The 121896-nt window shown below is 39.9% G+C and overlaps 1 protein-coding gene across 1 annotated transcript; it reads left to right on the forward strand.

Moving 5' to 3' along the window:
• Positions 1–32877: 32877 nt before the first annotated feature.
• KIF21A (kinesin family member 21A) lies at positions 32878–121656 on the forward strand. Its single transcript, XM_073000631.2, has 37 exons — positions 32878–32924; positions 34689–34911; positions 36609–36791; positions 44624–44773; positions 47841–47975; positions 54835–55002; positions 57062–57177; positions 59578–59773; positions 60836–61025; positions 62793–62856; positions 64034–64237; positions 69890–69928; positions 75452–75539; positions 76341–76458; positions 78039–78227; positions 78641–78840; positions 79474–79581; positions 80968–81036; positions 81174–81388; positions 83636–83789; positions 84720–84917; positions 85442–85543; positions 86267–86432; positions 86903–86923; positions 91473–91533; positions 92772–92826; positions 94243–94460; positions 100300–100410; positions 100879–101007; positions 102752–102790; positions 109821–109957; positions 112230–112410; positions 114377–114541; positions 116904–117021; positions 118585–118755; positions 119408–119607; positions 120335–121656. Exons 1-37 carry the CDS (start codon positions 32893–32895, stop codon positions 120426–120428), a joined length of 5007 nt encoding a protein of 1668 aa, XP_072856732.2. The 5' UTR covers positions 32878–32892; the 3' UTR covers positions 120429–121656.
• Positions 121657–121896: the final 240 nt, after the last annotated feature.

Below are 121896 nucleotides of genomic sequence, written 5' to 3' on the forward strand. Positions count from 1 at the left end.
AGAGGACTGATGTGCGACACGCACAGTTCTTCCTGCAGTCATAAGCTCCCCGACCATCAACAGCCATCGAGAAAGATTTTCTGTGGCATTTACTCGTACTGTAGAGTCCAGGAAATGTAGAAAACTGGGCTCTGTAATCAAATGACTGGGAGAACAGCTTGGATGGGTCACAAAGAAGCCCTCTCGGGAGCGAAAAAAGGAAGCCCATTCCTTATAATACCTTTTTTTTTGCGGTTTCAGTTTTTAAGAGGGTGGGAAAGAGCCGGCCAGCTCCCCTCTCGCCCCCCAAGCGCGTGTACGCGCCGGCGTGCCTGTGAGAGAAAAAGAGCGGCCGGCAGAGCTGAGCGGGGCGAGGAGGCGAGCGCGCCGTGGCTCCGCCTCACGGCCGGCGACCGCGTTTGCTTGGCACACCAGAGAAGCGAGCCAGACACAGGAGGGGCTTCGTTACGCATTGCGGCGGGCGAGCGAACCTGGAGCTGCCGCCGCCACCACCTCCTGCCGCTTATGGCCTTTCGAGGCCGGGGGGGGAGCAGGAGTCGGTAGCTCGGCGGGGGGCTGAGGTAGCCGTCCGTCCGGCGGGCGCGGGGGGGGGGGAAACGACGACGACGACTTTACTGCTTGGGTAATGTGAGTGGCCCTCCTCCTGGAGAGGCTGGGCGCGCCGGAGCCCAAGGGGGCGGAGTGTAAACCTCGCCGCGGCCGCTCTGCTGCTACCTATTCATTCAGTCAGTCACCTAAAATGGCTGGAGAGAGGAGAAGGTGGTGGAGGAGGAGGAGGTGAGGAGCTCTCGGCCACCTTCGCCCGCCAGAGTCTCCTTTCTTCCGGAGGGCGAGCGTTTTGGAGCCAGCCGGACTTGCATTGCGGAGCCGAAATCTCTCCCCCCCCCCGCATCACTGCCCAGTTGGAGCGACGTATATTTAGATGGTGCAGTCGTTCTCTCGCGCCCGCGCCTTCCCCCCTCTGAGCCATGTCGACCGGCCAAGACGAGAGCGCCGTCCGGGTCGCCGTCAGGTAAGGCGCCGCTCTGCCTGCTGCGGGTTCAAAGGTGCCTTTCGGGGAGTCTCTCCCTGGCGGCCGGGGCGCGTTCTCGGCTACCTGGCGGCCCGTCTTAAGCCAAAGCTTTGGCGCAAGAGGAAAAGCAAGCGGCTTGAGGCCGAGCGGGCGAGGGAGCCCTGGGGATAGGGCCGGGGAATATGGGGGCGCCGGGGAGACCCTCGAGAGTCAGGCCTGAGCAGGTGTGAGGGGAAACACGTCGTTGTCCTTGCAGCCCCTTCGCGTGTCTTGTCCTCAGGAGGAGGAGAAGGCGAGCGACGGTGGCAGGGAGCACCAGCTGCGTCAGATAAAGCGGTCTAATTAGTATTACTGATTAACGTCCTTGAAGTGCCCAAACTAAAAGAATCCCATGCTCGTCCCTTTTTTTTTTTTACGAAGAAGGATATCTTTGGGCAACGAAAATGGTTTGGTGGTGGTTTGAGATGCTGGAAGGATCAGCCCTGCGAATTATCAGCTTCAGCTGCTGGCTTTGCCTAGAACGCAGCCCTTCTTGCAGCTGTTGTGCAGAGGAATTTGGTTTCCTTCAGATATTACACATTTAGTCTGGAGCATTTAATGAAGCATCAGCTGCGTCTCCAAGAGAAAGGGTGCTCCTTTGTATGTCTGGTATGCTTCAGCGGCACAAGGATGAGAGAAATCCACCTTTTTGGACTTAAGTCTGTATAATTACTTGAGGTGGTTAGTACATATATCGTTCAAGTGGATTTAAACACCATGTAATTTGAACTGGCCCTATATGAAACGTTATGTTTTGAAGTTGCTCTGTTGTAAACAGTGTGCGAAGTGGCATGGAAAATTGCAACATCATTCTAGTGCTCTAAAAAATTAATGAAGCTGTTCACAGTGGAACCTGCGTGTCAGCTAGGCCTGTGCCAGCAACATCCTCCTTCACTCCAAAGTCACCCAAGAAGTTTTTCTTTGCTAATAATTTTTTTCATTGGCAGTCTGCAAACGAATGAAGTATCTAATCAGGTTTTAATTCTCTAATTAAGTATGAGCACATTGCATTTTGTGTTAGCAGTGCCTCTGAGCATAAACAAGAGATTCTGAGTTAGGACTGCCAAAAGGTTCTTGAAGACAGCAATTCTTTGTGCGTATACAAGATTTTTCCACACCTTTATTGTCAATAAAGGACTTCAGTATGATATAATAGCAGGTTATTAATTTAGCATTTGCTGGATTTGAGAGAAAATTAGATGATCACATCCAAATAAACTTCTCTGTTTGCATCTCAAAGTGCATGAAACCGTTGTTGCGGCTCAGGTTCTCTAGACATATAAGATGGTGACATCACAAAAAGCTTTAAGGAGCGTGTGAGATTAATTTTTCCGTGGATCTCTGTGGTATCATGTGAGCTGGCACAGCCACCATGTTGGTGTGATATTGCAGTAGGTGTCAGACAGTCTTATAGCACAGCATTTTCTACATCCTAAACACTGTTTGTTTCTATGGAGTCTTAGCAGTGCATTTACAGGATTCATAGAGCCTGCATTTGTCTCAGTTTTAACTGTATGAAATAATGCCCCTGAAAAATGAAAGAAATACAGTAATTCTTTGTTATGGTGTATTATAACACAGCTGGAGCATTGTGCCACAAGAGATAGATCTAGTCCTCACTGTTGGTTTACAGAAGCATGTACAGTAGCTTGCATGAGGCTGCACAAAAGCCTGGTGTGATGAGGCAGAGGGATTGGTGCAACTGAGTGGACAGCGTTTGATTATGCTTGTATTGCCCTAGAGTTTGGCAGTGTTTCTAGTGAAGTGCATGAAGGGGCAACGCCCAGTGAACAGTGAGATGATGGTTGGTGAATACAGCATGACTTTATTTCCAGAGTGAGGTGGCACTATCGCTTTCATCTTGTTGCTGAATTTATGTAGATTTGTTTTGGAATCCACAAAGGATGTTACTTTATAGCTGGGCTGTTAATACAATCAAATGCAGAGTTTTATGTCCTTAAAACATGATGGTCTAAATTCATTTGCTTTAAACCAACAGAGTAGATCTGTTAAGTTAGTTGCAGAATGGTAGGTCGACATATGCTGGATGAGGCCAGCAGTTGTATTTGGACCAATATATTACATTTATACTGTGCATACTTGCAATGAGTTGATGAATGTAGTAGTAGAAGAAAAATGATGCTAATTGACCAAAGATGGGAGTGATTAGTAGCTTAATACTGAATGTTGACCCATCAATATAAGCTGTACTAATGGGGGTCAGAGGAACTACTGTATGTTCTCCAGAGGCTTCCTACTAGGAATCCCAACTTCTTCTAAGAAGGCAAGCTTCAGTTTCTATCCTGATGCTTATGAGACAATCAGCCCGACTCATCTTCCTAGAGCGAAGGTTCTGAAGAGAAGGTGCTTCCACTGAGAACTGTCTGACAAGCCCTGTCTAGATTCCTGGAGCAGCAACAAGAACAACAAGAACATGATGCAGAGAAGCAAGCAAAAAGTTTGTAGCAATACTTGGGATTTCGTAGAATGAAGTATATTTTAATTCTGAGAAAGTACTACAGTCTCATGACCTTATTTGTTGTAAAGCATTTAAACCACAACGATAATCTAGCATTCTTGATACAAGATAGTAAGATGTAGGTGCGACATGGCAACTGTACATGGCACGGGGTACTTTTAATGACCTCTCTGTTGCGATTGGTGCTGCTGCTAATATTGGAAAAGGATATCTAGGTTACAGTGTGCAGAGATCCTTAGTCAAGTTGAAAGCTATGTATGTACCAGTCAGGAATTCTGATGTCAGAAACAAACATTAAGGAATAGTCTGTGACTAGAAGAGAGAGGTTCTTAATTAATGGGGGCATCTAAATGTCATAGCACAAATTTTGGATGGTGTGATTTGTATTGCTTTGTTATATGATTGGTGTTCAGAATTGAAGCACGGGATTTGAAATCTGATTTCAGCAGCTCACCTCTCTGTAACATTATATGGGCCTTCAGCTCTAATTGCAGGCTGTCATTAATATCTGTTTCTGTCTTGAATCTCTTCTTTTTTCCCCCCAAAGTAGACCCCTTTCATGCTGGCTTACAGCTCAGCCAATCTGATCTGGCAGCTACTCATGCCCTGATTGCAATAATTTGCTGTGATGTAATGTGCTGCATCTGGGCTGTCCTTGAAGATTCAGGGCAACTGGAAGAGCAAGTTGGCTTTTAGCTGGTGTGCAGTATTGTGGTAAATGACCATATTACCCCAATAGTGAAAAATCTTGTGTAGTTGCCAAATGTTTCTGGAAGACCCATGTTTTGCCAAACAAGAAAGCATTTTGCCAAACAAGAAAAGGTGTCTTTTTTTTTTTAAAGAAGAGCATGTTGATGAGGTAAGAGGAATCTATGCAATTGGCATCTCCAAAGTATTTATATATCCAAAAACTCTCATGAGACCAGAGAACTGGCTGCTTTAACACCATAGATAAATTTGAAGGTCTTGTTCAGATAATTTTGCAGATTCCTAGACGCTGTGAAATGGAATAAAACTGGCTACTTGATACCAGTGTGTCATAGGGGATAGAGTGACAGACTGGGACTTAGGAAGCCTTGTTTCAAGTCCCTACTTCACCATGGAAACTCATTGGGAGTTGGCACTGGAAAAATAAACACACACTTGGATAACACATTTTGGCACTTAGTTTATAAATGGTCCTTAATAACGTTTACAGTCTATACCTGAGTTCCAAGATGTTCTTGGACTTCAACTTCCAGAAATCCTAATGGTGAAGGGTTCTGGCAGTTTTAGTCCATCTGGGGTCCCAAGGTTGGGAACCACTGATCTATACCATGAACCATTGCAACTGTTCTTTAATGGATTTACATGAATTGACTGACATGTACTAGTTATAAGTGAATATTGATACTGCTTTTTAGCACATGAATTGTCAGAGCTATTGTTCAGATCAGGAGTTGGCAACAGTGTTTCTGGACTACAGGTCCATCAATCCTAGTCCGTGTAGCTCGTGGTGAGAGTTGCAGTCCAAAAATTTATGAAAGCTCATAGTTGCTCACCTTGATTTATGCGTAAATGATGAGATAATAATATAACAACTTTGTTGTAATTAACTAAAAACATGATACCTGAGAAGCTGTGCCTGATCAAAGTCAGAGAGGAAATAGAAAACCTTTTAACTGAAGCTGTGACTCATCACCTAGTCATAATTTTAAGCTCCTCTTTTTATGGTGGAAAATGACAACAGTGAATGACTGTTATTCTGAGGAGATGGACATTAGTTGTGAGGATTATTTGCCAAAAGCCTTTCAGGGCTTTCATGCTTCACTTAGCAGGAATATCTGGTACACTGTTCACTACCCCATAATTATACATTATATGCTGGAATAATTAGTGTGCAAGATAATAGCTTAAGGGTTGCAATAGTTGGAAAAGCTGGAACATTTTCCTTGACATTACCTCATGTTAGGATACCATAATCAGTGTTGCATGTGATGGTGGATCTGGGAAAAATAATGTGCTCATCTTTAAATTATACGTAACTACAGAACAGCAAGGGACGTGGTGGGGTTTTGGGCTAAACCGCAGAAGCCTTTGTGTGCTGCAGGGTCAGAAGACCAGCAGTCGTAAGATCGAATCCACGCGACGGAGTGAGCTCCCATCGCTTTGTCCCAGCTCCTCGCCAACCTAGCAGTTCGAAAGCATGTAAATGCAAGTAGATAAATAGGTACAATTTCGGTGGGAAGGTAAACAGCGTTCTGGGTCTAAGTTGCGCTGGCCACGTGACAACGGAAAATGTCTTTGGACAAACGCTGGCTCTACGGCTTAGAAATGGGGATGATCACCGCCCCCTAGAGTCGAACACGACTGACTAAAAAATGTCAAGGGGAACCTTTACCTTTACCTTACAGAACAGCATAAACAGGATAATTTGGGACACAGTTGCTGTAGACCTCAATGTTCTTATGAGATTTGATATCCTTTTACATGGAATGAGCACTTGTCGATGTCCATTAAAAATGCATGTCTTATTGGTCCATTTCAGTAACTACTGAGCGCTAATCCTGATAATTTAATACAATCGACAGTTTTATTTGTTGACTTTGGCCTTCCTGAAGAATGTGAGGACTGAACACATTCAGGCATCCGTTGGGCAATGACAAGCCCTTATTGGCTGATCTTTCCATTCTGGAGTTACCATTGGAGTCATGTGACATGAATAAGAAGAGGAAGCAGCAGCAGCAGCTCTCTTATCTAAAAATGAGTGCATACTCCCACATATCAATGTATTTTACTGTTCTGACCGCCTCTTGTTTTTTTATCCGCAAACAAGCTGCCTTTGTGAGTTGATAATGAGGAAGTTACAGGTTCTCATCTGCCTAGTGTCCATTACACCATTAACAGTTATAATCTTTTGTTAACATTATAAATATTTTGAAATGGAGGGTTTTTAATAAGATGGGATATTCATATTCATCTCCCGGGGAAGATCAATATGAATATCACCGCTACAGGTAGCTGGGCCCTTTAGACCCCCCTCCCAGAACCGAACAGTCCATTTACCACTCATGGTGTGGCATGCACAACCATCGTCATTTGTGTAGTGCCAGTTTTGAAAGTCGCTGGCTCTTCCCTGTGACCACTCCAGCAAGAAGGTGGGATAATGAGTCTGCACACTCGGCTGCTGAGGTAAGTAGCACCGGGAGGCAGGAAAGTGCTGGCTGGGCTGCTTCTGTGATTGGCGCTGCATGAATGACAACTGCATGTGGTAAATGGACTGACTGGTTCTGGGATGGGTGGGTCCAAAGGGCCTGGCCACCTGTGGTGGCGATATTCCTATTTCTCTCTCCTAGGAGAGAAGTACGAATATCCTGTCTCTAGTTTTTAACATGATAGCTAAGTCATTTGATAACATGGATCACATAAAATGAAGATTTTTTTTCAATTTGTAAATCCAGATAGAATTACCTACAATAACAGGACCTGGTTACACACTCAGTGTTTGTAAAATGTAATCAATTTTTTTTAATTCTTTGATCAGAAATCACCACTTGTAGTCTTTCTGAAATAAAAATATTTATGTTTTTGTCACAGTATTCCAAGTGTAGTCCTTTTCCTGTCCCTGTTGTCACGTGATCCACTCTCTTTTCTCTGCCCTTCGGTTTATCCCACTTTTGTGTCATTAGGTTTTAAACTTTAAAATAATTTACATATGGCAAAGCCTGGAGTGCTAGGTCTAGAAATTAAATTGCTGATGTTAAATGTTAAAAATGAGGCTCTTGTGGAATCCCTCCCTTATGGGGAGGTTGGGGACCACAGATGGGGAGGGAAGTCTTGAATTTTTGGAAGTCATAGCCACTGGTAAAATCATCCTGGTGGCAGTGATTTCTGGAAATTAAAGACTTGCTCTTGTCTTGTGACCCCCCCACCCCCCACGGCTTCCCATGAGAAATGAGATTCCATGGGAGTCTCGAAACCTTTCATGGTGGTGCTGGCAATCGGCTTGGAAACTTTTATTTTTGAAAAATCATTGTGGGTTGTAATGTGAATAGCTTTATGTGGAGTTGCTGTGCGAATAAGATTTCAACCAGTGACAGATCAAAATAAATAGTGTGGTTTCAATTTGCATTCTACATACATAACAAAGCAACAAAGTTTCAGCCTGTAAGTCTAAGTATTTGTGTTTAGAGCGCAGGATCACCGATACAGGGCAAGTAGAGGATTGAGTGATGAGCACTGAGTGAGAAGACCAGGTATATGGATGAAAACAGAATCTAGGTTCAACATCAGTTAATTATTTTAGGACAGGGGCAGGCAATTTGTGGCTCTCCATATGTTGTTAGACTGCACCTCAACTCTATTCGGCATAACCACTGGGGGTTAATGATAACTGTAGTCCAACAACATATGGAGGGCCATAAGTTGCTTATATCTGAGAATCTTAATGTGAGATGTAAACAGAAGTCAATAATAGTTTAACAGTAGAGGTGCTGGTCTTAAGTATCTTTATTTATCAGTCGTTCAAGGGATCTCAGTGGTACTTAAAGGAAATCTACATTGTATTGCACTTCAGTGACTTTTATCTTACCAAAACCAGGATATGAAAATCCACTTTCTGTTTTGTCTTTCAACTGGAAGCTTCATGAAACAGTTTTGCCTTCTTTTATCTTTTGATATAATGACTCTTTTTAGTTTATTGATGCCAGCAAGGACAGCTTGCTGGTACCTGCTTACAAAAATGCATAAACATATTAGTAGCTTTCTTGATTCAGATCTCAAGATTTCACCTTCAAAGAGTCTTGCCTCTTCAATATCTAATGTTATCCAGATGAGATAGGTGTAGTAATTAGTAACAGTAAGACTGCTTAAATTTTCTAGTATTCTGCTCCTACACGGTTGTGGTTTTGAATATACAGTACCTGGAATTATCTTGTAGGTAACATTGCAGTAACTGTGTTTTGTGACAGTGATCTAGTATGTATGTTTAGTGTACAAATGGGTGTACCTCGTCTTAAACATTTAATTAATGGTAGAACATGTTGTGGGACATTTTTACATGACATTATCACTTTCAGTTTATACGTAGGTGTGAAAATGAACTACACAGGATAGGAGATAGTAAAGTTTAAATTGTATCGCTGATCAGTTTACAAGTGTAGAAACGTCGAAGATCATTGCTGTTCCTCAAGGGTTATTTATGAACACCTTTGGATCAAGCTATTGATCAGTTAGTGCGGTGTGGATTTGTATTTGTAATCCTGATGATCTACCTTATAGTATTTGATCAGTATGAATTAAAGCACTCTAGGATTTGGTGCTGAAACAGCATCCTAATTACTGTATATGGTAGACTGTAAACTGTTTGGTGCACTGACAATGATTTTTTTAAAAATGTAAATACCCTGTTTGTTTCTCAGTGAACTCCCTAAACAATTCCATATTCTTTCTTTTCACCCTCCTGCCTCTTTGTATGATCTGATTGGTTTCTGAGTGTGCATATATACATACAAATCCATACTGTGCATAAATAAACATGGTGGCTAAGCAACCCTGAAGAGCACCATCATTAGAGATGCATCGTTGAAGAATAGAGCTGTGGACCTGTGGAAGCAACTCTGATTTTGTGGGAGAAGGGATGGGCCTCAAGGCTGAATTCAGGGTATGGGTTGATAGGCCTGGTTTACCTAGTGATTTTTAGGGGAAAGCCCAGACTATTTGGATGTTATTATCTTCATGTCCTTTTACTTGTGCTATTTAAAAACAATATGAATAATTAGAAGAATAAGTCTGACAAATTTTCATCTATAAAATGGATTTTTCTATCTTCTTTTAAAAAGATATATGTGCATTTTATGTTTTGCAACTTGACATGTTGTTTATGGATGAGATTGTGTGCTTGCATTAATACAGTGGTTCCGAATTTTGGGTCCCCAGATGTTCTTGGACTAAAACTCCCAGAAACCTTCACTACTAGCTGCACTGGCCAGGATTTCTGGGAGTTGTTGTCCAGGAACATCTGTGGAGCCATGGTTGGAAAGCACTGCTAATAGGTCTGTATATATTTCTAGTTCTTGGGTTAAGGGAGATTATTGCCGGAGCCCCACATCAACTAAAGGAATATGCTTTCTTTCTTGAGTTAGAACTCCACTCGTGACGGAGCTGAACCCAAGACCGTGGCTTTTCTACTTGGTTCAGTCTATCTCATATTTGGTCTTCCTCTTTTCCTTCAGTTTTCCTGGTTATACATTTTCCTAGCTATACTGTCTTTTCCAGTGAATCTTGGATTCTCATGAGTATAATAGTCCCAGTTTAATTATTTGAGGCTTGAGCGCTTCATACTTTATTTCATTTAGAACCCACTTATTTGTCTTTTTGTCATCTGTGATAGCTGTAAAACTCTCTTCCAACATCACCTATCATCTGAATTGATTTCCCCACCTCCCCCCTGTTTGCTTTCTTCACTGTTCAGTTTTAACATCCCTGCATAGTAATTGTGAATACAATAACATGGATGATTTTAGCTTTCGCTTCTAGCCACACATCTTTACACTTAGGGATCCTTTTTGGTTCCTTCCTAGCTCCCCCTCCCCCCCAGGTTTCGTTCTGCTGCTGATTTTAGATGCAGTCCTTATGTTAACTGATGATTGAACCTAGGTATAGAAAATGTTTAACAGTTTCAGCTTCTTCACATCAACATTAAAGTAATGTAATTCTCCTGTACTTGCAATTTTTGTCTTTGTTCATCTGTGTAATCCTTTTGCCCCTGTCCAATTGCTTCATTAACATCAGTATTGTTTGTTCTTAACACCTCTCCACTAGCAGATCCTTATCTTTCAAATGTATCTCTTTGCTTTTTTGGATTGTCTCCCCATAGAGTTTTTGAAGTATAGAATATTCAGTTGTGGTTTACTGTTGTCTTCTGCACAGTATTAGCAAGGATAGCTTGAGCATTACTGTTGATGTCTGCAAAAATCCCTCCACCAATGTTACCTTCCATTACTGCTGCTGTCCTTCAAGAGCTCTTCTGCCCCCATCACCATTAAAATAATTGATTTTCTTCTGCTGATACAACATTTAATTCCTGAGGAAGAGGGATAAAACTTTGTCTGTCTTAATGTGACAGTTCTGCATTGGATGAGACGCCTAGGAGTCTAGACTCAGAAAGGAGCCTAGCTTCCTGATAGTACTGCTCTCAGCTTCCCTGACACTGTCAATCCCCTGCACGATGTTAATGTGTTCTTGGGGTCAGGGTCTTTCATTTCTGTGTTATGTTATGTACGCTCAAGTTGGAACTGACTTGTAGTGACACTAATAGGGATTTCAAGGTAACTCCAATATTTAAAAGAGTGGTGTTACCACCCCCTCCTGAGTTTCCATGGCTGATTGGGGATTCAAACCCAGGTCCCTTGAGTCTGACAGCCTATGAAATTTGCTTAAAAGGTCCTTATTTTCAGTGCAGATTATTTCAAAGTGATCCATCTCAGCCAGCCTCCTGGGCTGCTCTTCTCTACTTGCTTCCAAGTCTGCAGGGTTCCAGATCATGCTAAATTGGCATGCCCTAGGCAAGGGTCAGAAAGCGGTGTAACCTATGTTGTGGACAAGAAGCTACTGTTAGGACAGAATAAGTAGAAACATAATGGTTTCCTGTAGGCAAAGGTGTCAGACAAGAGTGCATTTTACCCCCTTCCCTGTTCAATATGTACCCAGAATATATCATAGGGAAAGCTGGACTAGATTTGGAAGGAGTGAAAATTGATGGAGGAAACATCAATGATTTTAGATATTCAGACAACATCATCTTACTACAGTAGTAGAAAACAGCAACATCTTGAAATGGATTTCAGTGAATGAAGAAAGTGCCAAAACAGGACAAAGAAGACAGCAATCATGATTACTGAAGAATTACACAGTTTTAATGTAGACAATGAAGAAATTGAAATCGTTAAATACTTTTTATACTTTGGTTCAATCCTAAATCCTAATGGAGACAGCAGCCAAGAAATCAGAAGAAGGAGATTCAGAAAGGCTGCAATGAAGGAGCTAGAAAAGATAATCAAGTGTAAGGATTTGTCTCTGGAGACCAAGACCAAGATCATCCAAGCTATTGTATTCCTGGTTATTTATCTATGGGTATGACAGCTGGACAGTGAAGTAAGCTAACAGGAAACATGATTTATTTAAAAATTATGGGGAGAAGAGTTTTGCAAATATGCTGGACTGCCAGAAAAATAAACAAGTGGGTTGTAGTGCAAATCAAGCCAGAATTGTCTCTGGAGGTAAAAATGACTGAGGCTGTTCTCCTTTGGACATATCATGAGAAGGCAATATTCTGTGGGAAAGACAATAATGCTGGGAAAAGTTGAAGGTAACAGGAACAGAGGAAGTCCAGGTATGAGATGGATTGACTGCCTAAAGGGAGCCGCAGGCTTGAGTTTAAAAGAGCTGAGCAAGGCTGTTGAGGAGGACAATTTGGATATCTCTCATTCATAGGTTCACTGTAAGTTGGAGGTGCTGTAACAAAACACTACACCACAAAGTCCTGCACTTATTAAACATGATATTTATTCATCTACTAACTTGTCGTGTATAAGGAGGAGAGTGATTTTGAGCAGGAATTGATTGATTCAGAACATTTGTATGTCTGTGCCCCTTCTCTTATAAAAGGTGATCGTAGAGATTTAGATAGAAAAACAAATTAGGCAACGAAACTTCTTGTCCTTATATATCAACTCAGATTCTGGCATATAAATATACCGACTAAGAGTTTGACCGAACATGACAGAGCCTTGCCTTTTGCAAAGTGTTTTTAAATTCATGAGTTTAATTATGCTCAATGCAAAAAAGGATCTTTGGTGCACACACAAGGAGAGATCACGATGGGACTTAATTTGAAGACTTCTTTTCCTGGAATTAGGACACGTCCCCTTTACCTTCTCTCCTTTTGTTTTCCAAATAAACAACTATTTTTGTTGTTGCCTAAATCAGTTTCTAAAAGATCTGTGGTTGATCCTTAGAGTCCAGTCGTCTTTCTGCCATTGATGTAAATCCACTGAATGAAACTGAGTTAGCATCAAATAAATGGCTGCGAAATTAGATTTCAAGGATGTCACCATGGAAATGACATTAAACAAGGGAAACCTGGATTGTGGAAGTTAGCAAAGGAAGCCTTAGTCTGTGGGTGCTTACATATGATCACTTAGTTTTTAATTGTGGAGACAGGTTCAGATTAAGCTTGGAAATAATTGCAATGTCACAATTTATTTTGATTCCTTTGCCTTTCAAGCAATACCAGAAATACAGAGCAGCAATATCCTTTGTAGGCTATTCTGCAGACTTCAGACCAGGATGTTTTGAGCAGAATTTGTCTGTGTTTGCTGTCTTTCAGTCTCACAAAAACTGCTGAATATAAGCATTCAGAAAGGGGATGGATTTTTTTTAAAGCTGCAGTTATTTCTCTAAATGCATGCGAGTTGAGTCATAATGGGAGGAATATATAATACTGTATATAGTGTAACAATCCTTATTATAAATTTTGTGGATCTGCTTATTGTGATTTCCCAATGATTATATGTATTTCAATTCATCTTGCATGAGAAAATTAACACATGACCAGCACTTGATAGCAGTGTACAGTACTGTTAATTATTTGGTTGACTTATGTATAAAAACTAAGCTAATTTTGAAAAGAGTATAATTATGTTAACAAAAGACTGGTGGCCAGGTACACTATCAGGATCTTAATTTCTAAGAAAGCTGTTAGTATTGCTTTCATAGGAAAACTAATTTCATGTCTGGGCCTCTTTGGGAAATATTTTATAAACCTCATTTTTGAAACTAAACAATTTCTGCTTCTTAATGTGACAGTAGACGGATAGTACTTCTTTTTTTGTTGGTCAGGTTTTAAAAATGAGAAAGTAGCAGCTGTAGGGAAAAGATGGGCAAGTTTTGCTTGCTTGCTTACTTACTTACATATTTTTATATAAGAGGGCTCTGTTCCATTGCACATTATTTTCAGCAGGTTACCAGCAGTAGTAATCTCGATTTCATTCCTGACTGTCTCTTCCTTCTTTCCTCTTCCTTCCTGGCAGTCCATTTTCAGAGATCTGAGCTGATTGCATATTTCTGAATTTATTTATTTATTTAAAATATTTTTATCTTGTCTTTCTCCTTAAAAAGAACCCAATGTGGTTTAAAGACAATATTTAAAAGCTGAAAGAAGTAGATATACAAACATTAAAAAGAATTAAACAAATACAGTATTATATTAAAAATGGTAATTAAAATCAATACTAAAACATTGAGAACAACAGTACAACAATCCATTTTGAAAAACCCTCTCAGACCACCCGTTATTAAGGAAAAGCCTGCCTGAAAAGAAAGGTCTTTGCCTGCTTGCGGAAGGATAACAAAGATGGGGCCAGACTAGCTTCTTGTGGGAGAAAGTTCCAGAGCCTGGGAGAAGCAACAGAGAAGGCCCTCTCCTGTGCCCCCATCAAGTACACCTGTGAGGGTCGTGGGACTGAGAGAAAGGCCTCCCCAGATTATCTTAAAGCCTGGGCAGACACAGAGAGGGAGATGTGGCCTTTTTGATAGATTGGACCCAACTCAGTTGTTGAATTTAGGATGAAGGCCATGTGGAGCTATACATATTACAGGTAGCCTACCCCTACTTTACGAGTGTTGCAAAGCTTAGGAAACATATACTTAGTCTGCAATATTTGTATTTGGCAGCAACCTTTGTGGAGGTTTGTTCTGAGTAAACAAACATTGGATTGAGCCTTTTTGCGCTAAAGTAAGATGAAAGATACATAATGCTGCTTTTGCAAGCTGTCTAGCACTGCATGAAGCAAATGAGAACTGCAGCTCAGAATTCCTGAAGAGTGAGTGGCTTCAAAGATCTGTTTATAGGTTCTACCTTGTTATATGCAAGACCTTAAAGTTAATTGAAAACTGGCTTGATAGAGTTCCTGCTTCAAATAACACAAGTAGATCCCATGGCCATGACTGGTTCAGGAGGCAGAATGCCAGTCTGTTCCATGTTGCTTATGAAGGTAAGGAAGGAAGTTCAGATAATTGTATCTTTGATTTATGGGGATTATGACATCAGCTGAGAACTCTTGAATTAAAAATGAGTATGTATTCTGTATTTTCAGTTTTTAGCAGATCATGACAAGGTAGGAATTTCAATGTACATTAATTCTAATCCAACAACCCAATGAGATGCCAACTAGACAAAAGATGTTTGTTATATTTTATATCATGTACTGTCTTCAAGGTCCTCAGAGCCAAATTGCACATGAGACCCAGTTGTTGATTCTTAAACCTTTTACAGATGAAATATTAGTCCATTGTTTGTGTTTTTTTTCATTCAGCAGAATGAGGAGGAAGTCTGGAACTGTCAGTCCTTGAACAGTACCTCGCACTGGGTTCTCTTGTTCTGCCCTTGGCCCTCCATGGCTCACAGAACTGTTACAAACATCTTGTGACTATTGTCAGCATAAATAAGTGATGCAGTAGCAAGACCTGGTAGTACCACTAGATTGGGGCAGGGAAGATTATTATTACTCTTTTTATGTGATCTTATGCTTTGCAGCAGGCACCATAAATGAGTGTATGATTTCTATGTGCTTTTGGAGCACCCATAGACAGTTAGATTTAGACAGAAATAATCCATTATCCTAATTTTCTAGAATAAAATATTGGATTAGGATTCAGTCAGAAATAGCATATTCAATTTAGTGTGTCCAAAATTTTAAGAAATTCCCATCACATAGAGATTCCCTGCTTTTGTGCCCTAGCTGCTGTTTGTATGCAGTAAATCTGTGGCAAGGGTGGGCAGCTGCAGCCATCAGATGTTTTTGGACTACACTTATCATGAGCCATAGCCTGCATAGTTGACACTGAATTGTTCTGAGTGTTGTAATCCAGAAACATCTGGAGGGCCCTCATTGCTCATTGTGATCTACTGACTGACAATACAGGACAGAATTCACAAACTTTCCCCACTTCCATTCTGTATCTCCCACAGTTAGAGAGGGAAAGGAGGAAAACCTTGTTTTTCTGTTTTGAGATTTTGCCATTTTCATCTTCCTTGCAGAGGGTCGGAAGAGGTAGCTTGGGATGGGGTGTTGCTAAATGCTGTTCTGTAATCTGCAGGAGAAAAGAGATGGGATTTGGGAATGAGACATTTTGGCTTGAATCCTTTATACATCTCCAGGACATGGAGATAGTAGAGAATTTACAAGGATTTTTTTTTTTTTTTTACAGCAAACTAGCATTAGTGTGAACTTGGCTAAATAAAGCATGTTGTTTTTAATGAGCTAAATAATGTTTTGGAAAGTTCAAGTTATGGCATTGATTGGTACATTAGTGTGACAGATTTGAACATTAATTATATAATTCAGAGAATTAGTAGGATTTTCAGTTTCTGTTCTGAATCCAGTAGAAGAACAGAGTGCAAGAGCTAAACAAATTATATTGGATTGCAGTTTGCCCAATATTCTTTCTGCTGAAAAATATTGAGCCAGTGTTTCTTCTGTGCCATACTAACTCTCTTGTTAGATTTAGGAAAGATTAATTGATTTTGAAGTTGTTGTTTTATTTACATGGTATAAATTCCTACCGGGAGATAATTCCTCAAGTAAAATCATGATTTTTAGCATCAAGTTGAATGCTTGAGAGATTATCCTTACTGTATTGTTCTACACATAGATTGTGGGGTTGAGATTGTTTCTGAAATTGCAAAGATCAAGAACAGACCTTGCAAAGTGAAAAATATTTAATAATTACATTTTTTGTTCTAATTGTCTTCATCTTTTTAGCATTCCAACATGGTACTAGCTGTTTGCCTCAATAGAACATTGCTGAGGAATACATAATGATTATGTGTGTCTTCTAGTCTCTGCTATGTAAAATGAGATGTTTGACTCAGTTATAAATTATTGAAATTATGATATGCCTTTGGCCATTCTTGGAGTACAGTGTGTTTTTTAAAAATGAGCATAATGTGGTGTTCAGAGGACAAGTAGCAATATTGTAGCATCATCAACTTGTTCTTTGCTTGTTAATAATAGTTTTCAAAAGTCCTGGAAGTTATTTGTTGTGTTGACAGTTGAGACTGTAGGCAGTTTTTTATGATGTCACACAGCAGGGTTTTTGCAGCTGCGTGGTATTTTAACACAGTTTTCAGGTGATGATTAAGCCTACAGGAAGTGCTAGAGCATTGACCCAGGAGATGCAGGTCGGTCATTTGAGGAGACATATGATGGGTTCAGGAATGAAAGTACTGTAAAGAGTTGTTGGGTGTGGTGAAGCAGATGCCAGCCCAGAATCCAGAATTCGTTGCAGGTACTACAAGGACAAAATAAAGGGAGCCCATCAAACCACAATTAAGGTGCTTGATACCACCAGAGTTAGAATCTCAAGAAAACTATACAATGTTTTCAGCTAGTCATCTGATCATGGGCTAATCCGTTCCAATAGGAGCCTATTCAATACATTTCAATGGTGAAAAAAAATCACCAAAAATTTAAAAAGACTCAGAACAAAGCCAAATTACTTTAACGAAGTTTTTATTAGGTGCACTAACGATTCCAAGCATTTTAAACATTTTTAAACTTTTTAGAATATTTTTAAAATAGCGAAAACAGGGCTGTCAAAAAAAAACGTTAAGCGAAACAGGGGACCTAAAACTGTCATCGTTAAGTGAAGCAAGGTCCCAAACATCGTTATGCGAAAATCCCCCATAGGAAACATCGTTAGGTGAGGCGGCAAAATTTCCAGCAAAGGCCATCGTTATGCGAATTCATCGTTGAGCGAGGCACTTGTTAAGCAAGGCACCACTGTATTAAAGAGCATCAGCTTCAGAAGAACTGGAGGGGTCCATTGCAAGGTCCACCGTGGGTTTTTACTAGCCCTAAATGAAGAAATTGGAAATCCTGCTGTGGGCCCTTTGCTCCACTTCATTGCAAAAGAAGATTATGATGATGATGTTAATAGTGTCTTATTGCATGCTTTACTTGGATGAATATTTATTCGGTCAGCTGACCAATCAAATATTGTAAAATAAGAGTCTGGGATGGTTGATATGATAATTTACGAGTGGATGTACATTTGATCCAGGTGCTTTCAGTTGTTCATTATTAGCTGCTGCCTCTGTCCATAGAGCACTGTGTACAATGCCTGCAATAAACTGATAAAAATTATAAGTGGATAAAGGAAGCCTCACTCCTCCCCTTATTTACAAATAAAACAGTGATCAAATTTTAGAAAGCAACTTGCTATCTTTACTGTGGCACTCCTGTTCCAGTAGGTGTGCTGACGCTAATTCAAATCTTTTCATTGCACTGTCATATTCCAAAGGATTTTTATCATGGGAGCTGGCTGTGTCTTGTAGAATACGGGGCCTTTTGACGTTGTCACCAGTGCTTTACGTTGAAAAAGACTTTTTGTACTGTAAATACATGCACATTTCTAGTTCACTCATGATATATGGCTTGACGCACTAGTTTTACAAGGGTTGCCTTTAGAAAAATGTCCATAACATTTTAAAAAGTTCCATGAAATACAGTACTGAGATGACAGTTTTTATTCAGCTGCTATATTTTGGAATGGGGCACATTTCAGGGTTCACTGGGAACAACTTCTGTAGGTATACCTGTTCTTGTGTACCTTCAGCTTCTACACTATGACTTAAAAATAGTCTGTTCCAAGAGCATTCATTTATTAAAATTTTATACCGCCCATCTTGCAAACCTGCTACTTTGGTCGGTGCACAACAAAATAAAGAAAACAAATATTATGAATTCAACCAACTATGACAATACACTATAACTAAGTATAATTAGACATAACAAGATAGGCAGCAGTAAAAATAACAATCAGCTGTTCCATCCTTTCTCATTCTTCTTCTTTTCTCTCTGAGAGCTTCCCTAAAAAGCTCTGTTTTCAGGAGATCCTTAAAGATATGAAGAGAGGGCACCTGTTATATTTCCAAACTAAAGGTGTCACTTACTAGAAAGCTTGATTCTTTGTTGATGTTTTATGGGCTTCTGTAGATACCATCTCCTGCATGTGTGAAGACTAGGTAAGGCCGGCAGCAGATCTTGGAAGAAGGTGTTCTCACAGGTAGTTCACGAGAACTGCTAGACAGCAAAGCCAGAGGTTCGGAGTTCAATTCCCACCTGTGCCTCTTTGACAGGGGCTGATCACAATGTTCCATAGGATCCTTTCCAGCTCTGCAGTTCTAAGATGATGATGAGGATTGTTGTTGTTATATCATATCTCATAATAACCATAGATAAAAATGCTCTTGTGGACAAATAGTATGTGTGTGGAATTTGGCGATGGAGATGCTGCTATATTATTATTCAGCCCAACCATGTGATGCCTCTATTTGGGCATAAGTAAGGTTCTCTCTAAGCTGGGCATACAGGCACGCCTCTGCTTCCCTCTGCGCAGGGATCACATGCAACCCCTGTGATTCCTGTTGCAATGGAACCCTGCCGTGGGGGGGGGGGAGAGTTGCACGCATACCCAGGGGTGAGGTTGTACATGAGAGGCAGAGCCCCATCCAAGTAGACTGAAAATTAGAGGCTGCGTTGGACATAAGGAACTTTTTGCAAGAGGCTTTTAAAAAAATATTTTTAATTGTATGGGGAGGTGAAGGGGGTAAATAACCTGTTGAATCCAGGCTTGATGGGACACAATTTCTGCTTATGTCAGACTGAGTTGGGAAGCTCATGAACCAATTTCATAAGTCTGAGGATGACTGTAGTCAAAGTGAATTAATATTTGTTAAACTCTTAAAATTGACAAGGGATTCAGGGCTCAAACCTATTGAAGGGGCCAAGATGTCTTTGGTGTTAATTAGGCATATCTCACTTTTGTTTGTCTGGAAATTAATTAGCACTCCCTTGTTGGGTGTGTATAGAACAATGTAGAGGACTAGTAAGTGTCTCAGTTGCTTCTCCGAAACACGATCGACAGAGGGAATGGAACTAACCCTGTGTGTCCACTGTGTGCAATATCGTCAAGAGATTTACAGCCCGTTGTGCTGTAGCTGGATATGGATAAAAAGGTAAAGGTAAAGGTTCCCCTTGACAATTTTTGACCAGTCATGTTCGACTCTAGGGGGCGGTGCTCATCCCCGTTTCCAAGCCATAGAGCCAGCATTTTGTCCAAAGACAATCTTCCGTGGTCACATGGCCAGTGCGACTTAGACACGGAACACTGTTACCTTCCCACCAAGGTGGTCCCTATTTATTTATTTATTTATTTATTTATTTATTTATTTATTTATTTATTTATTTATTTATTTATTTATTTATTTATTTATTTATTTATTTATTTATTTATTTATTTATTTATTTATTTATTTATTTATTTATTTATTTATTTGCATTTGCATGCTTTCGAACTGCTAGGTTGGCAGGAACTGGGACAAAGTGATGGGAGCTCACTCCGTCGCGTGGATTCGATCTTATGACTGCTGGTCTTCTGACCCTGCAGCACAGGCTTCTACGGTTTAGCCTGCAGCGCCACCACGTCCCTTGATATGGATAGAAGAGCAAAATTATTGAAAAATAATTTTCAATAATTTTGAAAAATAATATTGAAAAATAATTTTCAATAATTTTCAATTTTCAAAAATATTGAAAAATTACAACAAAGGTTGTTTGAATGGCGGATACAGAACCCAGATTAACTTCCCAACAAATTCAAGCTGATCTGCAGACACAGGGTACAACAGTGTCAGCTCACACTATCCGTCGCCATCTGAATGAAAAGGGATGCTATGGTAGGAGACCCAGGAGGACACCATTGCTGACACAAAGGCATCAAAAAGCAAGACTGGAGTATGCCAAAACGTCTGTGACAAAACCACAATCCTTCTGAGACAACATACTGTTGACAGATGAGACATGGACAGATGAGACAAAAGTAGAGCTTTTTGCTCAAGGACATCATGGCACTGTATACAGAAAAAGAAATGAGGCATTCAAAGAAAAGAATACAGTCCCTACAGTCAAACATGGTGGAGGTTCAAAGATGTTTAGGGGTTGCTTTGCTGCTTTTGGCACTGGGTGCCTTGACTGTGTGGATAGCATCATGAATTCTGATGATTACCAAAGAATTTTGGGGCACAATGTAGTGGTCAATGTCAGAAAGCTGCATCTCCACCAGAGGTCATGGTCTTCCAGCAGGACAATGACCCGAAACACACTTCAAAAAGCACTCAGAAATGGTTACAAACAAAGCGCTGGAGAGTTCTGAAATGGCCAGCAATGAATCCAGATCTGAATCCCGTAGAACACCTGTGGAGAGATCTCAAAACCGCAGTTGGGAGAAGGCATCCTTCAAATCTGAAGGCCCTGGAGCAGTTTTCAAAAGAAGGGTGGTCCGAAATTCCGGTAGAGAAGTGTAAGAAACTCATTCATGGTTACAGGAAGCAATTGATTTCAGCTATCTTTTCCAAAGGGGGTGCTAGGGTGTCAATAATTTTGGCCATTGCGCTTTTGGGTTTCTGTATGGGATTGTATCAGATTTGACTTCTGGTTTTTTCCCCCCTCATTCCAACACAAACCAAAGCAATGATCATGTGAGCAGCAAAACATTTGCAGCTGCAACAATTTTCTGTGAGAAGGCTTGCATTTTCTGACAGAATTGCAAGGTTGCCAATATTTTTGGCCATGACTGTACTAAGAGAGGACCAGCTTGGGGAAGGCTGCTCTAAGCACTATGTCACACAAACTGTTAGTTGACGTATCTTTTGGTTTCCTTGATCATCTTTATTTTTGTCCTTCACATTCTTAAAATGTGGTGAGTCAGAATGAACATTGTTTTATAATTAAAGATAGTTGTCTTTAAGTTCAGGCAGGGAATTCGTATTTGTGCACATGAGACTGTATAGGATCCAACACTGTTTGTTTCCTGTGGCAGTCTAGGTGAACGATCATGACAGGGTGTTGTGACACACATTGTTTCTTTTCTCTCTATTTCAGCTTTCCAAGAAACCAATGTAGGAAAGAACTCTGTCCTTTCACAGTGAGAAGCAATTTTTAAGGCATGTAATACTTCTTCAATTTACTGGATAATCCCTTGCCATACATTCATATTATTTGGCTTCCAGTAATAGTAATTGCATGTCATGAGGTCTATTCTGATAATTATCTTAGACCTGCACAGCTAGGAGGGACCCTGTGGATCATTGAATCCAGCTCCTGTGAAAGGGGCACAGTGGCAACTCTTTCTAGAATTTTCTAGATATAGACTAATCAGACATGATTTACTATTCCCTTCTTTTGAGGTCACTGTGGGGCCATATAACTTGCCCCAAACTGCAGAAGCTAGTTCTTCTCCTAGGCAGCAAGGTCAGAGATAAAATTCTTAACCCCTGCTTGGCAGCCAGATGTGCCATCTGACTGAGCTATCAAAAAAAGTGGCAGAAGGAGGAAAAAAAGGAAAAAAGAAAGAAGAGGGGAAGAGGCAGCTTGAGGGGGAAGGAAAAAAGATTACATTTCTAAGAGTTTCACAGTAACTACCCATAAATCATGTTTTAACTTAATTAAGTTATAAGAGGTAGGCAGCTGAATAAATCCCTCTCATGGTGGCTTAGCAGCCACCATGTCTTTTAATCCACAATTTTTACTACAATGCTGTGAGCTGGTTTTGTTAATTATTTTGCAATTGCTTTTTGGAAAGAATATCCATTCAGTTCTTGTCCTGTGTATTATAGCTCATCGGAATGACAGTTTTTAATTCCTAATTTTCGCCAGCAAATCAGTTTTGAAAGTAAACTTACAAGTGAGAACACCAGCCTGTATTTTAGAGAGTATTTTCTCTTTACCATTTGCTCTCATGGTGTTGTTGTAGAGTGAAGCCAGAAATAATTTGCACTTAATGACTTTCTCACAGCCGCTGGGAAATGCATGATTTGGAACCATTCTCAGACCTCAGAAAAAGAGAACAACAAGCCTGATTTAATGTCATGCAAATAAAGAACTGGGTTTTTGACCTTGGAAACACTAGTCTGAGATGGCCTTTCTGTCAGTTCCAGAGGAGCAGCAGTAAGACATTCAACTGATAGACAAGACTCTAGGATCAGTTGTCACTGATTTGTATGACTGAGCCCAGTGAGACTGGTGGAACAGTGAACTGGCTGCAGCTGTGAGAATAAGGAAGGAATTGTTCTACAGATTGCTCCAAAATAACCACTCTGTAGCATGAAATGCTGTGTTAGTTATGCTTAGATAACCAACTGTCCAGCCTGGCACCCTAAGAACTATATTCATGTGGTGGTACAGGACATTGTGGACAAATGTCTATAACATGTGGTGCTTAGTTTATGATAGACTCAAAGCTGTGTCCTTTATATAAATCTCCAAGGTGAAGTTTTGTGTTAACCTCTTGGGTGTTTAAATCAGGCATTGGCAGTAGATAGGTTGGGATCTGGCCCAAATATTTGAGTGATTTGATCTGATGCCATAAGGCCTACTTACTGACTTTCAGTAGTAAGTAGGCCAGTGAAATCAAGTAAGCCTGTGGGAAAATTAAAAATGGAAACAGATTTGTGAATGTGCCCTGTTTCCTGAAACAAATTTCAGTGCTAAACGCTGGAGAACATTGTTCTGCATTTTCTGTGCCTGTCCACTTGAGCTTTTCAGTTGGCTCCCTTTTGGTATATCTTAGGGGTTCAAGCTCAAAACAGTAGTCCCATAAAAGAGGCAGAAACATTTTTGTGGCCCTGGATCCCCTGAAGTCCTGCCACATTCCCCCCTTCATGCCAGTTTCCATTCCTGGAAGCTTACAGGAGCAGCAGTTCTTTATTAAAATAGAGCACCATTCCTTGCTTTCTTTTACCTTGATCTTCCTCCAAAAATTGTACAAAACTGGACTTCTAGTCATTTTTTTTTGCCTTGTTTTGGAAGCTGATGTGGCCCATGAAGCTTACCCACCCCTTCATTAAAATATTCCCACCTCTGTTTTGAATCTCTCTTTGAGAGTGCTTTGGCTCAGACAACTTTTCTGTCTTGGTGTAAATTAATGAAATCAGGTAAGCTTGGGGAGTTGGCACCTACTTGAATCTTCACTTTCAGCACTGAGCCTGCATCCTATATGATCAGTTTGGGCTAATGTCCATCCCTTATATTGACAACCAAGATACGTTGTCTTCAGAATTCAAGGACTAAATGAAAAACCTTGAGAAAGCCTGTAAAATGATGCCGGGGTTCCTTATTCTTGGTATTTTTGGTGTGGCAATTATTCATTAGGTCTTTCAGGACATGTTATTCAGTACCTCTAATTTGGGCTTATATGTGTTATTTATCTGTTTTGAAGAGGGTGTGAATACTGTTACATCTATATTTATCTGGAAAAGGGGTCCAATATTTGAGCTAAATGGTCAAAGGATATGAATAGTAGCAAATGGGAACTAGCTGTCAGAAGTAATTATCCACCTGCTGGACTACTTCGCTCAGTTCATCTCAGATTTTGTAAATTTCACAAATGCCACTGAAATGCCTTGCAGCATGAATGGCTTATTCATGAACATTGTGGGAGAGCAGGCTGTAAAGAGTAATGTTGTGTAATATACGAGGCAACACAGGTTTACCTCTGAATTGAAGACAGGGAAATGCAAAATTCTTTTAAGTGTCTCCTGTGAAAATAATTTAAAGAAAAGTCTTTGTTAGTTGTTGTCCCCAGACTGAAATCTTTGCAGTACAGTAGTCTGTGACAGAAACGTGGGTTTTTTCCTCCTGTGTAAATGACATGATGCAAGACTGTTTGGGTTTCCCAGCTGCTGTGTACCAGATATGTTTAGATGAGGATTACATGCCACATGCACTTATCTTTACTGGTAAGTTTGTAGGAGTTTATTCACATGCTTTTAATATCTATTACACTTGTAGGGAGCTGGTTGAATAGGTCGGTGGCTGAGGTATCTGGCTGCAGAGCCAGACTTTGGAAGTTCAGTTCCCTGTTGTGCCTCCTGAAAAAAGAGCCAGCCTGTGTGGCCTTGGGCAAGCTGAACAGTCCCAGAGTACCCCCAGAAGAAGAGAATAGTAAACAGCATCTGAATCTTTTATTCCTGGAAAACCCTGAAAAGGGCTGCTGTAAGTCAGAATTGACTTGATGGCCCATGATTATTATGTTTAAGATTGTAGAGGTGCTACTTTCGTCAGGGTAGATTTCTCAAGCTAGTCTTCCCAGTCCTGTTTTGAAACAGGAAAACCCTATGGCAAAGGTGGATACTTCTTTTTGGTTGCAGAGAACACACAGAAGATCTGTTTCCCCACACCCCCATTAGTCTGGTTAAAGTAGCAACATTCTTAGTATCCACATAGCTTTTCTTTTCCTTGATTAGTGAAAATGAGATATACAGTGGTGCTTCGCTTAACGATTGCCCCACATTACAACGAAATTGCAATTGCGATCGCAAAACGATGGTCTAAATGGTTTGTTTTTGCTTTGCGAAGATCGGTTCCCTGCTTCGGGAACCGATTCTTCGCATTACGACGATCAAAACAGCTGATAGTCGGGTTTTCAAAATGGCCACCCGGTGCTTAAAATGGCTCCCCGCTGTGTTTAGGGACAGATTCCTTGCTATACAAGCAGCGAAAATGGCCGCCGTATGGAGGAGCTTCGCTGGATGGTGAGTTTTTACTCCATTGGAACACATTGAACAGGTTTCAGTGCATTTCAGTGGGGTTTTTAATTTCGTTTTACGATGTTTTCGCTTAACGGCGATTTACCTGGAACGGATTATCGTTGTTAAGCGAGGCACCACTATATATGAATTAGCTTCTGTTGCCAACTGCTCTGCTGATACTAGCTAGAAACTGTCTTTCCAGCCCTGTTATCTGAGAGCTTGGAATTGCAGATGGCAGGAATTGAACATGGAAGCTTCCTTGGTGGAGAGCATATGCTCTGCCACTGAGTTATGCCTACTTGTAGCTGTGTTCTGATGCGACTTGTATATCTGTAAACTTTCTGTTGGCAGCAATATGAAGCTGTTTATGTTGGAAACTGAGAATCTGCTATAGAACACTTGGTTCTATGGCATACTTTAGGAACAGACCTATTTCCTGTGGGATGCTGCCTGGCCTGTTAGGTCTCACTGTTGTCTCAGGTGAATTCAGAAGACACCAGAGAACCTAATCTACTCTGAGAATGTGTGTTATAGGAGAATGCATAGCAAAGGTCAGCCAGCTTCAGGAAAGCTTGCTCTCCTGTTGCTGATATTCACAATTAGGAACCTTTAGTTACATTCTAATACATTCTAGTGCTCTAAAATACTCCAAAATACCATTTATACCACTGTCTTAGGGTACAAGTGGGTAACTACTAAAAAGCTTTAGTTGCAGTTTCCAGATAGCCTGGCCACACTAGAATATGGATATCGCATAGTTATCGCTGTTGACATGATTTGGGTGGGGGTGGGGGTGGGGGAGAGACCACATCCACATCCTTCCTCTTTAAGAGCTGTTGTGCACCTTTCTGTTACAGCTGTAGGGCATGTATTATTTTGGGCATGATTCATTTAATTTGTGTAAGGGGGGGCTGATCAGCTGAGAGGTGGCCAGCCTGTGGCAAAGGAACAGCTTGAAGATGGCGCCTTCTGCCTTCACAGACCAGCTGGAAACAAGGAGCAGTCCATGGAGAGACCAGGAAGAGGTGTGTGGAAAAGGGAGCTGGTCAACGTATAGTGGTGCCCTGCTTGACGACAAATTCGCTTTACGATGACTTTCTTGCAATCGCTATAGCAATTGCAAAATGATGATGCCAATAGGGTTTTTTCGCTTGATGATGAATAGTTCCCTGCTTCAGGAACCGATTTTTCGCTTAATGGCCATTTACAAACAGCTGATCAGCGGTTCACAAAATGGCTCTCTGCTGTTTTGCTGACCTATTTTCGCAAGACAGGGATCGGAAAATGGACGCCCTATGGAGGATCTTCGCTGCACGAGCAGGTATTTCCCCCATTGGAACGCATTGACCGGTTTTCAATGCATTCCAATGGGTTTTTTTCCACTTGACGACGATTTCGCTGTACAGCGATTTTGCTGGAACACATTATTGTCATCAAGCAGGGCACCACTGTACCTTCTAATTTTCAGCCCCACTAGGCGGGGCTCTGCCTCTCTCTTGCGACTTCACCCCTGTGTGCATGTGCCACTGCCCCCCCTGCATGCAAGATTTCATTGTGACCAGAACCTAACGTGATCACTACATGGAGGAGGAAGAGAGCTGCGTGCAGGGAGGCAGCTCCCAGCTTAGAGGGAACCTTGGAGGCGATGATTTTGCATGAGAGAAGAGAGAGAGAGACAGGAAGATGATGACTGGAGAGTGGAAGGTGTGACTCTGAAACTGGACATTCCAGAAACTGAGTGTTGAGACTTGTGTGAGGAATGAATACAACAAAAATTGTCCTGTGTGTGTGTGAGAGAGAGAAAGACAGATAGGGAGGGAGGCTCTGTGAAATGTGGCGTGTGCTGGTACAGATTACAAAGGAGAAAAGAGCGGGAGGCTTGAAGTCGATATGCAATTTGGATGCTAGAATTGCACCCAATGGTATATCGTTCCTATCCCAATCAACACTTTTCCCACTGCATTAGACCACATGAAAAGAGCCCGTGTGGACAGGCTCAAAAGTTTTTTTTTTTTTTTTTTTACCAGAGATGAGTATATTAAATAATGAAGTGAAGGAAAAGCTTAAGGCAAACCATGCCACTCTTTGTGATTGCACTTCTTTTGAAATAATTTAGTGCCCTAGTTTGAAACTAGATTACTACTTTCTGTCATCTCTGAACGCATATCCTCTTAAATATTCCCCTTGATGCCTCCATGGTTTACATAAAAAAAGTTAGCATGGTGCCACACTTTTAGCCTTCTCATGGGAGAGATACTGTATGTTTGTTTTTTGTTTTTAAAACAACTAAAAATGTTTATTAATGTATTATATACTGCTTCATAAGCTGAAATATACACACTATGTTTTCTATAGTTAGGTTAATTTACTGCCTCAGGGAACGAGGCAAATTTGGATTTTGATAAAACTATGTTTCTGGCAAACATAGATCTTTCCTATATTTTTTGTGTTAAAGGGCAGCAAAATTGTTTAGACTTAACATCAAGCCACTGTTAACTTCTGCCAGGAGAAACTGTACTGGATTACATGTGGTCCCTCGTCCTTCCCACCCCCCCAGCTAAATGCATCCCTCCCGATCCTTCCAGAGAGTAACATGATTAGAGAATTAGATTCAAGTGTTACTTTTTAGGAATGTTTTAAAAAGTAACTCAGTTCCAAGTACAATATGGACAAGCATGTAATTTTCTGTCTGGACTCTTGTGATTCTGAAATGAAGTGCCGTTTTCTTCCTGATGCATAGTTAGGTTTTCCCAACTCACAGAAATTCAGCCCTTGCCTGAACAGTCTACCTTCTGTTCAAAAACAGAGCAGCTTCTGTTCCCTTGAAACAGTCAACACAGTAAACACGAAGAGGAAAAACCTCCCCTGGGGTTTGGTTTGGTTTGGAGCTTTTATGGGAGTTGATTGACCAGCCAACAAATTGATTAACCCAAAAGGAAATAAATAAATAAATAAATCAGATGCTAGTATGTATTGTTTTCTCCCCCCTTCCACAGGCTGAAGGCCAGGAGTGAAGCTAATGTGACACAGAATCGGATCTTGAAACAGTATTTTCTCTGGCTTGCCTGATTCTGTTTCTTTTTGCACAATTCTACAACTACACATTTTTCTCATTTTTAATTTTTTTTTTTGAAAAGAATCTAGGCTAGCTGTTTGAAGTATAAAACTGAGATTATAAAACTCTTACGAGGTTCATGAGATGCTTCTGCAGTAAAGTATCACGCACTTTCGTGGGCCACACATCAGATATTCAGAATACATTAATGAGTGTCCACATGGGAGGCACAGAAGCTATAGCTTTCCAGTGTTGCTTTCCTCCAATTCCCCTTGTAAATGGCCCCAGAGTTTCCCTCCATTTACTCGCATGTGGAAAAAAACACATACACTGGGATTTATTCAAAACTGGGGAAAATAGCTAACACAGCGGGGTACAGCTACAAACAGTGGGTTGCCGTAAGCTAACTCCTTGAATGTGGAGGCAGGAGACTCATTTATCTTTCTTTCCAGATTGCAGAGGGAGAACAAAGACCTCTCCCCCAAGTAGATTGAGGGTTCCATGGAGATGGGCCAGGAACTGGGTCTGGCAGCGCAGGTGAAAGATTACCATTAGAGATGGGCATGAACTGCTTGCTGATTTGGTTGATGGCTGAACAAGTACTCCATGGTTTAGCACCCTGTCCCCTCTGGCAGGCGGCCACTCAAAGGCAGTTCCCAGAGAAGGTGGGGCAGAGAAGTTGGGGTGCCAGAGCGGGTGAGGTGTTGAACTCCGAAACACTTCTTTGGGCATCAGCCAGACCGGCACTGTCAGGACTGGGGCCAAGCCAGAACCCTGCAACCTTGGTGCAGGCAGGTGGATCGGGCTATATAAGAACAGGCCTTCCCCACAGACCTTTGCCTCAGCAATGAAGGTCTCCGGCTGTGCTGTGGTACGGATTCTGCCTTGCCTGCCAGCCTCCTTGTTCCTTCCTTGCCTCTTGTATCCGTGGACCCTGTTGCCTTCATATGGTTTCTCTTGTCTTTGACCCCTGGACTGTCTGACCACGGTTTGCATTATCCTTCTACTCAGCTGCTGTTTGGACTTAAAAACCTAGCTGGTTGCTCTTGGCTTGGACTGTGGGGTTGGTTCTACCTTGTACCAGTGGTCTTGCTCTGGGCTGGGTTCTGGTGCCTCCTCTACTGAATCCTCACAGGCACAAACCACCAAACCACCTGATGGCATAAGAAACAAAGAGGATTCTGTCCTATAAGTTTGCTTTCCACAACTAACTTCTTAATTTGATGTCTGAATAATGCAACAATTAATACAAAGTTAGTTGGCTAACTTTGAGAACAAGACTCTAAGTTGGTGGTTCCCAGCCTTAGATAACTTAGGTGTTCTTGGACTACAACTCCCAGAAACCCTAGCCAGCACAGCTGGCAGTGAAGGCTTCTGGGAATTGCAGTCCAAGAACACCTGGGTTACTCAAGGTTGGGAACCACTGCTCTAAGCTGATTTAGAGGCTTGGTTCAGAGGTATGTATGTAGAAGACTATAGAGTTTGTGCTTCCTAAATGTAATATGTGACATGAGCCTCCATAAGATGCATGTAGAGGATTCCATGCTCCTGTGTTTGGAAGGGACTGTTAATGTTTTTAAGACTTGGCATAGAGCCTTGGCATAATGTAGCACTTCATGCTGGCTGGAGGATTCTCAAAGGTGTAGTTAAAAAATTAATTAATTTTTCCAAGCTATGGCCTTAATGAGTGTAAAAGATTGATCACATCAAGCAAAGAATATTTTGAATTGCTTCCCTCAGACGATTAATAGTTTTCTTCTGTGCACCTTGTTTTTGGTATAAACTAAAGGCATGTAGGAATTCAAATAGCTGGTTTGGTTTGTTTCTTGAAGAAAAAAGGTCCTTGTGAGGGTGTTTTTAAGAAAGTTGTGTGGAATAGAGGTTGGGTATAAATGCAACAAACATTGTGCCCACACATGTAGAATTTTCTTTTAGATTGTTCTGCAAAACAGTGGAATATCAGGGCTTGAAAATAATGTTTCTTTCTAAACTGAGAAGTGGTCTAAGCCTCTTTTGATGCTAGGATGGAGCCAGGCAGGTACTGTTATATATTTTCCCCCTTGCCTCCTGTCTGTTAACCCTAGATTCCTATTTGTACGTGATACATTCATGTGTAACTTTCAAGAGACGGTTGTGTACCTGCTTGGAGAGAGGACCTATTTTTCTTTGATAGCAAACACTAAGCTTTCCCTCTCTTTTTGTCTTTTGCTGGCAAGCAAACAAAAGACCCAGTCAGCCTGCCATCTGTATCAGGATGCCTGACAGACTATTGCAAAGTGCCCTGAGAACTGTTTATGGGGGAGAGTGTGGAGTTTGACATATTTCCAACTGATGTTAGCAAATGCCTAGTAATGAACAAGAGAAATTCAAGAAAACAAAATCAAAATGTAAACAAGAAATAGTGAAGCTAACTTTGAAAACTGTGGTGCAGTAGAATAACTATGAGTGTTGTAAATTAAATGTCTGTGTAGAGAAGCCTGCCTCAATGAGAGCTCCTGAAATGGATAATATCTTTAAGAAAATAAATCTCATTAAGGAAAGCAAACCCATGACAGCAACGTAAGCGAACTGTCGCCAGACAAATCCAATTATGCTAGTGCCATATTTTTCTTTTAATTAAATTACCTAGCCAGGACTGTTTCTCTTTCTATTATTTGCTTATTAACAGTGACAGTTTATAGTTTTCCAGATTCTCAGTTTTACTCTTTTATATTGTGAAGGTGTAGGTCAGAGTGTGCCGTCCTCAGAAGAGAAAGACCTGCAGGAAGAGAGTAGTTGTGCAGAAGGGATTTTAGTGGAAATAGAACGCGAGGAAGATTTACAAAGGAGACCGACGGAAGTGTGCCTGGTTGATGAGGGAGGAGCCGAACTGGACTTGATCATGTGGGAGGAGGTGAAAGGGGAAGGATCGAACGCGCGGGAATTCGGTTGGTTGGGGGAAGGCGAGCTGGGCAGATGCACTAATAGGGGAGTGCAGACTGACTGGTTGACAGACATGAGGAGCCAAGCGGACTTGGCTCAAGGCTTCCCGAATATAAAGAAAGAGGGAGGACTCTTACCGGAGCCTTCTCTACCCAGCGGACGCGGTCGGGCATATGAGCCCCTAGAATGGAGGGTCTCGGTTTTCCCGGTGAGCTACCCTGGTGGGGGCCGGAGAGTTATCCACCCGGGCCCAGAGTTTCAACAGAAGCCTCCCGAGGGGGATTGGGCCCGCCATCCCTGTTGTGGGACCGTGTGTGCCGTGAGGAGTGCCCCCCTAAGACCGTTAACGGATCGCGAGCGGTTCGGCCCGGCACCCTGGTAAGGGAAGAGTTGGACCCAGCCGTGGTGAAAGCAAAAAGATATACCTTGTTATCGGATGAAGTGTTAAAGGATCCGTTTGATCCTGTAGAGTTAAGTGTACATTCAAATAAAGTTGTTACTTCGGAAGAAATGGACTCTCCTCCGTGTCTTTTTCCCGCCTTTACTACCCAACCCCCCCGGCTGAAGACGGACCTTGTCACATATATGCATCTCTTTTTGTCCTTTTTTTAAAAAAATCAGATTTTGGGAATTTGTGGCTTTGCTAGGAACTAGCAAATTGATAATAAAATTAACAAAACAAAATACGTATTTATCACCAGCTACCCATTCTAAATGGTTGGGGAAATCAAAATGGATTGCAGTCTTTAACATTATGTACGAATAAAATAATTTGGCTGAGGTACTGAACATGAGCAGAAAAACATTTCTGTTCACATAAGGTTATGTGCTTCTCATTGTATTTTCTCATGCTCTATCTCATGATTAGACATGGGAACAAATAAGAAACAAATTGTGACATTCGTTAAAAATAGCTGATTTGTTAATATTCATCCTTTTGTATTTGTCAGTTCCAGAGACCCCGACAAATATGGACCAATATTTCTCCATTTTTATTCATCCCTCATAGGCAGCGAGGGAAGGCAGCCTTCCTTCTCTGCCTATGGCCTTTCCACTCTGCCTGCTAAACAGCTGATGGGTGGGCCCATAGGCAGATAGCCCCTCCACAGCCTTTTCCTTCCCCTCCCTCCCTTAGCTACTGCTGGCTGAGCCACTGTGGCTTCTGCCCTCATGCCTCTGCTGCCAGCTTAGCAAAGAGCAGCCTGTCATAAGGGAAACAGGGCCACCCTTTGCAAAGATGGTGGCTGCGGCTTCCCTTAGTCAGGGAAGCTACAGCTGGCATTTTTGTAAAGGGCAGCCTGGGTCCCCTTAACCTGTGAAAGGCAGGACAGATGGTGGGTGCGGACGATGGAGGCAGGGGGGCAGGCTGTGGGGGTGGAGGGCTCATTTTTTTTCTTTTTTAAGACAGGCTCAGGCTGCCTAAGAAACCTGATAAACCGACAAACTGATTTGTGGTTCGTCTATTCACAGGCAATATGTGGTTCCTGGTGTGTTAACCTTGACAGACCAGAAACCAGGACAAACTGCTATTTTGGTAGTTCTTCCCTATCTCTATGGTCATTATGTTTTGTATGGTTTGTTACCTTCAGGAGCAGACAGTTAGGAGATAGAAGCAGGGAGAGGAGGAGAGAAAGCACCTCATGAATTAGCAAAATCCGTTGGCTCACTGCAGCTTTGGATTCATCTGTGTGAGCAGGGATCTAGGGATGTATTCACTTGTGTTTATCCTGCTTTGCTCGCTTCAGCATGAGGTGATGACCTCACTAGCATATGTGAAACAGACAAGGTTTGTTACATAGACAATCCTTTATCAAAACATTGTACAATTTAAGATGTTGTTTGTGAGGTGCTTTGAGCACTATGTGTACTTTTATTCAAAGTAGGTCTTTTAAACTATACTTTTGTTTCTTGCTACTTGGCTAGCTATACTGATAGTTTATTTTTACATTGATCTGGTGGCTATAAATGCTTTGAATAAATACCAGTATTTACTATGTTAGGCAAGACCTTGGGGGGGGGGCGGTGGGGGAAGAATAATTTCTTTGACCTCTCTTAGTAGTATAAATCTTGGTTGATGTTTAACTGGGCAGACCTGTAGAACAGAGAAATCACTGGAGTGTGAAGTTACATGATTGTTCATATCTGCCAGGCAGACTTGTAAAAAGTAGGCAGGTTGACAGAATGTGTTTTATGATTTCAAATAATTGTTTCCTTAAGAGTAGTCATCAATGGTTTTTCCAGTTTTCTCTTATATGGCACGTTATGTTTGGGGCATGTGCTACTGTGAATCTTTTTTGCAAAGGGATTAACTGGTTTTATAGTTATAAACTTTTAAAAATTCTCATTGTGTAGGCTGTCATGAGGTGTGGTATACCGCTTCTTTGTAGTTGAAAAGTTTACATCTTTAGATCACCTGTTCTTAACTCAAGTGATGAAGGTGGAGAGGCCAGTTGAAGGAATTTTCTGTTTTTCTAACTTCTGCTGCAGGAGTCCTCCAGATGTCTTCAAATGTCTCCAGCTAATTATCAGTTCAAAAATAAGTTGTAAAATGTTGAACACTAAAATGGTGTGTCATTCTCCATCAGACAGAAAGGAGTCAAGGCCACAGTCTCTCACTTATACACTGCCTGCATAGCACTGTATGTACAGTCTCCACTGGAATGAAAATTTCATTGGTGCTCAATGGATAGTAATTTAAACTTCTTCATATTGGACATAAATTTACAGTGACTGCCATTGTTCCTCTAATGTGGTTGCCACTTGGTTCTTCCCTAGAGTACAGGGAAGGTATAATGAAAAGCATAGTTGCCTTTGAGAGTTCTGAGATATAAATAACAGTTTAATTATTAGAATCATGTCATATGCAAATACACTGTTTCAGTTAAAAGCAATCTGAGAAGTCCTGCAGTATTTCAGTAGATAAATAGTAAGGTGAAAGAAATCATTTGATTTGCTATATGAGATTACCCACTTCCACCTCTCAATCAGCTTTTTCTCCTGGATAGTTCCAGATCAACAGTTCTGTTGTTGAATGTGCATCCGGTACCCTCTTGGGAAGGGGGTTAAAGCAGTGTCAAATGAAGATGGATTTTGAGCAGAATAGGCAGAACGGATATTAACCACACTTCCTTGCTTTCCCTGACACTCCTTCAGAATTATGTTCCAGATGAGGTCCATTGAATTGCCATTGTTTGAGTTATGAACCTAAAAAGTTACAACAGCAAGTTCAATTTTACTGCACACATTTTGTGCATTGAAAATAAAGGTTTCTTATTACTTGGATGCCGAGCTTGTTGGTACAGTACTTTCATTCCTGGCATCTCTGGACTTGAATGAATGTCTAAAAATCACTATTGTTATATGAAGGTGGAAGAGTTCTTCCTTTCTTTTTCTGGTAGTGAATATTGTAAATGATTTCTTACTGCCCATAACTAGTCTGACGAATTTATTGCTTTTTTTGGGGGGGGACTTGTGATATAAGTAAGTGTATGTTGTATTGTCTCCCAGTGATGCAATGTTTAGTCTCTTAATTTCTTTCTCCCCAAAACAGAATTAGACCTCAGCTAGCCAAAGAGAAGATTGAAGGATGTCACATCTGTACATCTGTCACACCTGGTGAACCTCAAGTGTTCCTGGGCAAAGATAAGGCCTTCACTTTTGATTATATGTTTGATATTGAATCTCGGCAAGAGGAGATCTACACGCAGTGCATAGAAAAACTGGTTGAAGGTTGTTTCGAAGGATACAATGCTACAGTGTTTGCTTATGGTCAGGTGAGCATTATGCATGCTTCCAAATGAACTGTTTGCTTTCCAGTAAATGCAAATATTTTTTATGGATTAAAAAAGCAACTTCTAGGGAAGAACTTTGCTTTCATTCAAGCAGATACAATTTCAGATTTTGACACTGGTGAAGAGAAATAGATTTCAATCTATAAAAAGTTAGCAAGGTTTTTAAAGAATAATCTTCTTGTGTATTTAGGATTAAATTGCAAAGTAGCAATTTATTTTAGTTAACAACCAGGCAGCAATTTTGAAGCAGAGGTGTATATGCTAGTACCCCGGCTTGAATTACAGTAGCCCTAATTTGAGGTGAGAGCAATTGGATAAGACCTATGCTGAGCTTGGAAGGTTATTATTTTTTTGAAAGAAACAGTTCTGAGTGCTTCACATAATTAGTTATAATTAAAATTGAAATACTTTAGAAGTAACTCTTTACATTTGTTTTTGAAAAGTAATCATACTCACCTGTATTACAGAATATGTATGACAGTAGTGAGGCGACATCTGAAAAAGTTAATTAAAATGGTTAGTTATATCACAAAAGGAGTGAAATTCTCCCTCATACGTTACACTCATAATATATATTGTGGCTTAGCTATTGCAAAAGGGAACTAATTACAAGGAAGTCATTTCCAAGCAGTGAATTAGAAATGTTGCGCCTCTGACAGAACATCCTCTGGACCTATGCTGTCGTTTTCAATGTTCTGCTTCCATAAGGAAAATAAATTCCTCATTTCAAAGGAGGGAACTGGCAACACAGAACACAGGTGGTATTTGTCGTCCAATAGCAAATCAACTTATTTTTCTGCTGGGAAACTTTAACTTGACTGAACCTTTTCTCTTCTTCAGCAGTTTCATATGAATGTTTAAGGCAGCCAGTATTGAGGACAAGCGCTCAGTGCTCTAGATACCCAATTAATGGATTGTAATTATTTACTATTTCTAACATAGTTGTTCCAAAGGCTAAATTTTGGCAGGCATAACTGTATTACTGCTGGTATCATCTCATTCTGTAGAGCCCAGTTATTTGTCTGTAGATGTAGGAATTCCTCTAGTTCTGTGGTTCCCAACCTTTGGTCCTCAGATGTTCTACAATTCTCAAAAATCCTGACCAGCACAGCTAGTAGTGAAGGCTTCTGGGGCTTGTAGTCCAAGAACATCTGGGGACCCAAGGTTGGGAGCCACTGCACTACCATAATCACAAGTGGTCAACAACTCAAGTTTATGACGGTGAGCAATTGTCTCCTGGCTTCCTTGCGTTCAGACAAATATGCAGTTGCTTTGTTGATGGGCTTACATATACTGTTGATACTTTGAACTAGAGCAAAAAATACTACTGTACTCCATTGCCTGCATGTTTTGAATTGCCCCTTTCTTAGCAACATCTGTAGAACTGAGTCCCTGACACTTTTCCACAGCCATTTCTCTGAAGGAAAGCTTAGCTTACTCTCGATATTATAGCTTTAGTACTCCTTTCTGTCACCTAAATGTCTTAATTGCCTTTGAAATATTATTTCCTCATAATGTAATTCATGTGGGAAAATAGAAAGTGAATAGCTGGAATCAGAGGCCATTTTGACCAGCACTAACGTTTCAGAGAGCGTTTAACTGTCTTTTTTGACATGGAGTTAGTCTTTGTATATATGTATTTTATTGCATCTTAATGATGTTTGGTCTCTTAAATGCAGACAGGTGCTGGTAAAACATACACAATGGGAACTGGATTTGATGTCAACATAATGGAAGAAGAACAGGGCATTATACCACGAGCTGTAAAACACCTTTATAGATGTATTGAGGAAAAGAAACATGCAGCTATTAAACAAGGGTTTCCTCCTCCAGAATGTAAAGTGAATGCTCAGTTCTTAGAGGTAAGACTTCATAGTACAGTGTGTCACTATGTAAAGCTATTTGGAAATCCTAATGCCTACTTATTCAGTTCTGATTATTATAGCAGCAAATATAATATTTGTATAAATATATACAAACATTATATTGCTAACATGTGCTGGATTATGGAGAAAGCCAGAGAGTTCCAGAAAAACATCTACTTCTGCTTCATTGGCTAGGCAAAAACCTTTGACTGTGTGGAACACAGCGAACTATGGCAAGCCCTTAAAGAAATGGGAGTGCCTGACCACCTTATCTATCTCCTGAGAAATCTATATGTGGGACAGGAAACAACAGTTAGAACTGGACATGGAACAACTGATTGGTTCAAAATTGGGAAAGAGTATGACAAGGCTGTATATTGTCCCCCAGCTTAATTAATTTATATGCAGAATACATCATGCAAAAGGCTGGACTGGAGGAATTCCAAGATGGAATTAAGATTGCCGGAAGAAACAACCTCAGATATGCAGATGATACCCCTCTGATGGCACAAAGTGAGGAGGAATTAAAGAACCTCTTAATGAGGGTGAAAGAGGAGAGTGCAAAAAATGGTCTGAAGCAACATCAAAAAAACTAAGATCATGGCCACTGTCCCCATCACCTCCTGGCAAATTGAAGGAGAAGATATGGAGATAATGACAGATTTTACCTTCTTAGGCTCCATGATCACTGCAGATGGTGATAGCAGCCCCGAAATCCTGAAGCTGAGGCTCCAATACTTTGGCCATCTCATGAGAAGAGAAGACTCCCTGGAAAAGACCCTGATGTTGGGAAAGTGTGAAGGCAAGAGGAGAAGGGGACGACAGAGGATGAGATGGATGGGCAGTGTCATAGAAGCTACCAACATGAATTTGACCCAACTCTGGGAGGCAGTGGAAGACAGGAGGGCCTGGTGTGCTCTGGTCCATGGGGTCACAAAGAGTCGGACACGACTAAATGACTAAACACCACCAACAACATAATGTTTGTTCAGTAAACATGCAGTAAATATTATATTGCTTTGGGTCTCATAAAGCTTTGTGGAGGAATGTAAATGACACTCTTATAAACATGAGCCATATAACACGCTGAGGACTTCCCCCTTAGTTTTCACTATGGTGATCAAAAATGGCCAGGATCTTATTGTTTAGTTATGTTGGTGCACCTGTAGTGGTATAAACTGCAGCAGTGAATTGTTGCTTGTTAGCAAGTCACTGCTTGTGTATACCTCATCATATTCCAGTGACATGAGTTGACACATGGTAAGTGATACAAGTGGCAGCTTGTCATTGTTGTTATATGTGTCAAGTTGCCCCTGACCTATGGTGACCTATAAATGAATGTTCTTCAGAATGTCCTGCTATTGTAGACTCAAGCTTGTGGCTTCCTTTAGGGAACTGGTTCATCTTTTATTTGGACTTCCTGTTTCTCCTTCAACCTTTGCCAGCATTGTTGTCTTTTTTTCTGTAGAATACTGTCTTTGGTGATGTGCCCAAACTGTGATTTTTGTCATTTTTGCCTTCAGAGGTAGCTCAGACTTGATTTGGTCATGTTCATCTTTCTGGCTGTGGAGGGTATCTACAAAGCTCTTCTCTAGCACTGTATTTGAAATAATCAATTTTTCCCATCAGTCTTTTTCACTGTCCACCTTTCACACGTTTAATTAGTAATCAGAAATACAATAGTGTGGATGATGTTGGTTGTAGTGTTCAATGACACAGCCTTACATTTGATGATCTTTTTTTAGTTCCTTCATTGCTGTCATTCCAAGTCTTCTTCTGATTTCTTCACTCTCCGTTTGGATTGATGATTGAACTGAGGTATACAGCTCATTAGTTAAGAGCAATTTGCCATTGCGATCTATACCATTGCACTCAGGCTCTTGTATCTAGGTACAGTAGTTGGATTCTGCTTAGTGTCTGTTTTAGAGCCAAAGAAAACTATTTTATTAGTATGGTTACCTCTATTTTAATATGACAGAGTAGTTGAATGAAGCCAGTAAACCTGTTCTCCAAGTCCACATTTAGAAATTTCTAAAGTAAGCCAGGTTTTAAATACCTTCTGGAGTTGACAATAACAATAACAAATAATATTTTTGTTAATAATAACAACTGTGTACTCTCAAGACAATTCTGCCTAATGGCAATCCTTTTTAGGGTTTTCTAGGTAGCACGTACTCAGAAATGGTTTACTGTTGCTTTCTTCTGGGGGCATTCTGGAACTGTGCAGTTTTCCCAAGGCTACACGGGCTGGCTCTCCTGAGATGCATCGTGAGGAATTGAACTCCCATCATCTGGCTCCACACTGCCTAATTTACAGAGCTACTGAGCTAGCTAATGTTACAGATGACTAATGTGTTACAGGTGCCTAATGTGTGTAGCTTCTGACGCAGCTGCATTTCTGCAAAAATATTAGTTAGAGTAGATTTATTATGGAGCTGGATTAGCAAGTGCTTAATGTGTTTAAATACAAATATTGTGTTAAAACATGGGCGCCACCACGTCCCATGTTAAAACTTTCTAGCTAATATTTATCTATTGTAAAGAAACGTAAAGGCTTGCAAGCTGCTCAGAATATAAAAACTATGCCCTTTGACTCCCCTTAATTTGGACTTTGCTTTCTGACGCTTTGAGAGTTAATCAGTTGCTATTTAGGGGGTGGAGGAACTAGCAGTTTGTAAGCAAAAACACAAAAAATAACGTTCTGTAAAAAATCATTTTTACTTTACCAGTGTGTGCAACTGATGATTGCAAAATGCTTCAGAATTCTTGTCATTTCCCAAGTCTGAACTATCTCTGGATTGGTGGTAGCCAAGCTTTGTATTAGGAGAGTTATATGCTCCCTACAATCAGCCTTAGTCAGTTATCTACTCACAGCGTTTTAAATTAGTTAAACAGTCTTCAAAAGTATATATATAAGACAATGTTTCAATTTATTATCATTAATACCTGATATGACATTCAATAATGCCATTTCAGGTTTTATATCTAATTTCTGCTGGGTAATTTCTTTTGCTACATCCCATACCTGTGTCCAATAATTTTTGACCTTTTCGCATGTCCACCACATGATAATAAGTTCCTGCATGGATCTCAGTTCTAATGAGGTATAACTAAGACATGCATCACTATGATCAAATCAAGACAATTTTAGGAATGGACACAATTGTCAGACCAACTTTGGCTATGCAAATGCACTCCTTGATATGACTTAGCCTTGAGAATCTAGGTTCATATCCAAATCCAAAAGTACTTCCAGAGTGCAATCTTGTTTCTTCAGGAGAGTAACTCCATCCAGCATAGGCTGCATCGCTGTTCTCTGGTCTGATTTTTAACTGACCAGGAGTAGCTGTTTCATGTCTGGATTTAATTTCTTATCTGGTATTAATGCCCCCCTCCCACCTCAGGTTTTTTGTCCTCGTCTTCTAGGCAAGTTGGCAGGCAGTGTCAACATCTGCAAGCGTGCCGCCTGGACTGGAAGACTAGGCAAGCTCTTTGACACCTTCACCTTGTCTACAGTTGACCCTTCAGTTTGCATTGTCCCCTTCTTTCACTCCTGGTGCTCTGTTACATTGGACACCTGGGTTCTTTTCATTGTAGCCAGGGGCTACGCCATTGAATTTGATATTTACCCTATCATGGGCCGCTTTATGTCCTCCCCCCCCTTCTTTGGAAGACGAGATACGGGCCCTACTCCAGAAGGATGCTATCCATTTGCATCATTCTGATGCGTCATTGGGATTTTATTCTGGATATTTCACTATCCCAAAAAAGGATGGGGGGCTCTGCCCCATACTTGATCTGCGCAACTTGAACTGGTATATTGCTCCTTGGCGATTTTATATGGTCTCTTTGGAGGCCACCATTCACATGCTTCATCACGGTGACTGGTTATAGTTCTAGATTTGAAGGATGCTTATTTTCATATTAGCATCAGATCAGATCACAGGTGATTTCTCAGGTTTTCAGTTGGAGGAGTAATATATGAGTTCAAGGCCCTTCCCTTTGGATGGTCTACTGCCCTTCGGGTGTTCACCAAGTGTCTGGCTCCTGTGGTAGCACATTTGCGTCTTCAAGGCATCACGGTGTTTCCTTATTTGGATGACTGGCTACTGGTAGCACAGTCCGAGTCGCAGGCAGAAAGGCATACAGCGCTAACGCTATCTCTGCTGTCAACCCTAGGCCTGAAGGTCAATGTGGACACATCAACATTGTGTCCTACCTAGAGAGTGGCGTATATAGGAGCAACTTTGGATGCCTTGTTGGATTGAGACTCTCTCCCTCTGGATAGGATTTCAAAGATCAAGTCTATGCTATGCTGCTTCCTCCCAGGAGCATGGGTACCAGCCTTGCATGTTCAGCAGCTGCTTGGCCTCATGGCATCCACCACAGCTGTGGTGCAGCATGCCTGCCTAAAAATGAGGTTACTGCAAGCTTGGTTCCTTTCACTGTTCTCAGTGGCACTAGATCACCCGACCAAGTGTTTACAGGTCACGCCTGAATTGGCCACTCAATTGGCTTTGTGGAATCTCCCATCAAATCTGGTGATAGGAAGACCCTTTGGCCAACTGACCCCATCCCTTCAAATAACTACAGATGTCAGCCCAACAGGCTGGGGTGCTCATTTGGGCTCTCAAACGATCCATGGCCATTAGTCTTCGATGGAGGCGCATCTTCTCATCAACCAGCTGGAGCTCCTGGCAATTACCAAGGTGTTTCGAGCGTTCGAGACTCTCTTAGTCAGTCGGGTGGTCCAGGTTGCGGCAGACAACATGATGGCAGTGTTTTATATCAACAAGCAAGGGGGTCACCTACTTGCTCCAGCTGCTCTACTTGGCTGTTGACTTGTGGGAGTAGTCCTTTGTTCGCCACATCTACCCGGTGGCAGTCCACATGGCAGGTGAGGGGAATGCTTTGGTGGACCACCTCAGCAGGCTCCAGTCCTGTTCCCATGAGTGGACTTTAGACAACACCATCTTTCACCAGCTTTGCCATCGGTGGGCGCTGTGCAGTTGTATGTCTTTGCATCTCAGGACAACAGGAAGTGCAAGAATTACTGCTCGAGGTCTGGGGTAGGCCACCTCTCCCTGCGGGATGCCTTTATGATAGGATGGACTTCACACCTGCTCTACATGTTCCCTCCCATTCCACTTCTGCAGAGAACCATTATAAAGATTCGGCAAGACAATGTAGATGCCATTCTCATAGCCCCCTGGTGGCCCCGCCAGCCATGGTTCTCCGTGTTCTGTGACAGGGCATTGGGTTACATCCGGCTGGCACCTGTTCCCTACCTGCTGACTCGGGACTAAGGCAAAATTTTCATCCAGACCTGGAGTCTTTCCACCTGACGCCGTGGAGGCTTCCCCGACTATAGCAGAGGTTCTCACTCTGGCACATAGGCGCTCCACCTCCTTTACGTACACCTACAAGTGGAAAGCTTTCTTTGCGTTTACATCAGTCTGTCACTTACCTGTCAGCCCAACATTTCTTGACACAGTCCTTCAGTTTCTTCTTCACTTGTTTCAGTGTGGTCTCTCCCACTCGACTTTAAAGGTGTTTATGGCTGCCATAGTGGCCCATCAGCCACCTTCCTCTCCTGCAGCTGCGCTGTTTCGACACCCCACCTTGAAACAGTTTTTGCGGGGGCTAAGGAACATGCACCCGGCCTACAAGCCTCTCACGCCACAGTGGTCACTCCAGCGTGTTCTCAATCGGCTTATGAAGCCTCTATTTGAACCCTTAGTTTCAGCATCAGACTGCCTTTTGACCTTAAAGACTGGCACCATGTGCTCGAGCTTTGGAAAGTTCCGTGGCAATTCTGAGCAGGTGCAGATTAATCCATTAGTATGAATTCACAGATGATGAGTTACAGGCGAGTACCCTTTTTTTTCCTGTCTACTTCTTTAGCCATAACATCTTCCTGTTACAGGCGCAAACTGTTCTTAACACTGACTATTATTGACTTGTTCTGTTATTCTCCCTTTGTTGCAGACATGCTTAGAAAGTATTTACTGGCTGAAATCCTGTTGTGCAATTCCACAAAAGGCATAACTTTTAGTGGCAAATTGCAATAAGTTAAGAAATCTCTGCAGATCTTATAAGCCCTGTCTAGATTTTAAAGTAAAATGGTTTGGAGGATGTCATTTTGTTAAAAAAAAAAAACAAAACCTCAAACAACACACACTGATAATAATTACTGATGAATGGCAGGAAGGACATGGCAATTCTTGTCAATTCTATATGAATTTCAAATGTGAGGTCAGTCCCAGATGTGGAAATTCTGAAAGCACTGTTCAGATCATACCTCTAAAAAATAACTGATTGCAATATATTTCAACAACTGCAGAGCCTTTGTTTTATTTTTTCATACATACTCATTTTCAGTAAACTGCAGAAAATACAAGGTACATGACATTTCAGAAAGTTCACTTTACATCTTTCTCTCCATGCTAAATGTGGAGACCTAATTACAATCTTGTGCAATGCAACAAGGTTCCTGTTAAATTATATTGATAATGCCTAATTGTAATATTTACATCTACTACTTTAAATTAGCATATGTAACTTTAATGCAAAAATGCCGTCCTCTTTGGTGATGTCTGTCATCTTCCTCATTCATTCATTCATTCATTCATTCATTCATTCATTCATTCATTCATTCATTCATTCATTCATGTTTTATACCACCTATCTAGCAAATTGCTACTCTGGGCAGTGTACAAAAAGTAAAGGATAATTCTTAAAAATCATAAAAACACATTCTAAGATACAAAGTTTTTTTGGGGGGGGAAGACAGGTGGCCCTTTGGGTTGTGTGGGCGGCATATAAATTAATTAATTAAATAAATAAACTGTCATGTGGCAAAGAAGAGCCCTTTTCCCTCTTCCACACATTCCTTTTTTGAATGGAGCAGTGGCCGCCCTAGTTCCATGTCTCTTTTCCCCTCAAAATATTAGCAGGGCAAAGTGTAATGCATTTGTTGGGTAGCATTTGAAATAAACTGGATCATACCAGCTTTCTGCTAGTTAATTTAGGAGTGGATGGGTTCTGGGTGGGGTGTGGAGATATGAGAACATATAGGAAATCAAGACGGAGAGAGGTAATGAGTATCGTATTTTGTGTTCCGGGTTTCATTCACAAACAGTGCAGTTGAGTAAAATGCCTAAGAAATATGAGCAGCGATATTGTTGACTGACCAGAACTGGGTGAGGGTTATTTATTTATTTCTGTTAACTAAGGAATAGCATTCAGGGCAGTTTATAAATATCACTAGAAATAAGTTAAAACAAGTGAAAAGCAAGTTGAATAATAAACCATTAAAACACCATATCAGCCCAGTGGTTCCCAAACTTTTTGGACTTGCAGCTTCCCTGATTGGCACCAGTGGTGGCAGAACAGGAGGAGCAGGAAGGGGTGTGGGGTGGAGCAGGAAGCAGAGAAGCCCGAAGGAGCTGGACCTGGACCTGGAAGAGCAGCACCCTACCATCGCTGGCTCTCGCTTTGCTCTTGGCTGGCTTGGGTGGTGCATTGGGGAGCCACAAGGGCCACGGCGCTACGGTGCATGCTTTGGGAACCTAGGCAGTGGCCCATAATCTTCGGTAAACATTTGACTGTGACAGTGGTCTGACCTTTCCATCCCCCAAAATATACACCGGCCCCTTTAGTATGGATATTTCCCCACTTCATCACAACATGGTGAAAGCATTTTGTGCAACTTAATTTACAAGTTTTATAATTGTAGATTAATCATAATTTTGAATGGTGCCTGGTCCATTTAGGCAACTTAATTGTTAACTTTTTTTGCATGTATTGTTTTTTTTCTTTTGAATTAGCTTTACAATGAAGAAGTACTTGATCTCTTTGATACAACACGTGACATTGATTCAAAGAACAAAAAGTCCAATATTAAAATCCACGAAGACTCAGCAGGTGGAATATACACAGTGGGAGTCACAACACGGAATGTGAATACAGAATCAGAGGTACGATTTGCACAAAATACGGTTTCCATCCTCACAGCTGATAAGCAGATGCTTTAAAAAAAAACATTTTAAGTGGTTTATATTCCATCTTTCTTTGAAGGCAGGAAACAGACGGCCTCCCCACCTCATTTTATCCTTGCACAGTAAAGTAGGCTGAGGATTGGTGGCTGGCTCAAGTTCACTCACGGAGCTTCATGGCTAAATTTGGGGCTTCCCTTCTCTTACAGCCCATTGGCTCTTGACCACAGAAGGTGTTTAGTGATGTTGTGGAAGAGTCAGGCAGCAGCTGCAAGGTTCCAGTCTTTCTCCTTGTTTTTGTTTTATCAATTTATATAATCTGTATTCCTTTCATGTCTGACTGGTCACTCTGTGTATGTATGTAGACGCCTGCACATTAAGCAGAGCTTAGAAAAAGTGGCTTTTCAAGAAGCTTTTTGGACTAGCTTCCAGAATTCTCGCACTTAGCATGTAGCTTTTCTAGTGTCTTGGATTTAGCAGTGCTGGGTGGCAGACTTGATATCATTGTCGATTTGCAGCATATGGGGCAGCAGGATAAGGCTAGGCCATAATGCAAAATGGCAGCACAAGAGTGAAGATGGGCAGAAGGTACAGTGTAATTCGCCTGCTTATAAATTATTAAGATAGAGGCAGCTGAAATCTCAACCTAAATTAAAGAGAAGGACAACCTTAAACTTTATTGATGATTTTTAAAAAATGCTGCAATTCTTTTATTTTTTTAAAAGAACAATTAAACTTAATTCTGGGAGTGAGTGGCTAAAGGACTTTTGCACCTCAGTTCACTTTTATTTTGTAAAGTGAAGGAGAGGTTACATGTGGAACCTTAAATTAAAATTGGATTATCTGACAATATCTATAACCAGAAATGGAAGTGAATGCTAGTTTCTGCTTGGTTAGTAAATTTCAGTGACCAATAACATAATATTTAATATAATAATAATGCTCCCCTGATGATTTGGCTTACTAACTTCCAGAGGCAGTACTCACTGTTATTGGTAAAGACTTGTGGGAGTTGTGATCCAGAAACATCTATAGAGCCATAGTTGCTCACCCTGTCATACAGAAGAGGAGAGATGAGTTAAATTGGCTTCTGGTTTTGTTCTGAGCATTTGAGATAACCAATCACCTTTCTCCCTCTTACACTGTTTCTCAGGCTCTTCCTGATGTGACATTAAGTATTCAGACCACTCTTACAAGGAACAAAAGGAGAGAGAATACAAAGGCACATGCTGCTGGCATGCCTTTAGTTACTATAACAACAGGGGCCATGGTCCATTCAGCTGGTTTGCTTTTGCAGTCCATTGATTTAGCTGAATTTCATATATTATGTGATTTATTTGGAAAGGAGTACTCCTTGTTCCAGATTTCTGTATATTTATTTATCTGTGTATTTGTCGAGGATGTGTATTTTAGAAGTCTTTTAACTCAATTTAGCACAAGAGGGCCTGGCGTGCTCTGGTCCATGGGGTCACAAAGAGTCAGATACGACTTAACGACTAAACAACAACAACAACAACATTAGAATGGGCTTATGGTTTAATCTTACAGTTTATCATGTTCAAACATGATTTGAATCACTGTGGAACCCTTTTTGAGAGAAGGGATCAGATGGATAGATAAATAAACAAATAAATGTACCTGTTTGTATTCTGATGGTATTGTTATCAACGTGTTTGCACGTGTCTGTAATTTTAGAAGAGGATATTGGGTGCAGTCACATGGGCATTTGTCCCATAGTTTTGTTGGGGTTGGAGATGGAATGGTTTGCTCCTTCTTCTGGCAACCACGTGATGCACGTGGTACTGCGAACCAGCTTGTCCTGGTTGATACCTTTTTAAGGTCCCTGTCAGAATCTACTTTTTTTTTAAATTTAGGAAGGATGACTCCATTTCCAGCAAGTGTGATTGCTGGGATTGAAGCAAAGCAGCTGCCTGCCTGTCCCTTTGTTGAAGCTGCTTAATGATTTTGAGAAATGTGAAGCTTCCTAGCCACTCACCTGCAGAAAGGAAGGGATTGGACGTTTTCTGTTTCATTTTAGTTGTTGCTGACCATATCAGCATTATCAACAACTAAATGGAAAACTTCCTCTCCCTTCTCCTCCACAGACACGTGGAAAAGAAGCTTTCAGTTTCTCAAAATTGTCAAGCAGCTAAGTGAAGGTGCAAAAGAGGACACTGGAGGAGGATTTTTGTTTTTGTTTTACTTTCTCTTTAAAGGGAAGGATGATCCGTCTAGATCACTGGTTCCCAATCTTGGGTCCCTAGATGTTCTTGGACTAAGACTCCCAGAAGCCTTCACCACTGTGCTGGCCAGGATATCTGGAAGTTGTAGTCCAAGAACATTTGGGGACCCATGACTGTGAACCACTCGTCCAGATTATGCTTAACAGAGTCACTTGAGAGGCAGTGTTGTTGATCCTTGCATGTGGATGCTAGGATCACGCTAGATGACATGCAACAACTAAAAAAAGCCCCATTTAATATGATCTAGAGCACTGGTTCCCAACCTTGGGTCTCTGGATGTTCTTGGACTGACACTCCAAAAGCCTTCACCACTACCTTTACTGGCCAGGATTTCTGGGAGTTGTAGTCCAAGAACGTCTGGGGACCCAAGACTGGGATCAATCCAGGCTGGGATAATTGGGCCATCTAGTGCCCATATTGTTCCCATTGAAATCTTTCCAAGATTTTTCCATTCATGTGATTAAAAGGTTATTGCTGAAGGAAATGCTATTTTATGTATTTCTTTTATTTTATTAAAATTTTACCCTACCCATCTAGTGGCATGCCAGTACTTTGGATGGCTTTTACACTGATAAAAATACCCATAAATACTATATACTATTTAGAAGAAAGCACTTTGAAAGTCCTTGTGCAGTGGTGTCTGTGTTTGTATGTTTTAGTTAACTTGAAAATTAAGTGAGAAAATATTATGTTTGTTTTGAGTGAAACCTTTTAAAATTCTGAGTAGTTTGACATGGGGTGTGTATCTGTGGATGTATTTTTTTTCCAAACTTAATCTCTACCATCTTTCCCCCCCATTTGTACAGATGATGCAGTGTTTGAAACTGGGAGCTTTATCTCGAACCACTGCCAGCACTCAGATGAATGTTCAGAGCTCACGTTCACATGCCATCTTCACTATCCATTTGTGTCAGACTCGAGTTTGCTCCCCAGTTGATGCAGTATGTATCTTAGATCTGTGGTGGTCTGGAAGTATGCTTGCTTTATGTAAAACTTTAAGGAGCTCCTCCCTCCGTGTTACTGGACTGATAGCACAGGCTGTCATTGCTGTATTGCTGATGTGGGAGTTGCTTCAGGCCTGTTGGTTCTTAAGATTCTGGAGTAACATGAGGTGATTCATTATGCACATCCTGCCTATGACAACATTATGTCTCTTCATACAGGTATGATGCCGGCAAAGTTGACACCTGGGCTTTTCCCATACAGTCCATGCTTTTCTGAGCTATCTTGATGACACAAGAGGGAACCGTGCTCCAGCAGAGCTCAGTACAAAAGGCCTTTCTCTATTGAGAAAGGATTTAAAACTCTAACTGAATTTAGATTAACAGCAGTGGGTAAAGTTTTTAATCTGTTGACCTGGACACTAGATTATTAGCTAATTTTAAATGACATCTTGGCAGAAAGCAGCATATTTTCCTGTCAACCATGTTTTCCCATAGATGTTTTGTTATTTACTACTTCAAAGTTCTTTTTGCAGTTAAACGTGCTTTCTCCAACCTGATACTTTCCAGCTGCCTTAGACTACAAATCTCAAAATTCAGATGTAGCCAGAGCAGGATTTATATATTTGGAGAGTGTCAGATTGCAGACACTTACTGAACAACCGGCTCATTATGCTTTATTGGTAATCTACATCTCTGTTTCCTTTATTAGTAATTTGCATCCATCAACATGGATGCTGTTCATTCACCGCTCAAACACTGTGTTCTGTTTGTCTGAATTGGAGAATGTGAATAAGGAATGATTTGTTGGTTTCAATTAGAGGGCAGTAATACACTGAAACGTTGAAGTGTAGCAAAAAGTGGCTACAGAAATCAGTTGGTAAATCAGAGAGATGGGGCATTCTTAATCAGAAATATTTTGGCTGCCTCTAAGTAATAAGCAAATCATTACTACTTTTTTCTCTAGTGAGCATTTTTCCTCAGTAGTAGATGACTGATTTTCTGTCTCCTTGATATTTAAAATCAAGAAGCATTGCTAAAAGTAAAAATCCAATGGTATCTTGCAGCAGGTATAAGAGAAGTACTTTTATACTCCTTGTGTTAGCACAGCTCTGTTGGTAAGAGCTGAGTCATGCTATATTTAAATGCCCTTGCTTGATTTTTCCGACTGGTGCTTCTGGCTTACCTGTAATTACTCTTCTCATCACTACCATCACTGCAGCCTGCCCCATGCCAATTCTCCTATCTGTACATGATCAAATAATTAGTTCATTCCAGGTTCTCTACCCGTGCTGGATTTGCATTTATTTTAATGTTCAAGTATCATGCTGTTTTTAAAATAAATAAGATTATGTAGACTTTCCCCTATTACTCCATTAGGAAAAACTTTCCTAGACTGTAACAGCCCTCGGTGATCCTACAATGTTAGTCTGATGATTAAGTATGGCAAATATTTGACTGTTACATACCCAGAAATTGTGATAAGTTCTTGCTTGGTTCAGAAAGTTACAAATATTATCTATCTGTATGTGTGCTTGTAGTCACATAAATGAAATACTTCACATCTTTTACCTCTGCAAAGAAGGCAAAGAATACTTTACACAGGTAACACTTGTAAGAATTGTCTAGCGTGAAATGAAGAAGGAGCTTCACCTAGTGATCTAATTGTTCAGTCAGTTGTTAGAACCGCTAGTAGCCACAGACAAAATTTTAAATACTGTATTTAGAATCTGCTTTACACGGTTAAAAGATTAAAACAAGCAGTAGCCTTTCTTTCTTTATTTTTAAGAAACAATTGTATTTGATTTGGAAAATTAGGCATGCTTCTTAAGATTCAAAAATACACACACATGAATTTAAGCATAAACTTAAATGTATCAATTTTGGTTTTTAATTGAATTTAAAATAAGTTCCTATTTGGAAGCAAACTGATATTTATGGGAGTAGAAGACTTCTGACTAGTATTTTATTGAATTAACAAAAATCATAAAATGCACTAAGCATGAAATACACCTGCTTCAACTATATGTGATGATGTACTCAACTATATACAGTATAATAACATGTTCAACAGAGAGTGAGATCGCCTCACTTATTCTGACAGGCGTCATATAGACATTTTACTACTTACTAGTAAGGCCTAATTACCTGGCTGGTAGCTCAATGAGTTAGGTCTCTGGCTGTGGAGCCAGTGATTGGGAGTTTGAATGCCCACTTTGTGTCCCAGTAGAACAGCCCTGTATGGGCTTGGGCAAGCTGCGAATTCCCAGGATGCTCCCAGAAGAAGGGAGTGATAAACCACTTCTGTGTACTCTTTACCTATGAAATCCTGAAAAGGATCACCGTAAGTTAGAACTGACACACACAAGCTCTATGTTGTGTCGCCCTGTATGATGACCTTTGCCGGGAGAGAGACAGGGGGAGTGTGACCCTGTTGATACTCCTGGACCTCTCAGCGGCTTTCGACACCATCGACCATGGTGTCCTTCTGGATAGGCTGGCTGGGTTAGGAGTTGGGGGCACTGTCTTACAGTGGTTCCGCTCCTTCCTAGCTGACCGTATCCAGAGGGTGGTGCTGGGGGACAGTTGCTCTGCCCCATGGCATTTATGTCATGGGGTTCCTCAGGGCTCGATACTGTCCCCCATGCTGTTTAACATCTACATGAAACCGCTGGGAGAGGTCATCAGGAGGTTTGGGCTGAGGAGTCAGCAATATGCTGACGACACTCAGCTCTACCTCTCGTTTTCCACCAATCCAGGTGAGGCGGTTTCTGTGCTGAACTCGTGTCTGGACCTGATAATGGACTGGATGAGGGTTAATAAATTGAAACTCAATCCAGACAAGACGGAAGTGCTGTTAGTGGGTGCTTCGCCGGACAGGTTGGAGGGCCACTTCCCTGTCCTGAATGGGGTTACACTCCCCCTAAGGGACAGGGTCCGCAGCCTGCGGGTGCTCCTGGACCCCAGTCTAACTCTGGAAGCTCAGGTGGACTCGGTGGCCAGGGGTGCCTTCCTTCAGCTGCGGAAATTATACCAGCTACGGCCCTACCTGGACGAGTGGAGTCTCATGACAGTTACACATGCACTGGTAACATCTCGTATTGATTATTGCAATGCGCTCTACGTGGGGCTGCCTTTGAAGACGGTCCGGCGACTGCAACTGGTTCAGAATCGAGCTGCGCGGCTGGTGAGTGGTGGGGCCGCCAGAGAGCACATCAAGCCGATTCTGTATAATTTACACTGGTTACCAGTTGCTGTCCGGGCCCAATTCAAAGTGCTTGTTTTGACATATAAAGCCCTAAACGGCTTGGGCCCTGGATACTTGAAGGACCGCCTCCTTCCATATGAGCCTACCCGGCTGTTAAGATCTAGCCAGGGGGCCCTTTTGAAAGAGCCATCCCTCAAGGAGGTAAGAGGGATGGCTTGTAGACAAAGGGCCTTCTCGGCAGCTGCCCCCAGACTATGGAACGCCCTCCCAACTGAAATTCGCCTGGCGCCGACACTGATGATATTTCGGCGCCAGGTCAAAACCTTCCTGTTCCAGAAGGCTTTTAATTGAAATAACATTAACTGTGGGTCTTAATGATGGCAATTTTAATTGTATTTTAATTGTATTTTAATTGTATTTTAATTGTATTTTAATCATTTTATTTTATTCCATTGAATTTTAATTGTTGTAAGCCGCCCAGAGACCTTTGGGTAGAGTGGGCGGCATATAAATTAAATAAATAAATAAATAAAAAATAAATAAATATGTTCTCAGAGGTTTTGGAGGTCATTGTCAAGAATTTTCCGAGTAGAAGGGAAGCTTTGTTATACCTAATTGTTTGAAGTCTTGGTCAGGCTCTTCTTTTTAAAATTTAAACTGTTTGATACTTTTTGTTTTTCAAAGATACAACTCTTCCAGTCCTCCCCAGCATTGTCTTTCTAATATCCCACTACAGATATCTAGAGCTATAGCTGATTCTATATTATTAAGGTCTTTCATGTTTATAGACATAGAAAGATAGCAAAGATTGCACGGGGTGCTAAGATGATATAGTTCTTCCGTACATCAAGGCCAGTCATAAGTAGTTGTAAGAAAGTGACCTGCATGATCCAATAATTTTTTTCTTCTGTTATTTCCTATGTCCTCTTTTTGTCCAGATCCATTATCTTCTGTCCAGCATTAAATGCATGGTGCAGAATGAAACTTTCAGTTTTGTAAAATAATGCATTTAGTTACTAAGATAGCCCTTAGGATGTACAGTCTATTTCTGTTTTCATTGTTCCAGTCCACAGATAGACATTCCAGGAGTAAGTTGTATGTTGCGAGATATAGTGATGTTTTAGTTATAAAATTAATATGTTGCCGTTTATTTTCTTTCCTAAAGGGGAGTGTTGAGCAAGACTGCAATCTGTTCTGTTCTAGAGACAGGCTGTTACTCCTTTTTCCAGCAACCACAGCATGTCAATAGCAGCCCATCCCCAGAGTGTTGCTACTTGCACCTTTCAGGCTCCCTGTCTGTGATAATCTGTTTTAGGTGTGGGTAGTATCACTCTGATTTGATGTGGTTTCAGCATGTGTGATTGCTGAGATTGAACCTGGTCCACTGGCTGGTTGTCCCTTTCCTGAAGCACTTAAGGAGGGCAAGGAGGAAAATGTTTTGCAATTCTTATTAGTTGTTTCTAATGTATCAGCAGTGCTGTGAGAGGGCTTTTTAAAAGCTCTTCCAAAGCATTACTGATGTGCTATTTCAGTTTGGAACTATTTAAAAACAGAAATGTAAAACTTCTCCTCTTCCCCTCCAAAGGTGAGTGGCAAGGAAGATTTAAAGGGAAAGCCTCCCATTTCTCATGATTTTTAATTAATTCCTTCTCTGTAGTTTGCCTAAACCGTTTAATGATCTTGAGAAATTAGAAACTTTCCATTTAAAGGGAAAGAAGGCTTGATCGTGCTAGACTGGGTCATTTGAGCTGCAGTGTGGTCAGTCCTTTCATATGGATGCAAGAATTGCCCCAAATGACCTTGAAGTAACCTCGTTTAGCATGATCTAGGCCAGTGGTCCCCACCTTGAGTAACCTCGATGTTCTTGGACTGCAGCTTCCAGAAACCCTAGGCAATACAGCTGGTGATGAAGGTTTCTGGAAATTGTAGTTCCAAAATCACCTGGGTTACCCAAGGTGGGGAACAAGGTTGTGCACAAAAGATTTCTTTGCTGAATTAATTAAATGTTCAGGGAGGAGTTTTTAATGTATGTGAGAACCACGGAGAGATGGATGAGGGCCCCCTTAGTTCAGCAGCCCATCTTGTCTCCAAGTTATTCAGTATGGAGTCTAGCTCAATTTTATAATAGAAATATAAAAATCTGCATGCCTTTCCCAAAACCTTTGTTTGGAGTACCGCACATTCTTTCCTTCTAGTAGTAGCTGGAGACACTCGTAGTTCTTTTCATTTGGAGTTTGGAGTTAAGTCTTTAAAAAACTGAAACTGATTTAAGAAAGCCTGGGTTCTCATGGAACATCCATAAATGGTTCTTTTATCTCATTGATGCTTCTAATCAGGCAGGATTTGCAGGTTTTTGAAATCACATGAAAGCCTGTTTAATGGTAAGGTAAAGATTCCCCTTGACATTTAGTCCAGTCGTGTCCGACTCTAGGCTGCGGTGCTCATACCCGTTTCCAAGCCATAGAGTTTTTCCATAGACAGGTTCCATGGTCACGTGGCCGGTGCAACTAGACGTGGAACACCGTTACCTTCCCACCGTGGTGGTACCTGTTTATCTACTTGCATTTTACATGCTTTAGAACTGCTAGGTTGGCAGGAGCTGGGACAAGTGATGGGAGCTCACTCTGTCACGTGGATTCGAACTGCTGGTCTTTTGACCTTGCAGCCCAGAGGCTTTGCGGTTTAACCCGCAGCACCACCACGTACTTATTGTTTAATTGTAGCTTGCTTTAAAATGCAGTAGAGATCTTTTTCTTGCACAGTATCTGAAAAACCAGAAAAACTAATGTTTACATGTTGTTGTCAGTATGTTGATGTATGTGAATATCATGTATATCACAAAGTGGCCAAAATCCTGTTTGTTTGTTTGTTTGTTTGTTTGTTTGTTTGTTTGTTTGTTTGTTTGTTTGTTTATAGGAGTTATATACTGTTCTATTAGTGCACATCACTATTCTGGGCAGTTTACACCTGTTGAGTAGTTACATCTATGAAAGGCAAGCTGTGCAACTCACAGTGGCTTTTTACTGTTGATTTAGGGATTTAGGGGTATGCATCAGCCTATTAGACTGGTCTGTATCTGAACGTCTAAATAGGAACTTGTTAATTAGCAGTGAGAATTTGCTGCAGATTATTCTATCTGCCCTTCACAGGAGTAATTAAGTAAGTTAAAAGGATTTTGACCAACATCTACGATGTGCATGGGCTAATCTAGTTTCTATAATTTTATTGTGACAGTTGAGATATCAAGCAATGCTACCAATGTAAAGTTTCTTCTAGCTAATTTACTACAATAGAATGCAACTGTTTAGGAAAATCTGAGGTTTTTGAATGGGACACTACTTCAGTATCTGATGTTTTTAATGGTGAACTTGTCTTAATTGGATTTGCTTATTTTCTGGATGAAATTTCACTCCTTTCCTAGTTCTCTCCTTTCTTTGCTTGGGAGGAAACAAATATCTCTCCTTTACAGACCAGTTGCTTTTCCAGCCAAATGATCTGTCCCTGGTAAGGGCATATGTGTATGATTCATTCCTGACATCCACAGCTTTCAGAATGCATTCATTACAATAAAGGAGTGTGTCTTACAAGATATTTTTAAGGAAAGCATCTTTCTCACAATGTAGCCTTATATCTTTTATTTCTACATCACAGGACAATATGACAGATAATAGAATAATATCAGAGTCATCGCAGCTGAATGAATTCGAGACCCTGACTGCAAAGTTTCACTTTGTAGATCTGGCAGGGTCTGAACGATTAAAGCGTACGGGAGCCACTGGAGAGAGGGCGAAAGAAGGCATTTCTATCAATTGTGGACTAGTAAGTCTGTAAGGAGTTACAGTTGTTTAGAAGAATTCCTGTATATATAATTAATGTGCATAAGGACTAATGCTGTGCAGTAGAAGCAGCAAGCACTGAGAACTAGGTCATGTTTGATTAACTGTTTCAGAGGTATGCAGGAAATGGAACTGGCAAGTTGCACTGCTGGTTTTAAATTTATTTTTTTTAGTACCAAAAGTAGGCCTGAAATTGTTAACTGATGGTAACACTTCTTACTAGATTAATGCCTGCTGAAGTAGGGGGTGCATATTGGATCCCTTAATTGGATTCCTTAACCCATTTTGATGGCTGGCTCGTGATACATAAGAAGGTGTTAATTAACAAAGCAAACCTTGGATGATTCTATCAAAGCTAGGCTGACTATAGCTGCTGTGAAAGATACTGTGCTTTTGTCTCAACATTTTTATATAAAATTGTTACACAATCCCTTTTGTATTTCATAGCCTTTTGCCCTTACTGTTTACATTTTTAACAGTAATGATATTACGTGTAGCTTTCTACTGACACTTCATTAAACAAAGGAGGCTTTAATCCACCGTTCATCAATATATGGGGCTCTTTATTTTGTATTTGAAAATTTTGTGGACATCCTGTTCCTGTAGTTGAAATATTGTTAAAGTCAGTTAAACAGTAGCAATTCCCTTTGCCTCCCCATTTCTGTAAAAGATCATTGTTGTACATTAGGGGTGGGGAATATAAACTCAACTCCCATCACATTTTACTGTTGGCTGCATAAGCACAAGTTCCCCAGTCATGTTTTTATAAGTAGCATAACCACATTCTAAAACATGCATTGTTGAATTGTTGAAAGCTCCTGTTCTCTCTTGCAAATGCATGATCATTCCATAGATCATGTTTATGAAAGTCTTGTGCTGAAATTTCCTGTATATAACTCTGAAATATCTTTTTAGTCTGCTTTTTTGTAAAAAGCCAGGTGCAAAGTTTGTTCCGTACACACTTTTTTGCTCTGTTCCTGGATTGCTTTCTGTGGGATATGAGCACAAAATTGTGACTTGAAGTGTTCTAATAGTTGGACTTTGCAAAGGCAGATTGGAAAGGCCAGAAGCCTGTTAGTTAATGCTTGCAGTATAACTCCATTGGCATAAATCTTAGCTGTGAGTTGCTGCAAGTTGTGAAGCAAGTTTAGGCATTTGATGTTGCATGCCAGTTTCGTGGCTGATATTCAACAACAGGTGTCTATTCTGACTTAATTTGTGGCATGTCATAGCTGAAATGTGCACCAGTGGTGTAAATGACAATATAATTTTAAATTTGATTTCCATCCAATAGATAGTACAGAATTCCCTGTTGAAAATAGCCTCTGTGTGAAATGGCCTTTTTGGTGATGTACAGTGGGGTCTTGACTTACGAACGGCTCGACATATGAACGTTTCGACTTACGAACTGCTCTCATAGGAATATATGGACTCGACTTACGAACTTAGATTCGAGTTACGAACTCTTTTTTTCCTTTTATTTAAAGCTAAGTCATCTTAGGTTAAAAGGAAAAAAGAAAAAAATATCCCCCTCTAGTGGCAGAAGGCGGAATAGCAGCTTCCCATTAGTTTCTATGGACGAAAAGAGCAGATACGGATTAAATCGTTTTCAATGCATTCCTATGGGAAATGCAGATTCGACTTAAGAATTTTTCGACCTGAGAACTGCCTTCCAATACGGATTAAGTTCGTAAGTCGAGACCCCACTGTACAGAAGGATCATGCATTTGGAAGCAGGAACAGTGAATGCAGCTGAAGCTTTGATGGTCCTAGAACTAACATTGTGAGCTGCTTATAAAAGTGAACAATAGCCTATTTTGGAGTTTGAGATTTTTTGGCAGCAAGAACTCTGCGGCAGAAAAGGACAAAATAGTATTTTGCCAAGTGCGTTGTCTCACCTACTTGAATACCATTTCTATGCATTTAAAAACTCTTGGCAGTAACATCTTAATTGTGGGAATAGTTAAACATGTTTTTTTCTTTCCAGAAAATAGGTTTTATGACATAGTTTAAGTTAAAACTTGTTTTGATGTATTCTGTAGTTGGCATTGGGCAATGTGATAAGTGCACTGGGAGATAAGAGTAAGAAGGTGACCCATGTCCCGTACAGAGATTCAAAATTAACACGACTGTTGCAAGATTCCCTTGGAGGAAACAGGTATGTGCAAAAATTTACTGAATGTGTTAAGTCAAAAATATGGTGAAAGAGCTTTTTTGCCTGATATTGCCAAGCCTAAAATGAACATAGAACATAAATAAAATTTTAGAAGGAAAAAACTATGGTACAATGAATCTCATTGCTCTATATGAGCTGAGAAGTAGTGTTGCTCCATAAATAGAAGAGAAAATGGCCACTTAACTTTTTAAAAATTTAGTGGACAAAACAGAAAATTCTTACAGTGAAAACAAAGTACAAGTAAATTATTTATTTAAAGGGACACTTTACTTTGTCCTTCAAATAGAATTTGGAGTGCATTTATTCTTTGTTTGGATAAATTATTAAACGGTGGTATTCTACAACAGGAAAGGTTTCAGAAACAGCCATCTAGGTATCATAATTGTGTAGCAGTTATACTGTAGAAATCTAATGCTTTTTTAGTTTAACAAAGTGAGAAACATGTTATATGGAGATGACAAATCTTTTGACTCCACTGCTTTGCAAAATGAAAAGGTTATCATAGGAATGCTCCTGGGATTTACGGTATATCAGTAGCAGTAGTTCCCAAACTATATTTGCCTATATTATCATTGCTGCCTCTTGCAGCACAGCCCAGACTTTTGAGGTTCAGGGCTTTTAGGAACTGCAGTCCAAAAAATAATTTATTTACTCTTACCCCCCCCCCCCCCAAGCTTCAAAAGAGGCTTTTACTGGAACAGAACATGCTTCAGGGAAGAGGAGAGGACAGGAAAGATCAATTGCTTTTCAAAGATTGATTTGTAATTTGGCAGTGGAAGTGCCTGTAGTGTAAATCACAGAAGTCAGTTGCTGCAACGAATCCTGCTTCTATGTGGTTTTGCTATATAGAAGCTGCATCCTGGGTTTTACTAATTCTGCAGTGGGCTGAACTATTGAATAGGTCAGTGGTTTAGGTATCTGACTGCCAGGCCAGAGGTTAGGAGTTCAATTCCCCACTGAGCCTCCCTTACAGGGGCTGCATTCGATGACCCATAAAGTCTCTTCCAGCTCTGCAATTCTAAGACTATATATTATTAATGAAACTTCACTTGGGTTATTCAGAGTAGAAAAACAATTGATGGTGTTTTGTTGTTGTTATGTGCCATCAAGTTGGAGCCAACTTACGGTATATGATGATCCTAATTGGGCTTTCAAGTTGAGTGAGATATTTAAGGACTGGTTTTAACAGTTCCACACCCCCATGGCTGGGCAGGGATTCAAACCCAGGGCTCCTGAGTCCTTTTCTGTTGCCCTATCTACTACAGTACACTGAGTGTATCTCAGTGATGCTATGTACAAAGCACTATATAAGCCTCTTTTTTTTTTAAAAAAATAAAATTGTGTAGATATTAAGTTTAACTAAAAATAGGAAAGTAAAATTTCAGAGATTGTAGATTGCAAGAAGCTTGTAGCATTAAATGTTACGGTTTAATAACATGGGTGGTTAAATTGCCTCACTGATTCATAATATAATTTTGTTTTAAAAGGGTAATGATGAAGAATTTTGGGAAAGATTACAAACCTTATTTTGTAGTGGTATGCACAAAAATATAGTGCAGTCTGGACAAAATAGAAAACCAGGTCGTTGTAAAAAACCAGCACAACTTGGAGAATATAAACTAAAATTAGGAAATTTGTTAGGTCGCATTGTAGTGTATTATTCCACAAAATGTGGTTTTAACATCTAATTATGGGTTATCACTTGTATACTGTGTAATTCCCACTTACACTCGGGTAATATTCTTGTGATCAGCATTTCTGATAAACATACAAAAGAAGATTGCACTGCTTTTATCCCCACTCCAGTTACTTTCTAAATTTGAACTTGTTGGTAATCAGATGATACTTTGCTAAATATGTTCCTTCGGGGCCCACTTACACATAGCTTTCCTTATTGCAGTTTCAGATGATTAAGTCTCAGCATAGACCTTCATAGTTGTGCTGAAGGCTACAACTGCCCTTCAGCAGCTTTTATAAGGGAACAAAAAAGTCAGGAGGTCAGTTTTCGTCTTCAGCCTTAAGCAGAATCATCAGCATTTACACATGTTTCTGCAACTGGTGCTGTGCAGCTATGTTTGGCATTACCCCCTTTTAAAAAATGCTGTGCAACTTGCTAAAGAGGCAGAGAGGCTTCTGGCAGTACGGTAGTTGTCGGGTAGGTGGGGTGGGGTTAATTTCTGGGCATACAGTTCCACCTGTATTGTTGTTGGGACCCATCAAAACAGTTATGTTAACCTATGAGTAAACATACGAATGCGTTGTCTTTTGTTTATATTCACCAGTTGTGAATATAACTGGTGCAGAATATAATGCAGCACTGTTCTTGCTTGTTTTTGGAGTTTATATCAAATGAAAAAAAAAAGGTCTGTGTTTCACTTGCAGCCAAACAGTCATGATAGCATGTGTAAGCCCTTCAGACAGAGATTTTATGGAAACACTGAACACTTTAAAGTATGCAAATCGGGCACGGAATATCAAGAACAAAGTGATGGTTAATCAGGACAGGGCTAGTCAGCAAATAAATGCACTGCGAAGTGAAATTACTCGGCTTCAGATGGAACTCATGGAATACAAAACGGTAAAAATCATTTGAAGTTTGTGGTGTATGTTTTCATCAGTTCTTGTGCTTCTTTTATTTCGATGTACATTGTGGCAGATAACTGCATATTGTGTGACCAGGTTGATTCGCTTTCTCTCTCTCCACCTTTTAGTAGTGCAAAATGCCATGCTTCTGTTCTTCGTAACCATACATTGGTAAAAATCTGGCTGGGGCAGTAAGATGCACAGGTCCAAACTCCCCAATTCCCTTTGCAGATGCAGTTCCTCATTACTTAATATTTCAAACCTACAGCAGATCTTTGCAAAATTTCAGGGAAGTTGTAATCAAGGTGATACTAGAAATATTACATGCACAATTACCATTTGGTCCTTATAGATGTATTTTAATCAAACAAATAAGTGTTGAATTATGTAAAAGACACTCAGACAGAAAGAGTCTCTGTTAAAAGTGTTGGAGGATGCAGTGTTAATATTTGCTATACACTGGAAAACTTGTTTAATTCCGGGAAGGTTTTGGACCTGCTGCATCTCATAAAATTGTCAGTTTATTTAATGTTAGTGGTCAGAACACAACCACTGATAATGCTGAAGGCTCCTGTGCAGCATAATGAATGAGCAAGGGGGAAAGAGTAGCACTTTGCAATCAGGAGATAGAGTTAAATACATACTCTTACTATAACATGTTTAGCTTTGCTTCTGAACCTGAATTTTAAAAATAGTTGCACAATGGCTTCTTGTTCTCAGGATCCTTTTGTTAAGTTTGCTAATTCATATTGCTTGCATGCATTCTCTTCATTTGAGAGGATTCTTGGACATTTTTGAGCAGTTTCCTAAATGCTGTGACAGGGGCACAGTTGCCCCGGGGGGTATTTCTGATGTAAACACTTAAATTTTTGATAGTTGCAAAACAATGAGAATATTCTGCAGTGTGGAACAGCTGTGTATTCTAATCAAACTATATAATTCTGCTCTTGGGACCCAGGTGACATATTGAATTGACAGCCATTTTAAATTTTAGTTCAGATTTTAAGATTAGCCCTTGGCAAGTGAGGGAAATAATTGTATATTTACTTTCTTTTAGGGTAAAAGAATTATTGACGAGGAAGGTGTAGAAAGTATTAATGACATGTTTCATGAAAATGCCATGCTACAAACAGAAAACAACAACCTGCGGGTCAGGATAAAGGCTATGCAAGAGACTGTGGATGGATTGAGAGCTCGAATCACACAGCTTGTGAGTGACCAGGCCAACCAGGTCCTTGCTAGAGCAGGTAATACGTCCTTGTTACTGCTGAAAAAATATATGAATTTATGTCTGGAGAAACTGTTATTTATTAGGGTCAGAAATAAAATAGATATGACATAATTCACACAGTTAACAATAATTTAATTACAATTTAAGATTGTAACTAAGATTAAGCAGCAGTCATGAAGAAGAGAGATCTAGACAGGGACCCTACTAAGAGGGTGTGGATGTGGGGTTAACCTTTCCCCACGCTCCTCTGTGTACATGGCATTCACGCAAGTGTACGTTTTCCTTCCAACACAAACAGGGGCATAGTTGGCAAAGGGATGAAGCATTCTGCCATTCTCTTCATTCCTAACTCCAGATTTTGGAGTGGATGGTGGTGTACCATATCTATTTGCTCTTTTAAAAATCCTCATTAAAACAATTGCTAATTGTATGAGTGTTGTAACTACAAGTTTGATCTGAATGCTGCTGAAAGAATGTTCATTCTGGCTGGGTTTTAGTAAGAGTATGTTCATATTAAGCTGTGTTCATTTTCCTAACTGAAGATATGTGGGGCTATGAGGGAGCTGCTTTTGTGTCCCACCTCGGTCTCCCATAAGCCAGTGTATGTGTATTGTAGCCATAGTGGTAACAGTGAAAGTGACAGTAAGTGACCTACTGCAACTTCAGTCTCAAAATTTCAATTTTTAAAAACTAGATATTGTTGTAATGCAAATGATTAAAAAAAACAACTGTACTCAAGTTACTCATTAGAACAAGCAATATCTTCAGACCTAGGCTGAAAAGCCAGAGATATAAATTGCTAAGATTTCACTTATTCATGACAGTAATGGGTATTTGAGTCGAATACTCTTACGTAGTGAGAGATTAAGTAGACCCAAGAAATATATGGGTAAGTATATATTAAAAATGCAGAGTTGGTGAACAGGTTAAAGAGATGAGAGGAAAAGTTGAAATTTTTATTATTTATTTATTTAAAATATTTTTACCTTGCATTTCTCCTTAAAATGATCTAAGGCAGCTTACAACATGAATACAACAATATTTAAAAGCTAAAAGCAGTAAGTATACAAATATTAAAAAAAGAAGCACATGTTAGAAGCACACTCATTTATTATCTGTCAAAAACCAGAGATTTGGGCACTTCTTAAAAATGTGGAGTAATAGAAGTCATATTTGTCACATCAGTATCCTTCACAGGATAGTAAGTTACATGGATAGTAAGTTACAGTAAATTACTGCTAATAGTCACAGCTAGGCTGTTCAAGGCATTCCTCTTTGCTTTATCTTGGTCATGGGGGTAATGTGCATCTATCTTTTCTTCTATCTAGTACACATTTAATAATAACTCAAAGTAACTCTTATTACTCAAACCTCTGTTGTGTTCTTACCATTTGACATTCCCATTTTGCAGTATCAGATATATTTTTTCTCTGCTGAATGTTGGTCTCTCTTCCCCTATCCTGCTCACTGTTGTGATATTCTCCTACCTTTTTAGCACAGCTATTGTGTTAGCGGAACTGACTACATCCTTCTGGCCCCATTCACTCAATGCTGCATGCTCTTGTAATGCACATATATCCATATGTGTGCATACATATCTTTTCAGAGACATACTTGCACACATTTTTCCTCTTTCTTCCTTAGAAAAGTCTTCAGTATGAATAGTACAATTTGTTTCCAATGTATTTGAAGAATTTGATGCATTTATGGTATTCTGATAATGCTTTAAAGATGCATTTTTACCAGTGGGAGCTTAGCTTACAGAACTTTCGTTCTTTTAAAGGAGATGGTAATGAAGAAATCAGTAACATGATTCATAACTACATCAAGGAAATTGAAGATCTCAGGTATTGACAGATGCTATAATTTTGACCCACCTATATATATATCTTGAATTAATAAGCTTCTCTGCACTGTACCAGCACTTGTGGTGGAGATGTAGTCTATCTCTCCCTCTCCCCCAGTATATATGTCTGAAAGAGAGAGTAAGGATTGTTCAAGTCAGAACTTTTGTTCTCCTTAGTGTACCAGATTTTGCATTTGTTGTAACTACTGTGAACAGAATGCTAAGTTGTAAACATAGCTGTGCAGTAGGATTTCAGCCAATATGTCCAAATGCAGACAAGCCAGTTTTCCTTAACTACAACGTCTTTAAACAGATCAAGTTCAAACTGCTTGAAGCAGACAACGGTTGAGACAAACTAGTTTATCTTGGTTTAGACTTAATGCTGAACGGCAACATGAACCTACCAAGTCTTCTAGTGCCAGAACAGTGTGTGTTTGTAAATAAACATTCTGGTATAAAATGAACACTGCTATTTTTGTGAAAACAGCTGTGATATTAATATATTACTATTACTTACAATTAGAGATGGGGTATCGGTATTTGTAGATAAATAGGAATATCCCCCCGCAGGTGGAAATAACAAGGGTCCAGCCCCATGAAGCCGGACCATCCACTCACCATTCAGCTGCTGCCACGGGCGCAAAGGTGCCTTCCTGTCACACTGTGCTCAACAATGGATTAACCACTCTGCAACCTGGCAGAGAGGCTTGTCATCCCGCCTCCAACCAGAAGTGGCTAATCCATTGCAGAGCACAGTGCGATAGGAAGGCGCTGCTGCACCCACGGCAGTGGCCAAATGGTGAGTGGACGTGCTGGTTCCCAGGGCTGGACCCTTGTTATTTCCACCTGCGGGGGGGGGGGATATTCGTCTATGAATACAAATGACCCCATTTCTACTTATGATAGCCTTAAGTATCTCAGTGACTTCTTAACTATCTTACATATCTTGAAAAGCTGTTAGGGTCACAATATTTGGAGGTGACTTAAGAGCACTTAGCATACAGTTGCTTATATTGTATGCAATGATGTCAGGCTAGAACGCCATTTAGTGAATTTTTATTAAAATGTTCATGTGACAACTTAAGAGTCTTAAATATTCTTTCATATATTTTTGTCACATATTTTTATGTTTGAAACTTTCTATTTCTATTCCCCCCCCTGTAATTCCATGTGACTAGGGCAAAACTACTGGAAAGTGAAGCAGTGAATGAAAACCTTCGGCGCAACTTGTCAAGAGCTTCAGCGAGGTCAACATACTTTGGTGGCCCCTCAGCATTTTCTGCTTCCATACTTCCTTCTGATAAAGAAACAGCGGAGATTCTTGATCTAGCTAAAAAAGACTTAGAAAAACTGAAGAAAAAAGAAAAGAAGAAGAAAAAGAGGTACTATTAAAAATTTCATATTTACATAGAAATATATCTGTTTTAACCAGGCTGTTGTAAATTCCATTGTGATATCAGACACGTTTTTGCACTTGACTGGCATATATTATTGCTATATGAATCCTGAAATCTCTTAGGCAAATGCTTAACTTCACAGTCTGCAGTGATTCATGTGCTCTTCTTCCTTGGATAGCAACAATATTCATCCATGAGGATTTTCCTTGGTAGTTCTTAGAATGTCTTCTTTTGCTTTCCTCACATTCACTTTGCGTGTGCCTGCTGCATTGTCATATCCTGCTTTTGTTTTCATTTGTTTCTAATCCCTTCTGCAATCCATACTAACCTCAGTCAGTACATAGTATTCTCCTCTATGATAGTAGTGCTTTTGTGTTAAATATCATTTTCATTGCATTTGTAATTTGTACAACTTGTCTACAGTAACATTCATAGCATTTGTCTGCTGCAAATATAGTTGCACCAGACAAGAAAATGCATTCATAGTCAGCCAACAGCAAATACACATTCTATCTGAGGGTGTCTCTATTGCTACCTAGTTGGATTTTAGTTGTTTTCATCCTTGATTTCTGTGGGAAGTTTTACTGTCCTGCTATCCTATTAGAGCAGAGAAAAGTCAATAGGGTTTTTTGTTGGGGGGAAGGGAACTCTAAAAACACAGGTTTCATTTTTTTAAATTAGATTTTAAAAAAATTAAATCAGTTCTTTTAATTGGTTAAATACCTTTTTTTAAAAAGGTCCTGTATGGTGATAGTTTCAATTTAAAATATTTTATTGCTCAAAAGATTCATTATGGAATCCCACCACTGCCACCAACTTTGTCGCGTTTCCCTAGTGTCCCCTGTTTGTTTTCCCTCAAACACAGGTCCACCTTCGGACACGATGTACTCTTTTCTCCCTTTTCACTGCCACCAGTGGATCTTTATCCACACTGTACCAAATATGAATCTTACACTCGGGCTGCCAAATATAACTGGTAAATTGGTAAATCGCAGAAGTAAAATCATAGATGTTCTTTTATTGTTCAGTCATTAAACTTGGATAGGATTACACGTTGTATTCATTCACATTAACCACTGTAACAATATCTTATGACTATCTATCTATTTGCTATTACTTTTATCTCTTATCTATCCTCTATCACACACCAACTTTCCAATCTCTGTCTTAACCCTTCAAAACCTCTTCTCTAACTTCCCTCAGTCTCCCACTGCTCTCCTGACTCCGCCCCTCCTCTCCTGCCATAGGCTCCTGCCCTAGAGCTTCATATGACGGACAGGCGCGACTTGGGCATTCCGCCACAGGGATTATACATTTTTATTCTACATTATGCGACAGTGTAATCATCTCTGTTTTTAAAAAGTTTGTAAACAGAATCTATCAATTCTTTGATTAGGACCTGTACTACCTTATATGGTTTCACAGGATTCTGTGTGGTTTATTTAGAGTTAAGTCTTTCTGCCTCCCCAGCATTAAGTCTCATAAATATTAAATAAAATCTGAAGTTCTCAATGTAAGTTTCTGCTTCTAAAGATAAAAATTCTTGTTAACAGCAATGTATGGGAGTGAGAAATACATCAGATCAAGCCATTTTCTTATTCTGACAAGAGCCCCCCCCCCCGTTTTCCTTAATGGGGTGTAATCGCTAGAATTCTCATAGTTACACTCACTGGTGTAACTTAATCGGAATGAATTTCAGTTGTATAATCCTGAAAGTTAAGAATTTGTGGCATATCAGTCATGTGACTTAAGTTGCAAGAGCAAATGCTTATGCTAACTTCCTAATCTGTGATGATTTGCCATTGCAGTTTATCCCCCCAGAGTTACATCAGTGTAAATATGTAATAAGATTCCAGCTATTGCTGGAAATTCTCACAAGCCCTATTAAAATCTCTTAGGTTTTTTTTTTTTTTTTTTTTGGTGGTTTCTTTGAATCCTGTTGATTCCTTCAGCATGGGAACCCTGCCTATTATGCCTCCAACCTTTTGTAGACAAAATGAAGTCCTTACCCTGTCACTAAAAGTGCACAAGGTGGCAGTGATCAGAGTGGAGTCAGATTTAATCATATGATTTCCCCCACCCCGAGTACACCTCTGTTGCACAGTCTTCGTTCCCAGTGCACAGTTTCAGACACTGGAAGTATCAGTGAATAGAAAATTATTAGCTGAGAATTATCTGAGCAAGAAGATTGTTAAAATTAGGTCCACTCAAGCTTCCTGTTCCTGTCCCATAGTTCACTGGGAGCTTTCTTTTTGAACAGGAAGCTAGGCAGAGCTAGGCTCAGCTAATCCATAAACAGTTTCAGTTTTGGTCTTTTCTCCCAGATGAGACATATTTTAAGTGTCTGTAATTTGTATATGTGAGGTAAAACTCTCAGAATGGGGCATTATGGAATTTGTACCCTCAAGAAATCCAAAACCCATTCCTAAATAAGGTTATATAAAGCCCAAGTGTCCTTTTTTTTGGGGGGGGGACATAATTAAAATCAAGATTTCTATTGATTTAAATTGAATTGATGATTTGTTCTAAATCAGATTAACTTCTGCCGTTGTGTGTATGTGTGAGTAAGTTAAGAGAGACCAAGAGAAAAAGAGACAGAACAAAGCCATGTCCAAGGAAATAACAGCACAAAGATAAATCTGACCCACAAAGCCCTGACGGACTGCTAGTTGACAGTGGATTGTTACCCTTTCCTTTCCTGGGGGTTGGGGTGGGGGCAAGGGCAAGAGTAGGAATAATCTTGCTATCTCTCACCCAGCACTCCCAGGGATTTTCTGGGAGTACTGATTGAGACTGGTTGCTTCTGTTTTTGTTCTCTCTCCATTTCCCTGGAGGAGGAGTGATCTGACTGCTTCTCAATCAGTACTGTCGAGAGGCATTGGAAGTGCTGCTGGGAAGCAGTTTCTTTTGCTCCCTATCTCCCTCCTTGTGTTTATTGACTTACCTGGAAGAGGTGTGGGTGGAGCAGCTTTATTGGACTTTTTTTGGCACCAGTGCTGAGATGACAGAGAGGTAACTATGGATGACATCAAGGTTGTGACCACACCTACAATGTTATGGATTGCGTGGAGGGTTAGCAGTGGGGGAAATTCCTAGACTGTCTGTATGACAATTGTACAGTGGTGCCTCACTTAGCGATGTTAATCCATTCTGGAAAAAACATCGCTAAGTGATTTAATTGCTAAGTGATATTAAAAAGCCCATAGGAATGTATTAAAATGCGTTTAATACGTTCCTATTGGCTAAACACTTACCTTAAAGCAAAATTCCTCCATAGCGGTGGCCATTTTGGGTGCCTCTAAAGCGAGGCAAAACATTGGGCAGCCATTTTGTTTTTGCAGCGGCCATTTTGGAACCGCCGATCAGCTGTTTTAAAAAGTTCGCTTTGCCATGATCGCTTCCCCGCGATCATCGCAAAGCAAATTTTAGCCATAGGGGCCATCGCTAAGCGATCGCTCCAGGGACGGCCAAAAGTCCATCGCAAAGCTGATTTCATCGCTCAACGGAGCGATCGCTAAGCGAGGCACCACTGTATTATATTTTCAGCAAAATGATATGACCTCATTTAAATTGTTACTATCATTTTGTATCAGAAGGGCACACAGGAAAGCCTTAGAAACACTCCTGTAAAATGTGCAAAAATTGATGTCAGATCTGCATTTTGCATTATTTTATTTCAACTTTTCCTAATTGGTCTGCCTTTTTTTTTTCTGAATCTGCCCTGACTTATGTATCTTTTTAAATTTATGCACACACAAAAAAGAGCTGTGGTATAAAATAATATAATAAAATATGTACTGTTTTATGGGTTACATAATATACGTTCAAAATTAACCATATCACTTACTCAGCTAAATTACATTACTGTATTATTAAATAATTCTGCATTACTTATCTTTGACTACTGCATCTTTCACGACATTTTCTCCATTGTTTCATAATTGCAGTATTACGAAAATATCTGTAGTTTCAAACTTTATTAAATGTTATTTACATATCTCCCCATTATTTTCATGCATGTCTCATTAAAATGTTAGGTAGAGACTTAAACTTCTTACATTGCTTCTGAGTTGTGCTTTCCTCCCCTGTAACAAGCAATAATTGACATATATTCAATTCAGAGTTTTATCTTACTGCTATGAAAAAAAATACAAAGCGCAGGTATCTTCAGATTAAATGTGGAGAACATTTTTAAAAAATTCTTAAACCTTAGAATGTTTTTCCTAAATAAAACTCTTTTGCTTTATAACATAAGAGATTAAAACAAATTTACTTCTGTTGTTTAAGTTTTGCATCTACATGATGTGTTTTAAAAGCAATACGTCTTGAAAATTAATGCAAATTACCTTTCAAAGAAGATTCCTGCAGGGTCATTAAAACAAAATATATTGCAGAAGTTACTTTACAATTCATATGTACAGTACTTAATATTTTGCTTTTATGAATTGCTTTTGCTTTAAAGAACTTGGAACAGCTTGGAATAGGCACAGTCAGGCTTCTGTTGCTCCTTAGATTTCTATGCTATACCTTCAGACAGTTCTCTGGAGAGAAGGCAGGGTTCAGATGAAAATGAGCATAGACTTTTCCAGTTCTTACAGCTAGTGAAGTTGTAAAGAGGATACCACAGTGCTTCTTGATCAATACATATCCCACACCCTAAATTATGGTTGGTCTTAATGATGGTTAGTGGAAACCGATAACTTCATAAACTGTGGTATATTTATTTATTAGATTTTTATCCCTCTGTCCTTTGGTCACTGAGATTAAAGTTGAAGTCAATACGTTTCAGCTACCCATCATGGTTAGGATTGACTGTAGTCAATTAATAGGTGGTTAATTTAAAAGAGAGAGAGAGGTGATTAAAAAAATCCAATTCGTGGTTGCTAGGTAAGAGCAGGTGATGGGACTGTAATATTAAAACACATTTTGGTATTACCAACTGAACATTCCCAGAAATAGAAACCAGCTAGTTGAGGTGTTGTGGGAAAACCAAACAGTCAGTGTGTAACGCTTTCATCTTGAAAGCGCATGTCTAGAGAGCCCAGCATTGTTGGCGGAATTTGGTGTGAGGCTGCATTTGCATTTCCCAAACCCATATACATGAACTGAAGTGATTCTGAAGTTTCTTTGTGATTCTCCATAACAATCGAAATGTGCATAAGAGGGAAAAGTGCACATGAATTTGTTAGTGAAAATAACATATGAAAAATGCATTCTTAGAAGGAAAATTGCTTGAATATACGAGAAATGCACCAAAAAAAGCAAATTTCTCTGCAGACCTAACTGCACAGAACACCATTTGTCTGTAAGAGCAAGAGAAAATAGCTTTGTGTTTCCTATACAGCTATCACTTATTTCAGCTGGACTTGTATAGGAAATCTCCCCAGTATATAGTATCACTTTATTTTCTGTTGATTTTCCAGCTCTGAAGAATGCATTGCCTTTTTGCTGTTTGTGGTCTGTTGATGGATGGTGTCTCTCTCTCTCTTTTTTAAAAAATATAATAAGAATTTGAAATCCACAAGTTCATATGTCATCTTTTTTTTTTTTTTTACCTTCTTGTTGCTCTCGCTTCTCACTGTCTGGTTTGTTCTTCATTGGCTTGGCCTTCCAATACTGTACCTCGTGCTTTTGAAGGCTGCAGAAACTTGAGGAAAGCAGTCAAGAAGAAAGAAGGTTGGAATGCTTCCCAGGTTTTTAATTAAGCTGTCATTTTAAAAAACAAAAACTTAACTCTGGCCAGGTGTAAACCTGAACTGTTCTACATATCTCTAGGAAAATAATTCCATCATTTTTATTTTTTGCAAGATTATTTCTTCTCAACTGCTATGTACAGGCCCCAGGACAAAACAGCTACAGCCAAATAGAGCACTAATATGGGGTTAAAGCTAACCAGAGCAGTTTAAAGGGGGCTGGGGGTAAAGATGAACCTATTTCACATTGACTGCTAAAAATCAGGGCATGAACTTTATATGCTCAGATAATTTTGACCATATGTATCTGATTTTTTTGTTGAACTTTTACAGCAGAGTAATCCTTCTGAGTAATCCATCAATCTGGCAACAGCCACCTGGAGCAACAGCTCTGGAGCGTGCATACAGTGGTGCCTCGCTTAGCGACGTTAATCTGTTCCAGGAAAAACGTTGCTAAGCGATTTAATCGCTAAGCGATTTTTAAAAGCCCATAGAAATGCATTAAAACGTGTTTAATGCGTTCCTATGGGCTTAAAAACTGACCTTATATGAAGATCCTCCATAGGGGCGGCCATTTTCGGTGCCTCTAAAGTGAGGCAAAACAGCCGGTGGCCATTTTGTTTTTCCGGCTGCCATTTTGGAACCGCTGATCAGCTGTGCAAAAAGGGTCGCTTTGTCATGATCGCTTCCCTGCGATCAACGCAAAGCGATTTTTCCCCATAGGGGCCATTGCTAAATGATCGCTCTGGCGATGGCCAAAACCCCATCGCTAAGCGATTTCAGTGTGTCTCGTATAACGAGTGGCCCGTTTAACGACGAATCCGCATACCGATGTGGATTTTGCAATCGCAAAAGCGATCGCATTGCGATGTTTCCTATGGGGAAAAATCACTTTGCAATTTTTCCCCATAAGCCCCATTTCCCCCCAGCTGGGTGGGGCCTGCTTCCGAGAGCCGGTGGTGAATGCTGAGGTTGTTTTGAAGGAGCAACCTCCAAGGAAGCGTCCACCGCTGGTACTCGGAACCTTCTCCCCCCAGCTGGGCGGTGCTTGCTTCCGAGAGCCGGCGGTGGACGCTGAGGTTGCTCTGAAGGCTGCGCCGCCCAGCTGGGCGGTGCTGCCTTCAGAACAACCTCTACGGAACCTTCTCCCCCCAGCTGGGTGGCGCTTGCAAGCGCCGCCCAGCTGGGGGAAAATGGCCACCCGCAGCGTTTTCGCCCCTCACCGAGGCGGCGAAAATGGCGGCCAGATGGGGGATTCTTCGCTTACCGGTGAGTTTTCCCCCAATAGGAACGCATTAAAGTTTAATGCGTTCCTATGGGTTTTCCCCTCCCGCATAGCGAAGAATCCGGATAGCGACGCTTATCCTGGAACGGATTAACGTCGCTATGCGGGCACCACTGTATTTCATTTTCTTAGTGGCCAGCCCTTTTCAGTCTCATTTTCAATCAGGAAGTGAGTTTCTTCTGAATTTTCTTTTCTTTCTTTCTTTTTAAAATAGTAATAGTATGCCTAGTAGAGTTTTCTTGTGGCACATTAACACAGAGTGCCCAGCTTAAAGTAGCACAAGGGATAGGATTCCCTCTTCTTACCCTCTCAAATCTACTTCTAATAGGCAGGAAGTGCTCCAAGAAATACATAGGACATATTGGTTGGGACTCCAGTTAGGCATGGGCAACTGGGAAGAGAGCTTCCTTTCTTCATCTGCGCCCTTTGTTTTATGTATTGTTGGTTTTGTATTAAGTTGAAAATGGAAGACGCACCTGTGAAAAATGCTGTGTCGTGTTGTAACGGTTTTCTTCTCAGTGGGCTCATGTTGTTTGCTAGGTGGAACTGCAGGGATCAGCTGGAATATGCTACCCCTTCCTGTCAGGGAATTTGCCCCTTTGCGGTTCTGTGGCCAGCAGAAGATCAGTGACATGCTTTCTATGTTGAAATTTTGCTGGTCATGCAGCATTTCAAAGTATAGGAACTCTGCTAATAAAAAAACAGTGGCAGACATGGGCAATATTATTATTTTTTTCTGTTTGTGGAGATTATATAAACAGAAGTGGCACGTTGGGCTCTCACAAAAATCCATTGCGCACAAGCCTAATCCTGCAGCTTCAGTATGATTAACTGTTCTGTTGATGGGAATGGATTTCTGAATAGAACTCATTCAGAGCAAGTGGTGCCTCCATTATCCTATCTTGTGACAGAGGGAGTTAGGCATTTATTATTTAAGGTGCTGTGAATTACTGTATTGCGTCTACATCATCACAGCTTAGCCGGTTAGATGGATAGAAGTCCCGAAAGCTAAGCCTGTATTACAGTCATTTTGACTCTGCAGCACAAAGGACTGCATGAAGCCTTGAGGGCAGCGTGAACCTGATTGAAATTCACTATTGCAGTACATCTGTAATCATAAATGTGTATAGGTAGAGTGGGCAAATAATAAATTAATTGAAATATACAAGCAAAACTTTTTTTAATAGCCATATCTATTGCAATTCCTACAGTGAAGTAAAATAATTCTTTCAGTTCAACATTCTCCATTTCTCTTGAATGCTTTAATTCCTCACCAAACTTATTCCCATAGTTCAAATAAAACTATATCCCATAGTTTTATTCGAAATGGACAGATGCTACGTTTTGTGATGCCACTCATGCTTGGAACATTTAAAGGCTTCCAGTAATTAGCACAGGACAGATTTGTAGTCATGATACTGGAAGTCTCTGATCTACAGTCAACATATTCTTGTCAGAATACAGAGGTTAGAGCTTACTGGTAGCCTCTTTGTAACCTGATGTACTGACACCATAAAATTAGTATGCCGTGTATCAGAACTGTACTTGGGTTTTTCATTTTCACCAATCTGCCGTTTGAAACTTTGACATCACCCTTTTAAATTAAACATCTTTACTTTTGACTAGAGAGAGGGGGTATTCGTATACACGTGCAATCTGCTCGCCACTCTTCAACCTTGCAGCTAGGCTTGTCCTTCGCCCCCTGCCAGGAGTGGCGAGCGGATCACCCACCGTGGAGCCATTGGTAGAATCACACCGTCTGCCTCCACGGCAGAATGGTAAGATGACTGTCCAGCCCCTTGGGGCTTGACCCTTGTTAACACCATCTGTGGGGGGTATTTGTATATGGATATGAATACCCCATCTCTACTTTTGACATGTGGCACATAATGGGATCTAACAAAATAGGGGTTGGTGGCTAGAAATGGGGGAAGATGGGATAGGATAAGATAATTTTTTTATTGAACCCACTTTTTAAAAAATTGAATTCATGTTTTTGAAATATAGATAGGAACCATTGTAGGAATAATACATTCAGAGTGAACTGAAGGACATTACTGGTAGGAATAATTGTTCTCAAAAGAGAATGAAATTTTAATGGTTTTGGATGAATTGGGTTTCTAATAAGGTGAAGACTCTTCAGTTGTACCAGTTAAAGCAGTGGTCCCCAACCTTTCCCGACCCGCAAATCAGTTGGGGGTGTGGGGTCTGTTCACAGAGTGTGGGGTGAGCTTGTGCGCATGCACAGATGGCCGGGGGCATCCTAGCAGGGGGTTGGGTGTGCTTGTGCACATGGTGCGGGGCCCCAGGCGCACTCGCACGGATGTGCAGATGATGCAGGGTGCGCTTGTGCAGATGGTGTAAGGCGCGCTTGCGGGGCGGGACATGCTTACAGGGGGCGGGGCACCCATGAGTGCAGGTGGGTGGGTCGTGCATACGTGGGGGTGTGGGAGATCTGTCGCCACGGCCTGGTCCTTCCAAGGCCACGGACAAGCGGTGGGCCGTGGACCAGAGGTTGGGGACCCCTGAGTTAAAGGATTTTGTGATTTAATGGACCTGCAAAGAGGGCCAGTCTTATAATTTATTAGGCACAAAATCATAGAATAATGAAGTTGGCAGGGGACTAGAAAGCCATTGAATCCACACCCTCCTCAGTGCAGGAATTCACATCAAAGCAGATCTGATGGGTAGTTATCCAGTTATCTCTTGAATGTGTTCAGTACTGGAGCACTCACCACCTCCTGAGGTAGTTGGAATGATTGAGAACAGATCTTGCCCCTCCTCTATATGAGAGTCTTTCAACTATTTGAAAAATGCTGTCATACCTTCTCTCAGTCTTCTTTTCTCAAGGCTAACCATGCCCGATTCTTTGAATCTTTCCTTCTAGGGCTTGGTTTCCAGTCCCCTGTGCATCCTTGTTGCTCTCCTCTGAACTTGCTCTAATTTGTTGGTATCCATCATAAAGTGCACTGGTCAGGACTGGACACAGTACTCAAGATGAGGCCTAACCAGTGCTGAATAGAAGGGAAGTAGTGTCTCATGGGATTTGGAGATTATATTTCTGTTAATGCAGCCTGAAATAGCATTTACCTTTTTTTTGCAGCCACATCACACTATTTAGGTCTACAGTCAAAATTATGCCCTCTTCCCATTAGGACAATGGTAATCTCAGACAGCTGTAGTAACAAACTGTCTTATGATCTTAACCCTGGTGAATGCTAGAAGTTGCTCCAAAGCACTTTTATGGGACTTCCATGTAGCAACCTCTCCAGTATAATATTCCTATAACTTTAGGTATTTGCGCTTTCCCCAGAGTTAATGCTTGGGGGCCTGCATAATAGCTATGTTTGTGAAACTGCTAAGGGACAACACTGAAGAACTCATAACCCATATGGCATTTGCTTATCCATGGTTAAAGCAGAATATTTAAATGTCCTTTGTAAGGATTATGCCTCACTAAGCTCAGTGTGCCCTATGTCTGAATAACTGTGGATAGGATTTTGTTGTGTGTGTTGCAATACCTATTACACTTGATTTCTCAGGATGCTGTTTTTATGCTTATTGGTAGTTTTTCCACAACATGCACTATAACCAAATAGTGTATGCATGTTTGGTGGGAGGCTCAGGCTGCATCTTTTGTCTTGGTCCTGAAAAATCCTTCTATGTGAGTGGGACATACCTATTTTATGGACAGTTCCTTTGGGATCCCTCTTATCATGGCTTTGTGGTTCTTGCTGTTCTTTACACCCAGCTTAACTTTAAACTGCTCTGGCATGATGTAGACAGAATCATTCAACAGTTCTTTAGAGTCTTCCTAGTGGGTGGGTTTGCCTTGTCTCTGAGCTTTGCAATGCAATCCTTCTTCCCATTTGCAGTTCACTGCCTGTCTGTTTTGCCTTGTATCTAGGTCTCCACAATGCATTTTATGCATGGGGTTGCGGGGATTTGCTTGGGATCTGTGTTTTCCTTTGCGGTTGCCAAGTCTTTTGATTTTGCATATTTTTGATATGAGTAGAGCAGAGCTTGGATGCTGAGATGCATAGCTGGAAGTAACAGCTTTCCTAAGTTCTGGAACAGAGTAGCTGAAACGTTGACTATTGCGATCATCTCTCTTGCTTTCAAAGCACTAGGTTGTGGCAGTTCTCTAGGCAGGCTGTTGCTTTGTGCTGAGAAGGAAAGAGCCCCTTTCAGATATTCAACCTTCTATGTTTCTTATCGTAGTACCGTTAAAGAGGAGACCACAGATAATGAACAGGAGAAACAGGAAGAAAAGGGTATTTCTGAAAGAGAGAATCAAGAGCTAGAAACAGTAAGTATTGTGACATTAATACTCCCCCTTTGTTCTTGTTGTTTAGTCATTAAGTCATGTCCAACTCTTTGTGACCCCATGGCCCTCCTGCCTTCCACTGCCTCCCGGAGTTTGGTCAAATTCATGTTGGTAGCCTCAATGACACTGTCCAACAATCTCATCCTCTGTTGTCCTCTTCTCCTCTTGCCTTCACTCTTTCCCAACATCAGGGAGTTTTCTCTTCCTGTGAGACGGCCAAAGTATTGAAGTCTCAGCTTCAGGATCTGTCCTTCCAGTGAGCACTCAGGGTTGATTTCCTTAATACTCCTACTAATTATTACTAAAAAAGCTTCTAATTTCTAAGGTATGGGTGAGGAACCCATGTAGGTATTTGGTCTACAGTTTCCTTAAATTTTTAATAATAGCTTTGATGGCTGGTATTTCTGGCCATTGAAGTCAAAAGTTTAAGGACAACTAAAAACTTCCCACCTTAGTTTAAGGCTTCAGCTTTTTGTAATTGCCATGCAAATGGTGTTATTCCTTCCTGTTGTTCAGCTCTGAGTTTTAATACTCAGAGCTTAACTCAGGAGAACAATAGGAAGAAGACATAAATGTGTAAGTACAAGAACAACATCATATATATGATTAATTTTGTCATAGTTATTCTGCTTTATAGGGTTTTTTTAATGCCAAATGTCTCTACGCATCAACAGAACAGATGATGTTCATTTTCAAATTCAATTGGAATTATACTTTATGTATTAAGTAAATGCCCTAGAGAGGACTTGCTGTTTTGACTCCTTTCCTGTTGTTATTTTGTAGGAAGATGGTCAGGATGTTAGCGATCATGAAAATGAGGATGAAGAAGAAGAAGAAGAAGAGGATGACATGGAAGTTGTTGAAAGCTCAGATGAATCAGATTCTGATTCTGATGAGAAAGGTGACAAAAAAATTAAATAATTGTAATCTACAAATACCTACCCATCTCTGAGAGTGCAGCTACGTTGACAAATAGTGCGGGAAATGATTTGAGGTTGGGATGATCAGATTCACGTTATTTCCCACTGTCTACAGGACATAAAAAAGGGAATCATCCTGGAATTTTACTCCTGTAATCTGTATTTTCCTTCACTGCTGCTGGTTTTCTGTTCTATTTTATTTTTGATGTGGAGGGGTTTGTAGCTGTTGTATTTAAAGCCATTCTGGCCAGCTACAGCAGCATTGAGAGAGGTAGGACAATGGGGAAACTAGCTGCCATTTGAATCTTCTTCCCACACCTGTTCCTATTTAATCTTCCCTTCCCTTCCTTCCTCCTTTCTTTCCTTTTAAAGACTTACTAATGTAGCACCATGGCAAATCTGGACAGCCAGAGCATAGCAGAGTTACTTTAACTAGCTGGAAACAGGGCTGAACTGAAAAAATTCTCCTGTTTCTTTCCTCCTCACTTTTTTCTCTCTGTTTGGTCACCTAGCTGTCCTAGTGTTAGGACAGCAAGTCTAAGAAATAAATAAAGAATCTAACACAGTTACGAGGTTTGGAAAAGAGAGGATTCAAACTGTTAACAAGCTGCAAACAAGAGTGATTTCCTTCGAATCCCTGCTGAGTCCTGTGTGGTCTGAAGTGGATTAACCTAGGGAAACCTGACGTCCAGGGTGTGACTTCATAATGGATCCATTCCCATTTTTCTCCACTGTATACTCACACCTTTTGTTAGGGTAAATAGGCTGGGGGATATCACTGTTGGCTCATTCATAAATTAGATCATAATGTGGGAGCATAGGTGCATCTTTAGTTTGCAAATGCCCTGCAGCAATATACTTCAGATTCTTTGGGCAAGAATTTTTGGTTTTCTAAAATGTCCTTTTGCAAGCTATTTTCAAGGTGTTGCTTAACTTACTTCTAACACTTATGTAACCAGTACAGGATATGTTAAGCCTACACTGATTAGAAGGTACATTTTGTTTCAAATTGTATACCTCTGTTTTCTTACACAACAAGACATTTACAACTAATCCATTCCACACTGAAATATGATCTTTGCAATAATTTCTGACCCTCCTTTTCAGTTGCAGCCTTCCCTGCCATGTGGTTTGTTGGTGGATCCATGAATTCTAATTCTTTTTATAGTGTGATGCTAGCAAAGGCCACGAAAGGCAGTCATGTATTGGTGGGAATGCCATCAGTTACCCCTATTAAAAGCTATTTGTTTGGATGATTTGATCCTAGAAATGTGTTAAATGCCTTTGGAAAAACTAATATGAACATATATGAAACCCTTTTGGTACTTCCCTTACTGGACTTTTTAATTCCAGAATTCTGAAATTTATGCTAAGCCTCTATGATGAGGATATTTACTCAGCTTTTGAAACATAGTAATCTGTCAAATATAAGTTTGCTTAAATGAACAATCATATCTGAAACACAATTGTATCTAAGGCACATATGCCTTTGAGTCTATAAATGTAGACTGCTACAATGTGTTAATCTTCTTTCTATTTTTCTTTCTCTTCTTAACTACAGCACATTATCAGGCTGATTTGGCAAACATCACATGTGAAATTGCCATAAAACAGAAGCTGATAGATGAATTAGAGAATAGCCAACGGCGACTTCAGACCTTGAAAAGGCAGTATGAGGAAAAGCTTATGATGCTACAACACAAGATTCGAGACACTCAACTTGAAAGAGATCAGGTGCTTCAAAACCTGGGTAAGAAGGGGAAGGTTGGCCATCTTTTATATCTAAGTCGCCTTGAGCGCATTTTAAGAGCCAGGTGCTATGATAGAAATTTTAATAAAATAGACTAAGAGAAACAATGTAAAGCCTTAGATTAGGAAACCTTGATTCAGGCTCCTCAGTTATAGAGTTCACTGACGCCTGTGACTCTTCCATTTCTCAGTTTGACTTTGCACTCCTTATAAGGACAAATTGGGTTAATCCTCGTGTGGCAAAATTTCACACACACCTTCCCCAGGAGTGGTCGTCTCTTCAGGAATTTTAACCCAGGGCCACTAGCAAAAAATGGAAAGGTGATGTGCACCTAAAATAATGGCAGTGAATGGCAGGCATTGAACATATACATAATTGTATGATAGATTGAGAAATCCACTGTTGTTGTTTAGGTTCGGTAGAAACATGTTCAGAAGAAAAAGCAAAAAAGATTAAAACAGAATATGAAAAGAAGCTCCAGTCAATGAATAAGGAACTGCAGAGGCTACAGGCTGCCCAGAAAGAACATGCACGTTTACTTAAAAATCAATCTCAATATGAAAAACAATTGAAAAAGTTGCAGCAGGATGTGGCAGAGATGAAGAAAACAAAGGTACACATTTCTTTATACAATATGGAACTGTCTGAAAGGTGAACTGCTTTCTCAAACATTCTACAATTTTTTTTTCCTGCTTGGAAAGCATGGTTTAATGAATTGGTGAATTGACAACTAAAATTATTCTTTTAGTCATCCTTTCAGTATGGATACAGGTAGTTGTTTACCAAGTGGTAGATTAGTGTGAGATATTGTTGCCTAGAGAAACCTGTTATATATAGTAATTATTCCACACATATGGTGAGGCAGGTGTTCTACAGCTCTGTTGCTTCCTTGTGTACTGTCTTTTGATTGGGTATGGGGTTTGGTGGTCCCACTGTGAGAACATGCTACAGACACTACTGATCAATCGTTATTGATCCACTGTGATTAGTTATTACTTGGTAAACAGCTGTTTGAATTGGCTCCTGAACTGTTGAAACTGAAATAGTTGGTGAATAGGTGCTTTGTCCTTTAATGTATTGGTTTTTTAAATATAAAAACAAACAGTGTTAGGAGAGTAATTACTATGAGGTATTAGTAAAAGTGAGAGAGGAGTATCACCCTTGTAGCAAAAGCATAGAATGAATGCAAAGAACTGCATATGTTTTTAAAATAGTGGCTTTTTAAATTGAAAAACATTTTATACAGGTTCGCTTGATGAAGCAAATGAAGGAAGAACAAGAGAAAGCTAGGATGAATGAATCTAGAAGAAATAGAGAGATTGCGCAGCTTAAAAAGGAGCAGCGAAAACGAGAGGTAATTGTTATATGAAAGCATAGTGAAAGAGTATGTACTGTATGTACTGTACTTGATATGGCTCAAATATCCATGATAATTAAATTTTATTGATTGTTTCCAGGGTAGATGTGATTTAAATCAATTTAATTTACAATATAAATTAAAAATGGATTTTTGATGTTTATTGCATAGTGATTTAAACAATGATTTAAATCAATTTGGTTTTTTTAAAAAAAATCATTGATTTTTATCCACCCTCAGAAAACATTTTTTTTTAAAAAAAGAAAGCATATTGAGTGAAATATGTAGAAGAAAGGGTTCAATCTCTAGCAGTTGTGGGTTGGATGATGATGGCAATGATTATTATTATTTTTGTCTGAAACACTGGGGAGATGATACCAGTCATCAGGGTAGGAACCTTCTCAGCATGAGAGGGCTTCCTTTAAAAAAAATAAATTCTGTTTTATCTAGTTTTAGACCAAATAACCAGAGCTCTACAGGTGATGTTCCATTTAAGCAGTATTTCTACAGCTGTATTAAGTGTGGAATACTAGTTTTTGGTACATTTGCCTCTAAATTAATACAGAAGATCTCAGAATGCTGCAAAAAAAAAAAAAAAAGGCAACCCAAATGTTCATACAAATGCTTAATATGGAAAGGAAGATTTTTCCCTCTCTCTTTTCATGCTAAATATTGGGTTGGCCCAGTGAAGCAGAATCATGGACCATCTGGGACATATGAAGGAAAGTAGCAAGGTTCATGCAGAGCATCATTAAACTGTGAAGTTAGTTTTGAAAACATGTAGTGACAGTTAACATCCTGCATGATATTTAATGGGGAACTAGACACTGAAGAATAAGACTGTTACAGTACTTGTTCATGATGACTTGGCACAGATTGTTTTTAAAGATTTTGAAATACATTATTTTATTAATGCCATGTAGGTGTGTTAAATAACTACAGGTTTGATCATGGATAAGTATATGTTATTTTAAGGTGTCAATGATAATTGATGGCCACCTTAAAACAGTGCAATACTGAGCTGCCAGGGACTGCAGAATAATATTTCCAAAAGTTGGTTGTTGAGAAACTAATCACTATGCTGTGATATGTCATATACTAAGCTAAAATGGCAGTTGTATGCATATGTGTACTTGGAATAAGACCTGTTGAAGCTAGGGCAATATGGATAGGATTGGGGGGCTCAGTATTCATATATGTGAATCTGAACCATTCTACGGATATAATTCTCTAGTAGGACTACCTAGTACTTGCCCCTGTAGAGGAAGTATTAGGAAAGAAGAAGTATTTCCTTGTCGCTCTTTGGTTTACTAGGTGGCAATTATGTATGTGATGGTATTGAGGTACTTATAACTTTAACCGATTGATACCTCTTCTTCACAGCATCAGCTAAAACTTCTGGAGGCTCAGAAGAGGAATCAAGAGGTTATTCTGCGCCGCAGAACGGAAGAGGTACCAGCCCACTTCAGTGTTGCACAAATTATGACATGCAGTTGATTTGTAAGCTAAATGTGGCTGGCTGGCTGACTGGTTTGTTTTTTCACTGCTGGACCACCCACTAACTAGACACTGATTCCTCACCATTTTAGGTTACTGCTCTTCGTCGCCAAGCTAGACCTATGTCTGATAAAGTGGCTGGGAGAACAAGCCGGAAGCTAAGTCTGCCTGAACATTCTAATCAAGAACCAAATGTTAATGTGCTTTCAGCAGACAATGATGGGTCACGAGCAGCATCACAACAGAAGATGAGAATACCTGTAGCAAGGGTCCAAGCATTGCCCGCAGCTACAGTCAATGGTACCAGGTAATTCTATGCAAATACTTAATTGTCAAATTTTTGTACTGAGGCTGTGCTTTTAGCTTAACAGATTGCTAGTGTAACATGGTGCAGGCAACTTCCTCTGCATTCGCAAGATCATTCATAAGATCAGTGTGCAAGTATACAACAAGAAAAGTATGCATTGTATTGTGAACTTGTATCCAGGAAATCAGGTTTTCCTGAGTGAATTTGCTTTAGCAGACCAGATTAGGAGTTAGTAGTGTGTGAGAGAAGGAAATCACTAAACAGTACTTGATAAAGCAGCTTCTGCAGTGGCTGCCCAAATGTGCAGAAGCCCTGCTGCAGCAAAAGGTGCCTTAACAATCTGCAAACAAGTGTTTATCGGTAATTTCCTCCCCCCCTCTCTATTTTTAAAACATTTAAGACAACATGTGTTCACGTTGCTGGCTGGATAGCTTAGTGGTTTATGTATCTATTTTGATTCCCCACTGTGCTTCCTGTGAGTAGAACTAACCCGTGCGGCCTTGGGCAAGATGCACAGTCCCAAGGCACCACCTGAAGAAGAGAATGGCAAACCACTTCTGAGTATTTGCTGTCTAGAAAACCTTTAAAAAGCATTGCCACAAATCAGAATTGAGATGATGATGATGATGTGCCCCGGTGCAACTTTGTCTCAGTGCTGGCCTGGAACCTTTAAAAAAAGGAACTAAAAATGATTTGGAAAGAAGGGTGTTTGGTCAAGGGGAGCTAACACCCTTATGAGTGCCCCTTTACTTCCTCTCTCTCTCTCTCCACCTCTGAATAATTCCCCCCATTTATTTTCTACATTGGCCAAAGTGATCATATTGCCTGTAGAAGCGATGAAGTAGAAGCTCCAGTGGTAGAGGGGAAAAGGTTTTGCAGTGGTGGGAGGGAATCCAGGCTGATTTGCATTGATTTGTACATTATGTAGTGAGTGGAGAATAATATAAATCTGACTGTCCCAATTCCGGAGTATTTCCTGTATTATTAGTCATCCCCTCAGTCCCTCTGCCACAGTAGTGTGACTGGCTGCAGCTCTTCAGGTTTTCTTACAGAGGTCTTTTCCATCATCCCTCCTGAGAGATGCCTGGGGATAGACCAAGGACATTTTACATGAACACAATCTCCTCCATTATAGGTGCCCTATCACTACCACTATCTCACCTGCTGCATACTTGGCCTTATTATATATCCTCAGAAAGTTCAGTTTGGTTCTACAGCAGATTTCCATCTTATCTGCAGTTTGCTGTAAGCCTGGGTCTTTTTGGCACCAGGAGTTGTCCTAATAACCAGGATCCTTTATGGCTGTGTGCATCTGGATGAACAAGGATTTTTGTCCATGAAGAGCCTTGTAGTTTATTTTGACAGTTTGCTGGGCTTCTCTGATGTGGATGGGGAAGAGACTGGAAGTTTCATCAACCATGTGTTTCAGACAAAACCATCATTCTGATTTTGTGAAGTAGAATCCAGATGATTTATTGAAGCACCAGCATATTTAAATAGTTGTTTTCTTACAAGCAAATATGTATTTATATGCATTTTCAGGGTCTTCTGTATTAGGAAAATGAAATTTGGAGAAGTTTGTAGTTTTGGTTCACATGCCCATGGGGAAGAAAATCTGAAGTGACAAAATTCTTAATTTTTCACTAGCCATTTCCTTATTCCTAATTCAACAGACTTTCCTCCTTATTCAACAAAAGTCTGAAATTTGAAGGTTTTTTATTTCAGCAAATATCTTATTATAAACAGGTGTATTTTGCCCAGGTTTTTAGAAAATGCTACTTTCTAATGTCTTCTTTTATTTAAAAAAACACAAGAGAAAAAGCACTGGAAACATTTGTGTTAATATTATGCACAAATCTGAAAGATTTCAGATTTTCTAAAAATGAAGGGTACTTCTCTGTTGCCTCTAAATTTTCTCACATTAAATTTCATGTGTGAAATTATAAAGAAAGAAAATTGGAAGCTTTCTGTAAAAGTATTAGAGATACTAAACATAAAACATCACTATGTTAAATACAATACTGTTGTGAAAGTGGATAGATAAAGTATGGGGGAGACCTGAGTTCAGATCCTCACCTAACCATTGAAACTCAAGGGGATAAGGATAACAGTGATAAACCTATCTTGATCACCTGACAAACTCTGAAAACGCTGCTTGGGTTGCTTTAAGTCAGAAGCAGCTTGACAGCATACGTATAAGAGCAAATACAATGCCATACTAAGTGTAAATTTCCAAATTGCTTGCAGGAGTAAGTATCAAAGAAAAGCAATGACATCAAGAATTTATACTTCCAAGGGAGCCAGAATGAAGTGGCAGTTGCTTGAACGCAGAGTAACAGAGATTATTATGCAGAAAATGACCATATCCAATATGGAGACTGACATGAACAGACTGCTTAAGGTAAGCCTGGACTGACTCAAGCACTTACTCAATTAGTTGCAACATTTGAGTGAATGTCATTTATTCATCTAGTGCCAATACAGCATAGTAAATTTGAACCACAAGCATACATACATTACCATACATGGTAATGTAAGGTCATGAACTAGACTTTAACATTGCTGATGAAACTTTTGCATACTACTATGTAAAATAATATTTTAACAGAAATAACAGTAGTGATGGTAATGCAGATTATGTGGAGATGGTGGTTGCTGCTTTGCTGTGTAGGCTGAAGGATTTGAGGTTTTTGGAAGGATGGCTTATGCTTTTTAAACCATCAGCTAATCATTCAGTACCTCTTGTGTATGAGTCTGTGCTTTTGTTTCTCAAACTGAAAGGCCACTAATTCTTTGTAGAGACAATAGCCAGAATCCTATTAGTACTTGTATATAAGGTTGATGTAACTTACTGTGACTAATTGCAGCTAATTGATGAGGTGCTTAGGTACCTCTTGTTTGCCCAGTTGGGCATAAGACTAGGCACAGAGCAGAGGTATTCCCTAGCACCTTGTCAATTAGCTGCAGTTAGCCGCAGCAGGTTATGCAAACACCAGTATGATCTTGGCCAATTAATGTAAATTAGACACTTTGATGGTGAACAATAGTATTCTTTATTTCATTTCTACCTGAAGGCAAGAAATTCTGTTCCACATTAAGGTGTTTTATTAAATTAAGACTGTTGAAATAAACTAGAAGAATACTCTTTACATCCTTCATATGAGCCAGCCATTTATGTTATAAAGGCCAGCTGCTCTGTTGGTTATAGTGCATGCTTTCTCTTTTTCCCTAAATACATGATAGCCTCATCATTTCTTTTTCTGCTATGAAAGATTTCTGGCTATTTTTCCTAGCTTGTATTTTTTACATGACATTTTACATAACATTGCAGCAACGTGAAGAACTTACCAAAAGGAAGGAAAAGCTTTCCAAACGGAGAGAGAGGGTCATCAGAGAAGGTGGTCCAGATATAGAAAAAACCATTCAAAATATCAATGAAGAGATGGAGTCACTGACTGCAAATATAGATTACATCAATGACAGTATTTCAGATTGTCAGGCAAACATTATGCAGATGGAGGAAGCAAAGGTATGTAGTATCTGAACCTGAATCTGTGGTGTGTTGGTGCCACTCTCACTGTTTTCCCTGTTTTGAAAGAAAAGGTCTAGTCTGTGAGAACTGTTCTAACATAGCTGTTAGATTTATTGTTCACTGTTATATTTTCACTTACAAATCAAAGCCACAAGTAAAATAACATCATCCCGGAACTGTTTATCTATTAAGTCTTAAAGTAGGCTTTGCCTTTTCTCTGAAACTCCGCATTTCAATAATTGTGCATGTGCACAGTTGGATGTACTAAAGCTTTCAAAATGTCTTTGGAGGTATAATTTTTATATTTGTTAAATGTTAGTATTGGGGGGCATGCCCCATCTGTCATCATTTCTTGAAATAATCTTGATAATTTTTATGTGGTAATTTTTGTTGGAATTTTTCTTAAATATTCTAGGCTTAGCAAGGTGAATTTTTAATTACAAAAGTACTTCTGAAGTCCCGAACCATTTCAGTGATTTAAATAATAATAATAATTCTGCTATCTTCTGTTGTTTGTGCAGGAGGAAGGAGAGACTCTCGATGTCACTGCAGTGATCAATGCCTGTACCCTAACAGAAGCTCGATATTTACTTGAACATTTCCTTACAATGGGCATTAATAAGGTAACACATATACTCTCACAAGATCTGAATGTGCCTCTCAGCACATCCTCATTGTTAAATATTGCTGCTCACAAAAGTCCTCTTGTTCCCTCAGGGAGAAGGTAGGAGAAATGTTACCATGTTTTGGTCCCAATCAGCACCCTTTCTCCACACATTTGATGATTTGCTTTTAAGACAATTCTGTGCATGTTCAGTGCCTCTTGATAGTAGGCAGAAGATTTAAGATGGGATTTGCTGCTCTGTCTGAGGCAGCAAAATGTCGCTTGGTCTGTTTTCTCCACTTATATTATTTCATTTTGATTCATATCAACAGAAAAAACTCTTGCTAATCTAAGACTTCAGGTCTTGTTACGTTTTGATTCTTATTTTCATGACTTCATCTTTGTTGTGTGCTGACTGGGAAAAAAATCTTAAATCTCCGTTAATCTTTTAACAGTGTGGACTTTTTTCCTTCTCAACACAGAGTATTTTGTTACATGTCGAGATAATCTTTGATTTTTGCATGGTATGAGGACAGATGTAGAAGTTTGTAATTTGTTTCCCATTCAATGTCACAAATGTATGTTGACAGTTGGCACAAGAGCTACAAAATATCAATTGATTTTTAATATGGTGCATATAGATTATAGAAATTGTGTGTATATGTACTTATAAACCTTGTTGAATGGTTTACAGATTTAAGGAGGTGATCATATCTTCCTTTATCTTCCTGTATCTTGATAGGGTCTCCAGGCAGCTCAAAAAGAAGCTCAGATAAAAGTTCTGGAAGGACGCCTTAAGCAAACAGAAATTACCAGCGCTACCCAGAACCAACTTTTGTTCCACATGTTGAAAGAAAAGGCAGAATTAAATCCTGAACTTGATGCATTGCTGGGCCATGCATTGCAAGGTAATTTTTCTGTGAAATAGAATTACACTGCATGTTACGTTTGCTTAATGATGCATGTTTGTATTAAGTGTGTGTTTTCAAATAAGATATTTTATGAATAGATGCTGTATTTATATTAAGTGATAAAATATCATTTGATCTTTATGCATTTAAAGGTTTATTTTTACAAATGTCGTTCTCCGTGCTAATGAAATGTAGAAAACTCCACCATTATAGTTTGAATTTACATGTCTACAATATTAGGAGCTTAAACAATTAACGTGATGAAAATTCTAAGTACTTAAATTCATATACTCAACTGAACTGTAGAAAATCTTGTGGTGTGTACTATACAGCATCTATTCTGCCAGTTCTGATACATTAAATCTATTTATAATATAATGTAGGACTCTTTAATGACCACTCTACAAATGGATTGGTTTTGATTGGAGTGTTGCTTTTTGTTTCCTCTTTGCCGTTGTTTTACACAGACCTAGATAGCGTACCGTTGGGTAAGTATATGTAGCTTTTTGTGTATCACACAAATGCATGAGGTACTAATGATATGTGTATACACTAACTGATGCATCGTAGAATGTGAGTGTGTTATAAAGTTTGCATGTCCTGTTGGGGAAATGTGCTCATTATATGCTTACAAAATCCTTCCCCGCCCCCTTTCTAAGGATACAGTTTATTTGTAAAAATGTACTAGTTTGATGTTAACAACTGAGACAGACATGAATGCAATCGGTGTGAAAGTACTGTACTTAAAATCTTTCCATTGCCCACTGGAACATTATTGCTGATACTTCTGCACTCTCACTTTTACTGTAGTTCCAATACATATAACAATTTTCCAGATAAAATGTAACTCTTAATCTAACAACTCATTTTAGAGTCGCATATAACAGCTTATTTTTATGTGAATGTTATATAGGAATTTTCAGTACATTCGAGCATTTTATGATGTGTGTATGGATATAGTCAAGTGGCAATATCTGTCAAATAGTTAACAGGGAGAGAAAATACATCAAATTGTGAAACTTGATGTATTTGGTGTTCTTGAGTTTGTCTTTTTTAATAGTTTACAGTAAGCAACAAAGTACAGAGGTGGAAAGCTGTGTGTTAAATTTAAGGCCACAATTCTGTTGGGGAAAGAATTGCATGCAATGGTAATTACACAGGTCATTTCTCCCCTTGATGGGATGACCTTTACAAAGTCATTTATACAGTGGACACCACACCAGAACAGGGAAGCTTCTGGCATGAGTACAGTTGAGTGCATGTTTTTCCCCAACAGGATTCTGGCCTGTGTTTCCTGGCATTAAAATTGGACTGGCTATCTTATTCCATTTCTCATCTATTGGACTGGCTATTTTGTTCTGTTTCTTGTGGCTCAGGCTTTCACATGGATTCATGTGTGAACCACCTCCTCCACTTGCGTTGTATATGGAGGGGTTGAAAGCTGTCTGCATAATGCAGAATATAGCCTCATGCCAAGCTGCTGCTATTGCTGCTTTAGTACTAGGCCATAAGAATGTGTGTTTGGTGCTGTGCCAGCACCACACTTATACACGGGAATACAGCTTTGGTTGCCATGAAGCTGTTCTCTAAAGACTTCTTTACCCTGGCCCTGTTTTGCTTTTCTCACCGTGTAGAAAATGAAACTAACATAAAACCCTACATTTGATTCACATGAGGTTTCCAAAGTTCAGCTATTACTTTATCCTTCTTTTAAGAGGGAAGGAAGTGTGAGCCTGAAGCCTATGGTGTCTTCCAAAATGCAGACCTATAGGCGTGTAAGAGAAGATAGGCCCACTATTGTTCATTAAATGTGGAATGAGTGAAAACAAGCAAGTGATCTGGGGATGAAAAGGCTGTATGAGTGAGGTGTATGGAACATGTGACAGAGGGAATGGCTGTGGAGAATTGGAGAGGGAAGCAAGGTTTGATGATTGGGCATGTAAAACATATTTTACCACTTCAAGTTATATTTTTAAATTACATTTCATTAAGCTTGTTTATTTAAGACATTCAGATGCCAAATTTCCGTTAAAGGAAACAGGCATGCATACATCCAAAAAATGAATGCCACAATGCACAACTTCATGGGGAAGAAACTATTTTGAACTTGTTATCCAAGAAAAACACAAAGGAAACACAGAACCCTCTTCTTGCATCTGCCCATTGGCAGTGTGAGCCAATGACTAGCTTTTAGTGTGGATTTTTTGCAGCCATGTGACATGTAACCTTGTTGGCCTGGTAGGATTCAGTTAGTTCACACTTACAAGGTTAGAACCATCTTACTTTTCCGTTTCCTTGACTACAGTGCTATAACTTTTCACACAGTTAAGTGAAACTGTATTTTATAATACAGCAAATTGAGATTCTAGGTAATTTTATTGCAGTCAGTGATAAGACTTTATTGTCTTAGCCAAATTACTGAGAGTACATTCATCCTCAAAGGAAATTAGATAGCTGGAGATTGGAAGTTGGCAGAATTTCATTTGGTATCCCATTTAGAGTTCTCATCAAGGACGAATGTCCTTCACTGATAATGCCAGAGTGTTCTAATGACTTTTAATCCAGTAGGTGGTAGCAAAGAGCGCTGGAACATGGCATGACTTGAGGGGTCATTGTGAGAAGGAGGCACAGATAAAGATAGAAGTGGGTGTCAAATGTTGGCTCAAGCACAAGGGCAGGGCATAAGTGAGGCTTTGTCAAAATGTCTTGGGCTGCTGTTGCTTCCACTTCCAGATTTATTTAATTTAATTTAATTTAATTATATTCCTCCCATCTAGACCAAAGTCTGCTCTGGGTGGCTAACAATAATAGGTAAAAGTAAAAACAATATTATAAAATAAAAACAGTAGTAATACATAATATAGTTCAAGATCTCTCTATGTCTTTTCTGGCCAGAAAAAAAAAAGCCAGAAAAACTGAGGTTAAAAATCAAACTATTGCTTTAGATGCTGTTTCCCCTTTCAAAATACGGAAGAAATCCGTATCTTTTTGTCACAGAAACAAAAGAAGTACATGGAGAAAATGGGAGAAGTGAATGGAATGTATACTATGTCAGGCCTGTCGAGCGTATTTCTAAGACAAAAGGAGGGTGAAAGAGGGGATGTATCTTACAACTGGTCTTGGTGTTCTGATGGTGTTGGAATAACTTAGATTTAAGCTATAATATAATTGCAAGTTGAAAGCTAGGGGGGTAAATAGTTTTTTAAAAAAAGAACTAGAAAGATGAGCTTTTACTGGAATATGAATTGATTATATGCTTATATACTTAATATGAAGAGATTGAACGATTATATATTTGATGTTCTCTTATCCTCAAAATCCTTTTTCCGCCATTGCCCTTTACCTTCTGTATTCCTTACCCCACCCTTAATAGTTTTGAAAAAAAAGATCTCTCTATGTCTATGTTGGGTTTAGTCCATGTAGTAAGGCTGGTGTGACCTGACACTCTTTTTATATGGTTTGCCAAGTGGACACTGGCTTAAACTAAGTTAAAACGCAGTGTGGTAGCTCCAGAGTACTTCAGGATATCATGATTATCTGTTGATTTCCTTTCCCCTTGTATTTTACTTATGTGTTTCTCAGTTAAACTTTGGGTACTTTCAGTGACAGCCACATATTTTTTACTATGGGCTTATCCATCTGGCATTTCCCTGCATGCAGACATGTGTATGATGTCCTGTGGCAGTGACTGACAAGCATGCAAGCAAGCGTGTTTCACTTGTGTGAGCAAATGCCTACAGTTGCCATCATTTACTGCAAGTTCCATTTCATCTGTTTAGCTTCACTTCCTTCCCATTTCTTTCATAGATGCTGTATCTCTTTAGACAGCTAACGTGTAAATGTAGCATAGTGAAATAACTGTGCTTTGTAAGTTGTTGCTTGCTAATAAAGTGCACCAACATAGTTATGGACTGCAGAATTTAACATATAAGGTAGATAAATGCAAAATACAGCCCCATCCCACTCATGTTTTGCTCACTATTCATTATGATCAGTAATGGAAATAAAGATGTACAAGAATATCATATGTCTACATAGGGCATATTGGCTGAAATCCTGTTGCTTGGCATAATAAATCACACTTGAGTAGGGCCATTGAATCAATGGGGATTTATTGGTCAACTCCATAAGCTCCATTGATTTAAGTGGGCATACTCTAACTGTCACTTACATTAGTATAAGTCACACTTTGAGTAGGCCCATTTAAATCAATGGAACTTACAGTGGAATTGACTCGCTGAATCTCCATTGATTTTAGTGAGCCTATTTTAGTGTGATTTACTAAGGTAAGCAACAGGATGTGGGCCATTATGTTTTTTAGTGCTGTACTTGATATGTACTGTAGTGTAAATAACAGGACAGCATTCAAGAGACTTAAGTTCAGATGCCTGTTCAGCCACGGAAACTTGTTGGGTTGTGTAGAACTGGTAAAATGACTCTTTAAATGTCTCACCTTGAAATACCTGTTAGGGCTGCTATAAGTCAGTTTTGACTTGAAAACATGTAACATAATGATGATGTATTTATAATTTTCTCCTCAGTGCAATGGCCAGAATCCTGCTGGTATCTGTGCTAAGTTTGTGTAAATTGCCATGGCTAATCATTGCTAATTGATGAGGTGCTGGACAGTGTCTGAGTTCCATGCCTGGCCATGTGCCCAGTTACGCAAATGAGACACATCCCAGCATCTTATTGCTTGGCTAAAATTAGCCAGGACAAGCCAATCAAACCTTGCATGAACAGAATTCTGGATACCATGTTAAGATACTAGATGTTCCTCCTAAGGCTGAAAATATGTGGAAAGGATAAAGAAGCTAAATGCGTGTATTCAGGATGTTGTGGGAAACGACATCACTCAAATTTAGTTGAATTTAATTTAAAGCAAAGTAAAAATGGACAAAATGTGTAAATGTTTGCATAGGGAAAACAAAGTACTGTATGTGATTTGCACTTTGGGTAGCAGCAGCCTTTGTGGTAGATAGGATATTGTATATGAATTAATTGGCTGACAAAACAATGACTTTGGCAATTTTCCAGAAAACGTGGAAGATAGTACTGATGAAGATGCTCCTTTGAACAGTCCAGGAGCTGAAGGAAGGTGAGAGTCAGTGTGAAATGTTTGCCCATGGCTATTTTTAAAAATGGTTATTGTTAAATCTTAGCATTAAAAAGTGTAACCTTTCCCAGCACCTTCTAAGCAGATGGAGGAATGAGATCAAGAGCTTATGCTGATGTAGAGAAGAAGCTGTCTGGAAGAGGCCTATTGATCTTTCTCTTTAACTACTAAGAACACTGTTTGGCTCAAGCCCTTCATCTTCCTATGGGGAGGCCTGGCTTTATTTGGGTCTTTCAGGTATCTGAGTGAAACAGTACCGCAAGCTGGCCTCTCTCGTTTAGTGGCTGTTTCTGTAGACTTCCTGAGGCAACCCAAGCCTTTATCTGGGCTCTTTTGAGGAAAATATCTTCTGTAAATTAACCCAAAATCTGGGACCATTAGATCACATATGAACACGTGTCACTGGTCGACAGTGTTATCAGTTGAAACCTTGCATGTGTGAATGCCTATATCAACTGTTGTCACCTCAAAAGTTCGGTAGTACACAAGCTCAATACAGTGGTGCCCCGCTTGATGACGATAATCCGTTCCAGCCAAATCGCTGTAGAACGAAATCGTCGTCAAGCGAAAGTAAAAAGTCCATTGAAATGCACTGGAAACTGCTCAGTACGTTCCAATGGGTGAAATTCCTCATCGTAAAACGAAAATCCTCCATAGGGCGGCCATTTTCCAGTGCCTGTAAAACGAGGAAACACGGGGGGGGGATTTTGAAACAGCGGGCAACCATTTTGAAACCCGACGATCAGCTGTTCTGATAGTTGTAAAGAGAAAAATTGGTTCCCGAAGCAGGGAACCGATTGTCGTCAAATGGATTTTCCCCATCTAAGCACCGTTTTGTGATCACAGTAGCGATCACAAAATACTCATCATGAAGCGATTTCGTTGTCTACCAGGGTAAGCGTCTAGCAGGGCACCACTGTAATTTGAAGAAAGCTGCATGGTTTGGAGGGAGGCATTAGATCATGTATATGCAGGCATGAACCCTGACCTCACTGGTAAAGAGTTATACCTGTTTTTGCTGTTAGACTTTCCAAATTAATACAGTGGAATGAATTTCAGCAGGGAATTGGCATTAGTTAGCAAGTTGCCATTTATATCCCTTGTTAACCAGTTTGTTGCTGCAGTTTATGCCGGTGCATTTATTCTAGAGTAAATAACTAATAGGATTTTGACCCTTGTTTCTATAAGAGGTTCTCACTAAATTGCAACTTTGTTTTCAGTTCTTTGTCTTCCGACCTCATGAAGCTTTGTGGTGAAGTCAAGCCTAAAAATAAGGTAAGTTCTGTGGATGGTGATATAGTGGCATTTTTCATAGCTGTGGAATCTTCAATACATTTGTTCAGATGTAAGTATCATTTCATCAAGTCTTACGTTTTCAAGATTAATAATGCATCATTACAGGTGTGGGTCCTCTGCTGCTTCCTTCTGATAAACATTCACCTGCAATGACTACCAGGAAAACTATATCTTCTCTCTGAGTCTCTGGAGGTCTGATGTGGGAAAAAGGAGGGAACAGATATATTTCTGTTGCTGCCTGTGGCCAGAGTGTGGCCCTTACCAGAACAGGGAGGATGGAGGAGACTTATCTCCGTTTTCTCCCTCATTGCTTGCTGCAAATATACTGCCGCTGTTCCAGGCCAGTGATTAGATGGGAGAGACGTTTGATGGGAAGTGGGCAGGGGAGAGGACTTTAGGCCATTTCTAGGAAGGGTTGTTTCCAGGCTCAAATGATCTTGGAAATATCTAACCCCCAAAGCACAGGGTGACCCTGAACCTTGGGTACAAGGGCATTATGCAGTCCCTCATGCCTCTAAAGTGAGCTGAAACTTTGAGATTGCTCCTTTGCATTCTGTCTAGAAATAATCTCTCTGCCAGTCTGATTATAAACAAGACTCGGCCAGAGCAGAACTGATAAACCACACAGGTTGGAGAGAGAGCATATAGTAGAATGTTTGTTCGTTTGTTTTCAAAAAGCACCAACAAAAGCAAAAATAAAGCAGCTGTTGTGGCACAACAATTTTAAGTTAACAGTTGAGATCCTCTAGGGAGGGAATACTGTGCCTTGCACCCAGTTCTGTGGCTTTTCTTTATGTTTGTGCACTCATGGGATATTGACTGCCTCTGCCAATAATATTTTCTCTATTGGTAGCTGGCTGGATTGCTAGGGGCAGGCAGTAGGATCCAGGTGTGTTAGATGTTGCAACAGGGGTTGAGAAGTGGCGCCCTAGAATTAGGGCAATTGCCCTTCGCATTTCCCACCTGTCAAGAATCGCTCAGCATGTCATTGCAAGGTTGTCCACTTCTCTAATCTATTGAAACTGTCCCATTGCTTGCCTCTTGCCCTTTAGCTCTCAACTGGGAAAATTTCAGAAGTCTACATGGTAAAGAGCTATTGCCCAGAGGCAAATTGCTGCTGTACAATTTTAAAAAGTCACCATAAAGTAATGCATTGGTTAGCGTGTAGGTTTCCAGAGATCTTGGCCAAATACTTGCTTAGCCATGAAACCCTAGGAGTGACACTCTCACTCAGCCTGATCACAAGATCCCTGTGAGGATAAAGGGCAGAGAGAGGAAGTCACAGGCACCCCCTTAACCTTGTTACAGGCAAACTGAGGGTGTAGACACAGCAAATACTGAATAAGGCTGATTCACTTACAAGGTTTTATTCCCACTCTTCCCAATTTGTTCCAGGCACGCCGCAGGACCACAACCCAGATGGAATTGCTTTATGCCGATAGCAGTGACTTAACCTCCGATATCAGTACAGCAGACACAGCTTTGGCTGGCCCTCTTGCCTCTCTTGCAGAAACTCAGGAAGGTGGAATGAGTGTTGACATGAAAGAGTCTCCTGCTAGGGATAGAGAGGTCATTCCCCCACAAACAGGCTTGCCTTCTAAGACTGGCAGCATGTAAGTTTTGCACAATGCACTAACATCTGTTTGGCTTCTTAACATGCATGTTGCTAATTTCTTGAACTCTGTTAAAGCTTAAGAAAACAGGAGATGTCACTCTAATCAGGGATATTTTTAACTCATTGTCCTCCAACTTGTACTGTGCGATAATCAATATATGTAGATATTTGTATTCTTCTGATTTTTTTAGCTACCTTTAGGAGTTTTGTTTGTTTTTGTTTTTGAGGGAATTTTTGTTTGTGTGTACCAACAGTTCATACACTGGAAATCCCGGTTTTGGATCAAAATGTTAAAAGGAAGAACAAATGGTCCATAAAGTCCAAATAAAACATAATAAAAAATAAATATGATTTTTTTAAAAAAATTGTACATTCCAATAATATTGAGCAATTGTTTTAAAGTGCACTTTAAATGCTTTAAATAGAGTTGATTGATTGACGTGGTCTTCTTTGATATATGTCATTAAAGCATTTTTTAGTCTGCAGCTGTGTTCCATTTTAGCTGCAGGCGTGTGTTTCATAAAGCAGAAGGGCAAAGGTGAGGCTGACAGAGCTGAGGTAAACAGTCTTGAACCATGTCAGTCACTTTCCAAATAGGAGCACGTTTTAATCCTGTTGGCATTAGTAATGAGGGAGCAGCTTTTCTATTTCAGCAGGAAAGTTATTCCTATGTCACACACTGAAATTAATGTAAAGTGCTACAGAACTTAGTAGATGCTATGTACCATGTGTCTCAGATATAATTTGGTAATTTAGCTAGATTTGTTGCATTTTGCTTGAACTGCTTGTAAACGTAAGTGTTAATATGTATGTGTAATTCCCTGGATAATCCATCTACCACAATAAAATAATTTTTTTCACAGTAGCTCAATGAATTCTACTAACATCACATTTTTCATGCATGTTGCTTGTGACAGTAAAATAACTAATACAAATACCCTGACAGGTGGTATTTATTTCATATTCTTGGCTTCAATGCTTTTGCAAGCACTCTCTGAAAGAATGCTTTTGACCATGTAAAATGATAGTGAGCATAGGCTGAAAACCTGCTTGTCGTTCTACAATGTTTCTGAAAATTCAACGACTTAAAACAAACAAAATCAGGTGTCTGACATGGAATCCCGTATTCAGGTAATTGTTTCCTGCAGTTTCTAAAGCTGAGATTATTTGTAAACCTGCCAGTCAAGCAACATTATTTTGAATGTTAATATATTGGTTCACTTTTTTTCTAGTGTAAGGTTTACCTAGTTTTATTTTTCTGAATAGTTTGGCTTGCTGGCTTCCTAGCAACAACTTCATATATGGGATTGGATCTAAAATTCATCAGAATTACAGAGGGCACTGTGAAATCCATGGAACAAATAAGCCATGACTAACTTTCACTTAATTAATTTTCAGCTGATTTCAAATAATCATCTCTATAGAAGTCTAAGTCACAGTTCAACTTATTTTGTTTTAATGTGTACACCTTCAGATGCATAACGAAACATTTCAGGTGTATCAGATATCTTGTATCATTCATGTGCACTTGTGTCCACTCAACAGGGAGTCATGATTGGGTGCACCTCCATGTTGTGACTAATTTTTAGGATGTCAGGAAATTGTCTAATTTAGTTGTTAGCACAGGACACCATTCAGGAGTGTTTCCAAGCATCTGAGAAGTAAACCAGAAAAACTTTCTGATTGAAAAGAGCCAAAGTTTCTTTATGTAGTCTCTGTGAGTCATTTCTTAGCCCAACATTGTCTGATCAGTAATTTTGTATCCAGAACTCACTTAACAGACTTCAAAATAAAGTAGGAAGATGAAAGGAGGGGATATGAGGCAGCCCCGAGAAAATATCATTAAAAGATTATATGATGTTAATATCAGACTACCATGGCATGTGTAGCTACCTGCAGCTCCAGTAGGCTGTACAAGGCTTTTCCTAGGCTTTTGGAATGCTGCCTCCTTATTAGCTCACATGAGCTGAGACAACTGTTAACTAAATGCTATGATACAATACAAAGAAAGATCCAGAAACTATATGAAAAAGATTGAAGTTTGACTGAATTTTGAAGTCAATTGGGTGGATTTCATTTTAATTAAATTGATTTAAATAACAATTTAAACCATGATTTAATTTTTTACATCAGATTTTTGAATGAATGTTTGATTTAAATCATGATTTAGATCAAACTGATTGTAAAAAATCATAGATTTTTATTCACCGTGTAATTGGCAGGTAGAGATGCTTTTTGACGAGAACACCGAAACCAACCTTAAATACTACATAAGCATTAGAAATTGGGACAAAAAATTTGTCTGTTCGGTGGATCTTTTTTCCTTAGAGTGCTTGTAAATTAAGCCAAACGAATTTACGTGTCCTTTCAGAAACTCATATGTCACACCCAAAGGCTATCTAATTTACAAAAGCAGACTGCTGTTTGTGGTATGTTTTGGGCTACAGTTGCATCTTCCCTGTTTATTAGTCATGAAGCCTGGTGCTCATGGGATTTAGGATACAGGATGTCTAGAAAGCACCATGCTGGAGAAGCCTCATATAAAAATGAAATGGCCCTTAGGGCTCAATAAAGAGGTTATGTGCTGCAGGGGCTTCTCTGTGGGTCATTGACAATCTGGCACACTAGTAGGATCTGGGAATTTGAATATTATAATAGGACCTACCTATCCATGAGATTGATTTCTACAGTTTCGGTAATCTACAGTTTACCACAGCCCTATATACAACATACAAGGGGCCTTTGTCCCACTCCCTTGTGGCCTTTGCCCCACCTTTTTGCATGTTCTATATAGGGTTCATTATTATACACTGTTTCAGGCATTCAGTGTAGATATGCAGGGTCCTGTTGTACTTCATTGGAAATCATGTTATTTTGGAGATTTCTCCCCATCCCCTCTGTCCTACCCCCACTTCCGCTTGCTTGTCAAATAAACAAGCAAGTGATACACGGGCAGAAAGCCCCAGACAGGATATAACACAAAAATCAGTAGATAGGCCCTGTTGGCCAAACTAGACATCACATTGCAACTCTCCGTGTAAATTACTGTAAACTTCTTGGAAGCAGCCACCCGGGGTGTGATTAAGAATAAGGCTATGGGCTGGGTATGGTTCTTACCCTGTGCATTGTTGTCCTAATCCAAATTACCATCACTGCTACCAGCTCAGCTCAGAACAGGGCGACTTAGTGTGGGTTGTGATGGTATGTGAAGGAAGTGTTAGACCCTTCTCATAAACTCTAACTACATCACAGTCTAAATGGGAAAATTAAAATGGGAGAAAGGTTGGAGTAAAAATGAATAAGAGCAGGATAATCATTGAGAACTCTAAATACAGAGCTGTGGTGGGATTTATTTTTCAGCCTCTTCATGCCATTGTTTGCTTTTGTTCCATCTTTTTTTCCCTGTTTAGTGGGAACTGCTTGTTTTCCTCACTACGCCTCGTGCAGGTACACCAGATAAAACTCAGTCAACGCCTCATTATGATAAAATAATAATAATGTGACTAATAGAATGAAAAAGGTACTTGTTTAAAAGCAGGTCCTGTTGATGTCTGTAAAAGTTCAATTTCATAGTTTTCCCCAGAGATGTTTTTAAAAAACAGGACATGGACAGCTGGGAAGAGATAAGAGAATAATGATAGAAACCAGTCCTTGTCTATAGATCCCTAAGGACAGCCACATTGTTCCCATGTGCACAGAATGCGTTATATTTTTCACCTAGGGGTAAAAATTATTTTTAATGTTTGCTTTACAACCATGCCTGTCTGTCTTTCTCTCTATGTGTATATTGATCTGTCTACCTGTGTGTATATATTCACCCAAGGGATTTAACCTTTCCATTCTCAGTTCTAATCCTTATTAATATGTGTCTTTTCTCTTAGGCAGTTGTTAGTTTTAATGGTGGAACTTCTTGGTGCCAATAGGAACCTTATTCATTATTGTTTTTACATGCTTCTGCAAATCACTGAAGACAGAAATGCTAAAGGCTTCATGGGGGAAGGGCTGCTGGGGGGCAGTCAGGAACTCAGCTAGGAAGAAGGCAAACACTCCCCCCCCCCGTGTGGTCTGAGGTTAATAAAGACTTTGTTCTCTTGTGTCCCAATATTAATGCTCTTAAACCTCAGGTGTGGTTACCTAGTGACATCTAGGCTGGCCTTAATGTGAAAGCCCCAGGAAGAAAACAATCTAATTAGCCTGACACATGTCTGCTTAGCCTGAGGAGATCTGTCAAATCCACAGGAAGCAGGACCAGGGCAATATATAAGTACTGTAGATGAAAAGGAAGCTGCTTCTTGGAATTAACTCTATCAGGTGGCCTGCGGTTGGGAGTTTGATTCTTCCCCACTGGGCCTCCTTGGCAGAGGCTGATCTCAGTGATCCATAGGGTCCCTTCCAGCTACAGAATGCAGTTCTAAGATTATTCGTTTCGTCTAGTCGTTCAGCCGTGTCCGACTCTTCGTGACCCCATGGACCAGAGCACTCCAGGCCCTCCTATCTTCCACTGCCTCTAAGATTATTACAGGTGGGGAAAACCTTTTTCCTGCACTGCATCGTTCAGGCTTGTAGACTTAGCAGATTATATGTTCTTGCCTCACAAAGCATTATATGTTCTTGCCTCACAAAGCAATCCTTAATGCCTTTCTGTAAAATTAGGGGCATCATTCTGTTCAGTTTAGTGACCTCGGAATGGCAGTGGCACAAGAGTTTTTCCTCCATTTTCTTAGATGTCTGGTCCATGAGGAGCGAGTGGATTTTCCCAGCAACAGCATATTGCCATGAGTAGCTGTGGTTGAATTGCAAAGTATTTTAAAATGGCGTGGCCCTGAATGGGCAATTAAAATCGATGAGTTTACAAAAGACCTGCTTTGGGTGGAAACGAGAATGGTCAGGACTGGTTTATTGACATCAATCAATACAGCTGCTTGTATTTTTAGACTCTGTCAGATCCAGAAACACAGGCAGCTGTTCTGTTAAGAGTTGTCAGAATGAGTGCCTGCATGTTAAAATTTAGCACTGTGCCACACTACCATTATGTCATGGAAGATATGAGAGTTCCCGTGTTAAACCGGTGGATGGGGAGCCCACTTCTTCTCCACCACAAATTGGTCTTCTGAGCTTTGGGAGAGGTAGAATCCCACACAAATGAGGTTCTGGGGGCATGCTTGTATGATGCCATTTGTAATCTGTGTCTTGCTTGGGTTGATGAGCCTGGACACAAAGATGCTGAAGCATGAATGTTTTTGACTTTTCCTGAAGAATGTTTTCATATTGACAAGTGTCTCTTCAAGTTCCTCCATTCGGTTCACACTTGAATACATTCAGATACCTAATGATATGCAATGTATACAGGAATCTTGTCTGAGTTCTAGCTGAATGTACACCGTGCTTCCACTGAAAACATGGGATTGAGAAGTTTGATATTATGAACTCATTTATGAACTGGTTGTGGGTTTTTCAGGCTCTTTGGCCGTGTTCTGAAGGTTGTTCTTCCTAACATTTCGCCAGTCTCAGTGGCCGGCATCTTCAGAGGACAGAGTGCTGTCCTCTAAAGATGCCGGCCACAGAGACTGGCGAAACGTTAGGAAGAATAACCTTCAGAACACGTCCAAAGAGCCCAAAAAACCCACAACAACCATTAGATCCCAGCCGTGAAAGCCTTCACGAATACATTTATGAACTGTTTGATATTATGAACTCAATGTTGCAGTCCTCAAGTGACGAATGCATATTTGTTCATTTTTGATTGGCTTCTATTGCTGTTTGCCACTGACTGAAGAAATGCATGTGCAGGCAAAAGATGAACAAATCCTTAAAAGTTCTTTTTCCTTTTGTCTCAGGTCTAGACAGTCATCCCTGACAGAAAAGAAAATTCCAGAACCCTCACCTGTATCAAAGAGGAAAAGTTATGAAAAATCTCCAGATAAGCCAAAGTCGAAGGAGCAAAAGCAGTAAGATACTATATTCATATATATATATATATATGGAAGTAATTGCACTTCATTTCAGGTAGCTGTAGTGATACTTTTCTTTACCTGATTCAGTGCCACATTGGAAACCAGTGTAGAAACATTGTTTACATTTAATAATTATTATTTTTAAATGCTTCTGCAAATCACTGAAGACAGAAATCTGTTACTTGAACTCTTCAGATTACACTGCCTTTTTCTATGTGTCTCTATACTCTTAATTAAAAAAAAAAGAACTTTGAATATACTGCCATCTTGTGGCCAGCAGCCTTTTATTACTGCACGATATTTATGTTCTGCCAGGGTAGCATGCAAACTGCATTGTCAGATTAAGCAACTGGCATCCATAAGTTACTCCAAGGCATGTGTCATTCATTTTAACCTCTCTAACAATTTCATTTAATTTTTTTTAATGGAAGAGGCTTTTAATGTTTAATTTTTTTCTTATAGCTCAGATTCTGGAACCTCAGAGGCTAGTCTCTCACCTCCTTCCTCCCCACCAGGCCGGCCCCGTAATGAACTGAATGTTTTTAGCCGTCTTACTGTTTCCCAGGGAAACACATCAGTTCAGCAGGATAAGTAAGTCACAAAGGAAAGTCCCAGACTCCCACTGTTTTGTGGATGTGTCAAAAGTACACATAAGACTGAAACAGAGCTTCTAAACTCTGGCACTCCCTTGCCAGAGGTGAAAAATATAATTGTTGTCTCTCTTGCTGTCCTCCTTTCCCAGCCACCTTCAAAATGATGTGGAATTGCCTTAGGTTTATAAATTCCATGTCCTGCTGAAACTTGCTTCTTATGCTACATGTTTCTCTAACCTGGAGTGAGCAAAGTGTGGTCTGTAGCCTTCATGAGCCCTCACAGTGGAGTGCAGAGCCCCCTCAGTTTCTCCATGCCCCTACTTCCAGTTTTCTTTTTATACTCAAAAAAGGCCAATTGGATCTTCTAGGGCCTGAAATTAAAGGCCAATCAGACCTTATAGGCCTGGGGTGGTGGAAAAGTAGAAATTGAGTTCTGGTCCCAGTTTTGGAAGGGGAAGAAATGGCGGAAATCAGATCTGTGGTAACAAAAACAGGGAGAAGTTAATAATTCCTAGAGGACACCAGTGGCCATTTTGAGTATAAGCAGAAATGAGATGGGGTTGGAAGAGATCTGGAGGGGCCAGATCTCAAGTATGGCAGGAACAACTCCTGGGGGTCAGGAAGTTGTTTAAACCTCTAAGTAATCTGTTTTCCTACCTTGTCTTCTCAAGTCTCTAGAGCAGTACTTTGAGTTGTTAAGCAGCGTAAGGCCAATTTTTCACTACATAAATAGATTTATAGGGAGTTGGCAGTCTGATTCACCCGCAGATTGTATATTTAGGGTTTATGATATGATTAGTGAAAATCTCAGGTTTTGGTTCAGCTGTGTTTGAAAAATGATAACAAGTTTGAGTTTATCCAGAATCTTTATTGTAGGACTTTTGGTGGTGGTATTGCAGGCTGATGGTTCTTTTCTCCAGTTTCTGATGTCTCTCAGCTATTTTGATGTAATGTTTTTCCTGCAACCTTCAATTACTACACATTTCCCTAACAGTTTTTTGCAAGCTTTCCAGCGGTTCAAGCTTGTGCTTGCGGCTATTTTATACCATCTAAAAGGAGTGTTGCTTTTCTGTAGCTGTGTCTGCCCTTATTGGATATACTGACTTGTAAAGGCTGTTTCTGTGCTGTGAGCTTTGTAACCCCAAATTAAATTCAGATGGCTTAGCATGTTTGATTTGCTATGAAAATGAAGAGTGGAGTGTTCTTAATCATTAAAACCTCATTTGAAATTGATCAGTATTTAAGTAGTTGCAAACAGAAATTATATGGTCAGGACTTTGTTCTGTTAAAAACAAGGCTAATGTATTTGTTTTAAATTAAATAATCATGATTTTGAACATTGTTCCAAAACAGATACTAGCACGTTAGTTCTCCCTGCTTTTTTTTGCAATGCATGTACAAATTAACATAAAAGGAAGAAGCCACATTGCAGACTAAATATTTTCCCCACCCATCCACATCAAATTCTCTAAGAAATGTCAAATAAACTAGAAACAGTTTGCACAAGTATCTTTAAACTAATGTAAACAAGATACTTCTCCAGATAAAAATAAAAATAATATTTGAAGCTTATTCTTTGAAATTACTAAACCTGAGAAGGCCTTTTTGGATACAGTCTGCAAACTGGCGTTGCTTCTTTATGTAGCAAAGCTACTGTTCATTCTTCCTCGTCCTCTTTCAATGGAAACTGCTCTGCTGATACCTGTATTCTTTCTCCGTAACTCCACCACTGTTCATTATAGGTCTGATGAAAGTGATTCCTCTCTGTCGGAGGTACACAGGTACTCTCTCTTCCTCCTTTTCATCTTCTGGATTCTTAGTAATATGCTTGACACCTTTTCTGCCATTCTTAAGTGAACTAACTTTGCATGCCCCTCTTTTAAAAAAATCAATATTCCCCAGCACATCAATAGATTCCTTGCACTATTCCATTTTAAAAAAATGTAAGCTTACAATGCTTGATTTGTTGTTGTCGTTTTGTGTTTTTTTAAATTTGTCCAGCATGTTCACTTTTAAAATATATATATTGGACAAATGTTCCCTGAGTAATGCTCCTGTTCCGACACACACAAACCCCCAGCATGTTTCTGCTTTTTTTTTTGGCATGTTAAATAAATCCACAACAAACTTGATCTTGGAGTGGATGAATTGATGGGGTTCTTTTTTTGGGAGGGGTCAGTCTGCTTTGCTAGTAGCAAAAAGCTTTACTGAACTGTGTGGTAAAGTCAGTGTTTTGATTGCACATATCTGTTGTGTTGTGATTCACAGTTGTGTGTCTCCACTGGAGATGCCCTGTGGCAGATCTGTTTGGGACTTACTGTATGTCATTAGCGCAAACAACAGTAAATGTTCTAGTATTTTTCATTCCTGTATTTTGAATATTGTATAGGAATATGTTCTCTCATACTTGCACACTATCATAAATGAGGCTAGAATTTAGGAATATAGAAAAACAGCTGAGTATGTGGCAAGTAAAGGAAGGGGTGAAAAATGTAGGAGCTTTGAAATGCACCTGAAACTCCTCTGCCTGTGAATCTTCTGGCGCATACACTTCATCTTTTGGAAAGCGGGGACACTCCATATGTTCAGAATGCCTGTACAGTACATGTGTTGAGTGCATACATTTGCTTACAGATTCTGGCAAACATCAGTTAATATAGCTATTGCTATTGCTTATTTTCAGGGGAATATTTTAAAACTTGGTTTTACTTTAAAAATTGGTAATCTAACCTATAAAATGCCTTCTCAAAGGATTAAATTCATGTTCCGTCTGCGATGCCACGAGAAGCTTCTCCTGAAGTGCTGGATTCTTGCGTTTACTTTTGATACATGTCTCCCACTCTACGTGATCCATCTGCTTAAAACAAAACAAAAAATAGGCTGCTGTCTCTGCAAGACTTTATTTGTACTTGAAATGCATGGGTTTGAAAAAGATAGGGAGAAATCATTTTCTCCCATATTTAAACTGCGGGGCCACAATTCTCTTGGATTTTATTGCACGTGGAACTAGACGTGGGGACAAATAAAAAATTGGTCACAATATTCATCAGAAATCGCTGATTCATTAAATACTCATTCCTTCATATTTGTGGGTTCCAGAGACCCTGATAAATACGAAGGGACGAATATTGCCCCATTTTTATTCATCACCCATACGAAGAAAGGGCTATCCTTCCCTCTCTTCCTGTGGCTTTCCCGTTCTACTTACTAGCCCGCCAATCAGCTGATCAGTGGGATGATAGGCAGCCACCCACCTACACAGCCTATCCCCGCCCCTTCCTCTCTCTACCTTAGTCATCACCCCCTGCCACGCCACCCTGTTGCCGCCACCCCCACCCCCACTGATGCCCCACCCCCATAATTGCCACCGCCACCATCTCCAGCAGGCTTCTGCAGCCATGGCTTGTGGAAAGGGACAATGGCTGCCCTTTGCAAAGATGGCGGCTGCAGCTTCATTTAGGGTAGGCAAGCTGCAGCTGTCATTTTTACAAAGGGCAGCCTGGATTCCCTTAGCCTGCCTTAAGGAATTCGTGCTTCGTTGGTTCATGGGGGCAGCTTCGTGCTTTGTGAGTCGTCAACTTTTGATGACTCACGAAGTAGGACGACTCACCAAAAATGGTGAGTCATCCCCATTTCTACATGGAACTTAAAACTGTGGAGGGGACCATACTTATTTGGTAAAGTGTTGGTTGTGTGACCATCAGCTTATCAAATAGCCAGAGCTGATTCCACAGCTTTAGCTCTGCAGACACAAAAAGGGTATAGGCCTTGAATTTGTAAGGAGTATCTGGTTGTTGTAGTTGTGGGGGTTTTTTTACTGCTTTAAGAAGACAAAATATCCCTCTTAATAATTTTACTATAATAATATTCTTTTCTTGACTAACAGTCTCAGTTGCATTTCTCAAATATTATGCTTAACAATTAGTACTTCCCCCTTAACCTGCATTTGATTTAGTTTCTTTTCTCCTGCTTTCCCTTCGTACCATACCTACTCATTAGACTACATTAAATTTTCAACCTAAATCTTAACTTGATCACTGAAATCTCTCTCTTTATCTTTCAGTAGCTGTAGAGACCCACTCAAAAGCTCCTTCTATGACAATGGAGGTTAACTCCATCATTCTTTAGGGCCCGTTCTTCAAAAAAGCTTATTTTGAATTACCCACATTTCATTTTACCTATATTTCTAGATAGTTCATTGGTTTAAGAATCTGGCTGTGGAGGTATAGGTTGGGAGTTTGATTCCCCACTGTGCCTTCTGGAAGAAGAGTCAGCCTATGTGACTTTGGGCAAGCTGCACAGTCCCAGAGCATCCTCAGAAGATGGAATTTGTAAACTACTTCTGAGTATTCTCTTTCTGGAAAACCCTGAAAAAACATTGCCATAAGTCAAAATTGATGGACTGCACATGTTGAGGAGTGCAAAGCAGTTTTGTATCTAAGAGAAGAGGCTAGAACTGCCTCCAGAGATATCCAATACATTTTATAAAAGGAAATGTTGCTTTCAGTCTTTCACTCTGGCATAGAAAGACTATACATGCATCTATTTATGACATTTATCTATCTATGTATGTCCTCCAAGGTGCTTAATTTTGTGCTGACAAGCTGATTCTAATTCCCTTTCAAAGGTTTTCTAAGTAGAGAATACTCAGAAGTTGTTTATCATTCCTTTCTTCTGGGGACATCCTGGGGCTGTGCAGTTTACTCATGACCACACAGAATAACCAAGCAGTACAATAATATGTATTAAAAAAGTAACCACAACAGGGTTTTTTTTTTGCCATTGTCACTACAATAAAGCCACTAAAATATTGGTGTATGCCTCTTGGCAAAATAAGGACATTATTAGAGGAGCCACCATGGTTTCTTCCATTTTATCCCATTACTTCTTCTACAACTTCCTTCTTCTCTAAGCAGAGATCTATAGCGGCAGCAATGCTTTTTAAAATACAGTCTTTATATTCCACATTTATAGTTATTACAGGTTTGGGAGGCTTCCTTAAACAGAAAGACTTTCACCTAGTGACAGATACCAAAGAGAATGGTAGCAGTCCGCTCGTCCTTTGTGGATAATTGCAGCATATGAGTATTGTCCCCCGGCTTATTTAACTTACATGCGGAATATATCATGCGAAAGGCTGGACTGGAGGAATCCCAAATTGGAATTAAGATTGACGGAATATCAACAACCTCTGATATGCAGATGATACCACACTGATGGTAGAAAGTGAGGAGGAATTAAAGAACCTCTTAATGAGGGTGAAAGAGGAGAGTGCAAAAAACTGCCTGAAGCTAAAAAAAAAAACAACAAAAAAAAAACCAAGATCATGGCCATTGATCCCATCACTTCCTGACAAAAAGAAGGGGAAGATATGGAGGCAGTGACAGATTTTATTTTTTTGGGCTCCATGATCACTGAAGGTGGTGACAGCAGCCACGAAATTAAAAGACGTCTGCTTCTTGGAAGGAAAGCGATGGCAAACCTGGACAGCATCTTAAAAAGCAGAGACATCACCTTGCCAACAAAAGTCTGCATAGTCAAAGCTATGGTTTTTCCTATAGTGATGTATGCAAGTGAGAGCTGGACCATAAAGAAAGCTGACCACCAAAGAATTGATGCTTTTTAGTTGTGGTGCTGGAGGAGACTCTTGAGAGTCCCCTGGACTGCAAGGAAAATAAAGCTATCCATTCTAAAGAAATCAACCCTGAGTGCTCACTAGAAGGACAGATCCTGAAGCTGAGGCTCCAATACTATGGCCATCTCATGAGAAGAGAAGACTCCTTGGAAAAGCCCCTGATGTTGGGAAAGTGTGAAGGCAAGAGGAGAAGGGGATGACAGAGGGCGAGATAGCTGGACAGTGTCATTGAAGCTACCAACATGAATTTGACCCAACTCCGGGAGGCTGTGGAAGACAGAAGGGCATGGTGTGTTGTGGTCCATGGGGTCACGAAGAGTCGGACATGACTTCACGACTAAACAACAACAAAAATGAGTAGGATGACATACAGTATAAACTATATCCTAAAGAATATCCTAGAAAATATCACAGCAGTAAAAACTGGAATTTGAAGTAGGTCCTCACCATCAAATGTTAAGGAATGGGACGATTAGAGTAATTTTTATACAGATGGCTGTACAGTGAATTGAATTAACAAAGTCATTGCATGGCTTCTTTGTCAACTGTTCAGAAATTAACCTAGAAAACAGCCATGAAGTTCCAGAAAACCAAAATGTTAATTTTGGTTAATTTGCAGATTGCCTGTGATTCCAACATTTTTCCCAACTTTTCTTTGGCTAAGACTAACTACAGTGGTGCCTCGCTTAACAAGTGCCCCATTTAACGAAGAATCCGCATAGCGATTTGTTTTTTGCGATCTTTTTAATGGCAAAAAATCGCTTTGCGATGATCGGTAAGCGTTTCGCTTACCGATTTTGGCATAGCGATGTTTTAAAAAACAGCTGATCGGCGGTTCCAAAATGGCCGCCGGAAAAAATGGCCACCCGCAGTGTTTTCGCACGTGTTTTAATGCGATCCTATGGGCTTTTTTGCCCCGCATAGCGACGAATCCATATAGCGATGATTTTTTCGGAACAGATTATTGTCGCTCTGCGGGGCACCACTGTATTTACATTTGTTACATATGTAGTTAATGGCTTTTTGAGTATATACTCAATATTTTTTCATTTGTCTATATTTTTAATTCATAATAATTTATTTCCATTCCGAATCCTAATGAAAAGTTTGCCATTCCTCCTCAGCTGAGTCATAAAAAGATGTTTTTCTCTTTTGCTTTAACTTGTGTATAGACTTACAGGGACTGTTCTTGAAATATTTTCTCCAGATCAGTCCACAGAATGAGAAACATGCCATTTATACCTTCATAGTTCATCTAATAAATATTAATTTATCTTTACATGATAGTGGTTTAGTCTCATGTAGCCCATGCTTTCATATTGACGATCATATAAACACATGCATCTAGTTACTCTTCATACCTCTAGTGAACCTGGCAAAAAAAAAGGTGTTTTTATCCTAATGAGCACAGGTGACAGATAGAGACTGATCATAAGCTGAATGAGGAAAAAAAGAGGAGTGACCTTTTTCATCATGATTCTCAAAGGCCTGACCCCTTTGGGCAAAGGGTTTTTAACAGCAATTGTAACAGCAACTTTACAGGGCTTGTTGTTTAAAGAATCGACTTGATAGCATGCAATTATTAATGCTCATCTTAGTATCTGTCAAACATTCATAAGAGAGCAAGCACTTAGCAGAACTTACACTATGTTAGCCTAGACATCTGGCAGCTTTTTGTCTGGAATGCAATTTGCCAACTATTAAAAAAACCTTCAAAACTGACTGCAGTATTTAAGCCTTCATTGACTTTAAAAGGGGTCTTTTTAAAAGGACAGGATATAAAAGGAGAATTATTTCTGAATCATATACCTGTTCCAATTAGAAGCCTTTGGGCAAGCCTTTCTAGCCGCCTGGAGTGGTCGAAATGATTAGATAGGCGGGGTATAAATACAATAAATAAATAAAAATAAATAAATAAAAATAAATAAAGGGGTGTTGTAAACTTGATGAGTTGTATCCAGTGATGTCCCCACTGCTACTGGAAGACTGCCTCATATAACAGAGATTTCTATTGTATAAGGGAAGGCTGCAGTCACTGATTTCCCCCACTCTTTCTGCAGCCTGTTAGGCCACCTTCCATGCTCTTTCAAAGGGTCCTTCTACTGCTTGGAGAAGATCTGGCGGGAGATTTAACATGTAGAAGGCGAATCTCCAAAAATCGGTTTGCACCTTATTCCACTAAGGCAGGGATTCTCAACCTTGGGTGACCCAGGTATTCTTGGACTGCAATTCCCAGAGATCTTCACCATCAGCTGTGTTTGCAGGGGTTTCTGGGAATTGCAGTCTAAGAACACCTGGATTATCCAAGGTTGGCAACCACTGCATTAAGGGAACCCTGTCGTGGGTCAAAGAGCCCTTCAACCACCATTGGATACCACCCAAAGAATCTTAAACCCTTAGCATGCAAAAATGTCCAAAATGTCTCCTTTGTGCCAGTTACTGTTTCATGTTATTTGCAAGTTGATTGTGCCTAAAACTTACTTCTTATATGAATCATCTCTTCTTTTGGATGTGCTAGCTGCTTTCTGTCACGCATAGTAGCTTTCTTCTGTGCATGGGAGCTAGGGCAGAACCCAGTATGGAACTCTTAATTAAGCTGGTGAAATATGTGTAGGCAAGTTGCAAGGCAATAGGACATCAAGAACCAATGTTTATGTGTTTCTCTATCTAACCTCTTACCCTGCCCCTGCCTCAGCACCGAAAACTATGACTTATTCCGATCCTACTGTTTAGTTCTTAGCACAGAATGCAGATCTGGGTGAGCGAGTAGGCTGAGCTACTGAATGCACAACAGTTTTAGTTTTGTTTAATAACTCACAAAGTCCTCTGATTTGTTCCATTTACAGACATTTTCTTAGTGCTTGCAGAACAATGACAGCGCTTGCTCTTAGTCTTCTGTAAAAGTCAGAGTTGGTGCCACTTTTAGAATCAGTAGTTGAGATATTCCTTGTGGTGGGAGTAGAGTACCTATGAACTGTACTGTACTGCCCTCTGGCTGGGCAGGAAAATATATGATTCATAAATTTATCTGTAATTAAGCCAACACCCTTCCCTGCTTAATCTGCAGCTTTGTGTAAAATTTCCGGAAAACCAAGTTGGGGTGGGGTAGGGAAGTATCATGAAAAAGTGACCTGCCATGTGATACTTACATATTGTTCTTTTGTTTCTTGACACAGAGGTATCATCAACCCATTTTCTTCTTCAAAATGTGTTCGATCTTCCCCAATTCAATGTATCCATACTGCTGAAGGTCACACAAAGGCTGTGCTTTGTGTGGATTGTACTGATGATCTGCTCTTCACTGGGTCAAAAGGTTTGTCATGTTCCTTCATGATCGCTTAAAAAAATCCTAACATGATTGTTTCTTGATCACTGTTAGTATCCGTTGCATATGTGAGTTGCTCATTACAAGTATCCTATTGCTTCTCATTTCCCCAGTCATGGCCCTTTTCAGTGATGTCTTTTGACTCTTGCAGTTTAATCCTCAAGTAGAGATGGGAGGTTAAGGAAACAATGGTAAAATGGTCAAAAATTTTTGGATATAGTATTGAACTTGAGAAATGGCAACAAATGTGGACTAAAAATCTTAAATTAACATTAGCAACGTCGTATAAGGAAAATTTGTATAAAATGTTTTATAGATGGCATCTCCCCCCATCCAGACTTGCAAAAATTTCTGCCAATATTTTGAATAAGTGCTGGAAATGTAAAAACCAAGAAGGAACCTATTACCACACATGATGGACATGTGATACTGCAAAGAAATATTGGGTCAAAATGTATATATGGATTAAACAAATGACTAAGCAAGAAATACAATTTAAACCAGAAACTTTTTTATTGGGACTAATACCAAATAATATAAATAAGCAAAGTTATTACTTAATATCACATGTCCTTACAGCTGCTAGATTAGCATGGGCACAAGTATGGAAGGAGGGAGACCCACCAAAAGACGAAGTGATTATCAAAAAAATATTAGAGTACGCTGAAATGGATAGACTTACAAAGAGACTAAAAGGGCAAGAAAAGTCAACTTACTATGAAAGCTGGAACATGTTCTACGAATGGTGGAAAGCAAAAACTTTGTAATAAATAGAAAATGACCAAAAGGAATAATGAGGAGAAGACACTGCTGAAAGAAATGTGTTATTATACAAAAGGCTTGTAGGCTAAGCTCTACAGTATGTATCGTTTGTAGATAGAGATTTAGGCATATGTGTGTATATATATATGTCTATGTATGGATATGTGTATATAAAGTAAAAAATAAAAAATTGGGGAAAAAAAAGAGATGGAAGCTTCATGCTTCATACTAAGCACGGCACCACAGGTGATGCTGAGTTCCATTTCCCTCCCCTCAGGCCTCTTGGTCCACTTATCAGGCTCCACATGCTGCTGGGGTCCTTCTTTGGCAGTGTCATTCCAATCCAAGTGGGAGTTCAGCCAGTCTTTCCCCACCTCCCCAGGCAGTCGACCACCCACCCATCGGCTGTGCAGGAGGTCTCCCCATCCTGGCTCCTTGCCAGTTTGTCTTTCAGGCTTCGTATGAAGCACGAAGCTTCCATACCTATCCTCAAGCTTTGTTCAAATTAATCCTACATGAAAGAAAGTGGGAGTACAGTATAATTCTGCAACTGGTGTAGGGGGTCAAAGGAGGAAGATTAGGAGTACTGGAAAACGACTGCATAGATGCTGGTTAAATGTGAATGGCAACACAAGGCATAGAATCTTCATAAAATTGTTTTTATTTTTGCAAGACTTTTCAGTAAAAAAACTGGAGCCCCTAAGCTGTCTGTATTACAGTGTTACCATGTATCTCTAGCAAACTAACATTATTATTTTTTATTTATTTTTTATTTTAACTAAAACAAAAACAAAAAAAATATACAAGCCAAAATACAGTTTAACTGTGTTCCCCACCACCGGGGAGATTGTGGGTAGTATAAAATATGGCAGCAAGAAAACTTCATGGAACTTGTGTTGCTATTGATGTTATGATTGAATTACTCCAGTATTTTGCCATCTTCATTGGCTCTTGGCTCATTTTCAGACCAAACTCAAACCTATCAAGCCCTCTGCTTCTTGGAGTGATTGAACTGTAAGGAAGATTCTTTTCATACATTTCTGTATAAATCTTGATTACCATCATAAGAGTTCCTACTCAATGTCTTCTTGTATTGAGATGAGCGAGTTGTGGGCCTGCAAATATAGTTCCATCAGTCCTAGCCTGCATAGCTAGTAGTGAAGAGTGATGGGTGTTGTAGTCAACATCTGGATAACTCTTGCTTTATGTACCAAGGTAGAGGGAATAACTACCACAAGCAGGCCTTTTCAGTGTGCTGTCACCCAGCTACGAGTGCCCTGGAATGTTTTCTAATATCTTTTCAGTTCCTGGCAAAGGCCTTCTTTTCCATGAAGGCTTTTAAAATAGTAGCATTTTCTTGCTGCCTGGTTTACAACTTCATGATTTTGTTTCCAACTATTTCTAATAAACAGAACGAATGAACAATAAACACATCTCTGTGTTGCATGGAATAATAAAATGTCCACTGTCTGAATGTGTTTTTCTTGTTCTTTTCTAGATCGCACTTGTAAAGTGTGGAATTTGGTAACTGGGCAAGAAATAATGTCTCTGGGTGGTCATCCCAACAATGTTGTATCTATAAAATACTGTAATTATACCAGCCTGGTCTTCACAGTCTCAACGTCTTATATTAAGGTGTGGGACATCCGTGATTCTGCAAAGTGTATTCGAACACTAACGTAAGTTGTCAGCTTGAAAGCTCAATTTCAACATTTGGGTTTAAAAGGTTAGATTTTGAAACAAATTGTGCAAGAATTGTAAATACAGTGGTGCCCCACATGACGACAATAATCCGTTCCGGGAAAATTTCTGTTAAGTGAAATCGTCGTCATGCAAAAAGCCTTTCCCCATTGGGATGCATTGAAACCCATTTAATGCGTTCCAGTGGAGAAATTACCTCGTCGTCCAGCGAAGATCGTCCATAGGGAAGCCGATCAGCTGTTAAAATGGCTGCCCTGCAAAGCATGTGTCTGGAAAACACAGGGCAGCCATTTTAGGAACCCGACAATCAATGGTAAAGACCATCGTTTTGCGAATAAACGGTCTGCGAAGCATGGACCAAATCATCGTCAAGCGGAATCCCCCCGTAGGAACTGCTGTTTTGCGAATTGCTATAGCGATTGCAAAAAGTCATTGTCATGAGGTTTCGTCGTATAGCGGGGTCGTCATCTAGCGAGGTACCACTGTAATGCCAAATTGGTTAGGCTGGAAACTATCTACTTTTCTTCCATTCATTTGAAACCCATTGACCTGGCAAACCATAAGACTTGCTTGATTTTTCAGTCTTAAGAGAAATGGCAAGGCTAATATATATTGTGCTGGGAAAGAGGACAGAAATGCGCTGCTGTTCCTGTTTCAACCATCCTTATCTTAAGTGGGCAATTTATTAAAAATATGTAGGCTGTAGGTAGTGTAAACAAAGTTGACTAACCTAGGTAACACATGGGTAAAATGTGGCCCAGCAGCTGCATTTAGCCCACTGCGTTTGCTTACTCCTACAAGTATTCCCCTTCCTATTAAAAATACTGGAAAAAGTAATTTTATGGGGTATGGGGGGGGATCTTTTTTTTTTTTTTGAGAAGTCAGGGTTCCATGGTGACGTAAGAGGTAGTTAGAGGATGTGCCTGCATCCAGACTTTGTTCCAGTTAGCTACAGTGGTGCCTCGCATAACGTTTTTAATTGGTTCAAAAAAAAAAAACCTTATGCGAAAAAAACTTTATGCGAAACACCATTTCCCATAGGAATGCATTGGAAACCGGTTAATCCGTTCCAATAGGCACGGATTGGCGTCCTTAAGCGAAAAAACCCATAGGAAACATTGTTAAACGATACAATGTTTCCTCCATTGGAATGTATTGAAGCCGACTCAATACATTTCAATGGCTTTGCGAAGTCAATTTTTGCAAATTTAAGTGTGTCATAAAAGGGTCAAAAATGGTTTTAAATGCTTGGATTAGCTTCTGCACCCTCTAAAACGGATGCAAAAGTTAATTTGGCTTTGATCTGACTTTTCGTTAATTTATGGTGAATTCTTTCCCCCCAACTTTTGACAGCTGTCAAAATCTGACAGCTCCATTGTTTCCTATGGGGGAGAAAAAAATTCACAAAAAATTAACGAAAAGTCAGATCAATGCCAAATTAAGTATGCACATATTTTAGAAGGTGCACTAACGATTCCAAGCATTTAAAACCGTTTTTCAACATGTTAAGACACTTTTGTAATTGAAAAAATGAACATCGTTAAGTGAAGCAGGGGACCTAAAACCAAAAACGTTAAGAGAAGCATGGTCCCAAAATCGTTATGTGAAAATCGCCCATAGGGAAAAACGTTATACGAAGCACAATCTGACTCTGAAAAAATAAACGTTAAGCGAAAAAAACGTTAAACGAAGCAAACGTTATGCGAGGCACCACTGTATTTAGAGTATTAGGAAAAAAAAATATGAGCAATACATACACATGCATGTAAATAAATGTATCTGGAAAACTTTACTTCTCCAGTATTTGGAATGCATTTGAAGCAAGAAACGCAGTGTCCATGGTTTGCCCACATTCAGAATGCATTTGCTAGGCAGAAGTTTTTTCATGTTTCTCTTCTGGAACTGTAAATTAAAATTTAGCTTGTCTCTTCCTGTAAAATGAAGGTCTTCGGGCCAGGCAATGCCTGGAGATGCTTGCTCTGCAAGTGCCAACAGAACCGTGACAATTCCACCCGGAGAGAACCAGATAAATCAGATTGCCTTGAATCCAACTGGCACTTTTCTCTATGCAGCTGCAGGAAACGCAGTGAGGATGTGGGACCTGAAGAGGTAATGCTTTCCAGGTGATATATACCGAGCGTGCAAATGCCTGGGTCTGTGCACGTAGAAACTGCTTTGGCTGCACCTTGCACTGTAGGAATCCCACTTGGCAAGTGCATGTCTGTCATAGTAACACATAGCAGGACTGAGATTGTAGGGAGACTGTGTTGGTATAGGGCACTTGTCTCCTTATATATTTATAATACAGGGACAGATGCATTGCAGCTTCTTTCCATGCCTGTTTATGTGAGAGGCCCTCCAAGCCATTTTAAAAAAGGCCTGTGCTATTGTTCGCTCCATTTTTGGCTGTTTCCCTCTTGGGAATCAGTGTTGAGATGGGGAAGGGCCTGCGTTGCAGAGATAATTTGAGATGCTTTAGCCCTAGATGTTGCTGATGATGCCATAATTGGTCCACAGGTTATGTCTGAAGGAAAATTCTATAATGTTGCAGACACAGTCCAGCACTCTACCTAGTTTTAACAGCACGTCTGCTGTGTGACACAGCGCCTCCCCAAATTGGCTGGCCGTGGCAGTGTTGGCTGGTGGACTAAATTAAGATGTAGGGGTTACCGTCTGGCAGAAGATATAGAACAATTAAGACTCGGACCACACCTTTTTTGAATAGTTTTTATCCCAGAGCTATAATTGCTATTAATAATGAGCTTAAAGACCACCAGTAGTGAATAATTAGTTGGACTGTGTTACTTGGCCTGAGGTGTAGATGTTTGTATTTTTAGTGGGGGACTTCTAGTGGGAGGGGAGTGTTTGGGGAATGTTATGTGTGTGCATGTGTCTGGTCTCTGGGTGTCTGTGAATTTCGTTGTATGGGTATACTGTGTATATACTTACAATGACAATAAATTATTATTATTATTATTATTATTATTATTATTATTATTATTATTATTATTATTATTATTATTATTATTATTATTATTATTATTATTATTATTATTTAGTCAGGACACCAGAAAATGACACAAAATTGAGAATGTCCCATAGATAGAATCTTTGGCCTTTCAAGCTGTATTTGGGTGTTCCAAGCTACTGGAGGAAACACACAAAGAACCAAGAATGTGCTTTAACCCTGCTTCCTTTTGTTTCTGCATGTGGAAATTGACAGTCTAAATTGAGAGCTTTCTACCCTGTGATATTCCAGAGTTCAGAGACTGCAGGCCTCTCTGCTCATATAGTAGACAGTCTGCTTCTGACTGTCCCCTTCCACATGAAAAGAGTGAAAACAGAGCTGTCAGGGCGACAAGACTGCCCACCCTCTAACGTATTTTCTACTTTAGAATGCCCTTATTAGGGTTATCTTTGCAGTTCTGTGTGATAAAAGGTGTGATATCAGATATTTGGCTACATTTATGTGCAATCAAGAATGTTAATCACTGTCCACATCATTCAGAAGCAGGCACAGGTTAAATTTTAAAAAATGTAAAAGGCTGTGTCTGAGTTTCAGTACCCTGTTCCAGTGATGTTTTAATTCCCAGTTAAACACCCCCAAATATCTGTAGGAGTCAGGTACTAATATCCAGGCCACCTCTGAAAAATGTATGTTTTATTGTGGGGGGGGGCTCCCCAAGGTTGCTAAGCTGTCTGTTCTTCAGTGTAGAGCACACTCTCATGGATGTGACGCAGCTGCTTCTGAGGGAAGAATGGCTACCCATCCTTCCTCTTTCTCGTAGAGATAGAGAGCTAACCTCACAGGCTCTTTCAAGCCTATTCTAATTGGCATTATGTAACCAGTACCCTATCTTAATTCTGTCAGCTATCTGTATACTATCAACAGTCTGTAAGGTTAATAAAAGGGAGTACTCCTGGGGGAGTTGCCCAGAGTTGGTGTATGGAGTGGTGTGTGTGGAGGACTCTGCTGGCAGACATCTCTGTGTGTGACTGACTTCTTTAACTTCTCTCTCTAAGACTAATTGCTTTCTTAATTACCTGGTGATCACCTACACTATCAGCCTTCTCATTTCCCGATCACTACATTTTATGTGCTGTCAAGTTTGATATTGACTCACAACAACCCTAAGAGGGATTTCAAGACAAGAGAGACATCTGAGGAATTGTTTTATAGTTCTACATCTCCCTGTGAGTTTCCATGACTCAATGTGGATTCAAATTCAGGCCTCCTGAGTCCTAGTCCATTCCTTATATTCACTGTGCCACACTGGCTTCTCTGAAATATGTACTGGTTATTAATATTGGATACTTTTATTTATTTATTTATTTATTTATTTATTTATTTATTTATTTATTTATTTATTTATTTATTTATTTATTTATTTATTTATTTATTTATTTGCTGTTGAAATAATTAAAGCTAAAGTGTTTTTTAATCCCTGGGTTGATTATATTTTTCTTCTAGATTTCAGTCTACAGGAAAACTAACTGGGCATCTGGGCCCTGTTATGTGCCTTACTGTGGACAGTATTTCTAACGGACAAGATCTCATCATTACTGGATCAAAAGACCATTATATAAAGGTAATGCTTCCACTGTGCTTGATATAGTTGTAATAAAGCTAGTATATCCGGTGGGTTGGAGCACATGGGGTTGAGAGTTTGAAACTCCACTGTGCCTCCAGGGGAGAGGAGCCAGCTGAGTGAGCATTACAGGTGATAGCATTATTTGTGTGTTACCTGTGTGGCCCTGGTTCAAGATCCCTACCAGAAGGGGGGACTTGCAAATAGCCTTTAAGTACTTTATACTTGGGGGGAAACTAGGAGGGTCAGTAAGAAATAACCTATCTTTCTATGTGCATGAAAAATAAAAACCCATTGTTTAAAACAGAACATCTCCCATCATTTCTATGATTTTGTTTTGATGCTAGAAACTATAAACAAATGAGTTATTTGCTGGTGTTAACTTTCACTCTTAAATAAAACATACGATGTAGTTTTAGAACCTTTTCCTGCAGGTGTACTGAAAGTAAGAGCCATTGATTTACTAAGTGGTATTTTTTAAGGCTAGGATATAATAGTGTTTCTCTGCTGATAGAATCAGTGCTACCAATGGAACTGTGAATGGGTGACTCCTCCTCCCTCACTTAGGACCTCTGCACCATCAGCTGGACCATTTCTCCAGAGCAGATCTTGGGAGTTTTTAAGGGGCTATAAGGGTGAGGAAGCACCCTGATACTAATCTAAGTGCTTCCATCAGTGGAAGTATGCCATCAGATTGAGGCCATATTATTCGTCAGAGTGTTACATCTGGCTTCTCATTAACACACATTATACAGTACAGACGTTATAATGTTGTGTAATGACCACATAGAGAAACAGTAGCAAATAGTCTTATAATACTCCATTTCAGCATAATTGTTTAGGTGTACTTTTAAATTTGTCATTGATTATTGGTTGCTTCTTAGGACTGTGTATATAAAATGACAAATCAAAATTCCATGTGATGGAAAAGTGAAAATTGTTCAACATTATAGCCCTGACACCCATTCATTTTGATACTGTACTGTGCTAGTGGGAAAGTGGCTGTAATGGCAGCATTTATCTGAAAAACAGAGTGGCCAAAATCCTGTTGATTAGCCTAGTAAATGGTAGTAGAGTAGGCCCACTGAAGCAATGGTAATTTAGTAAATCAAATCTTGTGTAAGTTCCATTATTCAGCTGGCATACTCTAACTCCTACTTACTGTGATAAAGCAAGTCACTGTTAAGAGTAGGGCCAGTGGAATCAATGGAACTTATGGAGGAGTTGACTGATTCAGTGATTCAATGCCATTTACTATGCTAAGATAAAGGATTTTGGCTAATGTCTGTCATTTGGAATTCAGCAAGAATTTAAATAAATGTTTACTGGATTTTGAGAGAGAACGACATATTGTGTGCATGTAGACTGCTACATTTTACTGAATTCAAAAGTTCTTAAAATAAATGATAGATTGGCAATGATACATTGTCTATACCAAGCATGACCGTTTTGTAGGTGTAACGGTATAGTACCACAATGCAGACTGAGTGTCCGGTCTTGTTTACTGATTTTTGTTTCATTTATTCCTTGTCAAAATCACTGACAATGCCATTGGTTTTGCAGATGTTTGATGTAACTGAAGGAGCTCTTGGAACTGTAAGCCCCACACATAACTTTGAACCTCCTCATTATGATGGCATTGAGGCTCTTACTATTATGGGAGACAATCTTTTTAGCGGATCCAGAGACAATGGGATTAAAAAATGGGATTTGGCTCAAAAAGATTTGGTTCAGGTAATGTTAAAAATCAAGTGGACATTCAGATACATGAACTCTGTGAAACACCCACTTTCTTGAAATTCTCCAAATACTCAAAATTATCAAGTTCGATGTTGATAGGAGGACCAGCAAAAGTTCTAGAAATGTGTCCCTGTGTCAGAACCCAAAAACGTTAAACTGAAAACGTTGGCTTTGGCCTGAATTGCAAATTTGAGATGGAAAACTGACTTAAAATAGATGACAGGTGACTTGTGTCCTTGAAAGTATATTCTCTGCCTTCATGGATATTGCTAAATATGTTGACAAAATTTCTTTTGGGGAAATTTGCGATTGTCATAGCTGTGCATAAACCTTAATTTCAGTGGTTGCAATACTTCCATCTCATTCTCAAGTTAAGGAAATCATCGGTTGGTTTAGGAGATGATTTAATTGTTCTACAACTCATTTTAATAAAATCAAATATTGTCAGAAATCTCTGTGCAACTAAACTCATTCATCATGTTCCTAAAAGTGTTCGAAAAACCATCTAACCGTATACACCTAAATGGGCAAACTGCCTTCAGTTTTATATTTTTCTGATTTAGTTTTTAAAATCAAACCAGTTGCCCATTCCTGATTATAAATGTTACTGTTTCTCAACCTGATTTTGTCTGGTCTCTGTTTTCAGCAAGTTCCTAATGCTCACAAGGATTGGGTTTGTGCTCTTGGATTAGTGCCCGGTTCCCCAGTGCTTCTCAGTGGGTGCCGTGGAGGGATTCTGAAACTCTGGAATGTGGATACTTTTCTACCCATAAGTGAACTGAAAGGGCATGACAGCCCCATCAATGCCATCTGCACCAACTCCAGCCAGATATTTACTGCATCAGAGTGAGTAATTTTAATGTTCAATGCCTGTGCTTCATTTCTGGAATTAATTCTGAGCATTTCCGTTCATGTAGAACACTGATAGTTTTTAATTAGTTGAATACGACAGATGTAGAACGTCTAATCAGTTGCAACATGCATTTGAATGGCTACCTCCTGCTATTACATTTATACATTTGCTTGGGAGTTCATCATTATACTAGCTATAATATACTGTCATTTCCTGTTTTTATTTCAGAAATGATAGGGACAGCTTTAGAATTAAGTGCCTATATTCTGAAACTAAGCAGATAACATTTTTCTTGCAATGCCTCTCGGTCTGCTTTGTATAGTCACCAGTAGTAATGGATAAGATACATAGGCAGTACTACACAATAGCTTTAAGAATCTCTGTTGTGTTTGAAATATCAAATCCCCAAACATCCTTATTATAATAATACATAATAATAATCTTAGAACTGCAGCACTGGAAGGGACTCTATGGATTGTTGAGTCCAGCCCCTGTCCAGGTGGCACAGTGGGGAACTGAACTCTCAGCCAGACCACTGAGCTATCCAGAGCTGCTGATGCATATTCACTTCTAGAGATTGGCTGCTTAAGAAAAGATTCTGGAAAAAAAATCTGTACATGTTAATTTATGGAAATATAAATATACAGAGAGCTTTCCCCTGCTTCTTTTTTCTTCTTCGTGTCCATGAATGGATTTGATTGTTTGTAAATGTTTTGGCAGTGATCGAACAGTGAGAATCTGGAAAGCTCCTGGCAGTCTCGATGGACAGATCTCAGATCCTGGTGATACCAGCGAAGACGTTGCCAGTAATTGAAACAGTGCTGGACATCTCTTGAGCTCCGGTGACCGGTTATGCTCTCCCTGCCAGTTGATTTGCATTTTAGCAGGCAAAGGCTAGCAGCCTGGGGGGAGAAAATGAAACCCTGGAAGGCACAGCTCAACGCTCCTGTTACATGTCTTGTATTCTGCTGACACTGCTGCCCTTAGGAACTGTACCTGTGTCCTGTATTTAAAACATTAGTCTGTTGTTTATCTTTATATACTGTAGGTGTACACGCTTGTCTGACATATAATGGCTCAATTTGTGTGCCTATGTAAGCCTTGTGAATTTAACAAACTGGAAGTCTGTGGGCTTGAATGGCCGTCTCAGAAACTAACCTTGAATACTGGAAGTGCCCTACATACCTCATTCACTGACCCTTCTGTTCAGCCAAACCTCACTTCACAGTTGGTTGTATGGAATGTGCTGCTGTTATTTATAGTCTAATTTCTCAGACCGTGAACAGAAGTGGACTGTCCAGGACGGGGTGGGCAGTAGGAGGGGAGGAAACTAAGATGTTTGACTGCTGTAAGAAACATTAGGATGGGAGTCTCAGCAAACTGAGATACTGCCCTGACAGTGTGAGGCTAACAGTGAATGCCCCTGGGTTAATGGTTAGCATCTACTCTTCTCGACCAAAGGTGTGCAGCTATGTCTACTCTGTGCTCAGGACTAGAACTAACATGCTGTTGAATTCTAAAAACTTTATTAGCGCTTTGCCTACCACAGTACAGTATTCTTACAGAAATGGCTTAATCTATTTTTCTGAAGGACCTGTTTCTATCATCTCCCGTGGTTGTTTTGTTTTGTTCTTCTTTAAAAAAAAAAATGATGTGTCCTTTCTTTTAATCTAATTTCATATGCTGCTAAATATATTTTAAATATGTTTGTGAACCTTGACAGTTATCTAAAAGAACTGCACCAACTGTGTCAACAAAGGTTGTGTAAATAATACTTTGGTTGTAAAGCGAGATAATCCTAACCATGTGCCTGTGTGAATGTTTAAAGATGCTGTAGTGTGTGGATATTGAGTGAGAAGGATGTATAATTTATCCAGCTTTTCAGGACATTAATTTGTAAATTCAGCAAGTTTTAAAAGTTCATAATAGAATCAGAAACAGTGTTTTATTGTTCTGTTGGGTTTGCTTGCAGAGAATATAAGCTTGTAAATGTAAAAGTTTGTGGAAATTGATGCTTAAATTAAAAAAAAAATCCACAACAAATGGAATTGTGTGGTTGTTACTGGTTTTGCTTGTGACCAAACATGAACTTGATGTTCTCAGGATGACCTCAGTATAAATCTCAAAACACATATTATTTATAAGTTACCTTTATATCCCACTTCTCCAGTGACCTCACGGTTGTTTCCTAATTCAACCCAATGGTGTTCAAATGAAGGGTTGTGACTATGCAGCAGGAAAAATACAGGTTTATCCTCTGTGATTTGCACCTGTGGAAATCA

This window comes from Pogona vitticeps, chromosome 5 (genome assembly GCF_051106095.1).
Source record: "Pogona vitticeps strain Pit_001003342236 chromosome 5, PviZW2.1, whole genome shotgun sequence".
In the NCBI taxonomy this organism is placed as follows: domain Eukaryota; kingdom Metazoa; phylum Chordata; class Lepidosauria; order Squamata; family Agamidae; genus Pogona; species Pogona vitticeps.

Excerpts from the sequence above, each read along its gene's own strand:
- KIF21A (XM_073000631.2), top strand. The coding sequence starts at position 32,893 with ATGACCTCACTAGCATATGTGAAACAGACAAG. Across the intron at positions 81,037-81,173 it reads TGCGCCGCAGAACGGAAGAG|GTTACTGCTCTTCGTCGCCA; the intron begins GTACCAGCCCAC and ends TCACCATTTTAG. Across the intron at positions 114,542-116,903 it reads AGGATGTGGGACCTGAAGAG|ATTTCAGTCTACAGGAAAAC; the intron begins GTAATGCTTTCC and ends TTTTTCTTCTAG.